General features: G+C 41.7%; 4 protein-coding genes and 1 long non-coding RNA gene across 9 annotated transcripts; 2 read left to right on the plus strand and 3 right to left on the minus strand.

Annotated features, from left to right (window-relative positions):
* The first annotated feature begins 18,620 nt into the window (after nt 1-18,620).
* LOC110520066 (T-box brain protein 1) lies at nt 18,621-23,253 on the plus strand. Its single transcript, XM_021597077.3, has 6 exons — nt 18,621-19,209; nt 19,526-19,680; nt 19,899-20,020; nt 20,280-20,438; nt 20,609-20,670; nt 21,501-23,253. The coding sequence occupies exons 1-6, from the start codon at nt 18,686-18,688 to the stop codon at nt 22,333-22,335; spliced, it is 1,857 nt and encodes a 618-aa protein (XP_021452752.3). The 5' UTR covers nt 18,621-18,685; the 3' UTR covers nt 22,336-23,253.
* Nucleotides 23,254-27,374: 4,121 nt separating this feature from the next.
* Nucleotides 27,375-74,959, plus strand: LOC110520067 (sodium-driven chloride bicarbonate exchanger). Of its 3 annotated transcripts, XM_036974342.2 has the most exons (27): nt 27,375-27,744; nt 32,038-32,064; nt 48,872-48,953; nt 50,420-50,563; nt 50,986-51,124; nt 52,494-52,654; nt 52,866-53,054; nt 55,425-55,516; nt 57,801-57,958; nt 58,256-58,343; nt 58,439-58,585; nt 58,700-58,797; nt 59,880-60,054; nt 60,266-60,399; nt 61,647-61,892; nt 62,046-62,151; nt 62,577-62,738; nt 63,172-63,285; nt 63,392-63,553; nt 63,848-64,099; nt 64,361-64,429; nt 66,835-67,008; nt 67,271-67,393; nt 70,439-70,506; nt 70,631-70,735; nt 71,146-71,182; nt 72,116-74,959. In XM_036974342.2, the coding sequence occupies exons 1-26, from the start codon at nt 27,697-27,699 to the stop codon at nt 71,162-71,164; spliced, it is 3,282 nt and encodes a 1,093-aa protein (XP_036830237.1). In that variant the 5' UTR covers nt 27,375-27,696; the 3' UTR covers nt 71,165-71,182; nt 72,116-74,959. The 3 variants fall into 3 exon arrangements, with proteins under 3 accessions (XP_036830237.1, XP_090085833.1, XP_036830238.1); XM_090229707.1 differs by lacking the exon at nt 71,146-71,182 and having other exon boundaries at nt 27,421-27,744; nt 72,116-72,317; XM_036974343.2 differs by lacking the exons at nt 27,375-27,744; nt 32,038-32,064 and adding an exon at nt 32,427-32,973.
* A 2,340-nt stretch (nt 74,960-77,299) lies between these two features.
* gcgb (glucagon b) lies at nt 77,300-78,730 on the minus strand. The gene is made up of 4 exons (XM_021584355.3): nt 78,487-78,730; nt 78,224-78,329; nt 77,955-78,110; nt 77,300-77,571 (listed from the first exon to the last, which is right to left on the minus strand). Exons 2-4 carry the CDS (start codon nt 78,316-78,318, stop codon nt 77,451-77,453), a joined length of 372 nt encoding a protein of 123 aa, XP_021440030.1. The 5' UTR covers nt 78,319-78,329; nt 78,487-78,730; the 3' UTR covers nt 77,300-77,450.
* Nucleotides 78,731-79,012: 282 nt separating this feature from the next.
* On the minus strand, nt 79,013-91,413 carry fap (fibroblast activation protein, alpha). 3 transcript variants are annotated; one of them, XM_090229711.1, is made up of 27 exons: nt 91,149-91,413; nt 90,877-91,043; nt 90,565-90,649; nt 88,648-88,740; nt 88,416-88,510; nt 88,247-88,321; nt 88,107-88,159; nt 87,944-88,016; nt 87,194-87,314; nt 86,937-87,091; nt 86,650-86,747; nt 86,396-86,525; nt 86,175-86,213; nt 85,980-86,078; nt 84,990-85,060; nt 84,822-84,875; nt 84,443-84,567; nt 83,890-83,934; nt 83,664-83,762; nt 83,222-83,291; nt 82,930-83,124; nt 82,618-82,672; nt 82,400-82,499; nt 82,206-82,264; nt 80,582-80,654; nt 80,287-80,360; nt 79,013-79,871 (listed from the first exon to the last, which is right to left on the minus strand). In XM_090229711.1, exons 2-27 carry the CDS (start codon nt 90,877-90,879, stop codon nt 79,764-79,766), a joined length of 2,247 nt encoding a protein of 748 aa, XP_090085837.1. In that variant the 5' UTR covers nt 90,880-91,043; nt 91,149-91,413; the 3' UTR covers nt 79,013-79,763. The 3 variants fall into 3 exon arrangements, with proteins under 3 accessions (XP_090085837.1, XP_090085836.1, XP_090085835.1); XM_090229710.1 differs by having other exon boundaries at nt 83,884-83,934; XM_090229709.1 differs by having other exon boundaries at nt 83,884-83,934; nt 90,877-91,212.
* A 22-nt stretch (nt 91,414-91,435) lies between these two features.
* Nucleotides 91,436-94,149, minus strand: LOC110504154 (uncharacterized). The gene is made up of 2 exons (XR_016494733.1): nt 94,001-94,149; nt 91,436-92,835 (listed from the first exon to the last, which is right to left on the minus strand). It is a non-coding gene; the product is annotated as an uncharacterized LOC110504154 (long non-coding RNA).
* Nucleotides 94,150-108,447: the final 14,298 nt, after the last annotated feature.

Genomic DNA, 108,447 nt, shown 5'->3' on the forward strand with positions numbered 1-108,447 from the left:
ACATTTGGGAAGTTTAATTAGTAGGCCTAGACTTCTAATTGCTGCATTGTTTACAATGGCTTCTTTCTCTGTCTTTTCTTGTTTACGTACAGTAGACAGACCCACCAGGTTGTAAATGCGATGACCCAGACAGGTACAAATGTGTTCTTACTGTAACGTAAAAAGCAAACTATCTTGCTCCTGAACATTACTCTACAGTTATCGTATTTTGTCATCTTTGAAGGACTTGTCTACTAGTAGAGGAATCATTTGTTTAAATGTTTGTATTATCTGTTACTAATTTTCTCCTCTTCCAGACATGTGTTCACCTGTTCCATCTTAACATTAAAAAAAGCCTACAGTCTAGATGTCTGTCCACACATGCCCAGCCAGTGTAATAAGGCCACCTGTCCAGAACAGCGTCTCAACATCAATGTCACGCAGACAATTAACAACACATGAGAGAAACATATTCAGTTATCTGCAGGCTGGTCACAATGGGACTGCCAAATCTCCTGGCATAGTGAGCCCAGCGAATCACCTCACAGTTTCCATACCATGCGCTGGGCTGCAACTTGCTCTTTGTGTCAAAGCAGTGGGATTTACCAGTGTCAGATTAAATGTGTTGAAACCATTGTTGCCTTTGGAAAGTCTCAGAACGGCCCCTCTCTCCATGGTGTGTTTGTTGCAGTGCTGGTTTGAGAGCCCTGATTTCTGGAGAACAGATTTGGCAGTCACAGCAAAAGATGACAGAGGCAGTGGTGAGATCGCACCCCGAATCTCAAAGGAGCCTCCGATTTCAGGGGACCTGGAGACTGGATGGGACGCATGAGTAATGATCAGTGTGATTTTGATAATGCCATTGTTAAAATCATTTTTCAACATCACGTTAACAGCTCCAAGGGTTCTGGCCCTTATTGACATGGCCTCATAGAGTATATGAAAATAACATCTCATGGCTGTGTTGTAGAAAGATTATCATGAGAATAGTTGTCAGAATAATTGGTCGATACTTAGTGCAGAATAGTTGGTAGATAGTTGGCATTACAGTTGTGCCATTAAAAGCCATAGCCCAAACTAAATGACTTCTTCTTCGATGCCCCTCTGTTGCATCGATGTAAGTTGTTTTTCACCATAACACATGGGGGTGGGTTGGAGCTTGGGGGTGGGGTGGAGGGGGTTGTGGAATAAAATTATAACTTGCAATTCAAGGGTTAAGGCAGCATGAGAGAATCCATTCTCAGTTTAATGACCTAGCCTTGCTGGGCGAGGACGACAGGGAACATGCTCTTGACTTGTACTGAATTTGCCAATTAACACCTTCAATAACAGGCTGCCTCTGCACATCACCAATGCCAGGAGAGGAGCAACTCCTGCTATTCATCTACTGATTTTGTAATTTTTAGGGACTAGAAATTCGGCATGCAATACAAATAATCGTTTGCCCACGCCATTTCTCCTTTTTTGTTGTTGTTGAATTTGTCTGCCGAGTCATTTTTGTATTAATAAACCTGTCATTTTGTATTAATAATACTGTCATAATAAACCCGTCGTTTGTTGAGATATTTGGGAATTGAGTATCAGACTGGTAATACTGGAAATGCTGTGTTTTTTCATGTACCTCATGAATCCTTATGCACTTCTTGGACATTCTATTTTCACACTTGACGGACATTCTATTTTCACACTTGCCGGACATTCTATTTTCACACTTGCCCATATGGCCATGTTCAGCTTCAATTAGAACAACCACTCTGGTATCTAAGATACACTGCTGCTCTACTGCAAATGTTTTCTCTCCTCTTTTTATTTTACATGGAGATTAAGCAATGACAATCTCAGCCTCAATATTCTCTTGATTTCTGTGTCATAAAATGTATTTTTGGACGAAGAACCCATTCTACTCCACCCCTTACATTTCACACATGTTTATCAGCCTTAAAAACAACACCTCGTATAGGTGTGAATTTCTAAGCCCTTGGTGAAAATCACACTGGGCACTCCTTTGTTTTCCTCTGAGTCCCTCTGCAGGTAGAGTGGCCTCTGCTTTTGGCCTGTAATGAAGGTGGCAAATAACAAAACCAGAAACACCTTTATCTATGTGTAAGGTGGACACCCTCACACCAACTACTGGCCTAATGAATGAAAACCACTAAAGATGGACTGTAATTGAAAAAGGTGCTTGCATACCGTTGTAAATGTGGTGAATCGTTCTAGTGGAACCGCCACAATCACACCACAAGACTTGGTTTTCACGATTCATTAGCAGGTATTTGAACAATACATCCTAATTGAAAGACAGCTAAATAATTGATACCAGTTCACACCATAGGAAAAGGTGGAGTGATCTATCTAATGATGTTAACAAATTGAAGTGGAGGATGACTTGGCGGATAACACTTTTAGGTGTGAGCTGTGTGCAGTTATGTTGACAAAGGTTCCCGTCTTAACACTTTGTCAACATAACAGCTTTAGAGACTGTGAACATGTTGGTCAACTTCATGAGCGGCAGAAACCTTTCCTCAGTAACACGCGCTATCCAGGTTAGTAGATCATAGCTTTATTCTCCTTCTGATGACCATCATGTTTTCCTGTATATATGTACATGATCCCTGCTATAGAGGTCCACACATAAATCCAGTTATTTATTCAGTGTTAACAAACCATCTGGCTTGGGTAAAACTGAAAGCCATTCTGGCAGGCTAGTTGCCTGACTGACACCTCATTGCATTAGTGGGAGGATGATGGCTTCATTAATGCCCAGTCTCTTTGCTCTTCTACACAGACATTATTGTATCCCTGTTGAATATCCATCTCTCTCTTCACTATTTGTTTGTGGTAAAAAAAATAAAAAATGGGCTTAGTTAATTCACCTGGAGTCTTTGTTACCATGGTAAAAACCTGTTTATTGTTTTAACAGGGTTGGATAGTGAGAGGTAGCACTTTTTGTGTTCTCTTTGTGGAAGCTGTGAAAATGGCACCCCATATGTAATGCTCCTGCCTGCTGTTAGTCACACCAATTCCCCATGGATCACTCTATCTCTCTCTCTTTGTCTGTGTGATTAGATTGAACTTCAAAGATTTTATATATATATATATTATATATAAAATCCATGAAGATCAATTTAATCACACAGACAAAGAGAGAGAGATAGAGAGAGATATACATTTTTTAAATCTCTTTCCTGCTTAATTGTATGTTTGGTAGTAGTTGGAATCTGTGTCTGACAGTATATGACGATCCAGAATATATGCAGGTTATGTTTTTCTCCATTTTGATTCAGCACAAGACAAATTGGCTGCATATTTTCTTCACACCTTTCTCTATCTGGGGATAGCAAGCGCAAATCTCCCCCGTCATACCTGTGACGAGACCTGCAAAGTGCTCCCAGTGCCCTAATCTGCAAGTTAGGGACCCTGTTCTGCCGTTGCATCGAGACAAGTAAGATGTTTTTCGTTTTCTTCTTCCTTCATTTCGTGTCCCTGTGGTTTTTGCATTTAACACAACCCATAGAATTACATAAGACATAACAATATGTGGGTGTCTTATAGGCCAGTCTTCTTCAGGCAAATGTGTTAGCTACTGTTTTGCACAATACATTTAGAATTGGCAGGCGAACCACGATTTAGATCGACAGATGGCCGATAGATTGATCTAAATATATATGTAGCATGGAACTGTTTGGGATTTGGAGTAACTTCCAAGTTGTGTGATACTACTCCTTCATCTATGGGACTATCTCAATGTCTCTGTGTGTGAGGATCTTGTTCAGAAACACTACAGCTCCACAACACAAACCAGAGCTACTCTGCCATGTCTGTAGAGACCTGCACTGGGAGATCCCTGTGTAGTTGCATTATTAAACCACACTCCCTACCTCTCGGGGGGGGGGGGGGGGGGGGCGACTGTTGAATATTTGAAGGAAATATTTGATTTTTTATTTAAGGATATAGATTTAGATGGGGAGAAAATGAGAGATGCACAGTGACAGTATCGACAGAGAAAATTCAGTGAGAGGTTGTTGTTCACCCGTTGGGATATCTAATGCTGTTCAGCGACATCGTTCAATTTCTCACAAATGTGCAGCTGTGAAGATGATGTTTTTTTTTGTTTTTCTATAGCTCTGGCTGTCTTATTCATTTGTTTAAGTCGTCCTTCCTGCCACGCAAGTCGCATCACCTCACTTGCAGTAAACCGAAAGGTCACCATTTGAGCAGACCTTAGGAACGTCTGACTGGAACCTCTTCCAGGCATTCTATAGTTTGAAGGTTAAGGAACCTCGCAAATTATTACGACTTAATTCGAAAAGATGTAGTGCTACTGAATCTGGTTGTACTTGATATTGAAGCGGATAAACATGGAAGTATAACTGCTCAGATGCCCACTGAGCTAAGCTAAGTATCGATCCCTCTGGCTCCGAAGACACTGTCATGTCACCTCTGTGTTTAAGTGTTATCTTGTCAGGTACCAATGATCTCTATGTCAGAATCGGGAGATGTCCCTGTGAAGTATACTCGTAGCAGAAACTCATATGTGACCGACCGGCTCGATTCGGTCTTATGTAGCAACATTTGAATTTTTATTTTATTTTTTTACATTGGATAAAAGTAGAGACTCGGAGCTAGAAAATCGACTTTCATACACTGCAGTTGAAGAACAACGGGGAAGTTATTCTGCTCTGGAAGTTGATAAACTTGTAACCTCCCTTTTGAGAAAACGGCCCTTGAATCATTTGGTAAACCTACTGGAGAGCTCTTCTTTGTCCACACCCGTTAAGCATCGTTCACACCGTCCTAAGCCTTAGCCCCACCCATCTCATTAAGGATTCACATGTGAGGCCATGTGCTAAACAGAGTGAGTAGTGTAGGGTAGTAATCAACCAAAGAGTTCAAGATAAAGGCTGGTTTATACTATGTTACTGCAGTACATAATTCTAGAATATGATACATCTGCGTAGAATTGTGAACAGGCATAATAGCTGTGTACATTTGTGTTTGTGTCTCTTTGTTTTTATTGCATTGTATTATCACGTTTGATAGAAAGATGGAAAGCACATGTGATGAGGATTAGCACAATCTGTTTCAGTTACAATAATTGTCCATTCTGTTCCCTTCAACAGTTGTCATCGACTTCTTTGAATACCTTTTTATCTAGAAAGAGAAAAAAAACATTAAAATGAATGTGAACAAAGGCTCAGCAGCAGAGCAGCAAAGTGCAAATTGCTTCATGATGGAATCCTTAGTCCCGCTGCTGATTTAATTGATACTTAAAGGGTGGGTATCCAGTCTCGGGTGCTGAAAGGCTACAAACTGTCTCGGCCTAGGTGTGGTAACAGGGTGAAAAATTGAAAGCAAGTTCTTCCACTGCTAAAGTACACCCCGTTTAATGTAAGCACACCTTCCGCAATCCACTTGCAGCGCTCATTCTCATGTTTTCACTCAGGCATGTTGTAAGCGACATCTCTAAATGTCCTTTGTTTTATTTTTTTCACACCCTCAATTTCTCATCAGACCAATCTGCCCAATTTATACCCATTTTGGTGCAGGTGTCCGGTCATTTACGGACTGGCACAGCTACTCGTAAGTCCTACTTGTGCTGCAGGCCTGAGATGGTGCTGGTGACTGGCTATCAAAGCCACCCTGGTTGTAACTGCAGGCTGTCTGGAGACCATATTAACACCTAGCAGAGGTTCTTGTCGGAGCATGCAGGTGGTGCCATGGTGATGACGGAGCCCTGCCAGAGTGTATATCTACCAGGTATGCTTCTATTCCTCACCTTTTACCCTTGTGTATCTCATGTCCACATGAGAGGCAATGTGACAGTCTAATTCTGTGTAATTTACTCTATGCAATATATACGGGTTAATTTGTAACATATAACTTAAACACTGATTTTTACTTGTGAGAAATCCAATACTCAGTTTCAGGTCACCTAGTTAATTCAATGTCAATTCAATTCGATCTCTTGCTGCAGCAGCCTACATTACTGCCTTCGCTTGTTTTTTTTTAAAAAGTGGCATGAAGATATTACTGTTTTTCACCTGTGTTTGTTTGTCATATGGAAGAGACGCACGTCAGTCTGACAGTCATGTCACATTTTTTTCCCCTCTCAACTTGGAGCGTAGTTTCTCCCTGTACAATTCAGAAATGATCATTAACCTTTCTTATGGTTTCCTCCCTTGCCTGGGCGCCTCTCCTTTCTACTTGGTTCCTGGCCCCATATGCCGTTTTCCTATTTCCTGCCTGCAGACAGCAGGGAGTAGTTCTATTATCACCTTCACAGAGCTGTCTTTGAATGTGAGAGGCAATTCCATTTCACTTTGCCATGGGGAGGAGGAAAGAGTCAGGTACACCGTACAGCACACAGAAATTGGTTGAGGGCTACCTCTCATAGTTGAATGGCAAGGACACGGTTTGTCTGCTTTTGTTGCTTCAATTTTTTTATATATTTTTTTATTACTATTATCAAACATATTGTGTGTGGGCCTCTAGTGCTGGCGTAGGTATTCTTCCTGAAGTTTGAAATGAATTCAAAGGTTTAGCATATCATATCTAGCTGTTGCATGAACACCTCATTGAAGTTACCACTTAGAGATGGGGCTCTTCCTGAAATATGAATGGACATAAAACCGGTGGTATGACGCTGCTGCGAAGCCGTGCTAAACATATTGAAGATGTCTCCAATGCTTTCACTCTCGAGCGTTCACTCAGCCATTTTGTGCGGTGACTGTGTGGCTGTGTTATTTCTGGCCTTGCCTTTTCGGGTTGGGTTCCAGGTTTTAACAGTCACTATTCCTTTGACAGAGAGGGAGCCGGACTGTATTGCTCTAGGATAAACGAAACATGAGTTAGAGCGATAATCTGTGGGCCTCTCTTTTCACACTGCATTCCCAATGAGCCGCGTGTTGGCCTGCTGTTGTTGCTTGCTACTTTAATTAACATTATTCTTGTAACACGACAATCGGCTGTTTGCTCCCATTTTCAAAATATCCTCTTTTCTGCACCTTGCCTGAGAATATTGTATTTTCTGTGCAGAGGGGAATTTTTATTGTACATTTAGGGGCGGATTCCCGGGCACAGATTAAAACTCTGTGCCCGTACTAAATAGCAAGGTCATTTGAGAATCTCCATTGAAAGTGCTTTTTAGTCTTAGGTTTAATCTTTGTCCAGGAAACCGCCCCTCAATTTCATATCTTGGTGTTACACAATGTCCACACATTTTCCATGAATATGATTTGCAGGTTGTTGTTTTTGTCACAAAATATATAAATATGTGGTTTTCAGGTGAACATTTTCTTAACATTGCGTAAAAAAAAAAAATAACTGAAAATACTTCTAATAGTTTCACTATCTCAAAGCAAATGTTATTATAATGTGAATTTACTTGTGTCTCTTTGCAGATATTGGGATTGTAGCAGCTTCTACCGACATGCTTGGTATGATCTATTAAAAGGGCAATGCTGCGAATACTGGAGTTCTTTTTTTTTTTACATCATTAGATTTACGCCCAGTGTATAAAAACTCTCTGAGGAGGCTGAAGGAAAAATGTCCACACTTCATGGCATCGGTACTGTTGAAATGAAATTGATGTTTTATAAATAATTTCAATGTTACAAACATCAACCCCACAATCACAGCGATTCAGTGATATTCATTTGGCATAAGTCAGTTTCATTTCGGTGTGCTTTTCATCAGAAAGGGCTTTAAATTAGAGTTGGCCTGAATTTTTTATGCCGTGAGGATACTAGGGACAGTGGCCGATGTTCTTCACTTGTAGACGTCTGACAGTGCATGGCAGCAGAAATAACAAAATGGTCACAAACCCCAGCTGCACTCACAGGGTCACACAGTCAGGTACATTTTTAAAGAGACTAGCAACAAACTGAACAGTTGATAACAGGTCAGTAGCAGGTGATAAAATAAGTTTTAGTTGGAACATTAGCCATTTTCTACACTTTGGGATTTCTGGCATTACATCCTCCTAGACCCAATAACCCCTTTCTAATACACATCAGTGATTTAGCTTGGCCGAGCTGATGTAGAGAATCCTATAATCCTCTTTGTTATTGTCATATGTAAAAAATATTTTTAAAAATGAAAAAAAAGATTAAATTGTACAACATTGTTGATTTTGGTGAGTTCACATGTGTCAGGAATTCACATAGCTGTATATTGGTGCTCAAGTCCAAGAGCTTGAGTTCAAACATGGTGAAATCCGGACACTCAGTGCCACACACACTGAGTGTAAAAAACATTAGGAACACCCACTCTTTCATTGGCATAGACTGACCAGGTGAATCTGGTTGAAAGCTATGATCCCTTATTGATGCCGCATGTTAAATTAACTTCAATCAGTGTAGATGAAAGGGAGGAGACAAGTTAAAGAAGGATTTTTAAGCCTTGAGACTATTAAGACATGGATTGTGTATGTGTGCCATTCAGAGGGTGAATGGGCAAGACAAAATATTTAAGTGAATGGGGTATTTGAACGGGGTATGGTGTGGGATATTTGAACGGGGTATGGTATGGGGTATTTGAACGGGGTATGGCACCGTTTTGAGTGTGTCAAAAACTGAAACGCTACCGGGTTTTTTCACACTCAGTTTCCCGTGTATCAAGAATGGTCCACTACCCAAAGGACATCCCGCCAACTTGACACAACTATGGGAAGCATTGGCGTCAACATCGGCCAGCATCCCTTTGGAACGCTTTTGACTCCTTGCCCCAACAAATTGAGGCTGTTTTGAGGGCAAAAGGGGACGCAACCAGTGTATTCAATGACAAGGGAAGCCAGGCTTCCCCAAAAAACCCACAAATAAAATAATTTATATTTCGTCTCTCTGTTTCATAATTGTCCTTCAATTCGCAAGAGGCTGAATGTATCCTACCGGACAAAGCATCCGAGCGAGTGAAACAGCGCCCCTCTGTGTCTGTATGTGTAACCCATCTTTCTGATGCTGTCTGGTCGAAAAGAGTATGACATTGTTGCTGCCCGTAGCATTGAACGCAAGGGAGGCCAATACATTTTGGGGGCTGACTCCCGGGCTTCCTTCCACGCCGCCTTGTTCGTCTCTCCAACTCCATTCTCCTATAACCCTCCTCGCGCTGCTCCAGCGAATCCCAGGCGGGCTCCGGCACTCTCCCTGGGTCGACCGCCCACCTATCTATTTCCTCCCAAGTTGTATAATCCAGACTTTGTTGATCCTGCTGCCACTGCCTGTCACCACGCCGCTTGGTCCTTTTGTAGTAGGTGAAGACCAGGGCGTGACAATGGGATTGAGGTCAGGGCTTTGTGATGGCCACTCCAATACCTTGACTTTGTTGTCCTTAAGCCATTTTGTATACTTGGGGTCATTGTTCATTTGGAAGACCCATTTGCAACCAAGCTTTAACCTCTAGCGACGAGCAATCCCGTATCCGGGAGCGTAATCATAGCCTCAAGCTCATTACCATAACGCAACGTTTTCTATTCATGAAAATCGCAAATGAAATGAAATAAATATATTGAAACACAAGCTTAGCCTTTTGTTAACAACACTGTCATCTCAGATTTTCAAAATATGCTTTTTAACCAAAGCTACACAAGCATTTGTGTAAGAGTATTGATAGCCTAGCATAGCATTAAGCCTAGCATTCAGCGGGCTTTGAAGAACTTTGGATGTTTTCAATGACGAGACTCTTAGTTAGATAGCAAATGTTCATTTTTTCCAAAAATATTATTTGTGTAGACGAAATAGCTCCGTTTTGTTCATCACGTTTGGCTAAGAAAAATTCCGGAAAATGCAGTCACTTACAACGCCAAACTTTTTTCCAAATTGCTCCATAATATCGACAGAAACGTGGCAAAGGTTGTTTAGAATCAATCCTCAAGGTATTTCTCACATATATATTCGATACTCTATCAGTGGTGGCATTTGGCTTCTCATCAGAAGCAAACGGAAAAATACTGCAGCTGGAGATTACGCAATAACTGCAACGGAGGACACCAAGCGACCACCTGGTAGATGTAGTCTCTTATGGTCAATCTTCCAATGATATGCCTACAAATACGTCACAATGCTGTAGACACCTTGGGGAAAACGTGGAAAATGTAAGCTGACTCCTAGCTCCTTCACAGCCATATAAGGAGTCATTGGAATGAGGCGGTTTAAAAAAATGCGGCACTTCCTGATTGGATTTTTATCTGGGTTTCGCCTGTAACATCAGTTCTGTGGCACTCACAGACAATATCTTTGCAGTTTTGGAAACGTCAGAATGTTTTCTTTCCAAAGCTGTCAATTATATGCATAGTCGAGCATCTTTTCGTGACAAAATATCTTGTTTAAAACGGGATGTTTTTCATCCAAAAATTAAAAGAGCGCCCCCTATATCGAAGAAGTTAACTTCCTGACTGATGTCTTGAGATGTTGCTTAAATATATCCACATACTTTTCCTCCCTCATGATGCCATCTATTTTGTGAAGTGCACCAGTCCCTCCTGCAGCAAAGCACCCCCACAACATGATGCTGCCACCCCCGTGCTTCACGGTTGGGATGGTGTTTTCCTCGGCTTGCAAGCCTCCTGTCACGTCTGCTCCCGCTCTTCCCTCCCCTGGCGCTTGAGGGCATCAGGCTGCCCTGCATCACGCACTCCTGTCATCAATTACGCACACCTGCCTTCCCTCATCACGCTCATCAGCGATATTGGACTCACCTGGATTCACTCACTCATCTGTTTATTTCCTCCCCTGTATTTGTCAGTTCTCTGCTCTGTTCCCTGCTGATGCATTAATTGTTTGTGTTACCTGTTTACTGATGCTGTTACTGTCTCGTTCCATGTCCGTTCTATATTAAATGTTTTACTCCCTGTACCTGCTTCGTCTCTCCAGCGTCATCCCATGTGACAGAATGCATCAGTACACACATGAAGCATCGAGGAGTACTGGCGTTCCGGTTGGTATGGTGACATCGGCTCTGGGTATCCACCGATGGAACCGGGGGTGCCTAGCCAGCTCGTTGGGCTTCCACACCCTAGCTGGCTCGAGAGGTTTCCTTGCCCCAGTTGGCTCAGATGGCGCCCATCCCACGTTGTGCCTCAGCCGGATCATCAGTTCTTGTTCGCCCAGCCGATCCAGGATTTTTTTTGTGTGATGTCGGGGTGGATTCTGCCACCGATGGAACTGGGGGTGCCTAAGCCAGCCCATCAGGCTATCACGGCCTGGCTGGCTCGAGAGGTTTGCTTGCCTCGGTTGGCTCGGCGGCTTCCCATCCCAAGTCACTCTCCACTGGATCATCGGGCTCCCTCTTTGCAGCGGGATCGACAGGCGTCTTGCCTCAGCCGGATGTTAGGCTCCCATGCCTCAGCCGGCTCGCCAGGCTCTCATGCTCCTGCCGGTTCGTTAGGCTCCCACGCCCCAACCGGCATGCCCAGCACCCATGTCTTGGCCGGTTCGCCCAGGTGGGATGCCGGGTGGCGCCCCAAGAGAGGCGGGGTACTGTCACGTCTGCTCCCACTCTTCCCTCCCCTGACGCTTGAGGGCACCAGGCTGCCCTGCATCATGCACTCCTGTCATCAATTACGCACACCTGCCTTCCCTCACCTGAACTCACTCACTCATCTGTTTATTTCCTCCCCTGTATTTGTCAGTTCTCTGCTCTGTTCCTTACTGATGCATTAATTGTTTTTTGTCTGTGTTACCTGTTTGCTGACGCTGTTACTGTCTCGTTCCATGTCCGTTCTATATTACATGTTTTACTCCCCGTACCTGCTTCGTCTCTCCAGCGTCCTCCGATGTGACACCTCCCACGTTTTCCTCCAAACATAATGATGGTCATTATGGTCAAACAGTTCCATTTTGATTTCATCAGACCAGATGACATTTCTCCAAAAAGTATGGTCTTTGTCCCCATGTGCAGTTGCAAATCGTAGTCTGGCTTTTTATTGGCGGTTTTGGAGCAGTGGCTTCTACCTTGCTGAGCGGCCTTTCGGGTTATGTCAATATTGGACTCGTTTTACTGTGGATATAGATACATTTGTACCTGTTTCCTCCAGCATCTTCAAAGGGTCCTTTGCTGTTGTTCTGGGATTGATTTGCACTTTTCGCAACAAAGTATGTTCATCTCTAGGAGACAGAACGCGTCTCCTTCCTGAGCGGTATTTTGGCTGTGTGGTCCCATGGTGTTTATACTTGCGTACTATTGTGTGTACAGATGAACGTGGTACCTTCAGGCATTTGGAAATTGCTCCCAAGGATAAACCAGACTTGTGGAGGTCTACAATTTTTTTTTCTGAGGTCTTGGCTGATTTCTTTTGATTTTCCCATGATGTCAAGCAAAGAGGCACTGAGTTTGAAGGTAGGCCTTGAAATACATCCACAGGTACACCTCCAATTGACTCAAATGATGTCAATTAGCCTATCAGAAGCTTCTAAAGCCATGACATCATTTTCTGGAATTTTCCAAGCTGTTTAAAGGCACAGTCAACTTAGTGTATGTCAACTTCTGACCCACTGGTATTGTGATACAGTGAATTATAAGTGAAATAATCTGTCTGTAAACAATTGTTGGAAAAATGACTTGTGTCATGCACAAAGTAGATGTTCTAACCGACTTGCCAAAACTATAGTTTGTTAACAAGAAATGTTAAAACTTGAAAACTTGCTTATGTAAACTTCCGACTTCAACTGTATCACGATGGCAAAGCATACGAACTAACAGGTTATAGAGCAAACAATGCAATTATCACAACAAATTGTAATACGGCTTGTTTCCCCTGGCTTGGTTCCCCAGTGATTTTACCCACACACCGTTATTATGAAGGTGTTCCTAATGTTTTGTACACTCAGTGTGCATAAGAAAGTTTAATATGATGATCTCATACTAACTTTATCGTTGACAATGCACTGAAAAGGTTAGGTCTCTTATTAGTTTCAAGATTCCAAGTGCAAGGGTTTGTAGGCTTGTTATTACAGCTTGGTGACCAGAGTTTCATTTTAGTTTGGAGTCAAGAGGGTTCGAAGAGACACCTTATGTCATCTGCCCTTTTATGTAACTCACTGACAGCTAAGTAAAGGGTTGTGGTCAAGAATCGGCGGGATCTCTGACTTGAGGACCCAAAAGGACATCAATAATGAGGGCTATAGGAGTGCACTTCTTGGGATGACATGGCCGGGAGGATGGCTAATAAGGCTTTAAAAGCCACAACTGTCCACCTGGCCCCTTAGCAGACCACCAGCTGTCTTTTACCCAAAGTGCACCCTGATTCCTTCTGACAGTGGGAGATCTGTGGTTGCAGGATACCACAGGGGCCAACATTTATGTTAGCGTCAAACAAACAAAGGCTAAAGAGAAATTTGTTGGACTAATTAAGTTTAGGGGGGATTTATTTGCTTCCTCTCTTTCTTATTCAAACGGCAGAGAAAAAGAGAAATACTTACTTACTAACTTGATTTATTGATGAAAATTCCAATGTGATGTCTGGCAAACAACATATAAATAACTTAAAGGGCATCTTAAATGCATTCCCATGAAATTTTTAGTGCCACTGTAATATAAGCCACTACCTGTCATGAATCACAAATAACCTTGGCTCTATCCTCTTAGTTCAGCTCAGTGTGCTTCATTCCTTATTACTGGCCTGACAGGGAAATGTTTACCCATCCGACAAGAGAGATGCCATTTCATAGTCACAAAAAGGAATTGCATCTGACTGGGGCAGCACACTCTGTCCCCATATCCTTGCTGGCTATAATTTTGTTGTCATTTTGTGTGCTGTGATCACATCATTGATGTGACAGTGCCGGGCATTAGGTAAAGTCCCTGAGCTGGTGCTCACTTTCAGGCTTTTTCTCTCCTTGTCATCCACATTGATTAGATTAGACCCAGGTGGCAAACATAGTTCTTTGGGACATCAAGGGAAAGGATGATACTGTTCCTGACTGAAAATTCAGAGTTAAAATATTCAAAGATTATTCATATGTCTTATTATGTATTTTAATATTTACAATAATTGTTAAAAGGAGATACCTTAATACCTTATAAAGAGACCTGGCTAGCAACCATAGGCAGATTTGTTGATGCGGTTGGACAGCTCCCCTTACTGTAACTCACGTTTATGCTTTCATTGATGGTACACAGTACATTTTGCAGTGTTAAATCAACACTTAAAGATTTAATTTTAACACTTTCTCAGATAACATATGGTCCCACTCTACAGAGTGTAAAAAGTACTCTGATTATAGTTATATATACATCTCCATAGCGTCAAAATTAAAACTGCATTACACTTGCCAGTGTTATTTATATTTAACACCACGGCTGACCTAGAGTTAACTCATATTAGTGTTAAACAAAAATACTGTGACAGTAAGTCATTCCGGGTGTTGTTTTAACACTGTTTGGTGTAAAGCTAAATTTGCACATTTCCCATGATGCCTTTTCTGTTAAAGTAAATTGTAGAGTTACCACCCATGACTGTATTTGTTAGTGACAGAGATATGGTTGTTGAATTCTTTCCTATTAAAGGCATGTGGTTTTCACCAAATTAGTATCTAAGGCGAATGTTATCATAAACATTTTACTTTATGACAACACATTACATATATCATAAGGTGTTACTTTGATGGCCTAGTTTACCCTAACACATTGGTGTTAGGAAACTCCTGGTTTGCAGGCCACAACAAGCCTGCAAGTCACAATATTCTGGTTTACAAAGTGATGTGTAATTCCTATTGGAATCCAGAACAGAGTTAGGATATCCAACAGTTGGAATTTTTATTCCCCTGCAGCCTGCATTCAGAATGACTGTCAGGGTTGGGAAACTTGATAAAAAAGACCATATAAACCTTTCAAACCAGAACAACCATCTTAGTAACTGGTGCTATAAATCTAACTAACTGATTGGGTTAGTTTAGAAAATAATTATATATACACACACACACATGTTTTTCTCCCCAATTTCGTGGTATCCAACTGGTAGTTACGGTCTTGTCCCATCGCAGTCCCATACGGACTCGGGGGAGGCGAAGTTTGAGAGCCATGCGTCCTCTGAAACAGCCCAGCCGAACTGCACTGCTTCTTGACACAATGCCCACTTTACCCGGAATCCAGCTGCACCAATGTGTTGGAGGAAACACCGTACACCTGGTGACCATGTCAGTGTGCACTGCCCGCCACAGGAGTCGCTAGAGCACAATGGGACAAGAACGACCCTGCCGGCCAAACCCTCCCCTAACCCAGTCAACGCTGGGCCAATTGTGCGCCTACCCATGGGTCTCCCGGTCGCGGCCGGCTGCGACAGAGCCTGGACTCGAACCAGGATCTCTAGTGGCACACCACTGCGCAACTTGGGAGGCCTAGAAAACAATTATGTTATTTATCTTTGTGTAGCATGAGATGAATCAATCAATGTATGTGCAAAAATACAGATATTAAAAACAATCCCAAAAAATCTACATGCAGAGCATGCTGGGAAATATGATAATGATGGGTGTGGTTTTGATGGGACTGTTTTACTCTCCAGTGTAAAACATGAACTCTGGATATTAACACCATCACTCTTGCAGAATTAATTTAACTTGTGAATCAACTCTAGAAATGTTACACTGGCCAATTTGCTGTGTAATAGGATGTTTTGGGGACATTAACTTTAGTTGAATGAGCTGTCCATAGACATACAGGTAAAGTTTCTTACAAAATATATTTTAGAAAAGAGATATCAAATGGGTTGAACTGAAGAAATTAGCAGGCAGTATTGTTCATTATATCTCCCATTATAACCATGCATTTAAATAATGCTTATGGCTATAACAGATTCAACTTTCATTCTTTCATATTGTCTTCATATTGTCTGGTCAGAGGAGGGTGTGTGCCAAGCCTGAGGTCCCTCCTTAACCTGCACAATGACCTCCTGAGGGACTGACTGGCCGTGACGTGGATAATCAGCCTGCTCCCTCTGTGGTTATGGCCACTAGCTGGGCTAATAAGAACAAAGTACTGGGGCTAATAACAAACAAATGGGAATAGAGCGTGGGGAGAAAACAAACTATGGTGCTGCTGCATGGATGATTCAACCATTGGTTGGTTCGAGAGAAAAAAAAAGCAAGCCCAGTTTGCTTATTAAAGATCAGTGATGGAAGTGAACCATAATGCTGTAATGAGGATGGGAAGGCCTGCACCAGCTCCTGGTTGGAGGCACAGGCAAGCCCATGCTTGTACGTTTTACAGGAATAGATGACTGGAGCCTATTGCCCTGCTGTAATGACCTCTCTTGTTAGCCTCAGATGCATGGCTCTTCATTAGAATGCAAAGCCTTTCACCCCTCTGGATACCCCACTACCATAGATGGGGGGTGGTTTTGCACCGTTCAATTTGTCTTGTTTATGGTTCTAACACAGACTTCATGCAACTTTATTGAAACAGAATGCAACATTTATTCAAAGTGATGTTCAGTATGCTGATACTTGATACTTCATTTCAAGCCTGGCTGTTTTCCCTCGGGAAATATAATGTTGATGACTCAAGAAAACACAGGAACTTTTTACACATCAAAAGTATTCCGTATATTTTACTCCGGTTCAAACCTGACTGATTTCTGCCCGACAGGCTATGCTGGCTATTTCAGTTATTAGCAACTTATCCTCGACACTTTCACTAGTCAATTGTCTTGACCTGTAAGAATGGTATTTAACCATGCAGCTACACAGCACTTCTTCTGATTGTTCGCATTGTGTTTTCACACCTTTCTTGATAAATGCATTTTCTGAACTTGCAAGGGTCTACCAGAAGTGTATGGTAAGGGCATTCAATAATGTAATCAGCTGTGCTGATCCCTCTGAGTCAACACACATCTGTGAACACTGCACATGGTTTACTGAGTTGAGTTCTCTATTTCAAGCTGTTGAGGGTTGGGGAGGAGGACAATGGCAGCCAAGCAGCCGGGTCTGATGTTAGAACAACGATATGTTGTCTTATCATGACCTCTACCAATGAGCTTTGCAATGCCCACATGTTGAGGAACATGCTATTTTTCGGAGACATTGTGTTGACGTGGAGCATAAAAACACAATGCAATTTATGAACTTCAAGAAAAGATTGGAGCTAGGAACACAATTATTTCGCTACACCCGCAATAACATCTGCTAAATACGTGTATGTGATAAATAATAGTTGATTTGATTTTTGCGAAATGTTTATAGAATTTGGGGCTGGCCTTGTGATATTTATCAAAACAAAATGTCAATGTATGCATATTTGGATTAGTCTCACGTATTTCAATCGATAAGTAGACTTAAGTAAAATGTGGAGTTTTGCCAATCTTGTAAAGCAACACACAGCATCGACTTGGCTCATTCTGGACTACAACATTCATGTTGGATTTTGTTCAATGACCCCGTCACACTGCCACACATCAATGAAGCTCTAATACTGAAAAATAGTCAAGATGACAAGATGAGATCGACCTTTTTCTGCAGAATAGTTCCCTTTATAGTTAGTCTATATACTTGAGAGGAATATCAGTCCCCCCCCCCCCCCCTGTGCATAATTAATTAGTTATATAACTGCTAATCAAACAATACAACTCAAAAGAGTCCACTCGTTTAATAATTACAGTGATATCTTATCATATCATTCAACAAAATCGCACGAATTCTTAAGATTTAAACACATTTGTTAGAATTCTGAAATACAAATTGGGTGAAATAACTTCCTTTGTCTCAAGTCCATCGAATTTTAAAATTATCTTCAGAATGTTATTTGGTTGGTGATTTTATTTTTTCATTCTTGCTGATTTTGATTACGTTGTTTTATTTGTCAGGGCACTCGCGTGGAGTGCTCCGATTCAAAACTTTAGACCAGGGTAATAAAATATTTACCTGCCTTGGGACTCATAAACACATCTTCAGTTGAACGGCATGATTTCACGCTATATCACAAACATTTTAAAGCATGAAGTGCACTGCCTGCCATTGCCTGTCATTTTTACTGTGTTAATAATAGATTTTTGTTTCCCCGGTAAACATACTTTACCACTCTTACCACATTAATAGGTAAATAACGCACGTTTTCCTTAATAATGTCAAAATCTACAGGGGAAAATAATAATTGTATGTTTCCGGCACGACTATTTGTATTGATATTGGTTTCTACAACCAACATGAGCATGTGGAAATGCACCACAAAGATATGAAATAGTTAACATATAGATGTGATACACATCACATAAAGTTCTAATTTGATCAAATTAGGACATGATGCTGATTGATTGTCTCTACACGCAAATGGGGTTTATGCACAAAAGCCATGATGATTATCCCAATTAAGAGCTGTCTTATTAAATTACTGTCTTGAGCTAACCAATAGCAATAGTTGTTTCATTAGCAAGGAAGCGTATTGAAAAGCAAATCCTTCCTGATTGCAGGATGGTGTCAATTGGCTTATTTGCTCTCTTACTCAAAGTGCCTCAAACCATAGGAAGGCGTTTTTTCGTTTGCTAGATTAGAGTTATTAGGCGTGGACAAAAGCTTACATATAGTTTGCCTTAATAGCGGTTTGTCATTGAGAGCTATGCAGCTCGAGAATTGCATCTTGCCAGTTAGTGTACTATCCAAGAAATGTCTGAATGTGGGCAGTGGCTACCCATGCTCCGATGGATCTGAGCTCGCAGGACCATACTATTATATCTGCTAGTGACAACCTGGAGAGAAGTTCACCTCTGAAAAAAAATTCCATGGGGATGACGAATCAGTCAGAGGCAGACAATTTTTCCGACTCCAAGGACGCATCAGGGGACGTCCAGAGAGGAAAACTCTCTCCTGATCTCCACGGAGTCTCTGAAATTCGTCATAATTTCGATGGATCTTCAGGAGAAAGGTATATCCTTTCTCAATCTAACCAACCACAGTCAGTCGCAGCAACTCCAAGTGCTATGTTCCCCTATCCGAGTCAACATGGACCAGCGCACCCGGCTTTTTCTATTGGGAGTCCGAGTCGTTATATGGCCCACCATCCAGTCATCACTAATGGAGCGTACAACAGTCTTCTGACCAACAGCTCCCCGCAAGGCTACCCAACCGCGGGTTACCCATACGCGCAACAGTATGGACACACTTATCAAGGAGCGGCATTCTACCAGTTTTCCTCCGCGCAAGCTGGGCTGGTGCCTGGGAAAGCGCAGGTATATCTGTGCAACAGGGCCCTGTGGCTGAAGTTTCACAGACATCAAACAGAGATGATAATCACTAAACAAGGACGGTAGGTATCCCTCTCCAGTTACATCCTTTTCACCACAAGTCTGGAGGCAAATATTGTGATAATAGCCTAATACGCATATTTTTTTTTAGGGGGGGGGGGGCTGGAAGGTGATTGCAATTGTAATTCGTTCAAAATATTGTCTATATTCTCAATATAATTGAACATGTTTGACTGACTATATAGTTTCTTAGATTGTTTCACAAATGATTTCACAATGTGATAGATCAACAAAAGTGATGGTCTGTTACGCATGACACATCGCCTGATATCACATCAGCGCACAACATGTATATGATTATTATTTGTATTATTACAGACGGATGTTCCCCTTTTTGAGTTTCAATATTTCTGGTCTCGACCCGACGGCGCACTACAATATATTTGTGGATGTTATTCTTGCTGATCCAAATCACTGGCGATTCCAAGGTGGCAAGTGGGTACCATGTGGCAAAGCGGATACAAATGTGACAGGTACGTTCCTGTAGTCTACATCTCGGTGAAGTATACAGTAGAGATAATAGTTGATAATTAAGATAAACGTAGGCCTTGATTCTGCAATGGCAAGCTAACACGCAACATTGAACTAATACAACCCAAACAAATATATGATCTAATTAATATAATTGAAAATCCATATTTGTATGATATTTTCTAATAGCAGTGCATTTCAATGCCTTTATTTTCCACAGGAAACAGGGTGTATATGCACCCTGACTCTCCAAACACCGGGGCGCACTGGATGCGCCAAGAAATCTCATTTGGAAAGCTGAAGTTAACGAACAATAAAGGAGGTTCAAACAACACGGGACAGGTCAGCTACGACATTTTAATTTTAGATACAGGCTATAAAACAAAACGTTAAATAGTACGACCAGAAACGTTCAAAGACCCTCAACTATTGAATAAGGAGAGTTTGTTGTGCTCACACCTGCAGTTACATAATAGTTCGCTTACTATGTTCCCCCTCAATAATTTATCATAATCTAAAATCTAAATAACAATTTTTATAAAAGGTGTTATTTTTCTTCAAAACGAAGGCATTTTATGGAATATCTTCCTTGTACCCCCAGATGGTGGTTCTACAATCCCTTCACAAGTACCAACCCAGGCTCCATGTAGTGGAAGTCAACGAAGATGGAACCGAGGACTCCAGCCAACCTGGAAGAGTACAAACGTTCACTTTCCCAGAAACACAGTTTATCGCAGTCACAGCATACCAGAATACAGACGTAAGAAAATCATTTAGAAAATTTTTATTGACGATAATTCCATTCGTTAAGTATTATAGTATTGTTGCCTATATCCAAAAGCACATTTCCTTCGGTATATTAGGATTTGGAACGGTAGAAAACAACAAGCACCTGTTATTCGTTCAAATCTGCCTTTTTTTTCTGTGCAGATTACGCAGCTAAAAATCGACCACAATCCATTTGCTAAAGGATTTCGGGACAACTATGACACGTAAGACTATTTGTCAATTACTATTTGTGCTTTTATTGTTTGTGTTTAATCCAGTTTGTTTTGCTTGGTTCTGCCTCTCTCCGATTAGAAATTAAATTAAATGATACAGGTAAATTAATTGGAGAACCCATTTGAGGCAATTCAAAGGATAGAGATCCTTTTAATGTAAATTACGTGTGGCCTAATCATGCCTCATTATTTTTTGCTCATGCTACATTTTAATCTAAAGAAATTTCAATCGCAGGAAAACTTTTAACCAACATTTCTAATACAGCAAGTTTTTCGTTATATTGTGAGATTGTTAGGCTTTTCGTTAGGCTATTGCAAATGAACAAAATAGGCTATTCATGAGAAGCCATATATACAGCCGTATCCGTATCATATATGATATAGGCCTATCAAATTCTTGGGACGTGCGTTCATTGGGTGCGAGGATCGGTATATAGTATATGTTGTGTCCACGTTGGCTCTTCAATATCAATAATCTTAAAATGTGATCAGCATCGATAACGAATAAGCCTATCAAGGTTCAAGTTTCCGTTTAATTTGAATGGGGACACATTAATAAGCATATGCCTAATTATAATTTGCAGTAGGCATCAGTCCACTATAATAACCACATTATGGTGACTTTTTATCAGGCCACTGGTTAGATGATAATAATTATTTGATGATGTCCCCAAAAAATGTATGTAGTCCTAGGCCTAGTTCCTTCTGCATTTGTATCAAATTAGCATTTGTGAAAGTTTCTTCCATTCTTGCACATTGGCAGTGACGGATATTTCTCATGATTCATAGTTTGTTTGTATGTTTCTCCCTCATCTTTTCAGTGTCTACACAGGTTGCGACATTGACCGGTTAACGCCATCACCGGGTGACTCACCTCGCTCTCAGATCATGCCTGGTGCGAGATATGCCATGGCTGGTTCTTTCCTACAGGACCAATTTGTCAGCAGTTATGCCAAATCTCGCTTTCACCCTGGCGTAGGGACTGGTCCTGGCACGGACCGCAGCGTCCCACTTAGTAACAGCTTGCTATCCCCGCAACAAACCGAAGAACCCACAGTTGCATCCCCGCAGCGATGGTTTGTCACCCCTGCCAATAACCGACTGGACTTTGCCGCCTCGGCATACGATGCCGCCGCGGCTGCTGATTTTGCGGGTAACGCGGCCACCCTGCTGTCATATGCAGCCGCTGGAGTAAAGGCCCTTCCCCTGCCCACTGCAGGGTGCTCAAGCAGACCTCTCGGTTACTATGCCGACCCATCCGGTTGGGGCACACGCACACCACCCCAGTACTGCAGTAAGTCAAGTCCTGTTCTATCCTGCTGGCCCACAAATTCTGTTGGCGGCAGATCAGGCACCTCTAACTACCTGGTTGATGACGCCGACACCATTCCAACAGAAAGGTCACCCATCGGAGGGTCCGATGAGGCAAAACCAAAAGACTTATCCGAATCCAGCTGGATAGAGACGCCGTCTTCAATCAAGTCGATTGATTCAAGTGATTCTGGTATTTTTGAGCAAGCCAAACGGAGAAGAATTTCACCGTCTGCCACACCGGTTTCGGAAACCCAGTTGAAATCTGAGATGTTGGCGCCAAGAGAGTGTGAGAAAAATTGCGCCAAGGACATTGGTTACTATAGTTTCTATCCACACAGTTAAACATCCATACATCTGGGGGGAAAAAACGCATGACCCATGTGTTATTTTTTAGATCCATCTATCTGTAGCCCATATCCAACTGATAATATCCAACGGACAGGCCTATCAGTTGCAATGCACACCCTACCCTGTCTTGGGCCAACATTGACGAACGATTTAAAGATGTTGCGTCGTAGTGCATAGGCATACTAGGCAAATTTAGGCGAGATTCTTCCATTTAACAGTATTAGTTTGCTATCTGATAGGCCTTAATACAATAGGCTATTTATTTAATTTGAAGATTTTTCACCAACAGCAATTGTCTATTGTAATTATGAAAATAATGTACATAATATTTAGCCCTTTAGTGATACTGTGAAATTAATGTAAACTATTGAATTCATTTGTAATATTTCTAAGTGTAGACATACTCGTTGGTTGTGTTTCAAAACGCATATCGTAGGCCTATACTATAAACAAGTGATCTCATACAATGTGTTAGATAACAAAAAAATAACTATTGCGAGTCTATGATGGCTATGTCGTTGTGTAGCATTATTTTACTGGTAGGAGCGAGATCGGAGGATATGTAGCCTAATTATTTCGAAACTCATTGTAGTAGGCTACTCTTTGCCCATCATGTTCAATCACAGTGTCAGTACAAAATATCCAGATGTTAGACATTTGAGGACGCAGCCATTTTATCTTACGCAAAATAAGATGGAAATTCATTATAGGTGTGGTAATAAACGTTTTAAATGTTGATATAGTGTACTTTTTACTAGGCTACATTAATAAGGGGAAAAAACAATGTTGTAATTTTTACGTCTTTTTCGGACCTTCCATTATTTTTTACAGATTGTGTACTAGTGTATGTGGAAGCTTCTGTATCTGCTGTAATGTGCTTCATTGCAATAAATTATAGAAACGTTGGACCAAGATGCTTTCATCCTTCTAAATCCACAGTAGCCTATGCATGGACCAAACGTGACGTACCGAAAACATTTCCAACATAAGTTACCAATTTTTCATAGAATGGCAAAATTCTTGCATTTTGTGGCTAATTACAAGTTAATATAGGTAGGCCTGGAAGTCACGGGCTTTAAACAGCAGGGACCATAAAACCAAGTTCGCACAGAAGGGAGTCGAGATTCCGGACCACATTACCGAAAAGGTGCGAAATTATGCGAAAATGCGAGATACGAGCGCATCTTAGTGAACTCGAAGTTTTTTTATTCATTGTTTTTTCAACTCAAATGTATACACGGAGAGAGAGAGAGAGGGGGGGGGGGGGGGGGGGGGGGGCATCATAGTGAAATGGCATCATAGTGCACTACTTTTGAACAGAGGGGTCAACTCTGCCTGATCAAAAGTTAGGCAAAAGGCCCCATTCAGGGACGGGCCCAAGTGCGAATTATACTGTGACATTCAGTGGTCACATTTTTTTTCACGGGAGTTCATGTCACATAATTTTATGGGCCTAATAGTTAAGACATGTATTTTAATAGTAAACATGTATTTCCTTTTAATGTGGTATGAACACAACCAGTCATGATGTTTTCATCTGATTGTCTAACATAATCACTTCAACAAGTATGCTACCTGCATACATTTGTCTACTCCAAAATAATTCCAGCATCCAAGCATTACATCAGCCATGAATGGAAAAATACATCTGTTACAAAACACCGAAACTTGTAATGACATTCAGTGATTGTCATTAGAACTACAGTCTTATAGCCTGAATTAATGAATGCTTCTTGCTGACAAATGGATCATTTTTTGCACAAAGAAAATTCGGGACACCTGAAAGGGGGCTGAAATAGGGGACGAAAATGTAGCTGTGTCTGTCCTGAGCTGGAAACTGTGAGGGACCAGTTGAAACAAGGCAACAAGAGTAAATATGTCACCCCCATGCAGAGCCCCACCCCCCGGGCCAATTTACATATTGCATGTGACTAACACATTTCAGTGAATTACTATAGCTCCCACCTTGGGCCAATCAGTGTAATTTTGTAAATGCCGGATGCATTTAGGGGGGCTCATGTCTCATTGGGGGGTTCTGAGCCCCCCCCCCCCCCCCCCCCCCCCCCCCCCTGTTACTCAGGACCTGTAAGCCTATACAGTATCTGCACCACTGACATCTTGTGGCTAACATGATGCATTACATGTTACATTGTGTATTTTATTGTTCATTGTCTTTTAGGTAGACAATACAAACATTCACTACCAGTCAACATTGTGGAAAGTAATACTGCATTTGCGAATGCCTTGCATAGCTAAATAGTCTTCATATATCTAAATCATCATGACGTGTAGTACCAGTCAAAAGTTTGGACACACCTACTCATTCCAGGGTTTTTCTTTATTTTTACTATTTTCTACATTGTAGAATAATAGTGAAGACATCAACACTATGAAATAACACATTTGGAATCATGTAGTAACCAAAAAAGTGTTAAACAAATCAAAATATATTTTATATTTGAGATTCTTTAAAGTAGCCACCTTTTGACCTGATGACAGCTTTGCACACTCTTGGCATTCTCTCAACCAGCTTCAACTGGAAGGCTTTTCCAACAGTCTTGAAGGAGTTCCCAGATGCGCTGAGCACTTGTTGGGTGCTTTTCCTTCACTCTGCGGTCCAACTCATCCCAAACCATCTCAATTGGGTTGAAGTCAGGTGATTGTGGAGGCCAGGTCATCTGATGCATCACTCCATCACTCTCCTTATTGGTCAAATAGCCCTTACACAGTCTGGAGGTGTGTTGGGTCATTGTTCTGTTGAAAAACAAATTATAGTCCCACTAAGCACAAACCAGATTGGATGGTGTATCCCTGCAGAATGCTGTGGTAGCCATGCTGGTTAAGTGTGCCTTGAATTATAAATAAATCACAGACAGTGTCAGCAGCAAAGCACCCCCACACCATCACACCTCATCCTCTATGCTTCATGGTGGGAATCATCCGTTCACCTACTCTGCATCTCACAAAGACACAGTGGTTGGATCCAAAAATCTCAAATTTGGACTCATCAGACCAAAGGACAGATTTCCACCGGTCTAATGTCCATTGCTCGTGTTTCTTGGCCTAACCAAGTCTCTTCTTATTATTGGTGTCCTTTAGTAGTTGTTTCTTTGCAGCAATTCGTCCATGAAGGCCTGATTCACTCCTCTGAACAGTTGATGTTGAGATTTTGATGCATTTATTTTAGCTGCAATTTCTGAGGCTGGTAACTCTAATTAACTTATCTTCTGCAGCAGAGGTAACTCTGGGTCTTCCTTTCCTGTGGCAGTCCTCAAGAGAGACAGTTTCATCATAGCGCTTGATGGTTTTTGCGACGGCACTTGAAGAAACTTTCAAGTTCTTGACATTTCCGGATTGACTGACCTTCATGTCTCAAAGTAATAATGGACTGTCATTTCTCTTTTCTTATTTAAGCTGTTCTTGCCATGAAATGGACTTGGTCTATTAGCAAATAGGGCTATCTTCTGTATACCACCCCTACTTGTCACAACACATTGATTGGCTGAAACGCATTAAGAAGTAAAGAAATTCCACAAATTAACTTTTAACAAGGCACACCTGTTCATTGAAATGCATTTCTGGTGATTACCTCATGAAGCTGGTTGAGAGAATGCCAAGAGTGTGCAAAGCTGTCATCAAGGTAAAGGGTGGCTACTTTGAAGAATCGCAAATATAAAATATGTTTTCATTTGTTTAACACTTCTTTGGTTACTACATGATTCCATACGTGTTATTTCACAGTTTTGATGTCTTCACTATTATTCTACAATGTAGAAAATAGTAAAAATAAAGAAAAACCCTGGAATGAGTAGGTGTGTCCACACTTTTGACTGGTACTGCACGTCATGATGATTTAGATATATGAAGACTATTTAGCTATGCAAGGCATTCTCAAATGCAGTATTACTTTCCACAATCATTATTGACCAATATTCTGGTCTAAAGGCAAATACTACTACAATATCTGTGTATCTCATTGATGCCGTTCCATTTGTATACACCAGAGGGCATCAAATACTTTCCCAAAACTACGCTTTATGAGAATGAACAATAGTTCAGATGAATCAGTCAAAACAGCATAAATTCTGCCAGTTGACTGAACAATTCTATGACTTGATATATTTTCTATGATGCCTAGCAGCAGGTATTGTGCCCAGAGGAAAGGAGGGATGGGATGGAGTGAGGGATGATGTTTGAGGTGGATGGTGAGGACATGGGACTGGTACCGGGCATAAGAGATGTGTTGTTTCGAGTGGAACTGGAGCACAGCTGAAACCTAATGGAGGGCAATGTGGGCTCCCCCTTTGAGGCTGAGAGTCAAAGGAGAGCTGCTGCCATGCTTTCGAACCAAGGCCAAGTCGGACTCTGAATTTGGATGACGAGAGCACGGCCTAGTAATGGTCAGGTGTGACCAGTCTGAGTAGTGTGATGTCCTATCTTGGTAACCTCCAAGGCCTGTCCATGAGATCCTAATCCATTTAGATCCACTCCTAATCTGAGACAGTTTATGAGGATGGGCCCTGATCTCTGTGGTGAGTGAGCGTGTGCACAGGGGGAGCTGCTGGTTGTGAGATGGAGAAATGTTCAGAGTTGGACTGTAATATGGTCTGTTAGGGCTTGGAGAAGCAACAGTTGTTGTGGGAATAGGGCATGCTGCTGTCTAGAGGAGGGGACTAGGGAAAGTGAGACATTATCATGACCTATGACCTGAGCATTGCAATTGACCAGCCAAGAGGGGGCAGAATATGTTAAGTGTAGATGGACTTTTTTCTCAGCCACATATTTACTGCCATGCATTCACATCTATCCTTAATACACTACCCATTACACATTTGAATAAATAAAACGAATGCACTTAAAATAAACTTGACTTTTGAATAACATGGACATTTAAAATGACATTATATGCTCTGGTTTCTAGCCCTAGTACTGTAGTTTGAGTCAGAGTTGTGTAAATTTGTCTCCTGTGTTGAATCTGTTTTGTTCTTTAGAATTGTCATTTTGTAATCACAAACACTTCAATGAGATACGGTAGTCTACCAGCATCATCCGTTCAAAAAGGTAGCCTTACCAACATCATGGGCAAAAGAGAAGGGCCCCGATAATCTATTCTGCCGCGTCACGACAAAGCAAAAAGGATGCTCATGGTTTGTTAGCATGGATATAATATAAACTGCGCCCCTGTGAGGAATAATTATCTGGCAGGGCTTCACGACTGCTAAACATGTGACCATAGCGTGTCAATTCGTGTTTTTTTCTGCACCGCACTTTTCAGACCTGACAGAAATAGTGAAAAGAACAGTTGACTACCACCATTCCATACACACGGACCCATTATTGTTCACGCAACAGAACATGGACATCAAGGACCAAGGAGCTCAAATGGAACCGCTGCTGCCAACGGTAAGGAGCCACTCACCCCCCATTGTACTGCTCTCAGCGGACGTTATTATCTTTGTGGCGCACATTGACTACATCCCGCGTGCATCGTTATGATCCAGATATTTTGGCAGTGAAAGTGATTTAGATGATGACAAGTAACATGTGGAATGTACTACAGTGTCACAGCCGATATCACCAGCGATATTGACACAATTAGATAAACAGGAAAGCCGGTATATAAAAATAATATAAAAAATCTGCTACCGTGGTTGTATCAACCACCTGCAGTAGCATAAAATATACCATATTCTTTTCACACACCAAGCGTTCTAACCTATGCATAAATGTGAAATGCAATTTTGGTCAAGGAAATATTTTGGACAGCTTTGATTTGATGTTATGAAGACATTCTATTATAGGCTTCCACCTGTTTTCATTATAAAATCAGTGCATCTAGATATAGTTCTCTTTTCCTCAATAGTCTATAGACTCGTGTCATGTAGAATATAGTAGAACAGAATTCTTCATTTTCTTCTAGGAGGAAATTCCTTGCACAAGGATTTGGTGAGTCAAACAGGACAAATTATACCACTGGGTTATAAAATATGAATATAAACATATTGCTCATAAATAAACGAGTAAATCTGTATAAAAAAGCGGTCTTTCTGTGACTGAAGAGTGCAGCTCACCATTGCAGGCCTATACACATTTCATTAATTTCCTAATTATAGTATGTAAGTGCTTCTTCTCTGGCAGATGACATTTGATTTTAATTTGGTAAAACCAGTGGTGACCCCATGCACCAAGGTCATGTAGTACTTTATATGAACCCAGGGAAATAGATTGTACAGTATGTTTACACGAACATCCACCGATTCACAGACACATTAGTGCAACCTATGAACTCATAAGCCTGATTGATCTATGAGGTTGCATAATCATATCCTTGGGGATAGTCTCAGGGTGCCTGCCAAGTGCCCTGCTAACGATCAGAGAGCCTTGAGTTAAGTGATCAGACAAGTTGCATACATCCCAAATGGCAGTCTATTCCCTTCAAAGTGCACTAATTTTGACCAGGGATCACAGGACCATGGGTGTCTGTAACCAGGCAGAAAATTGTATTCAATAATTGCTTGTGGGCAAAGTAACAACTTGTGTATAAATGTAACTTGTAGCATAGTTTATTGCTTATATCTTGCACTGCATAGAACTGGGACAGTATTTGGTTTGGCTGCATTGGGGGGTGATGGGCTTCCTAAGGGAATATCCAGCAACTGCACGGGCCTCTGATGTCAGCCTCAGTTTAGCATGTCTGTGAGTGCTTGTGGAATTGCTTAGCATCCGACCGCAAGGTGCTACAGAGGGCAGTGCATACGGCCCAGGACAGGCCCGAGCTCCCTGCCCTGCCATTCAGGACCTCTATACCAGGCTGTGTCAGAGGATGGACCTAAAAAATTGTCAAAGACTCCAGCCACCCTTTTCATAGACTGTTCGCCGCTCTGCTACCGCATGGCAAACCGTACCGATGCACCAAGTCCGGAACCAACATTAGACTGCTAAGTAGTTAGTTAATTAGTTAACCAAATAGCTACCCGGACTATCTGCATGGACCCTTTTTTGTACAAACTTTTTTTGATTCATCGCATACACTGCAGCTTCTGTATAGTATCTGTCCTGTTGACTAGTCACTTTATTCCTAGTTATATCTACATATCTACCTCAATTACCTCATATCCCTACACATCGACTCGGTACTGGTATATAGCCAAGTTATCGCTACTCATTGTGTATTTATTATTACTTTTGTTATTACGTGTTTTACTTCGATATTGTCGCTCTATTTTCTTTCTCTCTGCATTGTTGGGAAGGGCCCATAAGTAAGCATTTCGCTGGTAGTCTACACCTGTTGTTTACAAAGCATGTGACAAATAATGTTTGACTTGATTTGGAAGGAAGGATGCACTGAACATTTTGCAAACTAGTCCAGATTAAATTAAAAACAAAACATGTTTATGCACTACCGGCATCTGTGCTGCTATAATCACTTCCGAAGAGATTTGTTTTCATTATCCATTTGCTGTTGACAGTAAAGCAGCTTTTTATATAACCCCCAAAATACAATCCTCTGTCTGCATTGACTGGTGTGGTGACTGACAGGTGGATGAGCCTGTTCTGATCCTGTGCTTAACACTGTCTTGTACCTATGTTATACCCAATTAATTAGAATGGTTGTGAATCAGAAAGCTATCTGGGTTGTCGAGAGCCATGTGCAATGATGAGTTATCGCTTCTGCCTACAGCACTATTTTCCTGACTAATCTCTGTGCCCAAAAATGTGATTTGACGAGCTAATTTTCAATCACCTCACACACTTATCACACACTTCAATCATCAGTCATTTGATTTAGATTAGATTATGTATACTTGATTGTCTGTTGCTCACATACATTTACTTTGCGTTCAGAAAAATCCACAACAAAAAGAGAGAGTTATAAGGAACATACAAACAATTTATGGAAACGACAGCTTCAAGGTCCAATGCAGCCTTTAAAAAAACATCTCAAAATCAAATCATTTCTGGGTTACTATTAAATACCGTACTTTAATAGTTTTCCATTAAAATTGTCAAAAATAAACAAAAATAGCCTTTTAGCAACAACAAAAAAAAATATCTCAAAAACTAGGACTGCCTGGTCTGAGTGGGGAGGGATATGTAATCTGAAAGTAGCTGTTATTGGCAGAAAGATTTTGAACTATCTTTGTTATTGTTCTATATTAACTTACAGTATACCGCCTGGTGATGTCACCAGGCAAGCCAAAACTCAACCCATGCAAAACCTGGGCTGTGTTCAGTGTGTTTTTACATTCTGGAACATTACATTGAATGGAAACGGTGCTGTACTGAACGACCAGTTGAAAAACAGCGAGGGGTTGGGGGTTGGGGAACACTGTCGGCATGGCCATTTCCCTTTAAATACGTCACTCATTGCTTCAAGTCACACCTTTGCCATACCCAACAATCAGGAGCCAACGTACCGCAAAGTCTATTAAATAGACTTTCCATTTTAAGAATGTACAAGAACATTTCTGGGAAACGTGTTGTTCAGTACAAACCGTACCGCAAAGTAGCGAGCCTTCAAGTGAACTGAACGCACCTCTGCTAATTAGAAAGTACTGTGTAGATTGTATTTTCAACCAACCAGCAGCTAACACTGATCAAATTCCTTCACACTTTTACAGTGTTAGTTTCATCAGCTGTTCATCAGCTCTACAATATGATACAAAACACAGGAAAGACAGCATTTTGACTGCACTGGGCCTGCGTCTTCATCGGTTACCTGTAATGAGAGCATCCTCCTTTTCTACAAAACATGTTAGTGGAGTGTAAAGAAATATGCACACATGGCTTCGCTGCATTCATTGCATTCATATATATATAAGACTCATATTCAGAGGCATCATCATCATATATATTGGATATTCTTTCATTATGTTCTAGTCCGGTAGTTGCTCAAAGCTATCTATATGCCGGGTTCCCCCATAGCAAATATTTGGCCTAAAGTAATTCACTCGCTGTCCTCAACCCTGCTGAGAAGACCCGGTGGCTAAAACGGATTTGATTGATGAACCACAGGTGAAGCATTTGTGGACATCTTTGCCTCCAAAAGCCTCTTTGAATACCAGGCCGCATCCCACATTACACCCTATTAGGCATGGGCGATATACTGTTCATACCGGGGTATTTTGAAATACCGATGGTATGATTTTCAATACCGCGGGGGCTGCGGGGGGTATCGTGCTACACCACTACCTATAACCACAAATGAAGTATAACTATAAGAAATCTAAGATGTGTCAAGTAAATTATATCCAGCTCAGGGCTCCAGCTATGCATTTGGTTGGCTAACTTGCTAGCTAAGTGGTTACATGTCAAAGATCAAGCTTCTTGGTTACAGCAGAGATATTCAACCCCCTCCTGGATCAAGATCCCTGTTTCCTAAATGTTTGTTTAATTCATTTTATAGCGCCTCTTGTGTGTACTTCTGGTAATACTGTGTACCCCGGTATGGTACAGAAACGGTGTGATGGTATAAAATCTGGATACCATCCAACCCTACACCCTATTACTTTATAGTGCACTACTTTTGAACAGGGCTCTGCAAAATGGATTAGGGAATAGGGTGCCATTTGGGACGCAGGCGCTGGACAGCTTCTGCCTTGCACAGGTTACTCAGTTGCTTTTGAAGTTGTTAGGTTTCATACCATGTTCTTGCTTGCCTAAAAAATGCTGATAATAACAATATTGTCTTTTCAGGTGTCAACTCCTGGACGCAGAAGTGTGGTAAGTTAAGCCTCTGATTTATTTTTAAAGTGCTTGAAAATGTTCACTGGTCTCTCTGTCGAAGCACATCCCAGTGTGACTACAATAGATTCATAGAATCAATCCTTAACAATTGAATTCCTTCATTGTCAGTGTCAGTGTTGTCCTTGTTCAATCCTGGCAGTTATACACAGACAAATATTGTTTTGGTACTGGGAGTCAATGGAGCATTTACAATAATGAACATAGGCCCCTACACTGCACAGAAGGGTTTTAGTTGGCTACATTGGTGAGATGGCTTTCCATCTTTTGTATTGCCCCTTGGCTTACCTGAGCTCCAATCAGCACGGAGAGAGAGAGAGAGAGAGAGCGAGAGAGAGAGAGGGGGGGGGGGGTGAGATAGAGAGAGATCAAGGTCAGGCCAGAGTGGCTGAGCTGACAGGTCATGCTGCAGATACTGGGAACTCTCCCAGCAGCCCCAGGGGAGGCGCAAGGCGATGCTCTGTGTTCTGCGGTGCGGTATGGAGCAGTGCAGCGATGGCAAGCTGCTGCTACAGGGGCTATACACTGAAAGCCATACAAAAGAGGGAAACACAGTGGCTTAGCACCAGCTAGCTCCCTCTTAGATAAGAGGCTGGACACCAGTGATGTCACTGCTGTAATCTCATGCAGGATTGGTGGATAAATGGCTGAATCAACAGAGGCAGCGAGTGGTGCGTTTGTAAGTCGGTTCCTGGCATGTTGAGAGGGTAGATTGCTTAGCCGCGTGTGTGCCTGTCCCGGCAGCAGAGGCACGCTGGTGCTACGGAGCTCAGCTCGGCTCAGCCTCCTCTCTTCGGCACAGCAGCACTCTTAACTACAAGAGGAAAGGGAAAGGTCATGCATTCTGCTGGAGGCTTGGATCCCAACAGTCGCTTTTATTCTTTAAAGGTATGCCTGTGCTCTGTTTACTCTGTAAAGGTATGCTCTGTTCTCTGCTCTGTGTTTGGGAGTTTCTTTCATCTCCGGGTGTTCTTAAGGTTATCTAAGGTTAAAGGATGTGTGTTTGATGCTGGTGTTTGTTGGTGCTGCTGATAGCCTTTCTGGAAATATCTGTGCACCTCAATGTCAAACAGCTTGACTTCATCATGCATGCAGTATCCTGTTCTTTAATGACCTGTCAAAGGGCAAATTTAACACAAGGACGCACTATTTGAATGGCTTTAGTTTAATGGCAGAGTTAACGTTGTATGTAAGCGTACAATGTTAACCCCGAGAGATAGGAGGAGATAGGAGAGCGATACAGTAGAGGACAGGTGGCAGAGAAGAGAGAGGAGAGAAGAGAGAAAGGAATGAGGAGAGAGCAGAGAGGAGAAAGGAGAGAAGAGAGAGGAGAGAAGAGCGAGGAATAAGGAAAGATGAGAGAAGAGAGAGGAGAGGGGAGAGAGGAGATGGGAGAGAATAGAGAAGAGAGATGAGAGTGGAGAGAGGAGAGCGATAGAGGAAAGAGCGGAGAATGGAGAGAGGAGAGTGGAAAGTGGAGAGAGAGGAGAGAGGGGAACAGAGAGAGTAGAGAGCCTATCCTGCTGTGTCAGCCATTGATTCCTGGGATGCAGGAAAGGAGATAAGTGCACTCATTTTTACTCTGCACCAGCAAAGGCAATTTTGTATTACAAAGCCTATTGGGTCTCTGTCCCTTGGATGTCTTTCTTGAGTCTTCGAGATGTGCCAACTTTGTTGGGGAAAAGTGATTGGAAGTTGAACAAGACTGTATTCGCTGTACTATGTAAGTTGTGTTCTATGCCAAGCTGAGCTCATCTGAGCACAGTGTTGTTGTCATTATTATGACGCTGCTGGCCTGGTGCTGATGCTGCCAGAGTGACCATTGCCATATGCAGGGATCAGACCCCTCGTCCAATGAAATCACTTTGGCTGCCCCCAGCAATCCTCCAGTCCTTTGCTCTTAAAAGATGGCTTTGCTTTGAGCGCACGCCACTCAAACAGTGTGAGTTAGGCCAACACTATTCATCATCATCATCACACTCCCTATTTTCACCACTGCTGTTCAGGACATGTATTGTAGCCTAGCGACCTTTGGTCGTCTTTTTTCTCTCGTTCCTCATTCCTACAGTATGTCATGCTTCTATGCACTTATGTCATTCTCATTAGGAGTTGTGGATATAGCCCACCAGGTTAGTCCGAAACCCCTCACATTGAGAGGTGTTCTAGAGTGTGAAAGTAGGTCTCAAGCCATTGCTTCTGGAGAACAGTTAGATGAACCCTAAAACAGTCGTACACTACTTTAACTCTCTACACGCACCACAACATATGCATTGGCCTACAGACAGCAAAGAAGGCTATACACAACAAAACATAAACACACTTCGGGAAGCAGTAACAGAATACAGTAACGGCTAATGTAATGTATCGCGAAATGTGCAGTGTTGTACTTTAATCCTGCAGCACTGCACAGACTTTGATCCCTCCTGTGTATTAGCATTCAGATTATCACCCTGGGCCTTGGCCATGGAGTCTGACCCATGTGCCACTGCAGCTGTGGATGGACAGCAGTGTCCTTCAGCATCCAAATTGGCCCTGGTGTCCTAGCTCTGGTCCAGGGCGTTGACGTGCGGCTTGCTGACGCTGAGCCGCCTTCTTCGACAAGAAGGTTCAGCATCAGTGAGCTGTGCGTAGACGTCCTGGATTAGAGCTTCTGATGTCCGAAACAGGTTTCAGTTAAGCAGTGTCATTACACTGTCCCTCCACCCATTCACACACATGACATCATCCCACAAGTGTATGTTTTGTGTGAGAGGGCATAGTGCTGACTGAAGAATCAGAGAAGTACAGTACTGCTGTATTCTAAGCTAAATTTAGCTTTTTGATGCCAGCAAGGTTTCCCCCCACTTGTTTGGCTTATACTCTAGACAAAAATCAACGTATTTTTGTCACTAAAAAAGTAGGTTTCATCTGAGTTTCCGACCGTCTTAGTGAACAGCATCAAAATAAAGCTGATTTCATCATTCTTAGTGTACACGTTCTGTACAAGATGCCAATTCTTGGCAATGTTTCTAAATATTTGTACCGCGTACATGGTGCTTTATGTCTAACTCTTCTATTTAAAAATGTTAAGCAATTTCTATGAATGTATTTCAAGTGTATGTAGTATAACCTGTTAAATTGGCTTCAGTTTATTGAGTACAGTTTTTTTCAGTCACTGGGCCCAATGTTCACAAGTATGTGGTACATTTTCACAACTCTTAATACAAAACTCAAAACAGAAAGTCAAAATGGCTTGTTTCAAAACTCTAAGCACATGTTCAATTGACTAAGTACAACACACAAAATCATAGTCACTTTTTCATCTAGAAAATACATGTTTCACATTGCAATATATGTTCATATAAAGTAATTGCCTTTCACCACGCAATGCTCTCATTACTTTTGCTATGATTCTCTTCTCTTTTGTTAAAATACATCTTACTATTAGTTCATCCGATTGTACTTAATTGATGATCACTTAAACAGTTGGTAAACCTATACACACTGCTTTACTAAAATTGCATTGGACAATACAGTACTGTAATACTGTAATATATGCCATTTACGTAGCAGACACCTTTATCCAAAGTGACAACAGTCCACACATTTTGGTATGTGACCCCAGTGGGAATAAAACCCACAAATCTGGTGTTGCTAGTGCCATGCTCTTGTGAACTGAGCCACGTACAGTACCACAACAATACATAAGCATAAGACAATACTATAAAATACAATACAAGATTACATTACAGGTGGATGATGTATGATTGCCATCCCCATGAGCATACGACCCGCAATTTACAGTACTGTAGCATACTACATTCAAAGCTCAATTTTGAAAGATGTATCTTAGATTTTTTGCTATTGGATTAACTCGTTGTTAAAATAACTAAATTGAGAAGATATCATTATGTTGTGTTTTGGCGATTAAACCAATGGACTCATTATATTTCACAGTAAACTCATATTTTGGATCAATGGTTGTGTGGTGAAGGATGTCCACAAACACAATGAATACACAATGAACGGTTTTGAATATACGACTGGCTGCATTACACGTGTTACCACATGTAATGAAAAGCGAGCGTTGTACCTTTTCATTTTCAGTAAGTATTGATTACCCATTTATTTGTCTCTGCTTGCAAATCTTCCTCCTGAAAGGTAGGCTTTATTCTGTAGTCCTATGCAAAATGTAGCAAGTGTTGCTGTCACCATTCTTGCTGCTTCCAGTGCAGTAGCCATACCTGCGAGATCAGGTGTGCGTGTCAATTAAATAGAGTAGGCTATAGCCTATGCAAGGGCAGAGAAGCACAGGGAAGTTATCTTTCCAAGGAAATGTAAGTACTCTGCTCTCTTCAAACTACATCTAGCATATTGGCTGATATAGCCCAGTAATACAATATAAGGCCGATGTGAGAATCTCTGGTAATTTAACTTATTTCTTAAGTTATTTATGTGCTTTTGATATTGCCTATAGGGCGCAAAATTGCTAGGACCTTGGCTGGCAAGTGAGCTGCGTGACATATGCCTAAAATAACATTATGGGATTGCGGTTGAGTTTGGGACCAGTTTTTGTGGTAACAGGTGAGTCAGACAGAAAGCCAGCGGGTGCGGGCGGGAGCGGGATGAAGAAATCGGTCCACGCAGACCTCTGCTGTGCACCATGACCGTGAAGCCTGTAATGTTAGAGCTGTTTATTACTATGTCAGTGTGAAAAGTTGGGAATTAGCTAGGGTAACTGACAGATCAATAACGTTACATTGCCATGCTGACTAATAAAACTCACATTAAATGGTTCGACTGACGGTTTCATCGTTTGATTCAGGTCTAGTGAGATTGAGGCAAAAATAATAGCTAACGTTAGCCAACCTTTGGACAGCTCTTCCTCGAACGGTACATCAAAGGTAGCCAAATGTATTTACTCCCGAAACAGGACAAAAAAAAGGCTGTTCGTTAGCGATATGAGGTGGCTATTGTTACTATCTGACAGATAACTAGAGGCTAGAGCTGACCTGGCAGGTGTTACTTCAGCTACTAGCTAGCATAGCTAGTTTATTCATTCACCTCAGTCGAGAGGGGCTAAGACATTAGCTAACATTACAGTACATGTCAGTTACAATACTAGCTCAGCACTGCGAATAAACACTAGTTTAGTTTTTTTCTGTTAAGTTAAACAGCAGTTACCTTGCCAGCTACATCAGTCAACTAAATAGTAGCCAGTTTTTGCTCTGCTTGCTTTTACAACTCGTATAAGAGTGCAACACATGCGCATTGAACTATGCTTAACTCTCCCGTGCTGGTCCATCCAGTCTTCCAGAAGCTTAGTCTTCACACAACCTGTCAGCCCGCTCTGTGGTGTCCGAGTGGACCTAAATCCAGCCGACTGATCACTCCAAAAAGCCTACCTGATCGCTCGCATGGTCCTAAAGCACACCGTTGCCACTTTTTGTATCACATTGCAATGATAAAACCTGGGGGTACAAAAATGCAATTTCAGAATGTAGGTGGTGGGGGGACATGACCCTCCCATCCCCAGTGAAAGTTGCACCCCTGATTACAAGTGTTATCAGTTTAGAGTTTTGTACATCCTGATCAGCCAGTAGTAACTCATTGTCAGTAATGAGGTTATTACCGTTAGTTCTCCTGAACAGCCCTTGGACTTCTGTGGTTAGGGAGAAGTGTGGTAGAAGTTCTATAGGAGGAGAGACTGTAGATTCTTTCAAACAACAATTTTATTATAAGATTTGCAAAAATGAAGTATTCAACCATTACTAAGAATAGTTCAGAGTTGAAAGCTCAATGAACATAGTTGGATCTCTGCTTTTATAGAAAAGGTACAACCTCTTGTCTACGTGTCAGTTTAGCAGATGTGTGGAAAAAGGGGCGGAACATAGTGTAAAAGGTGATTGGTTTGTCTGTACAGATTAAGATATCCCAAGGTTGATAGCAAAGGGCTCAACCGTATAACTGCGTTTTGTTAGAGTTCACACTATAATGTGCTCCTTCCTTGGGCTATATGGCTGACTTCCAGCAGATAGTAAAACCATAGGATGTCTCACATGCTGCGGTCGCTCCCAAACAGATCTTAGCTGTACGCCCAGTCTTATGACTAAGTCACACAAAGACAAGTTTCTATCAGGTTAGAAAAATAACACTAGCATATAAGAAGAAACAATTCTTTAAGCAGTAAAACACGGGATAGCATGACTAATTTTGTAATTTTCCACAACATGTCCTCCCTTTTGAGGCTAAGTCTCAACCTGATACAAAATTACTTTCCAAGCATTTTCATCAAACAAGCATTACCACAAGGGGAAAATACATATGAATTAAACATTATAATTCTGATAACATGGAAAAACAAAACCCCTACTATCAATTTTATACAACACAAATTTAGAATGACAGTGTTCAGTGCTTCATGTTGAGTCTATCACTTAAATTCAAGACCCTCAACTTAGCACACATCAACACGGTTAGAATGTAAATTTACAAACAGTATTGACATCTTATATTTCCAGCATTAACTTTTCTTATCACTTGTGGTAATGACAGATTGGTATCTCAATGCATTCTTAGTCTAAATTACTATACATTTCGCAGTATGTAGACCTCCACAATTAACCTGATACCCCAAATAAACAATGTTGGATAAGCCTAAATCAATTACGGGCACGGTTGACCCCCTACCTCCCTCCCGGGCACTCATCCTTCTGGCATTTCTTCATGTTCTTCTTCAGATTGTGTTTCAGTTCGTCCTTCCAATGCCACATGTTCAAAGTGGATGGCCTTTGATAATGTCTTTCACCTGTGCCACCACTGTCATTATGTCTTGTCCGTTTTCCTACCAGTACACCAACAACATGAGAGAATTTTGGACGGGATCTCTCTCCATGCTCACTCCATGTGGACTCCTGAGAGAAATGGCATGAGAGAAAAGGCAGTTGACATCTTCTACTGGATGCTGTGTACAGGTGGCTGGCTCTGACTCAGGTCTCACGGTAGAAGTGGTGCAGAACAGGCCCGTAGTGAACATCATTTTTTCATTACTTGAGCTGGTAAAGGGGGGTTGAGGTTCACACTGTTCTTGATCAAATTATCCCTTCCATGCATCTGTGGTAACCTTCACCAGACCAGGACAAAGAGGACAGACCAGAACAACAGTTTAGTTTAGGGCATTTCTGATTCAGGAAATCCAGACAAATGATTACTGTGTGACAAATTATGACACTACCAATATTCTTAATACAGATTTCTAAAACAAATGTCAAAGAGAATAACAATACACAGTTTAAACAATGTTTCCCCAAATTGGCTTATACTCCGCTATCATCTTGGTGATCTCATTGCAATTTCGCCGGCTCAGGGAATCTCACCAATCTGGTGAGATTTGCTATTGAAGCAAGACAAAAACAAACAAACAACAACAGCAATACACTTCTTCATATAAAACTAGAGGTGTGGAAAAACTAGAGGTGTGGGAAAAACTTTTTGGAGTAACTGTCAACCATAACCAAAATATATTTTGTCCTTTTATAGGCAGACTTGTGAAGAAAACAAATTTGCACATTTACCAAATGGCCGCAGGGGACCAGTAATTTAAAAAACAACACTTCCTGTTAAATCAAAAATAAAGAAATTAGAATAAAAAATCTAATTAGAATTACAACTCTTGATAACTCCATTAACCTCTAGTAACTCCCCATCCCGGGTCCGGGAGCGTAATCATCGACTGACACTAATTAGCATAACGCAACGGACATAAATATTCCTAGAAAATATTCCTATTCATGACAATCACAAGTGAAATATATTGAGACACAGCTTAGCCTTTTGTTAATCCCCCTGTCATCTCAGATTTTCAAAATATGCTTTACAGCCAAAGCTAGACAAGCATTTGTGTAAGTTTATCGATAGCCTAGCATAGCATTTTGTCCAGCTAGCAGCAGGTAACTTGGTCACGGAAATCAGAAAAGCAATCAAATTAAATAGTTTACCTTTGATGAGCTTCGGATGTTTTCACTCACAAGACTCCCAGGTAGATAGCCAATGTTCCTTTTTTCCCAAAAATATTATATTTGTAGGCGAAATAGCTCCGTTTGTTCTTCACGTTTGGCTGAGAAATCGCCCGGAAATTGCAGTCACGAAAACGCCGAAAAATATTCCAAATTAGCTCCATAATATCGACAGAAACATGGCAAACGTTGTTTATAATCAATCCTCAAGGTGTTTTTCAAATATCTATACGATAATATATCCACCGGGACAATTGTTTTTTCAGTAGGACCGATTGGAATAATGACTACCTCTGTATTTTACGCGAGAATCACTCTGAGAGCCATCAGGTGACCACTTGCGCAATGTAGCCGCTTACGGGTATTCTTCAACATAAATGCGTAAAACTACGTCACAATGCTGTAGACACCTTGGGGAATACGGAGAAAAAGTAATCTGGTTGATAGCCCATTCACTGCTCAATAGGGACGCATTGGAATGCAGAGCTTTCAAAAGATGAGTCACTTCCGGATTTTTCTCAGGCTTTCGCCTGCAATATTAGTTCTGTTATACTCACAGACAATATTTTTACAGTTTTGGAAACTTTAGAGTGTTTTCTATCCTAAGCATATTCTAGCATCTTAATATCCCGTTTACTACGGGAACATTATTTTTCCAAAAATGAAAATACTGCCCCCTAGTCACAAAAGGTTAAGGAAATAATTATGTCCCATGAGGTAATGGTAAAATAGACTAGAGACAGGTGTCCCTCATTCAGGGGCAGCGCTCTCTCTCTCTTCTTCGTGTTCTGAATCACACATAGGACTATTGCTAGATTATAAACTTCTTCCTAAATATAGTGTTTACATAGCCCATTTTAAACTCACCCAATGTCTTTAGTCTTTCTAGTTAGGGTGATTAGGTCTCACCAGGAAGTCAGAACAGAGGTCAGAGGTCAGTCAGCCCTATTAAGTATTTCCTTTCCCTGTACTTCCGAAACCATTTAAAACCATTTCAAATAGTTCTATCATTCTGCGTACCCAGTTTACAACCAAGTTAAAAAGACCCCACACAATAAATCAAACGCGGTATTAACACCAATAACAAATATTCATAACCGGTGGGTTGTGTGCCCATGTGTGCTGGTGTGTTTTTTAAAATGTAGGGCAAAAGCAAACAAACCAATGGTCAGGCCTTACTTATTTGGGAGCTCCCTCTACGGCCGGATCAGGTATGTTTATACTTTATAAAACTGCAGAATTTCACTAACTGTTCTCCCAATTGGGAAACATTTCAAAGAGAGAGATAGGGACGGCTGTCCCCATCCTCTCCGAAAATAGAAAATAAACATTTCATTAGTTTTCACTTTGCTAAATCTTAAACCATTTTACTTTCCAATTAATCTACATCTCTGTTTCCTTTAACTCAGAAGCCCTCTCAATCACCATCACCCAGTACATTTCTCTTCCACTTTAACACTTACTATACTCTTTCTCTTTCTGTCTAACGTTACTTTACCAGGTGAATGAAAGGTTTAAAATGTTAGACAAAACAAAACTTTCTGTTCACAGGTAGGCCAATGCCCCCCCCCCCCCCCCCCACTCATTAATCATTTTTGTATAAAATGTAAAAGGTACTTTTAGGTTTGGCAACCCCGATGCTGGTGCCTGACACAATTGCTTCTTTAGCTTGACAAACGCTTCCTCACACTATTAACTCCACTCTATTTTTTTGTGACCCCTCCTCCCTTTCGTCAATCCTATAAAGCTATTTCAGAATAAGACGGAATAAAGTATCTCACGAGATTGAAAAACCTCTAGGGTTTTCCTGAGTCTGGGAGGTAGAGGTCGACCGATTATGATTTTTCAATGCCGAGACCGATTATTGGAGGACCAGAAAAAGCCGGACTATTTTTATATATATTTGTAATAATGACAATTACAACAATACTGAATGAACAATGAACAATGAACACTTTTATTTGATCTTAATATAAACATAAATAAAATACATTTTGTCTCAAATAAATAATGAAACATGTTCAATTTGGTTTAAATAATGCAAAAACACAGTGTTGGAGAAGAAAGTAAAAGTGTAATATGTGCCATGTAAAAAAGCTAACGTTTAAGTTCCTTGCTCAGAACATGAGAACATATGAAAGCTGGTGGTTCCTTTTAACATGTGTCTTCTATATTCCCAGGTAAAACGTTTTAGGTTGTAGTTATTATAGGAATAATGACACGTCAACTATTTCTCTCTATACCATTTGTATTTCATATACCTTTGACTATTGGATGTTCTTATAGGCACTATTGTCACGACTTCTGCCGAAGTCGTTGCCTCTCCTTTGACGGACGATGCTCGGCGGTCGACGTCACCGGTCTTCTCGCCATCATTGATCCATTTTTCATTTTCCATTTGTTTTGTCTTGTCTTCCCACACACCTGTTTTCAATCCCACTCATTACCTGTTGTGTATTTAACCCTCTGTTTCCCCTCATGTCTTTGTCAGAGATGGTTTTATTGTCAGTGTACTTTGATGCTGTATAGGTGCGCGTCGGGTCCTCGTACCCATGTTTGTTTATGTCTGTACATTTTATTGTTATGGAGCATGTTACGTGGTCAATTATTAAAAGGCTCCATTTTCACTCCATTTTGACTCCTGCGCCTGACTTCCCTGCCACCTATACACACGACGCAGACAACTATAGTATTGCCAGGCTAATCTCTGGAGTTGATAGGTTTGAAGTCAATAGCGCTGTGCTTCAAGCATTGCTTAGCGCTGCTGGCAAATGCAGTAAAGTGCTGTTTGAATCAATGCTTACGGGCCTGCTGCTGACTACCACCGCTCAGTCAGACTGCTCTATCAAATATCAAATCATAGACTTAATTATAATATAATGAACACACCGAAATACGAGCCTTAGGCCATTAACATGGTCAAACCTGGAAACTATAATTTCGAAAACAAAACGTGTATTCTTTCAGTGAAATACGGAACCGTTCCGTATTTTATCGAATGGGTGGCATCCCTAAGTCTAAATATTGCTGTTACATTACACAACCTTCACCCAATATCGGCTCCACTTCCGTGGCCATGTAACATTATCCAGGTATTGTTTCTGGTCCTATGGTCAGAGACTTGGATAGTAGTCCTGTTGCTTTCGATTCTGCCCATTTCCCCACTAAATATAAGAAGACAGCTTTTTGGGTCACATGGACAGGGTGAGATTGGAATGATACTATTAATGTCAAGAGAAGCAGGAGCTGGATTATGTTTTATACAGATTAAAAGTCATTTATTTTTATGCCATAAAATGCTTTTCTTTTGAAAGACGTGCTCTCATGTCTGTGAGCCTGTCTGTGAGCCTGTGTGTGTGTGTGTGTGTGTCTGTGTCTGTGTCTGTGTCTGTGTGTCTGTGGGAGAGGTGACTCAAATGTAGAGCATATGGCACAACAAACTACCGGATCCTTCAAACGTATGCAGGCCTATCCAATGTTACAGTATGTTGCTGACAGTCAATACTGATAAACCAATCAAAGTGTAGACCCGTCGAGCAAGACGGACAAAAACACAGCATCCAATGGCACTTTGTAGGGGGCAGTATCATTGAAGTGCTGCAATTACTAGTCTTCCCACAGTTCACTCGCTCCACCTGCTAGCTGTTTGAAGAAATATATCTTCATATGTCCTCTCTCTCTCTTTCTCTCTCTCTCTCTCTCTCTCTCTCTCTCAGCTGTCTCAGCTGTCTCTTCAAAGGTGCCCTTGAGGCCGACAGACAGGCAGTGTATGTATCTCTTGCGGACGTCACTGAGTGGGCTGGTGACGTGCACGCTCCTGCCTCTTCCTGCAGTACCAACCTCCCCCATTTCCTAGGAGTTCTGGTCATATGTCCTCCAAGCTGCCACATGCACACATTAGCAATTGCACTTAGTAGCGTAGTAAGTGACTGGAAGGCACTAAATAAGGCTTGTTAAAACGTAGAGCTGTGAACTACTGTGAAGGCTTGAGCAAAGCTCTGATGATTTAGTGGCCTTGTCAGGCCAGCTGTGTGTCTGGGGATACAGCAGGTCGTGATAGAGCAACAGTACTAGCAGAAGTACTTGCATTTAGATTAGAGGTCGACCGATTATGATTTTTCAGCGCCGGTACCGATTATTGGAGGACGAAAAAAGCCGATACCGATTAATCGGCCGATTTTTTAAAATGTATTTGTAATAATAATAATTACAACAATACTGATGGAACACTTATTTTAACTTAATATAATACATCAATGAAATCAATTTAGCCTCAAATAAATAATGAAACATGTTCAATTTGGTTTAAATAATGCAAAAACAAAGTTTTGGAGAAGAAAGTAAAAGTGCAATATGTTCCTAGCTCAGAATATGAGAACATATGAAAGCTGGTGGTTCCTTTTAACATGAGTCTTCAATATTCCCAGGTAAGAAGTTTTAGGTTGTAGTTATTATAGATATTATAGGACTATTTCCCTCTATACCATTTGTATTTCATTATCCTTTGACTATTGGATGTTCTTATAGGCACTTTAGTATTGCCAGTGTAACCGTTTAGCTACCGTCCCTCTCCTCGCCCCCACCTGGGCTCGAACCAGCAACACAACGACAACAGCCACCCTCGAAGCAGCGTTACTCATGAAGAGCAAGGGGAACAACCACAGGCTCAATGCTATTAGCGCGCGCTAACTATCTAGCCATTTCACTTCGGTTACAACAGCCTCATCTTGGGAGTTGATAGGCTTGAAGTCATAAACAGCGCAATGCTTGATGCACAATGAAGAGCTGCTGGCAAAACGCACGAAAGTGCTGTTTGAATGAATGTTTAGGCGCCTGCTTCTGCCTACCACCGCTCAGTCAGATACTTAGATACTTGTATGCTTGTATGCTCAGTCAGATTACAGTGCCTTGCGAAAGTATTCGGCCCCCTTGAACTTTGCGACCTTTTGCCACATTTCAGGCTTCAAACATAAAGATATAAAACTGTATTTTTTTGTGAAGAATCAACAACAAGTGGGACACAATCATGAAGTGGAACGACATTTATTGGATATTTCAAACTTTTTTAACAAATCAAAAACTGAAAAATTGGGTGTGCAAAATTATTCAGCCCCCTTAAGTTAATACTTTGTAGCGCCACCTTTTGCTGCGATTACAGCTGTAAGTCGCTTGGGGTATGTCTCTATCAGTTTTGCACATCGAGAGACTGACATTTTTTCCCATTCCTCCTTGCAAAACAGCTCGAGCTCAGTGAGGTTGGATGGAGAGCATTTGTGAACAGCAGTTTTCAGTTCTTTCCACAGATTCTCGATTGGATTCAGGTCTGGACTTTGACTTGGCCATTCTAACACCTGGATATGTTTATTTTTGAACCATTCCATTGTAGATTTTGCTTTATGTTTTGGATCATTGTCTTGTTGGAAGACAAATCTCCGTCCCAGTCTCAGGTCTTTTGCAGACTCCATCAGGTTTTCTTCCAGAATGGTCCTCTATTTGGCTCCATCCATCTTCCCATCAATTTTAACCATCTTCCCTGTCCCTGCTGAAGAAAAGCAGGCCCAAACCATGATGCTGCCACCACCATGTTAGACAGTGGGGATGACGTGTTCAGCTGTGTTGCTTTTACGCCAAACACAACGTTTTGCATTGTTGCCAAAAAGTTCAATTTTGGTTTCATCTGACCAGAGCACCTTCTTCCACATGTTTGGTGTGTCTCCCAGGTGGCTTGTGGCAAACTTTAACCGACACTTTTTATGGATATCTTTAAGAAATGGCTTTCTGCTTGCCACTCTTCCATAAATGCCAGATTTGTGCAATATACGACTGATTGTTGTCCTATGGACAGAGTCTCCCACCTCAGCTGTAGATCTCTGCAGTTCATCCAGAGTGATCATGGGCCTCTTGGCTGCATCTCTGATCAGTCTTCTCCTTGTATGAGCTGAAAGTTTAGAGGGACGGCCAGGTCTTGGTAGATTTGCAGTGGTCGTATACTCCTTCCATTTCCATATTATCGCTTGCACAGTGCTCCTTGGGATGTTTAAAGCTTGGGAAATCTTTTTGTATCCAAATCCGGCTTTAAACTTCTTCACAACAGTATCTCGGACCTGCCTGGTGTGTTCCTTGTTCTTCATAATGCTCTCTGCGCTTTTAACGGACCTCTGAGACTATCACAGTGCAGGTGCATTTATACGGAGACTTGATTACACACAGGTGGATTGTATTTATCATCATTAGTCATTTAGGTCAACATTGGATCATTCAGAGATCCTCACTGAACTTCTGGAGAGAGTTTGCTGCACTGAAAGTAAAGGGGCTGAATAATTTTGCACGCCCAATTTTTCAGTTTTTGATTTGTTAAAAAAGTTTGAAATATCCAATAAATGTCGTTCCACTTCATGATTGTGTCCCACTTGTTGTTGATTCTTCACAAAAAAATACAGTTTTATATCTTTATGTTTGAAGCCTGAAATGTGGCAAAAGGTCGCAAAGTTCAAGGGGGCCGAATACTTTCGCAAGGCACTGTATATGCAACGCAGAACACGCTAGATAATATCTAGTAATATCATCAACCATGTGTAGTTAACTAGTGATTATGATTGATTGATTTTATAAGATAGGTTTAATGCTAGCTAGCAACTTACCTTGGCTTACTGCATTCGCGTAACAGGCAGTCTCCTTGCGGAGTGCACAAGGACTAGTTAACTGTAAGGTTGCAAGATTTGATCCCTCGAGATGACAAGGTGAAAATCTGTCGTTCTGCACTGAACGAGGCAGTTAACCCACCGTTCCTAGGCCGTCATTGAAAATAAGAATGTGTTCTTAACTGACTTGCCTAGTTAAATAAAGATTAAATAAAGGTGTAAAAAAAAGATCTATATATTTTTTGGGCAAAATCGGTGCCAAAAATACCGATTTCCGATTGTTATGAAAACTTGAAACGGCCCTAATTAATCGGCCATTCCGATTAATCGGTCGACCTCTAATTTAGATGGAACACTATAGGGTTTGTGTTCCACTCAAGCAGGGGTGAGACAGCTTGAAGTTGTTGGGTTGTTGGATTTCCTGGCCATCTCGGCTATTCATAGGTTCTTATGGTTTGCTAGTAGCAACATAACATTTGGACTACAACAGCCATCCTGAGACCATAACCCAAGTCATAACAATGACAAAGCATAAGTGACTTATTTATTGCTGTTGCAGCTGCTCACAGCCTTGTGATTTATTTTCACTGTCATGTTTGGGAGTGGAAGATTTGTCAATGTGAGTCTGTAATAGACATTAATAATACATCACATCTGGACAAAGTCTGTTCAGGATGAAGACTGCTCAGTTGGAGATTGTAATTCCTAGGGTTTTGAAGGAGAAATCTTTTGAAATTCGATTTGTGAACACCTTGTCATGTCGTGACACCCAGTACCCAAAACGACAACAGCACGCTCTCTCTCTCTCTCTCTCTCTCTCTCTCTCTCTCTCTCTCCCTCTCTCTCTCTCTCTCTCTCTCTCTCTCTCTTTTTCCTCCGTCTATTATTTTGGCTAGCAGAGGCATCTTGCCGTGCAGGATTGTGTGTGAGGTGCCAAATGTGTTAAAATTGTGTTTAGTAACTGCATCACAGTTAATTCACAATGGGACTGAGTGGTTATTCTCTCTGTTGGTAAGTGTTTTTAGAAGAGGCTCTCTCAGACTGGGGCTTTGCTAAACCTAAACCTTTGCTAAACAGATCCTTACTATCCAGCTGTCTTTAATGAAGTATTCTGAGGTTAACCTCCTTCTTACAAATGTCTTATATACTGTAGCCCCTCTGTTATGTTGCCCTGTTTTAACCTTCTCTTGGCCCAATACTTGGGCAGCATACGTACTAGTTCATGTTTCTTGTTACTCTGGAAGTACGTCATCAACATTTGACGGTTTATGAATACACCAGTCGTGGTCATGTAATAAACTCTTGAGTGCTTTATTGTTTACTTTCTAGTAGATATTGAGTTGGCCACATTGAAATGCCTAGGTGACCTGGCTACTATGTGCCTGATGCAGCACCGAGACAACGAGCGCGGTGCGCCGTTCTGATGAACCGCATTGTGATCAGTCTGATTCACTGCGCCTCAAAGCAACCGTGCCTAACGAGACTCCTGGGTATTATGGATGGAGTCTGTTTTAAAGAAAATATATTCTCCTGGGGAAGATAATGACTATGTAATCACTATATGGATTCAACATTGCAATTGTTCCCATTATGGAACAAAATTGCCGTAAAGCAATGCACACATTCACTACTACACCACTTTAGGTTTCAGTTGTTGATTGGCTGCTTGGCTGGTTTAGAGGCCTGTCCAACAATGTGTTTGGCGATTATGACTACAGTATTTTCTCGATTAGTTGAGCAGACTTGCTATTAGTTGCCATGGAAACTGCCTTATTAAAGTGGTTAGTGTGTTTATTCACTGAGCTCAGTGAGGAAGCACACAGAAGAGATTGTTTGTCTCAATGGGTTTCTTCCTGGTTACGTAAAGGTTAAATAATAAAAACAAATTTTAAAAAAGGTCAACCGCTATTAAAATGCTCTCTGCTGTAAATATCAACACAAGGACATGCTATCTTAATACCATGGTTTAGACTAGAGATATACCTTTGATAAGATTTTTTAAGTGATATTCAGTAGCCTAAAGTCACATTTTACAAAACGTTAGAATAATGACGCGTGAAGAATAGAAAAGTAACAAAGACAGACCATTTCTGACCATTTCAATCATCCTCTAACAACAGATACTGACAGAACTCTGTCTGTCCTTCACAGAGAAATGATGAAGAGGCTGTGGTGGACAGAGGTGGAACCCGGTCCATGCTGAAAACCAACTTTGAAAAGGAGGAACTCGAAGGTACACCAACTTTATGAAGTACAATGCCTTGAGGCCTAAATTCAGTTTGAGGAAGGAAGACTCGAAGGCCACCTACATGGCATCCAGAGAATAGGTTGTTTTCTAGACTGAGGCATCTCCTGCTGAGACAGAGGCTGTCCTAATATGGACTCCGTACCCATGAGACTACAGAGGGTGGCAACGAAAGAGCTGCTTGAGCACACAAAAGCACAGAGCTCCAGTAACAGTATCAAGAGTCTGCAGAACCATTTATGCTGAGCTTTCAAGGACGTTACTTACAATTAATTTCATCTACATTTCCAGCCATGCATTCATCATAGCACTGAAGGCAGTGATTAGTCCTGATACCCTAGTGTTCGTGGCTGGGATAACTGGGATTGGTTTGTACAGCAGAGGCTGCTAGCTGCCTGACCGTAGCCCCAGGCCTGAAGGAGCACTCACAAAGCTGTGTTTCTCTCTGAGGAGAGAGCAGGCTGGAGTCAGGGTGGATTACCCTCACACTGTCACAGCACCACATCTATTCAGCCTCACTGATATCAGCAGGGTGACGGTCCACCCCTTCTGCCTGCTCGTCCTCCCCAATCTGCAGCTCTGGTTGTGTACACTATACGGTTTGTTTTGAGTTTCTAGATGAGACCAGTGTGAATGACTCATCAATTACAGAATATTAGACATATTTATATAACTACTTATACAATATTCATGCACACACGGTCAAATATTTACCATTTATAGATGGTAAAATATACTTTGCAATTGGTGTACATCACTCAATAGTTTGCTTTCCCTGTATTACTTTGACAACTGTGCCATTTATGTAACTCAGTTTAACAGTAATATGACATCGAATATAAATAAGTATCAAAACGGTTTGATATCAAATATTAGCTTACATGTCAAATCTGTTCACTATTTTTAGGTGAGTTTTTATTAAATTATTTATTCATCCAACCAGATGCTGCTCTAAGGGGGTTTTAAGGGAACCCAATCCGGTATGTTACTTCTGTGGCAGATGTGGAAGCTAAGAACCTTCCCAGAGATGTATTTTTAGACTTAGACTGATACAAAGTAATGATATCAGTTAAAAAGGTTGCATACATGCCAGTTCTTTAATGTCAAATAGATGTGTGGTAGGTATTGCTCAATGAAATACCAGTGACATGACCTTAGAAGCATGAATCCAGATTATTAGAAAACACAGTATATTCATTCAATTTGGTAATGCTTTATTTTTTATTTTTACAGCCCTGTGTAAGCTGGTATTTACTCGGTATGTACTGTATTGAGTAACAAACTCAATTGTGGGCATATTGCTGTTGGAAGTTGACCGATATATACAAACAGAAGGAGCAGGCTGAGTCAGTAACTTCTCTGAATGTAATCATGTATCTTCTTGTGTACTTCTTACCTTATCCTCCATTATTTTGTCTAAATATTATTTCTCTCTCTGTGATGGCTGCCTCCAGGTCACAGGACACTCTACATCGGGGTACATGTCCCCCTGGGAAGGAAGAGCCATCGGAGGCATCGGCATCATGGACATAGACACAGGAAGAGGAGCAGGGAGCGGGACTCTGGAGTGGAGGATGGAAGAGAGTCTCCCACATACAGTGAGTCTTGCCACTCTAGCTGGCTGGCACATTTCAAAGCAGCAGTCAAAGTACCTTGGGGTAGAATAATGCAATTTTCCTCCTCATCATCTGTTCTTACAGTATATCATATTTCTATCATCATATAAGTGATAGGATTCTGTAATCACATGTTAGGGCACATATGGCTGCATAATGCATTTCAAAAGAGGGGATTCTGTCTACACATCGCAAGAAATATATACATTTGAATTCAAAACTCAACGTATACTCATCAAATATACTCATCAAATATACCCATGAAAATAGTAGCTATGTTTATTTTTACAAAAGTGAAAAAGTGCAAATGTGCAAAGTTCCCTCCTGCAGAGGTCCGTAGTCAGGGGGTGTGTATGTCAGACAGTACTGTAAGTGATGACCTTACTGTGGACTCTGTGCTTCAGACACGCCATCCCAGAGAGTGCAGTTCCTCCTGGGCACAGAGGATGACGACGAGGAGCACATCCCCCATGACCTCTTCACTGAGCTGGACGAGATCTGCCTGAAAGACGGAGAGGAAGCAGAGTGGAGGGAAACCGCCAGGTAGGGAGTCACATGACACGCCCCTGGCCCATCAGCCAATCACGGACAAGTCCATGTTATTACTGAACGCTTTTAGTCAACTCCAACGTAATCCATAGGTTGTTTTTTAACCTGTTGCTTTTTAATCATGCTAAGTGATGAAATTGTTAAATATATATAATATGATTTATGATCTATAATTTATTCCTTATTGCAATATCTTAATGTCAGAAACATTAAACAACTGTTACCTGAAAGAGTTAACGTTACATAAAGAGAGATTGTTGTGTAACCTTGGAGATGGGCTATATAAAGCTCTAATTATCAGACTGCTGTATGAGCAATGCATGGGAGCCCAGCTCTAAAGGAAATGCTTGTTTACTTGTAGTACACAAGCATAATGTCTGGACCGGAGAAATATCCTGTTGTGCAGTGCTATCTGTGCTACAGTGCATCTAGACACAAATGTCACGTCACATATTGACTGACAGAGCTTTACTTGCCATAGCTTGTCAGTTAGTCAGTCAGTTGGTCACTCAGTTAGTCTGTCCCTGCCACGTCTGTCTGTCTGCCACGGTGTACGGTGTTCAGTTGTCCTGTGAATAAAAAAAGGTTTATGCAGACACAGAGTGACACTTATTCTGTATTGTCTTGGGAAAGTCACCTGTTGAAGTGTCCAATGGTTAAAAAAAAATGATTTTTTTGGATGACCAAGTCCCTCAGTCGAGCACCTGATTCCCTTTTTTGTTCAAGCTGGGCTGAAATGCATTTGGGTAGGCTTTTGGGTAATGTCTGCTGTGTCCTTGGTGTCCCCATCAGTGTAAGCTGAGATCTATCAGCACATGGCTTCCAGATGGCTAGACAGCTGGCTGTCATCTATCCCCTGGTCCCTTGGCTCAGTGTTACTGGTCTGCACTCTTAGAAAAAAGGGTTCCAAAAGGGTTCTTCAGCTGTCCCCATAGGATAACCCTTTTTGGTTCCAGGTAGAACCCTTTTGGTTTCCATTTAGAACCCTCTGTCGAAAGGGTTCTCTCTGGAACCAAAAATTGTTCTTCAAAGGCTTCTCCTATGGGGACAGCCAAAGAACCCTTTTGCAAAGGATCTCAGGTATTTAGCAAAGGAAATTGGGTGCAGGTGCGCTCAGATCATAGAGATGTATAGAGATCTCTAGTGCACAAAAGCCTGTATAACACGGGAGGCGCCATTTGAGGACTGAAATGTAGCGATCACTACACATCTCTATGCCTCCTGCAATTTTAGAGACGGTTAACAAAAAAGTGCCATTAGAGAAACAGTTAGCCAAAAAGTGTGAGAAAAAACAAGAGCCCTTTTCTACAGTTCTAGACCACACGTTATTTTCTAAGAGTGTGGGCACTTGTGCCTTATGCAGGTGGCTGAAGTTTGAGGAGGATGTGGAGGATGGAGGGGAGCGCTGGAGTAAGCCCTACGTGGCCACGCTGTCCCTGCACAGCCTGTTCGAGCTGCGCAGCTGCATCCTCAATGGCGTCGTGCTGCTCGACATGAGGGCCAACTCCGTGGAGGAGGTAGCAGGTACGGTAGAGTACAGAGTGGTATCTGGAATTACCCCGTACACCTTTGACGTATTCCTTAGTGCATACCGTAGCAAAAGGATTTGCGTGAAACAAAAATCAGCATTTCTTATTGGACAGTTGCAGCTAGGTCCCTGAACATTGCAATCGGAATGTAATGGACGGTTTCCTAGTTGCTGTTGAGCTGTTGACTGTGTGGTCCTGTTTGTCAGACATGGTGTTGGACCAGCAGGAGACCACAGGTCCACTGGGGGACGAGGTGAGGAGGAAGGTGAGAGAGACCCTCCTCAAAACGCACCATCACCAGAACCAGAAGAAGTTGGCCAATCGCATCCCCATTGTCCGCTCCTTCGCTGACATTGGCAAGAAGCAGTCCGAGCCCCACTCCATGGACAAGAACGGTCAGTAACAGGCATCCCTCTGCTTAGGGTTGGAGAATTCCTCTAACCTTCCCAAAATTCCCAGGTTTTCTAGAAATCTTTTTTGGAAGATTCCTGGCATCAGGAGGGAATAAGCAGGGAATCCGTGAATCCTCCAACCAGGATTTCTGGAAAACCTGGGGATTCTGGGAAAGTTACCCAGAATTCAGCAACCCTACTGCTGCTACATTAATGGTTCAAGATGACTGCACATTCTTCAGTTCTCCTCACTTTGTACTGCTGGTCATAGAAACATTGAAACTGGAAGTAATCTTGTTGTAAGTAGTCCTCTCAGTCATCCCATGTGGATGCTTTTCTCATTCTACATTACATTGTCCATGTATGACCTTCTTTTCAGTGTCTCAGTGTGACTCTCTTTTCTTGTTTCCTTGTGTGCGTGTGTGTGCGTGTGCGTTTGTTTGTGTGTATACGTGGGTGGATGTGTGTGTGCGTGTGTCTGGCAGGCGGTCCATCACTCTGTTCCACCTTTAAGTCCTCCTTCTGGGGCTTGTTTATGGCAGCGGGGTCTAGGAGTGACAGGCAGGTCACACCCTGCACCCCATGGCCGCTCTGTTGTCCCCAGTGTGTCTCCTCCTCCATCTCCTCTCCACTCCCGACCTCATCCACCACCCGCCCCCCTCCAGCCACTCAAAAACCAGGCCCCAAACCACAGAAACAGGGTCCCAGAACCCAGACTGATATCCAGCCCGTGGACAAAGAGGATGACCCGGACCCAGGCAACTCTTAAACCTTGACAGAACCTTTCTCTCCTGCTAGCACTTCCTAAAACATAACTTGTAAAGGTGGTAATCTCAAAGTTGTTTTCGTCAGTAATAGTTAGAGGTTGTGTTTTCTGTACTTCAGATACTTTAATGAAGTCAGTAGTAGTCCATCAGGTGAGAAAGTGTATAGTATATAGTGTATAGTATATATACAATAACTCATATCAGAGCCTAACAAGTGTACATTGTATTTTATCGAGCACAATGAGAAATCGGTGGAAGAGTCTAGATGTAGCTATCAACGGTGATAAAGTTGAAGGAGCTGCTTGAAAGAGTTGCTAAACGTATCATTGACATTAACATTGACTATATATTCATTTGAGATTATGTTAAAGTATGGCGACAGGGTGTAGGCCTAACAAGTGTAGAAGATGTTAACAGGACAATATTCAGAAGAGAAAAGGCCCTGAGCAGCGGTGTTCACTGGTAATAGGGTTGTGGGTTCGTTTCCCACGGGGGACCCGTACGGAGAAAAAAAGCGCAAAAATGTGTGCGCTCATTACCGTAAGTCGCTCTGGAAAAGAGCGTCTGCTAAATGACTGAAATGTCAATGTGAAATAACAAGGAACCTGTACGTCCACTTGCGAATGATACCTCATTGAGAATGTCCATCACCTTTTACAGGAATTATGTTTCGGAAGCAAGTTTTGCCAGTGTTCCACATGCCAATTTTTGAAACATGAAGAACACCCAAAACCCTTTAAGCTAATCATTCTTTGCGGTAATTTTAATTCAGAGTGGTTTGTCACAGGCACATTCATTCTAGTAGAGTTATGCAAAAGCTCAATGAAAGAGCGGCAACAGTGCGTGCGTGACCAATAAACAAAACCAGTGCCATGTTAGTGACGCCACCCTCATGCTCATTGCAAGTACTAACATTTAAATCTAAAGGGTTTGTCGCTTTGGTGTTTCTTCATGGGCAGCAGCAGCCGACTCTGTAAATTGCTTTAAGACTTAGCCCTCTCATTGACTTCATGTGGAAATATGAGTCGAAATGAATCTTTGCAAGGCATGCTTTTACTTCTGATTCTCTCGATTCCTAATGCAACCGTTAGTCACTGGTAGTTTCCACTGGCTCGTGAACGGATCAAACACTGAAATGAGTATTTATCTGGGCCCTCTCACAAATGAAAATGAATCCTTTGGATTTAAATCCTTCTTGCTCGACTCTGGCAGCTGTGGGCTAATTTCGTGTTTGCATCGGTCAGTCTCCTTGACACAATGATAATGCTGAAATCCTAATGGGCAAGCTTCATCCACCCATCCTCACCAAGGTCATCCATGACTTCCATCCCTCCCCATGCAGCCACTTAGGCTTTTATCTTCTGTCCCCTCTTGGGATCTGCACTAAATAAGGGTACTTTGCCAATGTCTGATAAATCCCAGATTACTTTAACCTTCGAGTGCAAATCTATAGATTACCAAAGCATTTTTGGTCATTTCGGTAGGCCAAGAGCTCTCTCTCCCTGTGATTTATTACCATTGGCGCCCGCACTGCCATGAAACCTTGGTGTTGGTCTGATATAGAGGTTTTAGCAGTTGACTTATTGGACATCTCTGTTTGATCCAGGTCAGGTGATTTCTCCCCAGACCTCTCTGCCCATCCCCAATGATGGCAAAGCTGAAGTGAGCAGAGAGAACAGCGCTGTGGACTTCAGTAAGGTACAGTAAGACATTCTCACGATCAGGTCCCCCCCCCCCTCTTGTTCATTATGCTTTAAAGGCTAAACCAATCCTAGATCAGCACTCCCAAGTCGGAGATGATTTATGAATACGGGCTTTGACGTATTACTATACTCCAGTACGGCATACTCAACATACCAGTTCTGGCAGTTCAAGTGTGTATGAACACAGTAACCTGTTCCATTTTCATTGATTGCTTGCATGTATTGCTTGAAACAAATGGTTTCAACCATAAACTATTATTATAGCCGTGCTATAAACATAGCAGGCCAGTCATCTCACTCACACTGCTATTAGCACTGTAGCTTATAGTAAGTAGGACAGCAAAAGTCTCTCTCACCCCTGAATCCTACAATGATAACCTTTTGTTCAGAGCCTTTTGTTCTTGTTCTGATACTTTATTTGAGCTGTCTAATGTGGTTGAACTCGCCCCAAAAGCATTTTTTTTAGAAAAGACAGTGTGCTCAAAATCAAACCAAAATTAGAATACAACTGGATATTTTTAGACAAAGCTTAATGGAGAGTAATGTTTGTCCCGGATATTCTGGATGTTTGAAATGCCTATTTAACATACTTCAGCCTATATTTGAACTGTACACTATAATTATAACACCACCATTAACCTCAGTGTCGTGCCAAGGGCTGGTCTAGTGGTAGTGCTGGTGCCCTCAGACCACACATTGCCCCTGGAGGCATGGGTTCAACCCCTGACCTTGCTGCTTTCCAGTCTATGTCCCCATCCCAATCACTTCTTCACTGTATCTATCAATACAAATGACATGAGTAATGTATTTAACCTCAGTATCTGCTGCATGTCATTATCCATACTCTTCAGTCAGGAGGCAGAAGCCAATACTATGTATTTATTGGCCCATGTTACTATTAAAATTACATTTGCTAAGTGCATCAATCTGTTATACATGGCATGGGATGAGTTTTGCTGAAAACCATCAACACATGATATTCCTATTACGTTAGCAGTGAGCGTGGTGTTTATAACTGGGACTCTGATGCCCCTACTGCTTCCACTTCGTGTTACAGCACTTCCATTTGACGCAGTGCAGCTCCAAAGCAGGCAGACAGACAGGATCGCAGCAGAATAGTGATAGGAGGATCAGTCAGCAGGCAGACAGACAGGATCGCAGCAGAATAGTGATAGGAGGATCAGTCAGCAGGCAGACAGACAGGATAGCAGCAGAATAGTGATAGGAGGATCAGTCAGCAGGCAGACAGACAGGATCGCAGCAGAATAGTGATAGGAGGATCAGTCAGCAGGCAGACAGACAGGATCGCAGCAGAATAGTGATATGAGGATCAGTCAGCAGGCAGACAGACAGGATCGCAGCAGAATAGTGATAGGAGGATCAGTCAGCAGGCAGACAGACAGGATAGCAGCAGAATAGTGATAGGAGGATCAGTCAGCAGGCAGACAGACAGGATCGCAGCAGAATAGTGATAGGAGGATCAGTCAGCAGGCAGACAGACAGGATCGCAGCAGAATAGTGATAGGAGGATCAGTCAGCAGGCAGACAGACAGGATCGCAGCAGAATAGTGATAGGAGGATCAGTCAGCAGGCAGACAGACAGGATCGCAGCAGAATAGTGATAGGAGGATCAGTCAGCAGGCAGACAGACAGGATCGCAGCAGAATAGTGATAGGAGGATCAGTCAGCAGGCAGTCAGGCAGGCTCAGATCTGGATGGACGTGCCACTGCGGGGCAGACAGGGTATCAAGGAGATGATAACCTCTGGAAATGTTATGTAACTGATAATACCACTTTAGGCTGATGATGGCAATCTGCTGTAATATTTCATCATAACACATGGTTAAATGTATGTTATGATGGTAATGTTATTAAATATATGAAATAGGGTCCAGTTGGCCAATCTATTATCTATCTTAAGCCATAAACAGGATATTAATTACAAAAACACACAAGGTTCCAAAATTCAGGTTACTATCCCAAAATTCTCAGGTTTTCCAGTACCGGTAATCCTGGTTGGACAATTCCCCGAATCAGGAGGGAATAAGCAAGCAAATGGAAATCCGAATTTTACAACCCTAGTCACAGCAGGGATCAACAGTAGGAATTCAGTTATATTTGTTTTGCGAATGCATTTCATATTTCTGAATTCCTTTTCCTACTATGCTCTTGTTTTTGGATTGAGGAGTTGCGATATTCATACAGTAAAATGCACCATTTAGACTTCAGTCTAAAAACGCTCAACTAATGCCTGCGTATTCTGTCCGGCGTCCGTGCAGATAGACCTCCATTTCATGAAGAAGATTCCCCCGGGAGCGGAAGCGTCCAACGTGTTGGTGGGTGAGGCGGAGTTCCTAGACAAACCTGTGGTGGCGTTTGTACGTCTCTCACCTGCGGTCATGCTCAACGGGCTGGCTGAGGTCCCCATCGTCACCAGGTTAGAAAGACTGGCAAAATTGCAGTAACTTTCTCAAAAACCCCAGGTTTTCCAGAAATCAGGGTTAGAAGATATACGTTTTTAAAAAATCCTCCAACCTAGATTTCTGGGAAACCTGGGGATTTTTGGGAAAGTTACTGGAGTTTCGCAACCCTACTTCCAATTAGTCTGTCATTATGGTCTCCTGTCTATGACTAACGTTATGGCCTTCTTAATCCTTTTTGGGCTGACCCCAACTGTCTCTTCACCGCTCTGTCTGACTCTTATTATGGCCCTCGTTTTATCTTCCTCCGTTAGGTTCTTGTTCATTCTGCTGGGGCCTCTTGGGAAAGGGCCACAGTACCATGAGATTGGCCGATCCATTGCAACTCTCATGACAGACGAGGTAAGACGGCCTCTCCAATGGTGAACATAGTTGTTGGGCATGACTGAACGAACCAGTCAATTAATGGCTGAGTTTCCATTCTTCTTCATTCCAAGGTTTTCCATGATGTCGCCTACAAAGCGAAGGACCGCACTGATCTGATTGCTGGAATCGATGAGTTCCTTGACCAAGTGACTGTCCTGCCACCGGGGGAGTGGGATCCCTCTATAAGAATAGAGCCACCAAAAAACGTACCGTCTCAAGTGAGTTTAGCCTCTTCTTTAAAAACAAGTCTTTCATCAGTGGACAAATAAATCGCAGTGACGTCTTTCATTTGAAAAAGGAAAGAAATAACATATGTGGTGTTTGACAAACAGGAGAAGAGGAGGAGTGCAGCGCAGTGCGGCACAGACCCAGGGGATGAAGAGGAGGAGGACGAGGGACATGGGGGCCCGGAGCTGCAGCGGACAGGACGGTAGGTGGGGGGGGGGGGGGGGGGGGGTGTTACCAGGGACTTAGAGAGTGTGTGCTATGGGAGCCTGGATGTGTATGTTGTTGTGGTTGTGTATTATGTGGTTGTGTATTATGTGGTTGTGGTTGTGTATTAAGAAAGAAAGACAGATCAAAAAAATAACAGGTTTCTCTCCTGCTTTTTGAAACATCTATCTACGGAACATTGGACAGAGGCCAGGTTTGCCATTGCCACTGAACTCCCTCCCAGGTGACTGTGTGCAGTTCATGCAAAGGTTTCCATAGCAACCTACTGCAGTGAGCTCCCAATTGCCTTTGGCTATATTCTGCAACAGGGACATTAGCTCATGCTAAGTCATCCTCACGACTGTGTCTATTTTATGCACTTTAAGTGGTGTGAGGAGAGTAACACATTAAGGCCTGGTGTGGAGGGGGGGGGGGAAGAAAGAAAAAGTCTCCAGCTGCAAGCTGAATGCACACCTCACCACGAGACAGCAGGTTACCCACGTGGTTGTAGAGACAGCAGGTTACTCACGTGGTTGTAGAGACAGCAGGTTACCCACGTGGTTGTAGAGACAGCAGGTTACCCACGTGGTTGTAGAGACAGCAGGTTACCCACGTGGTTGTAGAGACAGCAGGTTACCCATGTGGTTGTAGAGACAGCAGGTTACCCATGTGGTTGTTGAAACAGCAGGTTACCCACGTGGTTGTAGAGACAGCAGGTTACCCACGTGGTTGTAGAGACAGCAGGTTACCCACGTGGTTGTAGAGACAGCAGGTTACCCACGTGGTTGTAGAGACAGCAGGTTACCCATGTGGTTGTAGAGACAGCAGGTTACCCATGTGGTTGTAGAGACAGCAGGTTACCCATGTGGTTGTAGAGACAGCAGGTTACCCACGTGGTTGTAGAGACAGCAGTTTACCCATGTGGTTGTAGAGACAGCAGGTTACCCATGTGGTTGTAGAGACAGCAGGTTACCCATGTGGTTGTAGTCTCATTCAATCATTCGAGAGAGAGAAAAAATGCAATACATAACCGTATCAATGCAATCCACTATTTTCTCCATGGCGTTATAATATTTCCAGATTCTGTGGTGGTCTCCTGTTGGACATCAAACGCAAGGCGCCGCACTACCTGTCTGACTACACAGACGCTGTAAGCCTGCAGTGCTTGGCCTCCTTCCTCTTCCTGTACTGTGCATGCATGTCGCCTGTCATCACGTTCGGGGGCCTACTAGGAGAGGCAACAGAAGGACGCATAGTAAGACACCATGGTTGTCATCCCAAATGGCTCCCCATTCCCTACCTAGTGCACTACTTTTGGGCCATGTTCAAAAGTAGTGCACTGTATAGGGAATAGGGAGCCATTTGTATGCATCCCTTTCGAATACACAGTGCTAGAATGACGATTGAGATTGATTGAAGTTCAGCTTTTCTTACTAATAGAATTTCTCTTCATTTGTTTCCCGCAGAGTGCAATCGAATCACTTTTTGGCGCCTCAATGACGGGAATAGCCTATTCCCTGTTTGCTGGCCAGCCACTCACCATTTTGGGCAGCACAGGGCCTGTACTGGTGTTTGAGAAGATCTTGTACAAATTCTGCAAGTAAGTTTGAGTAAAACACTGTCGTTGTAATTCTATAACACCTATGTGATGAATCGACTATAGCCCACTGCTCTCAGGCCATTTCTGTAACTGTACCCACATCTCAGATAATCTGTGATTAGATTGTAGTATGATCCTCTGTCCTTATAACATTAGCAATATAGGATGACCGTGTGCAATATACACTCTTAGGCAAAAAAGGTGCTATCTATAACCTTAAATGGTTCTTCGCCTGTCCCCATAAGAGAACCCTATGAAGAAACCTTATTGTTTCCAGGTAAAACCCTTTCGTGTTCCTTTCCATCTACCTGAAACCAAAAAGGGTTCTCCTATGGGGACAGCCGAAGAACGCTTTTGGAACCTTTTTTTCCGAAGAGTGTACTGCCAAAATACATGGATCATTTAATGATCTATACTTCTTTAAAGTATTGAAATAACATAATGACGACCTCAGATGCACTATATTCTGCAGATAGATAGACATACAGGTAACTGCCAACCTAAAGGAAACACCGACATAAAGTGTTTTAGTAGGGCATTGGGCCACCACAAGCCAGAACAGCTTCAATGCACCTGGGCATAGACTTTAAGAGTGTCTGGAACTCTACTGGAGGGATGCGACATCATTCCACCACGAGAAATTCCATAATTTGGTGTTTTGTTGACGGTGGTGGAAAACGCTGTCTCAGGCACCACTCCAGAATCACGCTCCAGAATCTCCACACGTTTTCAATTGGTTGAGATCTGGTGCTCATAAAACCATTCAGTGACCACTCGTGCCCTGTGGATGGGGGCATTGTCATCCCATGGGGGCCTAGCCATGGTAGACAGAATAATGGCCTGCCAGCGGTTTTATACATGACCCTAAGCATGATGGGATGTTAATTGCTTAATTAACTCAGGAACCACACCTGTGTGGAAGCACCTGCTTTCAATATACTTTGCGTCCCTCATTTTCTCAAGTGTTTCCATTATTCTGCCCGATATCTGTAGATAGTGCATAACATATCCCACAGATGTGGTCATATATGCGGCGGCAGGTAGCCTAGTGGTTAGAGTGTTGGGCCAGTAACTGAAAGGTTGCTTGATCAAATCCCCGAGCTGATGATGTAAAACATATGTCGTTCTGCCCCTGAACCAGGCACTGTTCACAGGCCGTCATTGTAGATAAGAGTTTGTTCTTAACTGACCTGCCTAGCTAAATGAAAAGTGTAAGGTATCAGTGATGTTTTAACTCTCTCCCCAAGGGAGTATGGATTATCCTACCTCTCACTGAGAACCTGTATAGGGCTGTGGACAGCGTTCCTCTGCCTGGTCCTAGTGGCCACAGATGCCAGCTCCCTGGTCTGTTACATCACCCGCTTCACAGAGGAGGCCTTCGCCTCGCTCATCTGCATCATCTTCATCTACGAGGCCTTGGAGAAGCTCATCCACCTGGGGGAACACTACCCCATCAACATGAACAACAACCTGGACAAACTCACACAGTACTCGTACGTTTGCACTCGCTGCCTTTTTAATCCAGAGCTCGGCATAATCTGTGTCCGGGAAAACATTCCTTTGAGTTCTGAACGAAGGTAACATCTTCATTTGAGATGATTGTGAAGGAGGGATTTGGCGGTGACGTGTTCTATTGTTTCTATAAGGTGTTCATGTGTTGAACCTCCGGATCCAAGCAATGCCACCATACAGTACTGGGAGCAGAACAACATCACTGCTTCTGAGGTCTACTGGGAGGCACTCGAGGTTAAGGTACCGTATAAGAGTGTCTAGTGAAATCTGTGTAGTCTATGGGAAGGATCAAGACAAATTCAGAGAAGGAGTTCATCTGGGTCAGGTCTCGTGTTCCGAGAAAAAAAAAACTAGCCTTATAGTACAATTTGTGGTTTAATAAACTGAATTAGAGCAAAAACAGGTGTTCCTCACAAAGTGGCATACTCTCCCAGATGGAGCTGGTCCTGTGCAGAAGATTAAGGACATGTGGTGGGCTGGATTATTCTGGATTACCCCATGCCAAATCACCATAAAAGCACATTTTTTGTATTAATGTTGCTTTCTGTACTCTTAATCCAAGGCCCTCTTAACCAAAGGATTTTGTAATTGACTGCATTGTCATGCACTATTAATTCCACTTGTAGTAGGGCAGACCAATCACCCTCCTCTACCTATTGTTGCAGGACTGCATGGAGAAAAGAGGAGAGTTTGTGGGCAGTGCCTGTGGCCCTCATGGACCCTATATTCCAGATGTTCTCTTCTGGTCTGTGGTTCTCTTCTTCTCCACTGTCTTCATGTCAGCTTTCCTAAAGGAGTTCAAGTTCAGCCGTTACTTCCCCACCAAGGTAAGGCAGCAGACCCAGATCCTACTGTAATCCCACTGGTTTGTATCCATTATGCGTTTGTAGACTGCAGACAAGGTTTCTGTCCTTCTGCTGAGGTTTATGGTGCAGTGGAGCACTCTAGTGGTCATATGGGAGTACTGTGTGATTATGGTAGTTCAAAGCAAATTAGCAATAAAATACAGGTTTTTAATTAAGAAAAGTGTCACGCCTCCCCCACTTTTGTTGGAATCTTTTATGATTTAAGGGAGCACCACTTATCACGTTGTTTGGCCACGGAAGCCCCCCCCCCCCCCCCCCTTTTGGAGAATTGAATCCATAACCGTGGTGCTCAGTGTTTGAGTTCCCTGTGCAATCTGTGATTGATATTGAACAATGATATAGATGGTCCCTGCACTAAGACCAGGCGGTTGACATGCACCCCTCTCTTGCACAGTTGAGAGCTGTCATCAGTGACTTTGCTGTGTTCATCACCATCTTTACCATGGTCCTGGTGGACTATGCCTTAGGGGTCCCATCTCCAAAACTAAAAGTCCCCAGTGTGTTCAAGGTGAGCTATGTAACACAGTATTACAAGGTGATTATACATTTTGACTCAAAATACATGTGCCATGCTATGTAGATGCAATATCTGACAGCAGTCCAAATCCTTGCAGCCGACCAGAGATGACCGTGGTTGGTTGATTAGCCCGTTAGGCGGCAACCCTTGGTGGACCACCATCGTGACAGTGATCCCTGCTCTGCTCTGCACCATCCTCATCTTCATGGACCAGCAGATCACCGCGGTCATCATCAACAGGAAGGAGCACAAACTAAAGGTACTGTAGGATACTGTAATGGCTCAGCTCAGCTCATACGGGAGGCTTTGTTCACCATAACCTGAATGTCCACTTGTTAGTTGGCTTTGATTTGGTGCATGTGTAGTTGATTGTCAAATAGGTTCCAGTACTGGTTGATATGGACTGAAAAAGTCCCTTTCAGAAATCTCTTTCTACTCGGGGAATTAGTTAACATTTTGACCATATTTTCCTGAACTATTATGAAATGTTTCTGCCGCGGGATATTGATTAGTGTATTCTCAGTTGTACTGTATTGTGTTTCCCTCCCCACAGAAAGGCTGCGGGTACCATTTGGACTTGTTCGTGGTGGGTGTCATGCTGGGGGTATGTTCCATCATGGGTTTGCCCTGGTTCGTGGCTGCCACCGTTCTCTCCATCTCCCACGTCAACAGTCTGAAGCTGGAGTCGGAGTGCTCGGCCCCCGGGGAACAACCCAAGTTCCTGGGCATCCGCGAGCAGCGCTTCACAGGCCTCATGATCTTCCTACTCATGGGCTGCTCGGTGTTCATGACCTCTGTGCTCAAGGTCAGATAGCTTCTCTGAGGAATATTGTGTTGGCTCTAGCTTCTGGACAGAAATCCGTTCCTGTCGCAGTGTGATAAAAGTGTCGCTGGGTTTATTTTGCACCCAGTGTATTAGTCTGCACCCAGTGTATTAGTCTGCAGTGTCACAAAGCGGACCGATATTTTACGCTACGTTTTGTATAGTTGAATCTCACTTTTCAACCATTTCTTTGGTTGATGCTTGTATGACTGAATCATAATGGAATGTCTCTTGTCCCTTTAGTACATTCCCATGCCTGTGTTGTATGGAGTATTCCTGTACATGGGAGCATCTTCGCTCAGAGGAATACAGGTAGGAGATCACTAAACACACTGCAGTTTCTGGACAGTACATGACATTCAGTCAACATTGACTTTTAAGGTGCTGGGCTGCGGTCGAGTGGGTAACAAGCCAGGCACATACGACATGCACTGAGTGTACAAAACATTAAGGACACCTGCTCTTTCCATGACAGACTGACCAGGTGAATCCAGGTGAAAGCTATGATCCCTTATTGATGATCCCAATGCCACTTGATTTTTCACTCTCAACAGTTTCCAGTGTGTATAAAGAATGGTCCACCACCCAAAGGACATTAAATCAAATAAAATCGAATACAACAGGTGCCAGGTAGACTTTACAGTGAAAGGCTTAAGAGTCTGGGGCCTCCCGAGTGGTGCAGCGGTCTAAGGCACTGCATCGCAGTGCTAGAGGCTTCCAAACACAGACTCGGGTTCGTTCCCGGGCTGTGTCACAACCGGTCATGATCGGGCGGCGCACTCTAGCGACTCCTTGTGGCGGGGCTGGCGCCTGCTGGCTTCCAGGTTAAGCGGGCAGGTGTTAAGAAGCGTGGGTTGGGTCATGTTTCGGAGGACGCATGACTCAGGTTGCCTCCCGAGCCCGTTGGGGAGTTGCAGTGACGAGACAAGGTCAACATTGGGTAGAAAAGGGGGCTAAAATACAAAATATAAGAGTTGAGAAAGTATTTACTAAATAAACTAAAGTTTTAAAAAATCAAAGGGGAACAATAAGTAACAATAACGAGGCAGGAGGTACCGGTACTGAGTCACTGTGTGGGGTACAAGTTAGTCAAGGTAATTGAGGTAATATGTACAGTACCAGTCAAAATTTGGACACCTACATATTAAAGGGTTTTTCTTAATTGTTTAATTTTTTTCTACACTGTAGAATAATAGTGACATCAAAACTATGAAATAATAGATATGGAATAATGTAGTAACCAAAAAAGGGTTCAACAAATCAAAATATATTTCCGGATGACTGACTTTCATGTTTTAAAGCAGGGCTTTCCAACCCTGTTCCTGGAAAGATACATTCCTGTAGGTTTTTGCTCCAACCCTATTCTAGCACACCTGATTCTACTCATTAGCTAGTTGATGAGCTGCAATCAGGTTAGTTACAACTGGGGATGGAGTGAAAACCTACAGAAGGGTAGCTCTCCAGGAACAGGGTTGGAGAGCCCAGTTTTAAAGTAATCATGGACTGTTGTTTCTCTTTGGTTATTTGAGCTGTTCTTGCCATAATATGGTCTTGGTCTTTTATCAAGTAGGGCTATCGTCTGTATACCACCCCTACCTTGTCACAACGCAACTGATTGGCTCTAACGCATTAAGAAGGAAAACAATTCCTCAAATGAACTTTTAACAAGGCACACCGGTTGAATTGAAATGCATTCCAGGTGACTACCTCATGAAGCTGGGTGAGAGAATGCCAAAAGTGTGCAAAGCAATCATCAATGCAAATAGTCCGGGTAGCCATTTGATTGCCATGCGGTAGCGGAGAGAACAGTCTTTGACTAGGGTGGCTGGAGTCTTTGGCAATTTTTAGGACCTTCCTCTGACACCGCCTGGTATAAATGTCCTGGATTGCAGGAAGCTTGGCCCCAGTGATGTACTGTGCAGTACTCACTACCCTTTATAGCACCTTGCAGTCGGAGGACGAGAAGTTGCCAACCAGGCGGTGATATAACCAGCCAGGATGCTCTCGATGGTGCAACTGCAGAACATTTTGAGGATCTGAGGCCCCAGGCCAAATCTTTTCAGTCTCCTGAGGGGGAATAGGCATTGTCATGCCCTCTTCACGACTGTCTTGATATGTTTGGACCATGATAGTTTGTTGGTGATGTGGACACCAAGGAACTTGAAGCTCTGAACCTGCTCCACTACAGCCCCGTCCTGTAGTCCACGATCATCTCCGAGGTCTCTGACCTCCTCCCTATAGGCAGTTTCGTCGTTGTTGGTGATCAGGCCCAGCCAACTTGACACAACTGCGGGAAGCATTGGAGTCAACATGGGCCAGGATCCCTGTTGAACGCTTTCAACACCTTGTAGTGATGAATTGAGGCTGTCCTGAATGGAATGGGGGGAGGGGGGTGGGGTGTTCCTAATGTTTTCTACACTCAGTGTACATGCCTTCCCTCCAGAGACCAGGGTTCAATTCCTATCTCCACCCTTCCTCCTAAATCTCCCTCCTTATTCTCACCCCATCTGTTTCTGTGCATGTCTGAATAAAGCATGACATGTATTTTAAAAAACAAACATAGGCTTGTAAGGCTAAGTCCCAGCACACTTGACCTACATCTAAAGCTAATTTCACAAAGACCATCTGAGGACATTAAAACACAGTACAGAAACACAGAAACCGGAATACAATGGTCCTGAGGTTGTAATGTAATCCATTGTTCTATTGCTTATCAGTTATTTGACCGTCTGAAGCTGTTTGGCATGCCAGCCAAGCACCAGCCTGACTTCATCTACCTGAGACACGTTCCCCTGCGGAAGGTCCATCTCTTCACCATCATCCAGCTCAGCTGCCTGGTCATGCTCTGGGTCATCAAGACCTCCAATTATGCCATCGTCTTCCCCATGATGGTTAGCAAACATCTTTCTGCCTTATACAGTAGATTCATCTGGATGGAGTTACACGTATATGCCAAATATGCGAAGGCAATCTGGGTACTTAGCTTTATTTGGCCATATTGTAGATGGAAGTAAGACAATGTCTTAAGTTATACATTGTGAAACCAAGATGTCTTGATGCTCTACAGAAACAGGAGATAGGCTCCTGCCCTATGGCTGGGACAAAAATGACTTCTGCAGATGTATAGTAATGTAGGGTTTGTGTTCCTTGCAGGTGTTGGCGCTGGTGTTCATTCGGAAATTGATGGATTGCTTCTTCACCAAGAGAGAGATGAGCTGGCTGGATGATCTAATGCCAGAGAGTAAGAAGAAGAAACTGGAGGATGCTGAAGAAGAGGTATGAAACAGTGGAGGCTGATAAGGGGAGGACGGCTCATAATAATGGCTGGAACGGAGCCAATGGAAAGGCATCAAACAGAAATAATGTGTTTGATTGATTTGATACCATTCCACTCATTCTGCTCCAGCCATTACCACGAGCCCATCCTCCCCAATTAAGGTGGCATCAATCTCCTGTGGTATAAAAATGGCATCAAGGAAGATTAGCCCTTTGGTGGGCTAAAATAAACCCTAAAAATCAACACATGACACTAATATGCCATATATCTATCACGTTTCAAGGAGGACCCAGATACAGACAGTGTCGAAAGAAACAAACGTTTATTTATAATACAGGGGCCGGCAAACCAGGGATCAGAAATCCAGAGAGGGTGCAAATGGTCCAAAACGGCAGGCAGGGGCAGGCAGGGTCAGGGCAGGCAGGGTCAGGGGCAGGCAGGGTCAGTCAGGGTCAGGGCAGGCAGGGGCAGGGCAGGCAGGGTCAGGGCAGGGGCAGGCAGGGTCAGGGCAGGCAGGGTCAGGGCAGGCAGGGTCAGTCAGGGTCAGGGTAGGCAGGGGCAGGGCAGGCAGGGGCAGGGTCAGGGCAGGGCAGGCAGGGTCAGGGCAGGGGCAGTCAGGGTCAGGGCAGGCAGGGTCAGGGCAGGCAGGGTCAGGGCAGGCAGGGGCAGGGTAGGCAGGGGCAGGGCAGGCAGGGTCAGGGCAGGCAGGGGCCAATAATCCAGTGAGGTGGGGCAAGGTATAGAATGGCAGACAGGCTCAGGGCGGGCAGACAGAAGTGTAAAAATCAGAGCGTGACAGACAGATCAGGGAGTGACAGTACCCCATATCTGGTTGACCGGGGGGCCGGCGTTGGAAATCCGCGATGAGGCCTGGGTCCAGGATGTCCCTGGCGGGGACCCAGCACCTCTCCTTCGGGCTATAACCCTCCCAGTCAACCAGGTACTGGATCCCCCTGCCAACTAGGTCGAACCTTTAGGAGACGCTTCACTGTGTACGCCGGATGAGACGGGGGAGCGGGGTGGGCCAGGAAACGGGAGACAAATGGCTGTAAGATATGGGTTTAACTCTGGACACATGAAAGGTGGGATGTATACGAAGCATATGGGACAAAAGAAGACAAACAGCAGAGGGGCTAATGACTTTGGAGATGGGAAACGGGCCCGAGAAACCGGGGGGAGAGTTTGCGGGATCCCACCCAGAGGGGCAGATCCCAGGTGGACAGCCTTACCTTCTGCCCTAGACGATACCGGGGAGTCCGGGTAGTCCGGTGGCGATCCGCTTGTCGTCGATACCTGGAGGTGGTCTTGAGGGCCGACCGGGCTCTCCTCCAGGTACGATGACAGCGGCGGACAAACATCCGGGCAGAAGGTATGCCAACCTCTTCTTCCTGCTCAAGGAAGAGCAGTGGCTGATACCCTAGGGAACACTCAAAGGGTGATAGGCCCGTGGCAGAGCAGAGAAGGGTGTTGCGGGCCTATTTGAACTACACAAGCTGCTGGCTCCAGGTGGTGGGGTTGGCAGAGAACAGGCAGTGCAGAGTAGTCTCTAAGTCTTGGTTGGCTCACTGCGACTGGCCGCTGGACTGAAACCCCGGAGAACAGGCTGGCCGACGACCCAATGATGGTGCAGAACGCCTTCCACAACCTTGATGAGAATTGAGGACCCCAGTCGGAGATCATGTCTACTAATAGTCCATGGATCCGGAAGACGTGCTGCACTATGAGCTGGGCCGTCTCTTTGGCAGAGGGTAGCTTGGGGAGAGGAATGAAGTTCATGGCTTTGGAAAACCAATCCACCACGGAAAGGATGGGGGTGTTGCCATCAGACGAGGGGAGACCCGTGACAAAGTCCAGGGAGATGTGAGACCAGGGACGATGAGGGACAGGCAGAGGTTGGAGGAGACCAGACCGAGCTTGCCGAAGAGTCATGTTCTGAGCACAGACAGTGCAAGCGGCGATGAATGCGGAAACGTCAGGGACCATGGTAGGCCACCAAAAGCGTTGTCACACAAAAGCCAGGGTCCTATGGGAGCCCGGGTGGCAGGCAAGCCTGGAGGAGTGGGCCACTTCAGGACCGCGGAGTGGACCGCGTCAGGCACGAACATCCAGTTTTCTGGACCCCCGCCGTCCCGGGGTTCGGCTGATAACACTGCTCCTCCCGAACCTGCTTCCCTAATCCCCTGCTGACTGCCATTGCCAGGCACGAGGTGGGAAGGATGGTCTCAGGTTCCGGGGTAGTAGTTGTGGGGCTATAGCGGCATGACGTCCGGCTTGGCATTCTTGGATCCCAGCCGGGAGGAGAAGGAGAAGTTGAACCGGGTGAACAGTAGGGCCCACCTAGCCTGCTTGGAATTGAGGCGCTTGGCGATGTGGAGATATTCCAGGTTCTTGTGGTCGGTCCACACAATGAATGGATGTTCTGCCCCCTCTAGAAAGTGCCTCCACTCCCCCAACGCCATCTTCACATGGAGAAGCAACCGATTCCCCACATCGTAGTTCCTCTCTGTGGCGTTGAGGCGGTGGGATAAGGTGGTGCAGGGATGTAACTTGAGGTCCAGGGGAAGCCAGGGTGCTGCAGCCCCCAGATAAAGCGGCGATAAAAGTTGCCGAATCCCAGCAAACGTTGCAGCTGTACTCTGGACAGAGGCTGGGGCCACTCTCACCACCACTCTCACCTTCCTGGGATCCATATGTACACTCCATGCAGCGATGATGTAAACCAGAAAGGGGATGGTGGAGCGATGGAATTCGCACTTCTCTGCTTTTACAAAAAGCTGGTTCTCCTAGAGGCGTTGGAGAACCTGTTGGAGAACAAAGGTTTCACTAATAATTGGGAAGATGGGCGACACCTGGAGGGGGGTGGAGCCAAGCAAAAAGACAGGTGAAACAGATCAGGGTGTGACAATATCAGTAGATCATTTTTACTTGAGATATGTAACTTCCGTTGTAATAGTTCATCTCTGCGTGTGTTTTAACAAATGTATTACATACAGTACTAGATATCACTAGTATAACAAGTTCCTGTTGATTTTCTTATTCCTAAGGAGGAGGAGCAAAGTATTTTGGGAGAGGAAGATGGAGTAGTGCAGGTGCCGTTAGAAGGATATCAAAAGTAAGTTATCAGTCACTGTGAGTGGAAAAAATATGAATAGAATCACACTTCATGCTTCATTAGTAGTCAAATAGTTTACGGATTGTTGTGAATTATTATGCATGATTATGTCTTGTTTTTTTAGGAGTGAATCCGCACTCAACATCACTGATGAAATGTCCAGAGGCTCTTTTGGAAACACGTGGAATGTCAACTCTGACAACTCTAAAAAAGAGCTAGACTCAAAAAGGTATTGAATTGCCTTCAGTCGTGTTCATCCGAAATCAACACATTGATGTTGAAAACATCTCTTTGTTTTTTGTTTTTCTGTCCGTCTGTATAAAAATGTATTAATATGAATCTGAAGTTAAGATACATGCATGTAACTCAAACCCTGTGGCATCAGTTCATTTAGAATATCTCAACTTAGGATTTCTCCTCGAGTGTATTTGTGTTATAACCCATTAAAGAAACAAATGACATCTATGTACCATTGAATCCATAGAATGCCTCATATTTGCCAAGTGTAATGTTCATATAAAGGATTTTTAGGAAATTGATACTGTGAGTCAATACTGTAAACAAAATGGGTTGATATTTTAGAGCTGATGAGTTGTTCCATTTCTTGACTGTATTTTCCCATTCCATCTCTATCATAAGTTCCCTTATATCCTCATAGATGCTGAATCCCCCAAAGGTAAGAGTCTGATCCCCGTGCCCTTGCTTGCTCATCCTTAATCTGTTTGGTCAGTTTTTTTGAAGAAAAAAAATGAAAAAAATATATATTTTTATCTTTGCATGATATGATGCAGGACAGGAACATTTCTATTTTTTAAATTGATCATTTGGTTGAAACTATATGCTGCGTATTTTGCATTCTACAAATTGTCAAGTTACATTATAATTGTTTTAGTTCATCAACACTGAGAGTGCACAGCTCTTAGGAACTGCCGGTGTTAGGCAAAGGTAAACATTATGGATGCTAAGTCCATTAACTTTCCACTGCATGGAATATAAACCCATGCATATGACAGGCAGTGGAGAGTAAACATGCGCTCAGTTTAAAGTGACATGACTGAGACAGCAAGGATGTAAAGTGCATGAAAGATGCTAACTGTATCAATCAGTCTCTGCTAGCATGCCATTCATCCTTTGACTGTATGCCTCAGCCAATGGCTGTGAAGGGCAGTTTGACAAGGAGCACTACAGTACAGCATGCTAGCTGTAGGCTCCGATACGCAACAGCTAGAGAGTGACTTACTACTAGTACATCTCTCCTGAGAACTGCTCTTTCATGAACATTGTCTGAGGTCTTGCCCATCAGACCCCATACCTCTCAGCTGCCTGGAACACACAGTACAATACTTTACATGTGAGTGGATTAGCATGAGGTTACTAAAGCACGTCAAATAGGAACCTAATGTTAATGTGAAGCCCCTCCCAACTGAGACATCAGTTGATGATACATTTGGGGGCAGTTTCCCGGACACTGATTAAGCCTAGTCCTGGACTAAAAAGCATGCTCAATGGAGAATCTTCATTGTTGGAGCTGGACAGCTGATCGGTATAAAGCTTACGTTCTGAAGCTGTATACTTGGGAAGCACTAACAGCCAGTGTTTATACCCACAGCTTATCCAAGAACAGTGGTAGGAAAGAAAAGAAGAGAAGAAAGATGCAGAAGGGCTGCTTCAACAGGAAGTCAAGTTTATGACGTTTCTCCATTCACTGTGTTTTAAGCAAATCAATATTGTGTGCCACAGTTTACCATTCCTTTATGTTTTGTCTTGTAAATCTTTGTGTGTTCAAAAGCTTAAAACAGTCTTTTTTTTAGTTGACGTGTCCAAAACTGCTTCTTTGTGAGGCAACCTAAGGACATTTATTTATTGTATGTATTTTGTATGTTTTTGTATTTTTTCCAGTATCATAATATTACAGCTGTTTGAAGTTGATAAATTATCCAACTAGATAAACACTCCATTTAAAAGTTTGTGCAATACTGCAGTTAAAAGACTATGAAAGCAAGTATATATATATACAGTGGGGCAAAAAAGTATTTAGTCAGCCACCAATTGTGCAAGTTCTCCCACTTAAAAAGATGAGAGAGGCCTGTAATTTTCATCATAGGTACACTTCAACTATGACAGATAAAATGAGGGAAAAAATCCAGAAAATCACATTGTAGGATTTTTAATGAATTTATTTGCAAATTATGGTGGAAAATAAGTATTTGGTCAATAACAAAAGTTTATCTCAATACTTTGTTATATTCCCTTTGTTGGCAATGACAGAGGTCAAACGTTTTCTGTAAGTCTTCACAAGGTTTTCACACACTGTTGCTGGTATTTTGGCCCATTCCTCCATGCAGATCTCCTCTAGAGCAGTGATGTTTTGGGGCTGTTGCTGGGCAACACGGACTTTCAACTCCCTCCAAAGACTTTCTATGGGGTTGAGATCTGGAGACTGGCTAGGCCACTACAGGACCTTGAAATGCTTCTTACGAAGCCATTCCTTCGTTCCCCGGGCGGTGTGTTTGGGATCATTGTCATGCTGAAAGACCCAGCCACGTTTCATCTTCAATGCCCTTGCTGGTGGAAGGAGGTTTTCACTCAAAATCTCACGATACATGGCCCCATTCATTCTTTCCTTTACACAGATCAGTCATCCTGGTCCCTTTGCAGAAAAACAGCCCCAGAGCATGATGTTTCCACCCCATGTTTCACAGTAGCTATGGTGTTCTTTGGATACAACTCAGCATTCTTTGTCCTCCAAACACGACGAGTTGAGTGTTTACCAAAAAGTTATATTTTGGTTTCATCTGACCATATGACATTCTCCCAATCTTCTTCTGGATCATCCAAATGCTCTCTAGCAAACTTCAGACGGGCCTGGACATGTACTGGCTTAAGCAGGGGGACACGTCTGGCACTGCAGGATTTGAGTCCCTGGCGGCGTAGTGTGTTACTGATGGTAGGCTTTGTGACTTTGGTCCCAGCTCTCTGCAGGTCATTCACTAGGTCCCCCCGTGTTGTTCTGGGATTTTTGCTCTCCGTTCTTGTGATCATTTTGACCCCACAGGGTGAGATTTTGCGTGGAGCCCCAGATCGAGGGAGATTATCAGGGGTTTTGTATGTCTTCCATTTCCTAATAATTGCTCCCACAGTTGATTTCTTCAAACCAAGCTGCTTACCTATTGCAGATTCAGTCTTCCCAGCCTGGTGCAGGTCTACAATGTTGTTTCTGGTGTCCTTTGACAGCTCTTTGGTCTTGGCCATAGTGGAGTTTGGAGTGTGACTGTTTGAGGTTGTGGACAGGTCTCTCTTATCTTTTTTTTTTTAGTGGGAGAACTTGCACAATTGGTGGCTGACTAAATACTTTTTTGTCCCACTGTATGTGTATATATATCATTGATGAATTCATCTAGGCAAAGTCAAAATGTACTTTATGCATGACGTTTTATTTAATGAAGTATTATAAAATATACTGCATCTGCTTGAATTTCAAAATGCGATAAATGCGAAGGAAAATCTACAGTATCTGTGTTTGAGCATTCGCATTATGATTTCAGCTTTTTGCAAATTGTCTTTAAGCTTTGAATATTGTATTACTACCAATAAAATGTATTACTACCAGCAAGGAGATTAGTTGAAAATAGCTTTTTATTAATTTTATTTATGGTTGGCAACATGTTCTTGTACAAAGAGTAAGCATTGCATTGAATGTTTGAATAGTAAAAAGCCTGACTTAAGTTGTAGAATACTGTTATGCGTATCAATAGATAGTATTGAAACAAAGAAGAAAATAAAATATTTGTTTTCATAGTCCTACTGCCAAAGTTGAAATAGTTGCAGTTATTGCATTATATCAATATTTTTCAATCTGCAAAGTATATGCTTGTGTTTCATTTTACGTTTGTTGTTTGTCATGGGCCATTGTGTGTGCCCAGGAATGATTGTCCATTCAATAACTAAAGATGAAGCTCAACTAATACTTAAAGGCGTCTGCTAAAGGGAGACATACATGGCTATAGAAACAATTGCAATAGCACTTTTTCTAGAAGGGGAAAATGTATAGTATATTTATTGTTATAACATTTTTGAAACTATTTCCTTTTTACAATAACAAAAAAATGTATTTGTTCACATAAAATACGCCATGCCTATTTGTCTATAATACATACCCGTTGCTTCATTTTAAAGTATCAGTATCTGCAAAATATTTTAAAAGCTCTTGTTGAACATTTCTAGTACTACTCGTTACTCATTTTTACTTAGCTCGGGAATGAATTTGTTTAAATAGTCACTCAATCAGTTTTGTTTGTGACCTAAATCATTGTAAGGAAACATGGCACTGGAAAACATGATGTTGTTTCTGCTTCTAAGTTGTTATTGGTATTTAGAGCTGATGTATCACTGTTTATGACGTATCTTGTATATGTACATTTACTATGAAACTATAAACCTCAAATGTAATACATTTATTTGAACATGTTTCTTTTCCCCATCAATACTACTGCATGCTGTTTGGCGTGTCTGATATGGGCTTGACACTTCAACAAATGCCCCCCAAAAAATAACCTTAATTCTCATTTTGAGAGAGTTTCTAGATTCACTTTGTAAACTTTGACTTATGAGAAAGCCAAGGCGTGAGGCAGTGAGGGTCTACTTTGAGTTGACCAGTCAACCGTATACACGAGGTCAGGTCACTTACACTGTAGGTGAGAGTGTTTGACAGCAATCCGCTCAACTGAGTCTTCCGCTACACTCACAGCCACATCTGCCTTGTGAGCACGAGGTTGGATAACGAGGTTGGATAATGAAGTGCACATGCTGAAGCCATTCAGTGCAGGAACTCAATTTGCCTGAAGGTAATACAATATGACTTCACTTGAACATACTATACAGAACACAACGTTATCCTCATCTACAGAAGTGACTTACTTAGCTTTTCTAAATTCAACAACAAAAGAACCCACAAATTTTGATTACGACAAATGCCCAGTATGACCCTTAGAGATTTGGAATATAAATAGAATTGAGCGGGCAGGCTTTTAAAAAAAAATTAACAGATGCTTTTTGATGCACTAGCTGACAGCTTAGAAAGGTATAGCATCCCAAAGCATGACATATATCTGGCTCATGTGACTAGTTTGTTTCCATGCCAGGAGCACCCAGGAAGTGACGCCTGATTGACCACTGATCTCTGCCAGGCTGTCATTGACATAGTATTGTCTATTGGTTTCCTCAAGTGTCCTTGCTGTCGGTGCAACATCGGTAAAACGTGTTATGACGCTAAATTAGCAGATGTGACAGCACGTCTTTCCATTGCCTGATTGAAATCCCTGGGTGTGTTTTCCTCTTGGTGATACGGCTGGCCTCAAGGCTGATTGATTTGGGTTCCACCTCCGTGAACACAGGGTCTCTACTTGAACATGATGTCCTTGAAGTGTTACTTATAAATAATACAATTAAATCTATTATAAAAGTAAGGATTATGTTTCCACTTAATTTTAGTTTATGGGTTCATTTTGTAATCCATCTCTCTCGACAATCTGTCGAAAGCGATCAACGGGAATGCTGGCCCATGTTGACTCCAATGCTTCCCACAGTTGTGTCAAGTTGGCTGGATGTCCTTTGGGTGGTGGACCATTAATGATTAACACAGGAAATGTTGAGCGTGACAATCCCAGCAGCATTGCAGTTCTTGACACAAACCGGTGCGCCTGGCACCTACTACCATACCCTGTTCAATGGCACCTAAATATTTTGTCTTCACTCTCTGAATGACACACATACACAATCCATGTCTCAATTGTCTCAAATCTTAAAAATCATTTCTTAACCTGTCTCCCCCCCTTCATCTACACTGATTGAAGTGGATTTAACAAGTGACATCAATAAGGATCATAGCTTTCAACTGGATTCACCTGGTCAGTCTATATCATGGAAAGAGCAGGTATTCTTAATGTTTTGTATACTCAGTGTATATATCCACACTATGATGTTGGAATAATATTGTGAAATTGTCCATTTTAAACTTTATTTAACTAGGCAAGTCAGTTAAGAACAAATTCTTATTTACAATGACAGCCTACCGGGAACAGTGGGTTAACTGCCTTGTTCAGGGGCAGAATGACAGATTTTTACCTTGTCAGCTCGGGAATTCGATCCAGCAACCTTTCGGTTACTGGCCCAGCGCTCTAACCACTAGGCTACCAGCTTCCCCTTTTTGTGTTAGAAGTTGTTTGAAAAGACCGCCTGAAATTTCAGCCTGAGTTTTGGCCTGCCTGGTGACATGTCACCAGGTGGTACATTTGTTAGTGTACCAATAAGAAAGATAGTTATTAACCTCTCTGCCAATAACAGCTGGTTTACAGTTTCCCCCTCACTCAGACCACTACCAGACAATCCTATCAAAATTCTTGCTCTTTGCTAAAAAAGCTATTTTTTTTTCTTTTTGACAATTTTAAATGAAAACACTCACAGTAAGGCGCTTAATTGTTAGCTAGAAACTATTTGGTATTGAGCTAGAAATGGTTGCATTGGACCTTTAAAATGTTTCCACCAAAAATTAGCAAGGTACAGATGACAGATTTTGGGCCAGTTTTACCAACATTTTGCACCTGTTATTTTTAGGAGAGTGAAAGAACATCTCACTCTTAGGCTATCCTTTAACCATAATATCTTATTCCTCTCCTTTTGTATCACTTCGAAAATCTTACCACTGATGTTTAAGTACAGAGTGAAGCATTTAGATAATACATTGTCACCGTTCTCTGTTAACAACCAAAACATTAGCAATTGACAGACAACAGCATTTCTTGTCAGGGGATTTATTAGCATGACCAGAGGACGGTGCAGGTTATAAAACATGAAATGGAACAAGGGGGTCATTCTGGATGAGTTGCATTCTCTCTTGACTGCAGGGACATAAGACACTGGGGACTCTGTGGCTGAGCAGAGCAGCCCTATTCTCGTCTGCCTCGGCCATTCTTCAGCCAGGACACAAACTCCTTGGCTGCCTGGTCCTGCAGGTAGGAGCTCACGTCGCTGGTGTAGGTACCCTCTGCATGCCGTTTGATGGGACCACTGAAAACACATGGAGAGATTTTACAGTGTTTGATAATAACTATTTAGAATTGATAATATGAGGAATAAGCGAATTGATTCACGGTGCATTGTTAAGCTGATGTAGTAAGGTTTTACTGAACTGTAACTTAACACCATATACAACCAAGATAATCACCAACATGCAGTAAATATCGGCAGTATGTCATAAAGTGTAGCAGAAGCTTATCTTTGGTTATAGGGCAGCAAAAAGCGTTTGACATTTCACAAGCCATATCTCTTATTATAACTACTGCATTCATACAGTTTCAGTTTAAGTCTCATATTGGAAGATGATCCACTACATTGTGAAATGGAATGAGGAAGACCGACACGCAGCAGAGGAAGAAGAAAAAGACACTCACCCACTTCTCTTGGAGTTCATTAGCCACTGGACAAAGTCTTGTGCTCGTCTCGACTCAAGATATTTACTGTAGTCGTTAGAGAAGGTTCCCTCTGAATGTCTCTTCATGTTTGAAAGCTCCCTTGGCTCACTGAACATGGAGTCCTCTGTCAACAGGCTGAAAAAACAGACAAGTCAGCAGTTATAGGATGATGATTCACAGAGAGAGAGAGAAAGCCTCAACCTGAATGGTGCAGAGTTCAGAAGTTGCTCCGAGTTCGAGGCTCTTACCTAGAGTTGTCCTCTGTGCTCTCCTGCGGGATCTGCCAGCTGCTCTGAACAATGATCAAGAGCAGAAGTCCAGCGAAAGAGTGGGTGCTTTTCATCTTTTGACCTCCTAGATATTAGCAGAGAAGAGAGGACAAGCTGTTTCAAATGTCAGCAATTTCAGCCAAACAGCATCAAAATAGGAGATAATATAATTCAGAGAAAATTCCCGATGAGAAATATTTCAGCGGTTGAAAAGGAGTATTAGGGGGCTTGGTGCTGCTCACCTGTATTCCCTCTGTTGAGTGTGTGAGAAATGTTGGTCGATGTCTTCTGGCTTCGCTCTCTCTGGTTCCCTGGAGTTGCTTCATGGTCCCTTCTAGGTCTGGCCAGCCTTTATATAGTTGAGATGAATGACTGTTTACTCAGGTGGCACCTTCCTCACAGACGCACTAGCCGGTTTGTTACTCTCAATCCATTAGTCAGAACTCGACTCAATGCACTGGATAGATTTGCAGTCCATATTTGTTTAAAAGGAGACGTGGAAATATCCAGAGTTAAAAGCTGTCACTTAGGTGTCGAAATCAAACATGATTTCATCCTGTCCAGCAAATCCAAATACTTACATAAACATCCACCATCTGTATTCAGATAACCTGGTTTGCACTGCAGGTTCAGTGTTTATGGAATATTTCTGAATATGAACAGAATATGGAGCTAAACTGTAAAACATGTCTTTCCAGCATATTATCCCTAAGTAGAATTTAGTGAATTGTCTGCTTCTTAGGTGACTAAGGCACAAATACAATGTTCTCCAGTTTTATATTCAGTTGTTTATTTGTTCAATACTCTTGTGATAATATGCAAAACACACAGTCTGTGTCAATAAGATGTCCAGACTGAACAATAATATACCATAAGATCTGTTCACAAATGTCTAATAATCATACATATTCCCTTTTTTTCTACAGAATAAACAGGATACAGAAGTGTATCAAACATGCTAGAAAGATAATAATGAATTCCAAAATGTCTGTCAATATATGGTTTAGCTTCATATCTCTCGCTGAGATTTGTTCCTTTTGAACACATGTAAGGACAATGAACAGTCTTTGTCAACATTTTCAAACGAGAACATGGTTATAACCATATTTAAATTCCACATACAATTACATCTCACAGACAACGTCAAATACAAACAAGATTTGAACATTACACAACACATTCAGTGCAGTAACAATTTTAACCAATACCACTGAAGTCATTGATATGAAATACCATTATACCTACATGCAATGGCTTTGAGTACATAGTGGTGAATTCAATGGTCACATTTTTTTCTATGATCAGCACAATCATTTCATATCAAACACAAATAGTCATTACAAGCATATTAATTACAGTATATAACTTATTTAAAAAATACAGACTTCAATAGCATGGAATCCTCTGTCCAGAATATCATCAATAAAGAAAAGCGGTCAACATTTTTATTGTAGCAATGTACCATATAAATGCTGTCTTACTGATACAATGAAAAGGCATCGAACTTAGCAAGGGGTTATTAGATCGACTTGGGTTTGACCAGACATTTCTGTAAGAATTGACTCATGTGGGTGTAGAGGTGATGGTAGGCAGGTCCTCCAAGTCCGTGATCCCTGTCAGTGTACCACTGAAAAGAATCCAAAAAACACACATTTACTATTATTCTAGATAAGGTGCTCGACATAGGTTAGACTCCAGGCCTCGCTCACAGGTGAAAGTCTGTAGCAGAGACTAGATATAGATTATAGACAGGTCACATAGAGGTCATATATCATATAATTATATTATAGATGCCGATAAGCTAGTGAAGGACATCTAAAATGTGTTATAGACTGTACAATTTGTGTAATTAAAGTTGTAACAGTACTTACTCTCCAAAATATACTTACCCCTGGGACTATCAAATAAGGGCTTTATTAAAAATAGGCATACTGTAGATCAGAACCGATGAAGAGTATAAGACACTCCTCTGTCAGACTCCAAGTGCAACACGTCATCCCCACCACCCCTCTCAGGTCATCCTCCCCAAAACCAACATTTACCATCGCCTCAAAGTCAACTTGCTGGACAACCAGGGCTTTGGAGATCTGTGCAGATTGCTGGAAGTGAACATTGTCTACAGGAAAAACAAACTGTTTGTAATACCTGATTGAACAAGGAAGCATATGCATCTGTGAAAATACGATCAATGATTTTGCACAAGATCAGGAGCCTCTCTTAATGGCTATACTGAATACTGTATTCTATACATTACACATTGGGAATACAACATCGCGTATGAGTGTGTGGTTGTTTAGAATGTAGAACACAGTATTTCACTGGAACAGAAACACATACCATCAGCTGTCCCATGAACCAGGAGATAGTCCGCTGATTTGAAATTCTTTGCTCGACTTGTTACTGTGGAATTCTGTGGAATAGAAAGTTGTTTGTGTGTGGACACAGTTACGGCTGACATATAGTTCAACAGATTATGTGACAACTTATGTGACAACTTTCCAATGAAAGAGGGACCATGCTTTTTGATGTGTCTGATGTCTTTACCATAGATATGAATGAATAGAACGGGCTTGGAAGCTCTAACCTGGCAATTTGACTGGTAAACTCATGGGTACAATGGCTGCCTGGTATTGTGAGCTAATAATTTCCATGGTAATTTGGAATGTTCTATCAACTGATATTCACATAGTTAAAAAAGGAATTCCCCTCGACGACGCCCACAAATTGGGGAAAACAAACATTCTTTCCCATTGACCCCCCGTGTAAAAAAAATACTGACCTACGGTTCGCAATGCTCCCACGTAGGGAAATAGAGACTGCGAGAAGAGCACTGTGGCTTCAGGCTATTCGGCATGGGAGAGTGGGGACCAGGTGTCCAAGTAGGCTGCTAGCTCACGTGGCTGCTAGCATCCTCATGGAAAGGGGCATGAGGGAAGCCCTACAATATTACGTTTATATAAGTCGTGAGAATGGTAGGGAGCATTGGCAATGTTGAAAAGTCATCTTTAGAAATGTTTTACTTTTCTTAAATGTAGTTTTGTAATTTGACTAAAACAAAACAGACAAGAAAATTGCACTTGGAAAAAGTCAACGTTTTTGCTGTGAGCCAATGTGGTAACCTAGGTAACCACAGGTTATTTTCCCCACAGGCGGGCGGGGCCGCGACGTTCTATTTAATATGGATTGGGACTATGCTGGATTGCCATGGTAAAGCACAAGGTTTATTCAAATGATGCTAATTGTTGTGACTCAACAAATCACAGCACAAATTGAAAGTTACACTTCCTACATGGGTCTAGGTTGAAGATGGGAAGGTTAAAACAGCATAATAATTTCAGGCGGAATCGTTTGAAAATAAACAAATTCATGGGACCAGTGCCATTGCTGGATTCTACAGGATTAGCATCGAAAATCTGACCAGTGGTTGGAAAATCTAGTAATAAAGTGGCTGTAGATAATTTTTTAATGTCTAAACTACTAGAATGACAGAAAGGCAGTTATGCTTGTGTTCGCTGAGTAGTTAGCTGAAATTCACTACGATTGTGTTAATTTTTCTTTTTTTTGATGGTGAACTTTCTGTGCTGCTACCATTCACTTCCAGTCATTCTGAATGTGGAAGCTGGTCCCTTGTTGACTAGTGGCACAAAGAGTTTTCTAAATCTCTTGTCTTAAACTGTATGTGTTTAACCTAGCATTCGTCTAGGTTGAAGATGACAAAGGTTAAGACAACGGGATCCTAATGTCTCATAACTCTTTGCAACAATGGGTTGCTATGCTAATCAGTAACGGCGTTGGTAGTTAGCAACAAAGATGGTCCCAGATTTGTGACGACATTGTCTTAACTTGTATATTTTTGACCTAGCCATGGGTACACTCAAAATAGCTGCCAGTCCACCCATTATGCCATCACTGACTTGAATGGGGATGGCCGTTCTATTCATTCTATTTCTATGGTCTTTACCTTGTAAGAGTCAGCATTCTCCTCAGGTTTACTCATATAGCGTTCAGTATACACCGAGTCTGGAAAAGGAATATCCAGATAGAGACTGAACTCATATTGGATGAAAGAAACACTGGCTTTTGAAGTTTATGCATGACTAAATCTGTGTTCTCACTATTTGACCCTTTCTACGATTTATATGCACTCATACATACCATAATATTCCCACTTAGCTACTGGGGCAACTGCAATTCCACACTTGAAAACTCCACTTCCAGCACCCAAAGCCATCGACGTGACATAGCCACCATATGACTGAAAAAACGATTATTTCAAACCAAATCAATTCAAGTTTAATTCAACAAATACTGTGTATTTACAACAACAGATTTATAAGAAATATTGTCAAAATCAAAGAGAATGTCCAACTTACCCAACCCCATATGGCTATTCGTTCTTTGTCTATAAAGCCCATGTCAATAAATTTTCTAGTGACAAAAAAATATAGATCTTTATTTGATCTGCTCTAGCTATATGTCATTAAAAGTGTTGAGCAGATTCAATTGATGAGACATTTTTCAAGTGCAACAGATAGCATACTGTAGGATACTCCCATTTCACATTAATGATCAGATATGAATACATTACCTCTTGTATTTATTATTATTATTTATTTATTTTACATATTGTTAAACAGAAGATAGACTTTACACACTGAGGTCTCTGTACTTCAATGGCAATTTACCTTGTGGCCGTTATTTGATCTTCCACTTCAAACGTTCCAAGACGTTGGTAGATAGAGTGCATTATTTCGTCACCTTGGTAACCGCTTCCCCTTCCATCGAAACTGGCCACTATGATCCCCTCTGTACTGGAGAGGTACGAACCCCAGTTTAGCCTGTAGCGATAATCTGCCTTCTGACTACAGGGGCCTCCATATCTGTAAGGGAAATAAGTATTTAACTTGACACGATCACAGCTGGGCTAATTAATTCTCTGCAAATCCTCTTTAAAGATACTTAGGCCTGTATACTTACACATCAATTAGAAGAGGGTACTTTTTGTTCTTTTGGAAATTGGGGGGTAACATCATCTGATACCATAGATCTGTTTGCAAAAGGTAGTGAAACATGAGGCCATTAGAAATATAGAAGTAGGATCTTAATTTGTTGCAGGAGAACATTCCTCCACTGTAATACATTTCAAACTTGTAGTGTATTTGAGGTTTAAAAAGACTTATGAAGTTTGCAATTTACACTTTGAAATTTCAGACTTGATATTCCCTTACAAAAAATGTATCAACGCCTACACAAATGTCCATTAATTATAATCCACATAATATTTCAAATTTCCTGTTGCTACAGGATCATTTTTCTGATGTACTGTAGCAAACTGGCTTAAATTAAGATCCTACATCTGTACATTTGATTTTGCATGGCATGATTTGATTGGATCCACCAGTCTCAAACTATCACTCACCAAATCCTGCTACCCTCAGGGTCCCGCGCTGCATGGTTGGCATTTGGAATTCTTTTAGCATTTCTTCAAGATCTTTGTTGTCACGAAGAACCAGGAGCTCTAAAACAAAACAACTTCATCAATTGAATCAGAAGTTCCCCGTTTAAGATAAAGATTCATGAACCTGTATATTGCTGAGTTACAAAGAGTATCTTCAAAGTACTGGTACTTTTTTGCATACCTTTACCTGAGCCTCTATTGTCCATGAGTGTGAACAATGGTGTTCCCGGTCCTGTAAAGAAACAATCAGCACACACAATACAGTATGACATCACGTAGGCTAATTGTTCACCACATAACCTCATGTACTAGCTGACCTAAAGGTCAGAGGTCAGAACTGAGACTGCGGCTTCATCCCAAATGGCACCTTATTCCCTATGGGCCCTGGTCAAAAGTAGTGCACTACATAGGGAATTATGTGGTGTTGTGTTGTCTCTCTTGTCGTGATGTGTGTTTTGTCCTATATTTTTATTTCATTTATTTTTATTTTTAATCCCAGCCCCCATCCCCGCAGGAGGCCTTTTGACTTTTGGTAGGCTGTCATTGTAAATAAGAATTAGTTCTTAACCAACTTGCCTAGTTAAATAAAGGTTAAATTGAAAAAAATAAATAAATAAGGTGTAATTTGGGACACTTCCTGTATCACTTACTTATACTCCGCACCCCAGTTATTTTTTTTTTTAGCATTGATCACGAATGGTTTAGTGCTCAGGATGTGAATGGGGAATGGGGTAACTGACCATAGCAGTCCATGCGGTAGTAGGAGGCATCGTAGCTGAAGTAGGCTGAGTTGTACTGACACCTGTCCTTATACAGGCCACAGGTGAGGCACTGGGGAGCAGAGTGGCTGCTTCCGATCACAACCCTGACAAACAAACAAACACAGGTTCATACGAGTTAACATTGCTGTCTGAATAACGGAAATATTTATGGTAGCAATTGAACGTACTTTTATGGTTTATTTTGTATTCAGAATGATTGAGAATTTAGGGAAACCACTTTAAATGAAATATCTATGGGGATCATGAGAAACGCATCAAAAACAATGTGGTCATAGTGATAGATAAATACTAAATGTACTCTATTCTGTTATCGAATTAAATGAAATGTATTTCTTACTTGTATAGATTTCTCTGTCCAGGCTTTCCTTGGTACTCATTACTTACATAGTATCTGTGAAAATGAAACGATGTGAAGAAGCATTCTGAAGGAGCAACACACATGGCAGAGTTTATACTGATACTTCTCTAGTTCTTACATACCCACGTCTTGTGCATCTGTACTTACATAGCGTCTTTGGTGAGTTTTGAAATGTAGATGACCTCCCACTTGCCTGAGGTAATGGGTGTTGCCTTGCCCTTTGGAATGATATGCACTTTCATAGGTACTGCATTCTGATATTGCTAACATTTACATGCAAGTAAGCATTCTATTGTACTGTGTACACCACGTGTATCCTCTGCATAAAGCAAATCCTCTGCACAACGCATCACCGGGGGCAAACTACCTGCCCTCCAGGACACCTACACCACCCGATGTCACAGGAGGGCCATAAAGATCATCAAGGACAACAACCACCCGAGCCACTGCCTGTTCACCCCGCTATCATCCAGAAGGCGAGGTCAGTACAGGTGCATCAAAGCAGGGACCAGAGAGACTGAAAAACAGCTTTTATCTCAAGGCCATCAGACTGTTAAACAGCCACCACTAACATTGAGTGGCTGCTGCCAACATACTGACTCAACTCCAGCCACTTTAATAATGGAAATTGATGTAAAAATGTATCACTAGCCACTTTAAACAATGCCACTTAATATAATGTTTACATACCCTACATTACTCATCTCATATGTATATCTATATACTGTACTCTATATCATCTACTGCATCTTGCCATCTTTATGTAATACATGTATCACTAGCCACTTTAAACTATGCCACTTTATGTTTATATACTCTACATTACTCATCTCATATGTATATACTGTACTCTATACCATCTACTGCATCTTGCCTATGCCGTTCTGTACCATCACTCATTCATATATCTTTATGTACATATTCTTTATCCCTTTACACTTGTGTGTATAAGGTAGTAGTTGTGGAATTGTTAGGTTAGATTACTCGTTGCTTATTACTGCATTGTCAGAACTAGAAGCACAAGCATTTCGCTACACTCGCATTAACATCTGCTAACCATGTGTATGTGACAAATAAAATTTGATTTGAACTTTTTGATTTTGATGAAACAATCACTTTGAGGAATAAAATACTTACATCTTTCACTCGGTGAAGGTGCTTATAACCGTATGTGTCACTCATCACTTTGTAGAAACTGATATGATCCTCTGCAAACATAGGTTGGAGAGGAACATACTGGAAAGTTGAAATAATTGATTATTAGAAAACAAAATATTTCAGCACCTAGATTTAGTTCTCATGATCCTTTCATTATACAGTATGTGAACTTACTTGGCCAACCCAACCCGTCTTGCTAATTTGTTCATATTTCTAAAAGAAAAAAATAATTTATTTTTATTACATTTATTCCTTTTAGGCCTTTACAGTTACAGAATGCTTCACACAGTAACATTCCTGTTGTTAATGTCGAAAAACACATGATCCTCTGTTCACTGAGTGTTGTTGTCTACCAATGAGCTCACCCACAGAGTCTGAGGTGAGGTGACAAGTACCTGGTTCTTATTCCAGTTGTTTCCGTCAAAGTCATAGATCTGTAAAAGGACATGGTTCTGCTTCCTCTTGGTCCACTGAACAGCGATGCGCTCATCCGTCACCCAAGTGACTGAACTCAAATAGTGATCACTGGGAGAAAAACAACACAAAGTGACAGGTTTATATCACCCTTTTTACATGTGATTGATATTGACTAGCCTTGACTATTTAAACCACTACAAATGTATATTAAAAATATGATATCATACTGTACCCTGCACCAATGGAATCTGGCACCACCACCTGTGTCCGTCTTGATGGATTTATTGTGTCCACTACAAACAGCTTTGCCTTAGGATTAGTTGAGCCAGCCTTGATAGGAGATAACATGCATAACAAAAACTTGATATCTTCACTAATAATGAGCATTTTTTAAGGGTACAGTACATATAATTCACATACTGTGTGTATAATCATGGTATATTGACCTATTAGGTGCTATCTGTGGTATGTCTCTCATTCTTATGACACATATTACCGGCACATATTACAACATCCCACCTTGGGGTATGGGACAACCACTGTACTGGGGTATTGTCCATTTCCATACAAAGAGTACTCGATCGTGTGGACCCCTGTGTCATTAAACTCAGCATAAGCCAGATACTTTCCAGTTGGTGACCACCATATTGCCTCGTTCGATGAGAAAACCTCCTCTGAAAAAAGGGGAAGGAATCAAGTTACCCAAAAGCCTTGTGTGTGATGAAATCCACCTCATCCCTTCCCCCTAAAATTGGTCAATGTTACTTAATACCCACCCTCATATACCCAGTCAGGGGCACCGTTAAGAATCTGATTCTCTTTTCCATTATGGGTCACTTGTATGGCTTCAGCAGTGGCGTTGGGTTTCAAATAAATGTTGTAATTCCAGACGTAAGCCTGGCAGAGAGATCAGCAGTCAAGTTAATGTCAGCATTCCATTGACTTTAGTTTATACTAGAGTCAGCCTACTTCCTCTACAGTGGTTTTATTCCCTGGCATCCTATTCCAGATTCTTTTGGTTGGTGCAGCAGCTAATCCCACTGTGTTCTGCATCTCTCTGGGCCGACGCCCATACTCGCCATGGGAGAGAGAGCTAATTATGGTGCCAGCAGTTAGCAAAAACTAGCAGGATACTAGCGAGCAGATGAACGATGCAATAGCAATGACATAAAATGCTCTCCAGCCTCTTTTCTCATTATACACTTGTTATAATTACCAAGGGCCTCAGAGAACTCTTAGTCAGGTAGCAAATGTTGTTTTTTTTTCAAATAAAACTTAAGTTATAATCTGATTTATTGTTCTGATCTTGTTAGATGTTGTCCATGGATAGACTTGAATTTGTATTTTATAGTGTATACACATGCCTTTGAACACCCTGTTTGCATCCCAAATGGTACCCTATTCCCTACATAGTACACTACTTCCCTATGGGCCCTGGTCAACAGCAGTGCACTAAATAGGGAATAGGGTGCCATTTGGGACATACATCCCTAGATAGTGTATCAGACTGGTTTTTAATCACTCACCAGTTTGTTTCCTGTTGGTGCCCAGGCAAAGTATTGCACAACTTGTGGAATGTTGACAGACTTGAGAAATGTTCTGGGAGAAAGAGATGGAAACATCAGGTCTTTAGTGATAGAGGAGTAGTTGAGTCTGGCACTTTCACTAGGAAAACAGAGATATACTTACGAACTGTCATAATCATAGATGGAGTAAGAGGCTGTGAATGAATGTCTCCATTGCTGTAAACACACGATACAGTAAATCAGTGTTGTGTATTAAAAAAGACACCCCATGATCAAACTATAAACAATCATTCAATATATTACCTTGGAGTAGTTGCTCTCAAAGCAGATGTATTTCCGATCAGCAGAAATAATATAGTCTGTGGCATACACTTGTTCCTATGACATAAAAATGTTAAATATAAAATGTCAATATTTGCTTTGATAGAAACTACGGGTGATTAAAATGCTCTTTGCATGAAAAATATCTTACAAATGTGTTGTTGCTTATATATTCAAAGAAATCCCCTGTTTCAGCATTGTGAAGCATAATGTTGCCTTGTCTCGTCTTATGCACGTATTCGTTATCTATAGGAGAATGAGACCGAAATGTAACTTTGTGAGACAAGATCAAAACGCAGTCACTTTAAAATCAAAACAGATAATGACAAGGAATGCATGCATACACTTTTGGAAGCAATTGAATAAACAAAACAATGCAATACCTGATATCCACCGCAAATTATATATTTTATACCTAATTGTGTCATTGAAATAATCTGCCAGGCTAAAAGGCCTCTTGGAGCCTCCGTCCTCTCCTGAAACATGAACATGTACTTGAATTAGTAACAGATGCATTTTACTTGAATTAACAACTGCAAATATTGGTTTGTTGATAATCAAACAATATGCTAGTACTTTCCACGAAAGTGGATATCTTCAATAAATCCTTGAAAATTGTACACTACTACAGTTGAAGTCGGAAGTTTACATACACCTTAGCCAAATACATTTAAACTCCGTTTTAAATCATTCCTGACATTTGTTCCTAGTAAAAACGTCCTCTCTTAGGTCAGTTAGGATCACCACTTTATTTTAAGAATGTGAAATGTCAGAATAATTGTAGAGAGAATGATTTATTTCAGCTTTTATTTCTTTCATCACATTCCCAGTGGGTCAGAAGTTTACATACACTCAATTAGTATTTGGTAGCATTGTCTTTAAATTGTTTAACTTGGGTCAAACGTTTCGGGCAGCCTTCCACAAGCTTCCAACAATAAGTTGGGTGAATTTTGGCCCAATCCTCCTGACAGAGCTGGTGTAACTGAGTCAGGTTTGTAGGCCTCCTTACTCGCACAAGCTTTTTCAGTTCTGTCCACAAATTTTCTATGGAATGGAGGTCAGGGCTTTGGGATGGCCACTTCAACAACTTTGTTGTCCTTAAGACATTTTGCCACAACTTTGGAAGTATGCTTGGAGTCATTGTCCATTAGGAAGACCCATTTGCGACCAAGCTTTAACTTCCTGACTGATGTCTTGAGATGTTGCTTCAATATATCCACATAATTTTCCTGCCTCATGATACCATCTATTTTGTGAAGCGCACCAGTCCCTCATGCAGCAAAGCACCCCCACAACATGATGCTGCCACCCCTGTGCTTCACGGTTGGGATGGTGTTCTTCGGCTTGCAAGCCTCCCCCTTTTTCTTCCAAACATAACAATGGCCATTATGGCCAAAGTTCTATTTTTGTTTCTTCAGACCAGAGGACAATTTTTTTTCTGAGGTCTTGGCTGATTTATTTTGATTTTCCCATGATGCCAAGCAAAGAGGCACTGAGTTTGAAGGTATGCCTTGAAATATATCCACAGGTACACCTCCAATTGACTGAAATTATGTCAATTAGCCTATCAGAAGCTTCTAAAGCCATGACATCATTTTCTGGAATTTTCCAAGCTGTTTAAAGGCACAGTCAATTTAGTGTATGTAAACTTCTGACCCACTGGAATTGTGACACAATGAATTATAAGTGAACTAATCTGTCTGTAAACAATTTTTGGAAAAATGACTTGTGTCATGCACAAAGTAGATGTCCTAACTGACTTGCCAAAACTATAGTTTGTTGACAATTAATTTGTGGAGTGGTTGAAAAACGAGTTTTAATGACTCCAACCTAAGTTTATGTAAACTTTCGACTTCAACTGTACATCCAAAAAGGCAAAAGCAATCACTTGGTGGCGCCACTTGGTTATCACTATATTGTATAGTGGGCCTACTTGAATTTGAAATGTTCACGTTGGTGATTCAATAATCCCTCATCCTATCTCATTTTTGGATTTAATGATTCAAGAAATGTACATAATTCTAGAATATACAAATTAATGCTCACATTGGAAGTTTCAGTGAAACAATAACACGACAATTTGAGTGTTGTTGGTTATTTATGATGACTGATTTAATTCAACTTGGTGAAGTTGCACAATCGTGCGTTTGAAGGGTCCTTCGTCAGAAAACGGTCATCATAAGTCACTGTCAACTCAGTGGACACCATAGTGTGCAAATTGTTTACAGAGTGAATGGAAACCATATCTCATTGAATGAAATGTCGAAATCATACATGAATGATAAGATAAAGCAACTTACTATTCAGATATATTGCCATGGGGACAGTTATTAAAGTGATGACGACAGCCGCCCCCACAACCGCCCAAAGCACCTTGCCGCAGCCCTGTTAAAGGTGAGGGAAGAGGGTGACAAAATGTTGCAAAAAGTTCTGTGTGAATTATAAAGTAGCCTATTAAGGTCTTGGAGGAGAACTCACTGGCATTCTATCTATATCTCTTCGGTTTTCATATTTTCTAAGTAATATGATTACATATTAATAAGACTTCTCATTTAAAGAAACACCGTTAACTTTGCATTTGTATGTATTTCTAATGCATTCGTTTTACTGACCATAGTAGCACCGATGATGTATCGGCATTCACCCGGGAGTGGACATGTAGCTCTCAACCTGAGGAATCCGGTTCGCTGACGTGGAGTGACAGTCGACTTCTTCGCACTCTCTCTGGATGTCAAACAATTGACATAGCGCAGACAAAAAGTATAGATTCTTGATTAAACTGTAACATAAGCAGCAGAGAAGAAACAATGTTACTCCGTCCGAGTTGAATTTAGCTTCCTTGTACTCCAGGGTGCATCCGTAAGGAAGAGTTGGAAATTCTTACTAGTCACAGGGATGCCTCCTCCAAGTCAACAGCCCACATAACTTTCCGATGGCGCCGAATTTGTGAAGATTTAGGAAGTGACTTTTCCATTCAGCGCATATCATAAATCGTCCAGTTATTATCAGTGAACATCGTTAAGCTTGGCAATTATATCGAATACATTTGCAATTTGTGGATTTCTGTGCATTTTGTGGATAAATAACCATTCAATTGTATATCTGTAAAGTCCAAATATTTGCACATCGTCTACACACCATGCAGAAATAATTGAAACCAAACACACATCAAAGCAGATTCTGCCCCAGTTTATTGCCTCGTCATACACTTTACACATGGCAGGAATTTGTGTTTTGGAAATATCCAGAAAGCTATGCATTCAGGATAAACATTCAACAAAACAATGAAAACAGTAACCAAGGGGCAAAGTCATAAGCATACAATTTCTAAGGCAAACCCTCATATCATTTTCTTTGATAACTCCCTGAACTATCAAATCACAGTAGCCAGGGTAACACATACCTGTGACATTGACAAAGTGATACGTGAATTTACCAACAATCTTAATGCCATGTGTACTTATTCATCTATTTTCCAGCAGCAGAGCAAAATCACAAAAAAAACACCACCTGTCTTCTGTATGTCAGATCTAACGTGAGCATGTGTGCCAACAGGTGCACTGTAGTGAGAAAGTCCCACAGGAACCAGGGAAACACCAGAGGATCCCAGGGGAGAGGAAGTGTGAAGAAGTTCATTATCATCTTTAGTTTGATCCATTCCGGTTAGAGAGTTCGGCCAGTAACCGAAAGGTCGCTGGTTCGAATACCCAAGCTGACAAGGTGAAAAGTCTGTTGATGTGCCCTTGAGCAAGGCACTTAAGCCTAATTTGCTCCATGAGTGACTTACTACTATGGTTGACCCTGTAAAACAATACATTTGACTGCACCTATCCAGGGTATGTGACAATAATTGTGTAATTACGTTGTTACTGACGGAAGCAAATGCAGTGTCTGACACATTAAGAGCTCATCTAGGAGCACAGATCAAGGACAACTGTGAAATGTTTGCACATCATATTCAACTAGTCATCTTCCTCTCTCAGCACTCTTCCTGCTAAACCCGTTTTTTCCGAGTCAGTGAGTAAGCATGGAAATATCTAGGGCACATAAGTAATGGAATCTTTTCTCTAGGATCCCTTTTTTTTTAATGCAAGCACATTATCCATTTGATTCAACATTTATTGATTGCATAATTCAATTAAATGACAATGACTATGATTCATTTAATTGCAATTGGCAACTTGTTAAAAGAAAGAAAAAGGCATCTGAAACCCCCAATATCATTGCACATTTAACGGTCTTCGCAATAAAACATATAAAAGTCACATACAGTTTGAACATGTGTAATTTTCAGTGAAAATAAGGCTGATTTATTAAGTCCAACTACCAAAAGTACAGGGAGCATCACGCATTTATTTCGATCCTTACTATTTGCCAACAATTCTTGTAGCTACCATGTTATACAGTGATTCTTCATCCTCTGAGCTTCGACCACAGATTGAGCATGTTCAGCATAGTCAGAGGCAGGTAACTGGATACCCAGCTCACTCCACTTGATGTTCTTCTTCTTCTCATCACACGTCACCAGGAAGTACCTCAATTCCACTGTAGAGCATTGTTGAACCCCATCTCTGCAGGAAGAAATCAATGAGAGTGGACAACTGACATTAGCTTTGTAACATGCACTTACAGTAGATATGGATTTAAATGTTTGAATATCTATTCAGTTTTTTTTTTAAAGGTTGCCTTATTGCCTGGGGCAAGTGAACTGAGCAGACGCGCAAGACGAGCCTCCTCGGAGGTTGCCCCATTGTGCAGGTAAAACAACCAAACAGAAAGAATTCCAGTAGCCTAAAACTGATCATTTTGGTTCCTCCCAATTGTCCCAAGACAGACAATTTATGGCAGTCGGGCAAGTTCAGCATCCTCTGAGTTTTTTTATCTTCCTGATAACAACAAAAATACTAAGAATTCTGATCTTTCTGATTCATCCCCTATGTGTAGGTGAAAAGCAGGAAATATACACTGAGAGTACAAATCATTAGGAACACCTTCTCTTTCCATGATCAGGTGAATCCAGGTGAAAGTTATGATCCCTTATTGATGTCACTTGCTAAATCCACTTCAATCAGTGTAGATGAAGGGGAGGAGACAGGTTAAATAAGTATTTAAGTGCTTTTGAATGGGGTATAGTAGTAGGTGCCAGGCACACCGGTTTAAGTGTGTCAACAACTGCAATGCTGCTGGGTTTTTCACACAACAGTTTCCTGTGTGTATCAAGAATGGTCCACCACCCAAAGGACATCCAGCCAACTTGACACAACTGTGAGAAGCATTTGAGTCAACATTGGCCAGCATCCCTGTTGAACGATTGACACCTTGTAGAGTCCATGCTCGACAAATTGAGTCTGTCTGATGGCAAAAGGGTTTGCAACTTAATATTAGAAATGTGTTTGTAATGTTTTCTACAGTCAGCCTATGGCTTTCCTGCTTGTAAAAAGTTAATTTACATTTTCAGGCAAGTGATCATAATCTTCAGGCAACAAAACGTACTCCTGATTTGCTAGATGAGCAAGTGCCTTTCAGACTTTAACGTCAAATGTTGTCTATTATAGGTCAACACCAACATTTTTCTCTCTTTACAGAATTAGGACAGGGAATAGGGAGTAAATAATTTTCTAACGCTATAACATGAGTGCATGACAAAAAATATTTACCAACAACTGTGTACTAAATATTAGGCTTGCACAGGTTGGGTTACTTTGACAAGAGGACAGTGTTTGCAGCAGAACATACTTAAATTGGTGTTTCACATTGACTGGTTTATTGCAGCTTCCACAGCTGAGCTTCACTTTGGACGGGGTCTCCTATTTCATGCCTTTCCGCTTTTCCATGGTTGTTCGCACTCTTTCATCCATGATCGCCTGAATGTGAAATTCCTTTATCTAGCAACAAACAATTGAAACACAATTAGTATATACATTTTTTACATTACGGATGTGGACTCAACTAGGTTCGAGAAGTCAATCAAATCTTAAAATGATTTTACTCAATTGCAGGAAAACAATTCATTTAATATCAAGCTGGAAGTTACGATTTGAGAGTGGAGGCATATCCTTTTATCATATTCCTCTTGATCTAATTTCTTGACTTCATCGGTGGCTTTGCTCATTATCTTCTCATGGTACTCACTGACACTCTCGCTCAGCAACCCCAGAACCCTCCCCCGCCACTAAAGTGTAACTACTGTCCTCGCCTCTGCCTCGGGCCTAAGACATAAAAACAGTAAACATGCTCTCATTAAACCATGGCAACGGGAGCTTGAAGTGATGCTAACAGTATGATGATGCAGATTGAGTTATACATTGTCTGCTAACCGTTATACCGTGAATACATTGTCTGCTAACCGTTATACCGTGAATACATTGTCTGCTAACCGTTATACATTATACACCATTATACTGCTAATACATTATACTATTTATTTATCTCATGTGGCGCATACCAAAGAGTTATAGCGGACAATAGAGAATCTTAGTTCATAGTTCTTAGTTAATAATGACACCTTGGATATTGACTAATAATAACCTGTTTTTTGGCAAAGCCAGTTAACCTTTTAAATCACTGTCCAGAATCATAGTGATCTCATTGGTCACAAGCTATCGTATCAAAATGTTACATGCTGCTATGTCCAGACCGTCTTCAGCCACTGTTGTTGCAATCTCCATGTTCCAAAACTTCCCTTTGTTCTGCCTGATAGACACAAATGTGGGCAAAATAAAATACAGTGCATTTGGAAAGTATTCAGAGCCCTTCACTTTTTCCAAATTTTGTTGCTTTACAGCCTCATTGTAAAATGTATGAAATATTTGTGTCTATATATATATATATATACACAAATATTTAATACATTTTACAATGAGGCTGTAACGCAACAACATTTGGAAAAAGTGAAGGGCTCTGAATACTTTCCAAATGCACTGTATTTTATTTTGCCCACATTTGTGTCTATCAGGCAGAACAAAGGGTATTTATTTATTTATTTATATATATATATATATTTTTTTTTTTTAACAAATCAAAAACTGAAAAATTGGGCGTCCAAAATTGTTCAGCCCCTTTACTTTCAGTGCAGCAAACTCTCTCCAGAAGTTCAGTGAGGATCTCTGAATGATCCAATGTTGACCTAAATGACTAATGATGATAAATACAATCCACCTGTGTGTAATCAAGTCTCCGTATAAATGCACCTGCACTGTGATAGTCTCAGAGGTCCGATAAAAGCGCAGAGAGCATCATGAAGAACAAGGAACACACCAGGCAGGTCCGAGATACTGTTGTGAAGAAGTTTAAAGCCGGATTTGGATACAAAAAGATTTCCCAAGCTTTAAACATCCCAAGGAGCACTGTGCAAGCGATAATATTGAAATGGAAGGAGTATCAGACCACTGCAAATCTACCAAGACCTGGCCGTCCCTCTAAACTTTCAGCTCATACAAGTAGAAGACTGATCAGAGATGCAGCCAAGAGGCCCATGATCACTCTGGATGAACTGCAGAGATCTACAGCTGAGGTGGGAGACTCTGTCCATAGGACAACAGTCAGTCGTTTATTGCACAAATCTGGCCTTTATGGAAGAGTGGCAAGAAGAAAGCCATTTCTTAAAGATATCCATAAAAAGTGTCGGTTAAAGTTTGCCACAAGCCACCTGGGAGACACACCAAACATGTGGAAGAAGGTGCTCTGGTCAGATGAAACCAAAATTGAAAATTGAAGCAACACAGCTCATCACCCTGAACACACCATCCCCACTGTCAAACATGGTGGTGGCAGCATCATGGTTTTGACCTGCCTTTCTTCAGCAGGGACAGGGAAGATGGTTAAAATTGATGGGAAGATGGATGGAGCCAAATACAGGACCATTCTGGAAGAAAACCTGATGGAGTCTGCAAAAGACCTGAGACTGGGACGGAGATTTGTCTTCCAACAAGACAATGATCCAAAACATAAAGCAAAATCTACAATGGAATGGTTCAAAAATAAACATATCCAGGTGTTAGAATGGCCAAGTCAAAGTCCAGACCTGAATCCAATCGAGAATCTGTGGAAAGAACTGAAAACCGCTGTTCACAAATGCTCTCCATCCAACCTTACTGAGCTCGAGCTGTTTTGCAAGGAGGAATGGGAAAAAATTTCAGTCTCTCGATGTGCAAAACTGATAGAGACATACCCCAAGCGACTTACAGCTGTAATCGCAGCAAAAGGTGGCGCTACAAAGTATTAACTTAAGGGGGCTGAATAATCTTGCAAGCCCAATTTTTCAGTTTTTGATTTGTTAAAAAAGTTTGAAATATCCAATAAATGTCGTTCCACTTCATGATTGTGTCCCACTTGTTGTTGATTCTTCACAAAAAAATACAGTTTTATATCTTTATGTTTGAAGCCTGAAATGTGGCAAAAGGTCGCAAAGTTCAAGGGGGCCGAATACTTTCGCAAGGCACTGTAGGTGTGCCAAGACTCGAGGCTGTAATCGCTGCCAAAGGTGCATCAACAAAGTACTAAGTAAAGGGGCTGAATACTTATGTAAATGTGATATTTCTGTTTTTGCTTTGTCATTATGGGGTATTGTGTGTAGATTGATGAGGGGAAGAAACAATATAATCAATTTCAAAATAAGGCTGTAACATGAGAAAATATGGAAAAAGTCAAGTTTGAATACTCTCCGAATACACTGTATATTAAATTATTGAATACAATGTACCTAAGCACAACTTTACAGACCACAGGATTTGTGACATCATGAATTAATTAGTCAAACAAAGATGAACCACTTTGATGGAATACTACAATCATCAATTTAAGTACATTTTCACACATTCAATGTTTTCAAAGTAGTTTTGATCATATCATCTATTTAAGTAAATAGCAGACTTGGCTGGCAGCCAGTCTTTGTAAAATTGGAAACAGTACACTCACAGCAGTCATTGGTTTCACTTTACTCTGGTCTCCTCCAATCACATGGCAAGCTTTTACTCAGACTTCCTCAAACTTTGAGCTCTCCTGAACCAATTGAGCTAATGCAATGGTACTTCAATGGGTCTTGGTGAACATGATCCCCCTCTCCTTCTCTCTAAATGTAAACTCTTGCAGGATCTTGGTTCTCAACTTAGAAAGGCTATTATATTCATACTGGGGAAGCTTAGCCAATTCCTGCACATTCTCTTAGCTATCTGCAAGAAAGTATATTTGGAAGAAAGCCATGCAAAATAGTTAAACTCCCAGACATCAATGTAGTGCTACTTTACATACTAAAAACACTAGATATACAGTATGCTACCTTTAAAAAGTGTGAAGAGGAATCTCTCTGTGTCGGTCTTAATAATGGCCACCTCGTCCTCAGGGGCCACTTTCTTCTTCAGCTCCTCGTAAAAGTATTTGTCCAGGAAGCTGAAGGCATCACACATGCGGATGGTTTTGCTCAGGTACAAGGCCTATTTGTACTGCCGTAGATGCTGAGCACAAACATTCACCTTCTGATTCTCCTTTTTTGCAGCTGTAGGAAAACATAGATAATTGCTTTGGAATGTACATTTGGGGTATAACAGGGTGTCATGACACTTGGTATGAAAAATGGTTGAAAAATAATCTTATCGGTAGCCTTCAAGTACAGTAGAACATGAAAATAACCGTGTTATCTCATAATTCTGTTATTTCGGGACCACCCACTGCTCTGGGTGCCTAGGTCGCAGGTAGGGTTTCAGTATATGCGTCTCTTAATTCATTGTCTCTCTCTACTGGAAATAACAAGAGTACCTATTTTCTCTGTTCAGCAGTGGCAATGTTTTAGTGTTGTTCTTTTTTGTTTTCCTCAAGGTTTACTGTCATAATTGTATATGAGTCCAAGTTTGCACAGATCTACAAAAGACAAAACATGAGTTGAATGAATGAGCAAAAACATCCAAACTAATATGACAAGGTTTCACATATATCAGAAACCATCTAACTCTGTAATAAAGATGAGCAATTCAATACTTCCAAAGTAGTGTTCTATTAAATCAATCACATAGATTAGTGATAAAATAAAACAAGAATAACCTTTTCATCACCGGTTCAGTGTGACCTGTAGAGAGTTAAAATAAAAAGCTGTTTCCAACATTTTCCTGTGTGCTGAAAGTATGAGAGGCATGGTAAGATTTATGGCTGCCTGGAGTGCGGGGGCCATGTGGAACATTGGAAACAGCTTGGCTGAGCAGGGGTTTGCACTGAGCAGTGTACTAACTGAATGAGGGAGGGACAGAGGGAGGGTGGGGAACTGCTTGACTGGGAGGGAGGAAATTGTTCAATGAACAGAGGGAGGGCAAGAATGAGAATGATGAGGGTGTGTGTGTGTCTAGAGAGAGAGAAAGAGGGAGATAAAAAGAGATGTAGCTTAGTAATGCATGTTATTTACTTGTAGAATGTGCTCCTCGGCTTCCTCCATTTTATTGGCTCCCCCAACGCCGGGTGAGACGGCCAAGCCCAGGGTCTGTGTGTGTGGGGGGGGGGGGGGGGGGGGGCGTTTTTGTGCTTCTGCTTCAGGTAATGGATCAGACTGTGGTTGTACACTCTTAGAAAAAAAGGTGCTAAGTAGAACCATATAGGGTTCTTCGGTTTGTCCCCATTGGGGAACCCTATTTGGTGCTAGGTAGAACCCTTTGCAGAGGGTTCTCCCTAGAACCCTTCATGTAGGGTTATTCATAGAAACCCCTGTATATGGTTCTAACTAGAACACTCTATGAAGGGTTCTGCCTAGGACCCTCTATGAATGGCTCTACCAATAACAACTTTATAATTTTAAAGTTATTCCTAGAATCCTCCATGAAGGGTTCTACCAATAACAACTTTATCATTTTAAGGTTTTTCCTAGAATCCTCTATGAAGGGTTCTACCAATAACAACTTTATAATTTTAAGGTTTTTCCTAGAACCCTCTATGAAGGGTTCTACCAATAACAACTTTATAATTTTAAGGTTTTTCCTAGAACCCTCTATGAAGGGTTCTTCCAAGAACCCTTTTATTTTTGGAGGGTCCTAGAACTTCCTAGAACTAATGGTTCCACCAGCCTTATTAGCCTTTACAATTTAATTACATATGACCATACATGACATACATTGCCTTCAGAAAGTATTCACAGCCCTTGACTTATTCCACGTTTTGCTGTGTTACAAGGTGGGATTAAAATGGATTAAATTATTATTATACATTTTTTTTGTCAACGATCTACACAAAATAATCTGTAATGTCAAAGTGAAAAAAAACATTTTTTTTAACAATTGTTATAATTTACGAAAAATTAAACACTTTTAGTATATATCTTGATTCCATAAGTATTCAGCTCCCTGAGGCAATACATGTTAGAATTTCCTTTGTCAGCGATTACAGGTGTGAGTTTTTCTGCGTTTCCTCCAGCATCTTCACAAGGTTCTTTGTTGTTGTTCTGGGATTGATTTGCACTTTTTGCACCAAAGTACGTTCATCTCTAGGAGACAGAACGTGTCTCCTTCCTGAGCGGTATGATGGCTGCGTGGTCCCATGCTGTTTATACTTGCGTACTATTGTTTGTACAGATGAACATGGTACCTTGAGGTGTTTGGAAATTGCTCCCAAGGATGAACCAGATTTGTGGAGGTCTACAATTTGTGGAGGTCTTGGCTGATTTATTTTGATTTTCCCATGATGTCAAGCAAAGAGGCACTGAGTTTGAAGGTAGGCCTTGAAATACATCCACAGGTACACCTGAAATTGATTCAAATGATGTCAATTAGTGTATCAGAAGCTTCTAAAGCCATGACATCCTTTTCTGGATTTTTCCAAGCTGTTTAAAAGCCCAGTCAACTTAGTGTATGTGGACGTCTGACCCACTGGAATTGTGACACAGGGAATTATAAGTGAACTAATCTGTCTGTAAACAATTGTTGGAAAAATGACTTGTGTCATGCACGAAGCAGATGTCCTAACCAACTTGCCAAAACTATAGTTTGTTAACAAGAAATGTGTGGGGTGGTTGAAAAACAAGTTTTAATGACTCCAACCTAAGTGTATGTAAACTTCCAACTTCAACTGTATATACACGTGTTTGTTTTGGGCTTCGTCCACGTCATTGTCATGACTGACTTTATTTTGGATGGAGAAATAAAAAAAAACATCACGTATTCCTGCGCCTGTCTCCTATCATTATACAGCATGACAGAGTGATGTGTTGTATTTTCCCCAAACATAAATCTTTGTATTCAGTGCCTTATTGCAAACAGGATGAATGTTTAGGACTTTGTACAGGCTTCTTTATTTTCACTCTGTCATTTAGGTTAGTATTGTGGAGTAACTTCAATTTTGCTGATCCATCCTTAGTTTTTCACAACCATTCAACTCTATAACTGTTTTAAAGTCACCATTGGCGTCATGATGAAATCCCTGAGCGGTTTCCTTCCTCTCCGGCAACTGAGTTAGGAAGAACGCCTGTATCTCTGTAATGACTGGGTGTATTGATACACCATTGATACACTAATTAATAACTTCACCATGCTCAAAGAGATATTCAATGTCTGCTTTTTATTATCTTACCCATCTACCAATAGGTACCTTTCTTTGCAAGGCATTGGAAAACCTAACAGATAATTGTATGTATGGGGTACAGAGAGGAAGTTCTCATTAAAAAAAATATATTAAACACTATTATTCCACACGGAGTGAGTGCTTGCAACATATTATGTGACTTGTTAAGAACATTTTTACTATTGAATATATTTAGGCTTGCCATAACAAGATATACGTATTGACTGAAGACATTTCAGCTTTTCGTTTTTAATGAATTTGTAAAAATGTCTAAAAACCTAATTCCACTTTGACATTATGGGGCATTGTGTGTAGGCCAGTGACCAAAATTCTCAATGTAATCTGTTTTAAATTCAGCCTGTAACACAACAACATGTGATAAAAGTCAAGTAGTGTGAATACTTTCTGACGGCACTGTATATCATAAGACCTTTCTTTGACGGTCAAGTTTTACCCTAACACAGTAGTGTTAGGAAACTCCTGGTTTACAGGCCACATCAGGCCTGAAAGTCACATTATGTTGGCTTGCAAAGTGATGTTTAATTCATATAGGAATCAAGCCAGAGTTAGGATATCCAACAAGTGGAATATTTTATCACCCGCAACCTACATTCAGAATGACTGCAAGGGTAGGGATGATTGGATGCTGAGACTACCCCAATCATCTAAACTGGAACAACCATCTCAGTAACGGGTGCAATAAGTCCAACTACTAACAGAGTGGATGAGTTTAGAAAAATCTATGCTATTTATCTTTGTGTAGCATGAGATTAATAAATCAATTCAAAAACACAGATATTAAAACCAACAATTATGAAAATTACCCTGCAATAGAGCATGCTAGGAAATATAATATATGTTTCTATATAGAATCCTTCTTGCCTTCTAAAGAAGCCCTCTTGCCTTCCAAAAAATCATGAAAGAACCCTTTCTTCCATCAACAGTTCTTATGAAGTTAAAGGTTATAGTAGAACACTTTGCCTTGCAAATAACCTTTGTCTTCCAAAAAGGGGTTCTTCAGATCAAAACCGTTCTTGGTAGAACCCGATCCCTCTTCAAAGAACCCTTTTGGAACCTTTTTTTCTACTGGTGTAGACCCATCCCTTTTTGTGTGCGATGGCAATCAGTGACACATCTACACAACAGAAATACGGAGCAAAACACAAGTCAAAAATCAAGTCAACAAAAAGACAATGAAACGTATCGGTTTAACGTAAGAATATGTGTCATATGATGGATACACTGCAGGTCACAGCTGGTGTACATTTCAAATCATCAACATCCCTGCTATTACTCATTCAACAGTCTAAAACCTCCTGACCCTCATAGATTGTAGAAAAGCATCTGCTGAGGCCAGCTTGGTCTGCTGATCACTTTGTCTCCTCTAATGTCTGATTTTCCCATTACATTGTACCGTGGGTCTGGTTACATTGCTGTCGGCTTCCTAGGAACAAGAGTTTGCTTTAGCTTTACTACCGGTATTCAACCTCTCCTTTGTTTTCTCTCCCATAATGCTAGTGCTGTAAATATACAAGTGGCTTATTGACACCCACAAATTTCAGTCTTCCTCCCTGCCTCTGTCTGAGGTACTCCCACACTAACCACCACTTTTCTAGGAAGTCTACGATGCAGTTTCAACCACACCGCATGACTGCTGTGGCGCTAGAGGCCATTTATCAGAAGGGGGTTTAAATGTGCATTTCACAGCAACGAGAGATGTGTGATGAGGTATGAACATTCACAAATACAACTTTAAACAGGAGTGCTACAAATCACTTCCCCGGAGGGGCATAGGAGCCTGGAGTAGAACATTCAGTCTGATGCAGTGACAGAGGCTCTCTTGAGAATTTGATAAGGCACACACTGATGGCTTGAACAGACGTGTGGCCTGGAAAGCAGCAGAAAAAATGGAACCCTCTCAGGCGTTTCAACAAACAGCATATGTTACACTGAGGGATATTCCACCTTGGACTGGCGAGTGCCAGCAAGAGCAAACAGGAGAGCCAGAAGCAACTGACTGACAAAAACCTGTCAGATGAATTCTCAGAGGAAACACACTCCTGTTTACTTTCGATTCCAAAATTCAAATCCCTGGTAACTTCCACAGCTGTGGGCAGCAAACTAACTTTGGGGTAAGGCAAAGCATTGGCTGAGAAAAAAGAGACGGTCAAAGATTTGCATGAACGTGAACAGCTACCTGTAGATTTGTTATTTACCATTACTACCATCATCACTCACATTGTCGTAATCAAGAAATGTCAAACCTGAAAGTTGAATCCCGTCGTCATCTCCACCGTGAGGCCTTTTCAAGTAGTTCTCCAGAATCTGGGCCGTACAGATGATGATAGCATTTGTCTGGTCCATCTCTATGAAGGAGATTTTGAGCTAGGAGTCCCCACTGACCCTCTCCACATTGTATTTGTGTTTCAGGAACTTCCAGAACTCTGTGAAGTAGTGCTGCTCCACCAGGGGCACCTGAAGGAGAACACATTATTAAAAAGATGAAAGACGTGAGGGTCTGCCTCTAAAAACAATGATATACTGGATTTCTCACTGTCGTGTTTGAAAATGCCACTATTTATCAACAGAGTTAATCAATAGACTCGACTGGTGACACAAAAGCGGTTCACTTTGTTTGAGGGGGGGGTTTCAAGTAGGTTGATTGGTTTTCAGTTTGTTGAGGTACTTGGATGGGGAAACACTCCCTTTCCTTGCAGAAACAGCACTAGGAAAGTAATTTTTTCAATCTCTACTTTAATGAAGATGCATATCACATGGTGGGTTTTATTGAATGATATTCCTCAAATTGGTCACATGGATTGGGATGTATTTTGGGATACGCAACACTTTCTATAGAGAAGAAAATAGGTTTTATCATCCCATGTGAAACCCGCTAGATGTCAAGGGTTTTTTTCAGATATAGAAAGTCTGTGCCAAGCTGAAATGTTGTAGTGGGGTATTTTCATACTTTTTAACATAAACTTTGTGAAGAGTAGAGAGACACAAATTGTGTCTTGCCCAGTACTATTCTGAGCTAGCAGTTATTTGTGATCCATATAGCTTTGCTACAATACACAAGCATACAGACACAGATTGTTTGCATAAGACATTTTATGGAAAACTGGAGTTAGTACCTTCTTAACCAGGACAATATAAATGGCAACTCTGGTTTTACCACTTCCTGTTGAGAGGCATATGATGATGTTTTTTCCCTCCAAGGCGGGCCATGGCCATCTGATAATTTTGAAGAACAATGTCATCTTTTCTAGAGCCTCAAGCAGCAGGAAAGCACTCTAAAGTACAGCAGAGTAGAGAGGTTCATAACAAAACTGCTGCCCACGTCAGCACCCTACAATTAGGGCCTACGGTTACAACATTCCCAGCAAGTCAAGGCTTGGTTTGTCATTGTATGGGGTTTGGTGTTATGCTGAACTGTGTCCTTCTCAACCCTGCTGTTAAAACAACATCATACTGTATAGACATGGAACACTTTTTAATCTCCCTACTGTCCCCCAGACATTGTATGTTAGTGGTCTCTGTCTTGCCTGAAGGGACACTATTAAATTGGACTCATGCAACACAAAACTATGGAGATGGAGAGATAAGATCCTAAACTCAATAGGAAATAGACATTGAACTTTGTGGACTCCTTTTCTTTTATTAGCAATTCCCTGACCTCTGACTTATTAGAGAGGAAATGCCTCCATTATCCATGGTTAATGCCATGTCAATAAGATACGAATCCCACACAGACTGGTTTTCTGTCTACTACGTCAATATATTATGAAGCATTTCCAATATACTCTTTTAGCAGAGCAACACACATGCCACTGGTTCATGGAAACACAACATCACCTCAGATGTATTGGATCTGCTCACATCAAGCATTGTGCCCAACTTCCAGAGTAGCTATGCAGTATAACATTTATTTTTTCTTGTGGGGAATCACGATCTTGATAGCAGAGTAATGTAAGCAAGATTGACAGTAAGTCGAAATCAAGGCAGTACAACACTATGGTGTCATCAGAGGCTGGTTTGAGTGACAGGAGCTATCAGCATCAATGTGTCAGGCTTCACCTTGTCCTCCTGTTAGCTCACCTGCCACATCACATTGACGTCCCATGACTCATCCTCACTCCACATCATCATTATGATGTCATATACCCCTTCTGGTGGATTCATGCCATAAATATCAATTGGAGGATTTATAAAGTGAACCAATCAGTCATCACTATTACGTGAGGTGAGCAGAGTAAACGTTGCCTCTGAAAGGGCATACACTTACTCATAATTAAATTCAAGTGTTAGCGTGTGAAAGATTATGATCTCAAGACATCATTAACATAAATACAAATCTCTTTCTGACAACAAAAAGAAAGGAGAGGCTTCCTGGAAAACCCAGACCTACACTCTATACACAAAAGTATGTGGACACCCCTTCAAATTAGCGTATTCGGCTATTTTAGCCACACACGTTTCTGACAGATGTATAAATTGAGCACACAGGCATGCAATCTCAATACACAAACATTGGCTGTAGAATGGCCTTACTGAAGAGCTCAGTGACTTTCAACGTGGCACCGTCATAGGATGCCACCTTTCCAACAAGTCAGTTCATCAAATGTCTGCCCTGCTAGAGCTGTCCCTGTCAACTGTGGGTGCTGTTATTGTAAAGTTGAAAATGTCTAGGAGCAACAACGGCTCAGTCCGTGAAGTGGTAGGCCACATAAGCTCACAGAATGAGATTGATGAGTGCTGAAGCACGCAGAGCGTAAAAATCCTCTGTCCTCGGATGTAACACTCACTTCCTAGTTCCAAACAGTCTCTGGAAGCAAATTAGCACATTCACTGTTAGTTGGGAGCTTCATGAAATGGATGTCCATGGCGGAGCAGCCGCACCCAAGCAATGCGGTGTAAAGCGGTGTAAAGCTCTCCGACTCTGGAGCAGCGGAAACACGTTCTCTGGAGTGATGAATCACGCTTCACCATCTGGCAGTCCAACGGACAAATCTGGGTTGCCAGGAGAACACTACCTGCCCCAATGCATAGTGCCGACTGTAAAGTTTGGTGGAGGAGGAATGATGGTCTGGGGCTGTTTTTCATGGTTCGGGCTAGGTCCCTTAGTCCCAGTGAAGGGATATCTTAACACTACAGCATACAATGACATTCTAGACGATTCTGTGCTTCCAACTTTGTGGCAACAGTTTGGGGAAGGCCCTTTCCTGTTTCAGAATGACAATGCCTCCCCCCCATGCACAAAGTGAGGTCCATACAGGTCCATACAATGGTTTGTCAAGATCGGTGTGGAAGAACTTGACTGGCCTGCACAGAGCCCTGACCTCACCCCATTGAACACCTTTAGGATGGATTGGAACGTCGACTGTAAGCCAGGCCTAATCGCCCAACATCAGTGCCTTACCTCACTAATGCTCTTGTGGCTGAATGGAAGCAAGTCCCCACAGAAATGTTCCAACATCTAGTGGAAAGCCTTCCCAGAAGTTTAGAGGCCGTTATTGCAGCAAAGGGAGGACCAACTCCATATTAATGCCCATGATTTTGGTATAAGATGTTTGACGAGCAGTCCACATACTTTTGGTCAAGTAGTTTTTGTATGTACACAAAGCTATGACATGTAATTTAATTCAACAAATGTGATGATGAAACTGAAATTAAACGCTATTTGACCTGATGCTTGCAGAGTTGTGTTGGAACTTTATTTGACTAAATGCAGTTATGAGGAGGAAGCACACATTTTTTGTTTGGTAAAATGCTATTTCACTAATGAATCATAACCATGCAACAACATCCAACCCTTTCTTTAGACCTTTTATGGAGTCTAAATAGCATGTGGTTGCAATTTGGAGCTTTGGCTATGTTCCGTCCTGTTTAACCTCTGTGTGGTTTGTCCATGATACACATGGAACATATTCTCTGAGCCAAATAGGACAGGCTCTAGGAACTCTTCCATTCAAACTTCTCTCTGATTCCATTTTCCTCTTACCCAAACTATGGATTCTCCTCCAAATGGGAAATCAACTGCAAGTTCCTTTCATGCTATCTTATTCAAAACTCAAGTTCAAGCAACAATAGTGAAATTGGGTTTTTATTTTCGTAACAAGGCTTACTTTCCGTTGGATTATGGTGATTAATTACAGACTGGACTCAGTTTATCATGCATCCTTGCGCTTTGTTACTAATGGGCTGGTCCTCGCTTTACATGCACAGCTACATAGTATATGTTTTCATAAACAAAGCCCTTCTGGGTAAACTCCCTCTCGACCTCTGTAGTTAACCTTTATTTAACTAGGCAAGTCAGTTAAGAACAAATTCTTATTTAGCCTGCTCTCCTTCACAACTAACAATATGGCGCCAACAGACATGGTAGCCCTGTTCTTAGCTCCTAGGCAACTTTGCTACAAGCATTTCTCTGCACATCTGCAAAATGTGTAAGCGACTCATACAATTTGATTTGACTTACCCGATGCAGTTTACTAGAAGGTTGCTTACTACTTATAGTCCTGCGGTCCACTACTGAGTTCGGCAAGACAGTCTTTTCCTATTGTGCACCAGAAGCATGGGACTGTCTGCAACGTATGCTTAAACTTGATGTACAAGTGCCCCTCTATTAGTTTATAACTCTGGTACACAATTCTGTTCAGGAGAAGTGCAAATGTTTCCTTTAACCCCCCAAAATGCTTATTATAACTTTACTATAATTACATATTCATCGAATTATTTTAAGTGATCTGGTATAATACTTTTATATCAGCGAAACATCAGCTGTTGAGCTTTGATTGAAGGTCCTGACATGTAATTTGAATGTTTAAAATCCATAAAACAATGAAGAGAGCTTTCAAGTAATGTTAGGAGGACATGATGCAATATAGGACTGACATCACAGCATGTTCAGAAGAAACAAGAACAGTGAGTGAGTAACTTCCTGTTGACTTAAGGTAAACATACAAAAAGAATACCGCCCTGGGTTTCATTGCACATTTGGCTTTCATTTGAAGCCAGCTTGACAAGCTCCTCCTACATATTTCCAGCATTTCCTCACTCTTCCCATAAATTATTCAACCGATTCCACCAAAGTTTGTTTCGAGTTGAATGCTAACTGACATGATACAAGTGCTGCTAACTTAATCCAGAACTGCGGACTGTAGAATGAGGGATGGATTAGAACTCCCCTTAAAGTGCGACTTTTTGATGCTTCCCAACTTTGTATAAAGAGGAGTTCACTATGACTATATACAGTGCATTCAGAAAGTATTCAGACCCCTTCACCTTTTCCACATTTTGTTACGTAATAGCATTATTCTAAAATGTATTAAATTGTTGTTGTTTTTCGCATCAATCTACACACAATAATCCATAATGACAAAGATTATTTTTATTTTATTTGTTTAAATGTTGGTAAACTAGGGTCATTGTCCTGTTGGAAGGTGAACCTTTTGCCACAGTCTGAGTTCCTGAGTGCTCTGGAGCAGGTTTTCATCAAGGATCTCTCTGTACTTTGCTCCGTTCATCTGTCCCTCGATCCTGCCTAGTTTTCCAGTCCCGTCCGCTGAAAAACATCCCCACTGCATGATGCTAGTAACACCATGCTTCACCTTAGTGATGGTCAGGTTTCTTCCAGATGTGACGCTTGGCAT

Source organism: Oncorhynchus mykiss, chromosome 3 (genome assembly GCF_057628025.1).
Source record: "Oncorhynchus mykiss isolate SJ-2025 chromosome 3, ASM5762802v1, whole genome shotgun sequence".
Lineage (NCBI taxonomy): Eukaryota > Metazoa > Chordata > Actinopteri > Salmoniformes > Salmonidae > Oncorhynchus > Oncorhynchus mykiss.

Coding starts and splice junctions, on each gene's coding strand:
- fap (XM_090229710.1), bottom strand. Junction 86,526..86,649: donor CCAGATTCCATTGGTGCAGG/GTACAGTATGAT, acceptor TTTTTCTCCCAG/TGATCACTATTTGAGTTCAG. Junction 85,061..85,979: donor ACCTTCACCGAGTGAAAGAT/GTAAGTATTTTA, acceptor ATCATTCCAAAG/GGCAAGGCAACACCCATTAC.
- gcgb (XM_021584355.3), bottom strand. CDS start 78,318: ATGAAAAGCACCCACTCTTTCGCTGGACTTCTGCTCTTGATCATTGTT. Junction 78,111..78,223: donor AGCACAGAGGACAACTCTAG/GTAAGAGCCTCG, acceptor CTGTTTTTTCAG/CCTGTTGACAGAGGACTCCA. Junction 77,572..77,954: donor ATGAACTCCAAGAGAAGTGG/GTGAGTGTCTTT, acceptor ATGTGTTTTCAG/TGGTCCCATCAAACGGCATG.
- LOC110520066 (XM_021597077.3), top strand. CDS start 18,686: ATGGGGATGACGAATCAGTCAGAGGCAGACAATTTTTCCGACTCCAAG. Junction 19,210..19,525: donor ATAATCACTAAACAAGGACG/GTAGGTATCCCT, acceptor GTATTATTACAG/ACGGATGTTCCCCTTTTTGA. Junction 20,671..21,500: donor TTTCGGGACAACTATGACAC/GTAAGACTATTT, acceptor TCATCTTTTCAG/TGTCTACACAGGTTGCGACA.
- LOC110520067 (XM_090229707.1), top strand. CDS start 27,697: ATGGACATCAAGGACCAAGGAGCTCAAATGGAACCGCTGCTGCCAACG. Junction 58,344..58,438: donor CAACTCTCATGACAGACGAG/GTAAGACGGCCT, acceptor CTTCATTCCAAG/GTTTTCCATGATGTCGCCTA. Junction 58,586..58,699: donor CAAAAAACGTACCGTCTCAA/GTGAGTTTAGCC, acceptor TTTGACAAACAG/GAGAAGAGGAGGAGTGCAGC.